Raw genomic sequence first — 121896 nt, 5'->3', positions numbered from 1 at the left:
TCTAAAATTCCAGCAGAGCATTGTAAGAAACTTATTGATGGTTACCGGAAGCGGTAGGTCGCAGTTATTTTGGCTAAATGTTGTGCAACCAAGTATTAGGCTGAGGGTGCCAATACTTTTGTCTGGCCTATTTTAGGAGTTTTGTGTGAAATGATCAATATTTTGCTTTTTGCTTCATTATCTTTTGTGTTTTTTCATTTAAGACAAATTAAATGAAGATAATAATACCAAAGAATTTGTGTTTGCAATCATTTTCAGGAAGAAACTGAGTATTATCTGACAGAATTGCAGGGGTGTCAATACTTTTGGCCACAACTGTGTGTGTGTATATATATATATATATATATATCACTATGTAATAAACTATGTAAGTGGCAAAAAACAGTTTTCAACAAAAACATACTAAATAACATTTGTGCAGTCTATGAATTTGTTCTAAGAAATAGAATTGCTTCCATCAGATCCTCCTTCATAGATGACCTAAAATCTGACCTAATAATTTTAAGGCCAGAGAACAACCTCTCTACACTAACCTGGGTTGGAGGCAAAGCCGTAACCACATGGGCAACATCTCTAACAATTTCCGGGTATAAAGGAATTGCCTCATGCACAGTCAGTTTTGATGAACGGTTGAATTTTTCTATTTCTTTGAGAGCAAGTGAAACATTTTGCTGAAATATGGTCAATCTGCTTGCTATAGGAGACGGAGTGAAATCTTTTTCCTTGCGGCAATGCTTTGCCTGCTCCATGTCCTCCAAATACTTGTCAAAGTCAAATTCCTCATCTGATGAGGATGAAGATATGGCAGCAGTAGCACTGTCAGGACCCAAGTCCTCTTGCACCTGGCAGTCCTCCTGTAGGCCACTCATCCTAACTGCTACCTCATTCAGAGCTTCTTTTCATTTAGTAAGCTGTTGATCATCAAGCAGTATACAATGACTTGGGTCCACATAAACAGCTGCCAGAAAAAAAAAATTTTCCATTAGCCGTGTCTCTCTGTTTCATTGAAGCAGAAATGCCATCTGCGATTAAACCTCCTCTTTGGGACAGACAAAATATCAAGTTCTTCCATTCCATTATGAAAATGCCAGGAGTTAAATCCTCAGCTTGTAATTTTTTTAGTCACGGTAAATGGATGATTTAAGCAATTCCTTCAATTCAGCCACCTGTGTCCATTGACCTTCATTTAGGGTTACCTGAGGGTTTGCCATATCTATAAGAAACGGTTTTAGTTCAAGCAATCGCTCAATCATTAAATAAGTGCTGCCCCACCGAGTGGCTTGATCGACAATTTCCCCTTTTCCAGCACGTCTTCAAGATGGAATCAATTTTAGGGGTTCTGGCAGCAATAACCAATTTCCTCACTTTTCCAATCAGATTTCCAGCATGTCCCTGTTGCATACTATCTCTTATTGCCAGCTGTAGTGTGTGCACAACACAGCGCATGTGATGAATATGAAAGTGTTTTGAAGCAGCTTCAACAAGATCATCTATTTCTAAAGTATAATTTTGCTGTTCTTCTGTTGTAATATCTGTTTGTTCCTCAGTTACATGAACAGCACTGTGGCCTTCCATCTCAAACATACTGAATCCTAAATTTTCTTCTAGCTGTTGCTCATTACTCTCATTCATTAGTTTAATTGTACTTATATTTGAAGCATTGTCCATTACAATAGCAAGAACCCGTTCTTTTTTGAGTTCCTAATCTTGCAGAACTTTTTCCACTAAGGCCTGGAGAAACTGGCTGCTGTGATGAGCTTTAGTATCTTTTACTGACAGTGTCTTTGTAACAATTTCTTTGTTGTCACAAACATTCCGAACATTGATGGCAAAATAGTTCACTCTGTGACGTGTGCAGGCATCTATTTTAAGAAACCTGATGCGTCTTTTGAGAGTCTTTTTTAAGATCTTCCTTTTGTTTAAGGGCTTCTTCAATCACTAATTTTCTAATACTTTTTCTTTCCAGAGAAACACCAAGTTTGCGGGCCATTTCTCCATTAAGAGCTGTAAAAGCTGGTCGTGCAAATAATGATAATGGTAGACCGTCCTTCACAACAAGCTGTATGAGCTGTCTTTTAAACATATCTGCTGTCATTGTTACAGTAACTTTGTCACTTACAAAATATCTTGTTAATGATGTTTGAGATGCTCTTTCCTCCTCCTTTTCCTGGGCACGGGTTTGTTGGTGCTGCTGTTATCTTTCTCAGTCACAGCTTTGAAAACTTCTGGGTGGAAGCGTTGTAAATGTGTTTTTAGATTGGAAGCTCTTGTAGGAGCATTTTTATCACTGCCTGAGTATGCACTGATTTTGGAATCACAGCATTTGTTTTCCTCTGGGTCACTTGTCATACATTGACACAAAATATTTTTCATCTTGAGTCACTGTGAAATGCTCAAATACAGCTGACTTCATGGGGAGCTTCTTAGACATTTTGTAATTATATAAATTCACTCTCAAAATAATTTTGTCCTATAAAATAATGTATATTATAATTCCAGCAAGAACTGGGAACCATGTACAGTGGGGAAAATAAGAATTTGATACACTGACATTTTGCAAGTTTTCCCACCTACAAAGAATGGAGAGGTCTGCAATTGTATACTTCACCTGTGAGAGACTAAAAAAAAAAAAAAAAAAAAAATATACAGAAAATCACATTGTATCATTTAAATAATATGCATTTTATTGCATGAAATACGTATTTGATACAATATAAAAACAGAACTTAATATTTGAAAAACAAATAATTATACACACTGGCGCTCCTTCTATGAATACACCTAATGGAGAAGCTGCAGGTGAAAACAGGCACTGTGCAAATCCTGTTACATAAACTACAAGTAATAGACAAAAAATAAAATTCACTGCGCTACCTCTAAGAATTACCATGAATAGGTACCAAGAAAAATAATATTGTATCAAAAAGATACTCAGGATAAACCATTCACTGATACTGCCTGATAATGATTAGTTAAGTAGCAGACAGTAGCTGTGCCCCGAAAGCACTATAGAAATTAGCCTCACACTGTTATCAGCAGAGAGTGATGGAATGTAACCTCCGCTGGTAAGGCTATGAGATAAGGTTATCAGGTTCTACTGATTGATCAAGAGAGCGTCACCAAGATGCTATATAAATTAGCAGCCTACCACTATTAATGGATGGTGGCAAAGTGATGCACTTACTTGTTGAATTTGTGAGGCACAATAGCCAAGTGATCAATCAGGATGCCGTATAGCATGAAGATGTAAGCTTCCAATGTGCCGCTTAGGGGTTAACGTGCTTCTGGCATGTGAGGAATGCAGGCGGGCAGCTTGGAAAGAGCAGAGGCTGACGGCGGGCTCCGGCCGAAGTAACTGCCGCCAACACACTGCAGAGCACGGAAAGCCGGGGGCGTGACGTCACGTGACCAGCCGCCGTGCTGGACGGATGGTGCTCAGGGTCAATCCGAATAACGCGTTTCGAGGGACACGGTCCCCCTTCATCAAGGTTACAGGTGTTGGCCCCTGTCCATCCTAATAAACCCCCTACCTCCCAGTTTAGCTGCACCCACCTGGTTGGAAAGTTAAGTTATGAATGGGTCACCGAGGAGGAAAAAACCTAAACATGCTAAGCCCAGAAAAACCAGAGAGGTTGGTAACTATGCAGATTGCAGATCCCTGATCCTAACCACACAACTAGCAGCAGCCGTGGAGCGTACCTACGATGAACCTAGACGCCTCGTCAAGGTCGGAGGACTAAATAAGCATAAAGCAAGAAAAGGGGAAAACTGCACCAGAGCAGACCCCAAAGGAATAGACAGCCTCCACACATGTATTGACGGTGAAACAAGATGAAAACACAAACACAGGCAGGAAAATAGGCTGAGCAAACGATGGGGCCCAAACTAACTAGAAAGGAGAGGAAAGGAAAGGAAAGACACTGTCTGCAATATGCCCCAAACCCTCCAAAATAATGTCCAACACTTCTGATAACAAAATTAACCATGAAGTCACTAGACTTCTCCCACTATATCAGCACTCTGAAATGTTCTGAGACAGAGCAAAAAGAGGCCAATCTAATAAGGGACAAAAAGCAAATTGGCAAATACAGATAAATAAGAGTGGAAATTCAGCACAGCCCCAGCCGAGGCTGGCTGACCACACAAAAAAAACTGAATAGAACAACAAAATCAAGTGTGAACATTAGCAGAGAAACTTAGCTTGAGCTGACTGGAGCAGAGCTGAGAACCAAGACCTGACAAGCAGAAGGAATCACCAGCACCAGAGTAGGGCGTCGGCTGTCTTAAATCCAATCTGAGATTCCTGAGGTCCAATCGTCATCCTCATTATCAGGTGGCAGATCTCTACTGATTAAATCAGCCTCACTACCTCCTGTTACCACCAGAGGGAGCCTGGAAGGAGAACTCACAACTGGTAGACCAGAAAATGAACTCACAACAGATAAGCCTCCTTGACAATGAAATTGCAAGGACTAAGAGCTGCAGAACAATCAACAAGTGGTCGAATACCATTTTTTTGGTCCAGAACTTAATATTTGGTACAGAAACCATTGTCTGCAATTACAGAGGTCAGACATTTCCTGTAGATTCTGTTTCTCTCAGTTGAAGTGTACCTATGATTAAAAATTTCAGACCTCTCCATTCTTTGTAGGTGGGAATCGACAGTGTATCAAATACATACTTTCCCCACTGTATAATTTTAGATAAAAATAAAACAAACTTTGCATAAACCAATAGTACAAATGACAAAAATAAAGTTTGTAAAATATGTTAGATAGCTTTACTTTGAATTTCCAATGCTTTTCTTAGGGTACAGCTCACTAAATGCTTCACAGTCTATGAAGAGGAGAGGAGGGAGCAAGTTTGTTGTGTATCATACTCCAGAAACAAAGAAACTGATAACAGAGCTAATAACTTGATGTTTTGGCTTCTATACCTATACAAGTCCTCATATAAGTCCTCATCAATCCTGTTGCTGTATTTTCCCTGTATATTGTATGTATATTGTATAAAAGCTAGCTTCCCAAAAGTATATGAGCTCAAAGAAAAAACAAACAAGCATACAGAGAGAACATACAGTATACTGAACTATTGATTTATGCAGTTTATTGAAAGTTTAAATATGCTTTAAGAAGTAATTACTTTAATGTTGTTATCCTGTTCACTCCAGCAATTCTTCTGAGATGAGTGCAGGCCTTCCTTCTTTCTGAGTGTGTTTAGTTTGTACCCTTGTCTGTAGAGGAGGAGCTTCACTGGTGCTGGAGTGCAGCACTGACTTATCTCAGCTAAGACAAAGCTAGATCATCAGTCTACATTCACACCATGGGAATAGCCAGGATCAAAACTGGGGGGGGGGGCAGAACCTCATACTGCACACCTCAGCTACTGCAGCACCTCATACTGCACACCCCTACACTTGAAAATAAGGCCTGCACCTTAAGAATATGTGGTGAATGCAGTCTATTTATTCCAACTATCAATTGATGTTGATGTGTTACTGAAGACGAGCAATGCCTGTCCTGTGCGTCCTTTTGGGCAGCTATGAGGTGTACCTGACTGGTGCTTGAAAAAAGAAAAAAGGGAGTTTTAGTCTGTGTGCTACCCGGCTTTCATTCTTTTTGGTACAGATAAGATATGGATAGACAGATATGGGTAAATGGATAGATAGAGTAGATTTGTAATCTGCTCTTGCTATTGAAAACATTATCTATGAGCTCAAAAACCTTTCAGGTTTTTAAAAAGCTGATCTGATCTTGCAGCTAAAAAACGTATCCTCAAAAAAAGTAGTAAAAACGCTGTGTGTGAATGTAGCCTTAGATCAGGAATAGACAGCCATTTATAGGACACTAGCTGAAGAGCCCGGCGTTGCCTGGGCATAGTAACCAACTGTGGTTAGGTATAACAAATTATAATTATATTGCACATAAAACCCGTGCATCTAATCCTATCCTGTGTGATACTGTCTGCTGAACCGTGTAGCTAATACTATTCTGTGTGATACTGTGTGCTGAGCTGCGTATCTAATCCTATCCTGTGTGATACTGTCTGCTGAGCCGTGTATCTAATCCTATCCTGTGTGATACTGACTGCTGAGCTGTGTATCTAATCCTCTCCTGTGTGATACTGACTGCTGAGCCGTGTATCTAATCCTCTCCTGTGTGATACTGACTGCTGAGCCGTGTATCTAATCCTCTCCTGTGTAATACTGACTGCTGAGCCGTGTATCTAATCCTATCCTGTGTGATACTGGGCTCCCCCTGCAGTCTGTGTCAGAGGGTGGTCTGTGTTGGCACGGTAATAAATTGTGTTATTTCCAGCTTTACAGACGGACGATAACACCATAGAAATGATAAGAATAATAGGCCTCAGTTACCACAACTGTCTACAAAGGAAACAGTTGCTGATAGCAACCAATCACAGCTCATTTTTCATCTTTTAAACAGCTCTGGGACAGCGTGGCGAGTTTTGAGTGGCGACTTTTGTGTTTCGACTTTTATGTGGCGAGTTTGGTGTATGTGTGGTGAAATGTGTGCTGAGGGTGGTATATGTGTTCAAGCACGTGGTAGTGTGTGGCGCATTTTGTGTGTGTTCATATCCCCGTGTGTGATGAGTATCCCATGTCAGGGCCCCACCTTAGCAACTGTACGGTATATACTCTTTGGCGTCATCGCTCTTATTCTTTAAGTCCCCCTTGTTCACATCTGGCAGCTGTCAATTTGCCTACTACACTTTTCCTTTCACTTTTTCCCCATTATGTAAATAGGAGCAAAATTGTTTGGTGAATTGGAACTCGCGGGGTTAAAATTTTGCCTCACAACATAGCCTATGATGCTCTTGGGGTCCAGTCGTGTGACTGTGCAAAATTTTGTGGCTGTAGCTACGACGGTGCAGATGCCAATACATACATACACTTTTGCCCCATTATGTAGATACGGGTAAAATTGTTTGGTGAATTGGAACGCGCGGGGTTAAAATGTCGCCTCACAACATAGCCCATGACGCTCTCGGGGTCCAGACGTGTGACTGTGCCAAATTTTGTGGCTGTAGCTGCGACGGTGCGGATGCCAATCCCGGACATGCATGCACACATACATACTTTACATATCCACATTGAGCTTTATATATTAGACTTCATAACTTTCCCAAATCCCTCTGAAAAAATATTCAGCACATTCTGCATTGAACTACTGTACCCAATTTATTATATATTTTAGGAGTTGGTCCATTTTATACCGACTCCGACAAAATGAGCTCCGACTCCACAGCCCTGCCTCCTTCACATTTTTAGGTGCGGGCCAATCACGAATAGTCTGGATCTTACTTGCCTCCATGTTAAGCCACTGTGGTGAGATGACATACTCCAGAAATTGAATCTCTGTGCAATGGAATTCACATTTCTCAGGCTTAATGTAGAGATGATTCTCTTTCAGACATCTCAGGACGGTTTTAACACACTCCTGATGTTCCTGCAATTAATCCAAAAAAAAAAAAAAAAAAAAAAAATATTGTCCAGATAAATCACGACAAAATGGTCTAACAGATCTCTAAAAATATCATTAGCCAGATGTTGGAATGTTGCCGGAGCATTGCAGAGACCGAAAGGCATCACCAGATATTCGAAATGCCCATACCGACATCTAAATGCAGTCTTCCATTCATCTCCAGAGCGGATCGGAATCAAATTATACGCTCCTCAAAGATTCAACTTAGAGAAGACTTTAGCAGTTCAGGAATTAATGGTAAAGGGTAGCAATTCCAGATGGTTACCTTATTGAGCTCCCGATAATCAATACAGGGTCTAAGAGTTCCATCAATCTTTTTAATGAAAAAAGATGGGTGCTCCTGCCGGTGATGAGGAGGGGCGAATTAAACCCCTTAGCCAAATTCTCATCAGTTTATTCCCTCATAGTCTGCAGCTCCGGAGCTGCTAGTGGGTAGACATTCTTGAATGGAATAGCTGCCCCCGGAAGCAGTTCAATGGGACAATCATAAGGACTGTGAGGAGGAAGCTGGTCTGCTATTTTCTTCTCACAAGTATCCGAAAATTCATTATAGATAGAAGGTAATAAAGATACCTCAGTGGTACTTTCCGTGTCCCGAGGAGTTGCCTGGCTTGTTACTGGTGTTTCTCTTGATGGGAAAGTGATCTCCTTGGTCTCCCAGTTGATAGGATTTTGCAACTGCAGCCATGGAATTCCTAAAATTAAAGGGAAATGTGGTGAGGAGTTTAACATAAAGGATAAATTTCCTGATGATTGGGTTCCATGGAAACTTCCAGGGGTACAGTTACCTGATCTACTGGTCCAAAAACTAGAGGGGAACCATCCAACGTTTCCAAAGTTACCGAGGTGGCTTTCTGCTGAGTCTGAATGCCATGTTCCTTGGCAAAGGTTAAGTCCATAAAATTACCTACTGCCTCTGAATCCACCATAGCTGCACAGGGAATCCATTGTCCCAACAACCGGATCTTAATGGGAAGGGAGCAGTGTTTCTCTTTATCCCTCTGTGTTTTACGAGAGGCGGTCACAGACAGAGAATGAAAGATGTCATTCACAGAGAAACTAAACTCAGACGTAACAGATTTAGCATTCTGATTCTCAAATTCCCCTACCATGGCCAGTACATTGCGAGGCCGCTTGGGACAGTTGATAAGGAAGTGATCTGACTGACCGCAGTAAAAACAGACTTTCCTGAAAACGTTGCTCTCTGCACTCGCTACTCTCATGCTGCTGTAAAGCATCCACCTGCATGGGAACTGGTTCAGCCTCCCAAGAGGATTTGCCTGTAGGTTCTTTAGGAGAAAAGGAAGAATTAGAGACACGATTAGAGGCCGCAAATCTCTCCTGTCTACGCTCAGTAATTCGTATATCAATGTGTACACAATGTTGTATAAAAGCGTCTAACTCGTGCGGAGCATCTGCATGAGCTAACAAGTCTTTCGTCGCACTAGACAATCCCCTCTTATAAGTGGATAATTGGGCATAACAGTCCCATATTGTATCCAACGCTAGCCGTCTAAACTCAGTAGCGTATTCAATGACAGAACGCCTACCCTGACGTCAAGATAACAAGGCGGTCTCAGCTGTAGTGTGACAATTAGGGTCATCAAGCATCATAGACATTGCAGCAAGAAGATAATCGAGGATATTCAAACGAGGGTCACGAGTCTCCATAAGCGGATTTGCCCACGCGAGAGCTCTGGAAGTAAGTAACATGATTATACATAAAACCTTGGATCGATCAGTAAGGAAGTGGGCGGCATGCACATCAAAATACAAAAGACATTGATTCACAAACCCACGAAACTTGTAGCGGTCTCCACTGAACCTAAATGGTGGCAACTTGGGAGGACTAGTTGGCAGTAGCTGCCCGGGGGTGGAGGCACCAGTGCTATTATCTGATTACTTAAATCCTGAAGTGCCTGTTCAAAATGGGCCTCCCAGTTAGCACAATATGGAATGATGCAAGTAAAGCAAAACTAACAGAGCACTTCCTGTAATTGTAACGAAAACACAGCTCAATATAAAAATGTCCAGAGTAACTGAAGAGCGATGCGCAACCGCTAATATAACCAGTCCAACAGTAATATAACGCAGGTGTGTACAAGACACTGAACGTAGGAGTCCAGCAGAAAGTATGTGAGTAAGCATACCTCATTTAATGAGGCAATCCAGCAATGTTAAGAAGCAGCGCTGAGGACGTGGCAGAAGTGGAGGGCGGAGCTAGCGTGACGTCACATAGAGAAAGGACGGGTGCGTGAATGGGCACAAACCAACGCGTTTCGAGGGGTATCTCCCCTCTTCGTCAGGGCCAGCTTCCAGCCAGGGCACGCGAAGGGGCAGGCGTCCTCCTTCTCCCTCTCCTCCCCGACGTGAGCACTACACAGGCGGTGCCGACACCTAATTGCAACAGCGGGCACCTGCCCACGCCAGTTAAACGCTGCACCACCAATGACTATACAAGTATATGACAGACATTATACTTGAACAGACGCTAGTTTCAGTTTCTCTAACACGAATCGCTCCATATATACAGTATTTGGTGACAGCACCGACTTGCAGCATCAGGCAACTGCTCACGCCAGCTAAACGCTGCACCACCAATGACAATACGAGTAAGTATGACAAACTGTGAATCTGAATAGACGCTAATTACAGTTCCTTTAACGAGAAATATATATATATATATATATATATATTAGTGGCTACACCTACTTGTGGCATCAGGAATCTGCTCACGCCAGCTACACGCTGCTTCACCAAATACAACTAAGTGCACTATAAACATTGTATATACAAATTGGACCCAAACTGGTGATAACTATAGTTTCTCTAATAGAAATCATTCTATACATATTAGATCGCTCATATTCACCTACTGGACCAAGGCTTCTATCTTCCTAAATACAGGCAGCACCCTAAACCAGTAAGTGCCACTTTATAAACATCTATCACCATCCCTGTATTTGGACATCCTCTACGCTTTACATTACTATATAACCTTACAGTCCCTGCATCAGCAGTAACGAAATTGCTCTAAACAATTGAGCTTATGATTGTCTCAAAATCATCTTGGAGGATAAAAATCAATTGCTAATCTCAGTAAGTACATAGGCGCTCACAGATAGTTTGTATGTAATCCTGTACCAAGTTCTATCCAAATGATATTAATCATCACGTATTCCATTATTATTACTACCCTACCAGGATATAATTAATTCCATTACTGAATACACCTTTCGCCTGTGGACTCGACTGCATATCCCAGCATTCCCAAACTAAAAAGTGAGTACATCAGATTCATTGATACCATTTACGCGGTTATATAAACAGGTTTATTCTTAAAGGTATTGTCACACTTAGCGATATCGCTAGCAATATCGCTATAACTTGTGACGTTATAGCGATATTGCTAGCGACATCGCTGTGTCTGATACTTACCTACGACCCGCTCCCCCGCTGGTCATCGCTGATCGTGTGAGACCGTCCAGGACTATTTCTCGTCGTCAGCTTCCTGCGGCGCTTCCTGTGGAGAGACGAGCGTGGAGCCGGGCGGGAGGACACAGGATCGCCTAGTGTGACAGGTAAGTAGCGACCCCCGACCCCTGCTATGTTGCTGGTGAGATCTGCCTGAGTGGCAGCTCACTAGCGACCACTTAGCGATGTACCAGCGATCCTGACCGCGTCATATCGCTGGTCGGGATCGCTGATACATCGCTAAGCCTGACAGTACCTTACCCCTCAGTATAGCGTGGTGAATATTGTTCTTATTTACCCTAGTCTAATCAATTAACAGGAATAGACACAGAACCTGTTTTTCACCAGCATCTGAATAATCCCCCCCCCCCTTACAACCCTGGGTGGTTAGCACGTATCAAAAACCTATATAGTTGTTGTCCCTATAAAATAATAGACAATTAAACAATTCTGATTAATGTATCAATTGCAATTTGTTTCACTTTGATTACTGAAATTTGTGTCAGTTACCAATTTAATACACTTTCATACACTACGATAGTCATATGATATCTATTTAATACACTTTACTATTTTGTTATCAATTTGTGGGAAACAATTTAATACATTTTGATTCACTACGATATTCGTAAGATATCTATTTAATGCACTTTAATTCACTACGATATCTATTTCATTCCCTTTAATATCAATTTGATATCAAATTGATAGTAGGCGGGGCACCTGTCAGATTTCTTTTGGACCAGACATCCCTGCCCCTTACTACTACTTCTTCCTGGACAATCAGTGTCCTATTCCAGCATTCACTGCTCCTTCCTGGACAATCCCTGTCCCGTCCGAGCTTTTAGGTCCATCAGCTTACTACCATTTTCCTGGTCCGTCTTCGACTTATAGGATAAAAGGCTCGCCGTCTCTGCTTCACCTAGTCCCTGCCATAAGCTGCAGATCCTCCTTGGAACGGTCCTGTTCAAGCTGGTGACCGCCTGCATGACACTCAGCCTGGGGACTCTTCTTGCTGAAGCAACCTTGTCCCCACGGCTGTCACACTGTCCTTGCTCACTGCTGCATCTACACTTCTTGCCCTAGGCAAGGCTGCCCACTCTGCTCACTAACCAGGAAGTGTCTAGTCTACACTATATCCCCACTGTAACTCCTCCCAGTCAAGTAAACCCCTATGCTTACTAAAGCTAGGCTAGTACTCTTACTCCCTATCTCTAGTATGCCCCCTCTATTCTAATCCCACTATTGTCCTATACTACCTTCTATTCTATCCCTAAGCTTATAAACAGTACATACACTATACAGCAACATTACAGGAACACGTTAGCATTGGTAAACGACAAGCTACCGCACGTAATCCATGTGAACAATGTCCAAAGAGAGGGAAGCATGTGACGGCCTCGGTCACCGTCACACAGCCGCAAGGGCCTGTGTGAGCAGGGAACACCCAGCAGCAGCATGGCCCTGTGTGAGCAAGGAATCCCTAGAAGCACAGTCCTGTGTGAGTGAGCAGGATTGGGTCACAGAGGAGGAAAGCAAGACCAAGCTAAGCCACAGAAAATTAGAGAGGTTGGTAACTAAGCGGATTGCAGACCCCTGATCCTATCCACACAATTAGCTGCAGCCGTGGAGCGTACCTACGATGATCCTAGACGCCTTGACACAGCCAGAGAACTAAATAAGCCTAAAGTAAGAAAGGGGAAAGCTAAACTGCCCCAGAGCAGACCCCAAACATATTGTCGGTGAGACAAGATGAAAACACAAACGCAGGTAGGAAAATAGACTGAGCAAACGATGGGGCCCACACTAACTAGACAGGAAAGACTGTCTGCAATCACGCAAAAAATACCCAACACGTCTGATAGAAAAATACTGAAGTCACTAGACTTCGCCCACTATATCAGCACTCTGGTATGTTCTGAAAGCAGATCATTATCAGGTGGCAGGCCTCAGTTAATTAGATCAGCTCCATTACCTCCAGTAACCACCAGAGGGAGCCCAGAAAGAGAACTCGCGACCCCCCCTGTCAATACAACCAGCTCCACTACCTTCACTAGTAACCAGAGGTAGGCCAGAAAGCGAATTCACAACAGAACCCCCAGCAGCAGCACGGCCCAGTGTGAGCAGAGACACCCCCACCAGCAGCAGAGCCCTGTGTGAGCAGAGACCCCTCAGCAGCACGGCCCTGAGTGAGCAGAGACCCCTCAGCAGCACGGCCCTGAGTGAGCAGAGACCCCTCAGCAGCAGAAGCACAGGCCTGTGTGAGCAGAGACCCCACAGCAGCAGAACGGCCGTGTGAGCAGAGACTCCTCAGTAGCAGAACGGCCCTGTGTGAGCAGAGACCCCCCAGCAGCAGCACGGCCCTGAGTGAGCAGAGACCCCGCAGAAGCACGGGTTTGTGTGAGCAGAGACCCCTCAGCAGCAGAACGGCCATGTGTGAGCAGAGACCCCCCAGCAGCAGAACGGCCCTGTGTGAGCGGAGACGCCCCCAGCAGCAGCACAGCTCTGAGTGAGCAGGGAACCCCCAACAGCATGACCCTGTGTGAGCAGGGAACCCCCAACAGCATGACCCTGTGTGAGCAGGGAACCCCCAACAGCATGACCCTGTGTGAGCAGAGACACCCCCCAGCAGCATGGCCCTGTGTGAGCAGAGACACCCCCCAGCAGCAGCACGGCCCTGTGTGAGCAGAGACCCCCCAACAGCACAGCCCTGTGTGAGCAGAGACCCCCCAGCAGCACGGCCCTGTGTGAGCAGAGACCCCCCCAGCAGCAGCACAGCCCTGTGTGAGCAGAGACCCCCCAGCAGCAGCACAGCCCTGTGTGAACAGAGACCCCCCCAGCAGCAGCACAGCCCTGTGTGAGCAGAGACCCCCCAGCAGCAGCACAGCCCTGTGTGAGCAGAGACCCCCCAGCAGCAGCACAGCCCTGTGTGAGCAGAGACCCCCCAGCAGCAGCACAGCCCTGTGTGAGCAGAGACCCCCCAGCAGCAGCACAGCCCTGTGTGAGCAGAGACCCCCACAGCAGCACGGCCCTTTGTGAGCAGAGACCCCCACAGCAGCACGGCCCTTTGTGAGCAGAGACCCCCCCCAGCAGCAGCACGGCCCTGTGTGAGCAGAGACCCCCCAACAGCAGCACAGCCCTGTGTGAGCAGAGACCCCCCAGCAGCAGCACAGCCCTGTGTGAGCAGAGACCCCCCAGCAGCAGCACAGCCCTGTGTGAGCAGAGACCCCCCCAGCAGCAGCACAGCCCTATGTGAGCAGAGATCCCCCCCAGCAGCAGCACAGCCCTGTGTGAGCAGAGATCCCCCCCAGCAGCAGCACAGCCCTGTGTGAGCAGAGATCCCCCCCAGCAGCACAGCCCTGTGTGAGCAGAGACCCCCCAGTAGCAGCACGGCCATGTGTGAGCAGAGACCCCCCCCAGTAGCAGCACAGCCCTGTGTGAGCAGAGACCCCCTAGTAGCAGCACGGCCCTGTGTGAGCAGAGACCCCCCCCAGCAGCACAGCCCTGTGTGAGCAGAGACCCCCCCCCAGCAGCACAGCCCTGTGTGAGCAGAGACCCCCCCCAGCAGCACAGCCCTGTGTGAGCAGAGACCCCCCCCAGCAGCACAGCCCTGTGTGAGCAGAGACCCCCACAGCAGCACGGCCCTGTGTGAGCAGAGACCCCCACAGCAGCAGCACAGCCCTGTGTGAGCAGAGATCCCCCCCAGCAGCAGCACAGCCCTGTGTGAGCAGAGATCCCCCCCAGCAGCAGCACAGCCCTGTGTGAGCAGAGACCCCCCCCAGCAGCAGCACAGCCCTGTGTGAGCAGAGACCCCCCCAGCAGCACAGCCCTGTGTGAGCAGAGACCCCCCCCAGCAGCACAGCCCTGTGTGAGCAGAGACCCCCACAGCAGCACGGCCCTGTGTGAGCAGAGACCCCCACAGCAGCAGCACAGCCCTGTGTGAGCAGAGACCCCCCAGTAGCAGCACGGCCATGTGTGAGCAGAGACCCCCCAGTAGCAGCACGGCCATGTGTGAGCAGAGACCCCCTAGTAGCAGCACAGCCCTGTATGAGCAGAGACCCCCCCCAGCAGCACAGCCCTGTGTGAGCAGAGACCCCCACAGCAGCACAGCCCTGTGTGAGCAGAGATCCCCCACAGCAGCAGCACAGCCCTGTGTGAGCAGAGATCCCCCCCAGCAGCAGCACAGCCCTGTGTGAGCAGAGATCCCCCCAGCAGCAGCACAGCCCTGTGTGAGCAGAGATCCCCCCCAGCAGCACAGCCCTGTGTGAGCAGAGACCCCCTAGTAGCAGCACGGCCCTGTGTGAGCAGAGATCCCCCCCAGCAGCAGCACGGCCCTGTGTGAGCAGAGACCCCCCAGTAGCAGCACGGCCATGTGTGAGCAGAGACCCCCTAGTAGCAGCACAGCCCTGTGTGAGCAGAGACCCCCTAGTAGCAGCACGGCCCTGTGTGAGCAGAGACCCCCCCCAGTAGCAGCACGGCCCTGTGTGAGCAGAGACCCCCTAGTAGCAGCACGGCCGTGTGTGAGCAGAGACCCCCCCAGTAGCAGCACAGCCCTGTGTGAGCAGAGACCCCCTAGTAGCAGCACGGCCCTGTGTGAGCAGAGACCCCCTAGTAGCAGCACGGCCCTGTGTGAGCAGAGATCCCCCCCAGCAGCAGCACAGCCCTGTGTGAGCAGAGACCCCCTAGTAGCAGCACGGCCGTGTGTGAGCAGAGACCCCCCCCAGTAGCAGCACAGCCCTGTGTAAGCAGAGACCCCCTAGTAGCAGCACAGCCCTGTGTGAGCAGAGACCCCCTAGTAGCAGCACAGCCCTGTGTGAGCAGAGACCCCCTAGTAGCAGCACGGCCGTGTGTGAGCAGAGACCCCCCCAGTAGCAGCACAGCCCTGTGTGAGCAAAGACCCCCTAGTAGCAGCACAGCCCTGTGTGAGCAGAGACCCCCTAGTAGCAGCACAGCCCTGTGTGAGCAGAGACCCCCTAGTAGCAGCACAGCCCTGTGTGAGCAGAGACCCCCCCAGTAGCAGCACAGCCCTGTGTGAGCAGAGACCCCCTAGTAGCAGCACAGCCCTGTGTGAGCAGAGACCCCCTAGTAGCAGCACAGCCCTGTGTGAGCAGAGACCCCCTAGTAGCAGCACGGCCCTGTGTGAGCAGAGACCCCCCCAGTAGCAGCACAGCCCTGTGTGAGCAGAGACCCCCTAGTAGCAGCACGGCCATGTGTGAGGCGCTTCTGCACCACTTGCTGCAAGCCTAAACCTCTTTCGCGCCTAATACGAAGTATGGTTTCCATAGCAACTACAACGCGCGATAGGCGGGGCTACAACAACCCCGCTCCGACGTCGGAAGTGACGTCAGGAGACGCTGCTGATGACGTAGCGGGAGGTGACAGGGTGGAAGCGCGGCCGGTGCTGGCTGGGCGTGTTCTCACACCGGGACACTGCTCCGCACGGAGAATGGAGGAGCAAACACACAGGCCCATTAAAGGCATTCTGAAGAACAAGAGCTCCGCCGCCGCCGGCGTACGTGTGCTGAGCAAGGCGGAGCTGAGCCGGGACAGTGAGGACGACCAGAGGTGGGAGCGCTGCGGTACCGCAGGAGGGGGTGACCGGCAGTGTGCATGGTGCCCGGACAGAAGGCTCCGTGCTCCCCATCAGCCAGTACTCACTGTCTACTATGGAGTGTTGTTCCGCCTCCTCAGTACTTTCTGTAGCTAGGCAGCAGGATTTTCCAGATCTCGGCTTGCTGTCAGTCAGGAAGAACTTTTCCTGTGCACTATCAGTGGGTAATGTATGATCCCCAAAGCTCAGGACTGATGGCAGCTAGCCTGGTTACAACAGCTGGGCTCATCACGTGACCTTGGCAGCAATGTCAGCAAGGGGGGATCAGAACATGTGTGAGCTGTCACACCTGTACACTAGACTTGTATGCCGCTGTAAAGGGGGACCCCGCTAGTTCACACTACTTACTGCCCCACCAGTTGGTCAAACAAGCTGCCTGGCTGGGTAAGGCCTGTTTCACACTTCAGTTTTTTGTGTCAGTTAAAATCCGCCGAAAAGGCGGAAAGCGGATCCGTTCCTAACTGATGTGAACGGATGCCACCGGATCCGTTTTTTTGACGGATCTGCCGAATTAAGAATTTTAAAGGAACCGCTTCCCGGGTAGGAGAGAGAGAGAGAATGAGAGTATTTTTTTCTCTGTCCGCCAGAAATGATTTCAGGGTTAAATTTCCTCCTGACTTCATTCCTCCGGGCATGCGCTGTAGAAAAATGCAGATCCTGCAGCACAAAAAACGTTGCATGGTCCGTCCAGGCATCTCGGCAGACGCAAAAAAATTGACGGATTCGCAAAAAAACGGATCCAACGGATGGCCATCCGTCAAGATCCGCCGCTAATGCAAGTCAATGGGGAAATAACGGATCCGCCTTTTTTTTGCAAAAACGGCGGATTTTGACTGATGGTCAAAAACGGAAGTGTGAAACAGGCCTAACACACTAGTACACGCACACCCAGCGCTCTGACGCCGGATGGGAGACCTTCTCGCTCTGATGTTGCCAGGGTACCACGGCCAGGCTATATGGTTCCCTCTTAGTGATTGTGGGTACGTTTTAATGGATAAATACCCAAACAATGGGTCATCTGAGTTTAGCCATAACTCTGCAGTCACGTTGTGACTACTACTGCTGTGCTACTCACTGCCACCATTCCCTGGTATTGCCCAGTGGATGTCATCTGCATATGTAAGATCACATTCAGTCTCCCTCAATAGAAGTCCACTAAGTGTAGTCAGCAATGCAGCACAAGTCGCATAATCTCCCGCTCACACAGGGAATGTCAGAGAATCATGACAGCGTGCGCCCCCCACACTGGCCATTCCGCTATCTGGCGTTGGGGTGAATGCAGGCTCTTGCCTGAAACCTGGACCACCATTTACATTTTTATTTAATTTATTAAAGGTGCAGTGCTTCCAGCAATACAGAACTATAATAAACAGGACACACACATTAGGGATAAAATAAAGAGACACCTTACTAATTAGAAGAGAGCTCCTGCGGAGGAGAACCACTGACATTTGGGAAAGTCTGCAATCTTGGTTTTATCTCTCGGGTTTGACCGTGATAAGAAACTTTAAAGGGTCCCATCCAGACCCCTTCTCCTGGTTAGGTGAGTGAGAGTGGCTCCAGTAATTATATGCATGGAATAGCGGCTGCAGGACATCCTTCTAATGTGTCCTATTTTACCATACGACCCTCTTAGTGGAATAATATAGCCGGATTGTTCCCCAGCCTAGTTTCACCACAGACCAAGCATGACTAATAGATCCATAATCCAGGTCAATATTACACTTCTGTGCTTTCCCAAAGGCAGAAATCCTAGTGAAAGAAACAATTCTGTCCCCTGATTCCAGACACATCAATGGGTTGTTTTGGAGTCAGATTATTATAGACATGACATTGCAATTTCATTGTGCCAATCTGCTGTCCGTGAGCTGGAGACGGCAGAGGGGCAGTGAACGTTGCCTCCTTTCCATCTCTTTGGTAATGAGGACTCACAGGGAGAAGTACATTTGGTCTTCCTGTAGACTGTGGCTCCTGAATTATGTGGTTGTCTCCATACTGTTGTGCAGTGATGATCAATTTTTAATCACATCACCCATCACACAAGTATTTTGCAGAACTGTATACCTTTTTTTATTTTTCAAACCCCCCATTTGAAAGCTTAAAATCCCCCCTGAAGCATTACTGATTGCTATAGACAACTCCTCCTTGCCCATATTCCGTTATCTTGTATGTTAATGGATGGACACAGTGTGCCCCCAGGGAATATCAGGGATGGGATAATGATGTCACTAGTGAAGTTTCCCTGCCACCTGATCGTTGTTATGAAGCGTGCCCCGAGAACCCATAGTCCTGATTCTATGGTTATTGGGACATGTAACTTGAACAGGAGGATCAAGTTTTGCACATGAATTCCTCTGATGGTAAAATATCACATGACAGCTTTTGCTTCTTATAGGGTTATTCCCAAAATATCAAGTTATGCCCTATATATGGGATAAGTGTTTTCTGGGGGTCTGACTGCTGATAACCTCAGTTATTGTGAGAACAGGGCTTTAAACTCTGAAACTGGGGCACAAAGTTCCATCTTAGTTGAAACCAAGGTCGAGCATTGGCACTTTTGCTCCATCCGATGTCTGTGGGACTGCTACATACAGCAGAGTACAATGCTCGGCTGTTTCTGGCAGTCCCGTAGACAATAAATGGAGTGGAGATTGAGCATGCACACTTTAACTCTATTTAAGGTGTGAATTTACAGAGTCTGATTCCATGACCTTGTTCTTGGGTAAGACCCTGTAGTGATCAGTAATTTCTCTTATCACGATTTTTGGAATAATTCTCTAACTTATCCTTATTTCTTAAAGCACGCGTAAGGATACTTTGGCACAGGTTACATGTGATTTGTGTGTCAACCATGCAATGAACAACAAACCCTATGCAGTTAGTTGCATACAATAATAAATCTAGCAGTGTTGGCGTTTTTTGCAGTAAATCACAGTAATTCCCATGCTGCAGCACAACCCTGGTGACAATCATTAGGTCGCGACACCACAATCCTTATGTCGCCATGTAACCCTAGCCCGGTAAGAGTGGCTTACATTAGTTCTAAAATCAGAATGTCTTTTCAACGCCATAGGGAATAATTCCAGTTGCCAAAACCATTCCCATCGCTGCTATAGATATTATGTCTCTGCCCTGTTGGGCGCACAGGATTACTACTGATGCTCAAATGTATCAGTTATGGCACTGACGAGCACTGGCAGATGCATTTTAGAGCTATAATGACCTCCTCATACACATTTTGCAGGTGTTGAATGGGACTGATCAGCAGAACTAGGCACAGATTGCCATCTCTCATCTAATGTTGAGCACCGTAGTCCTTTGATCTGCTGATCATGGTGGTATCATTGAGACCCCACCTGATGACGCTCTGTATCCATACATAGGTGTGAACGCAGTATTACCATACCTTATGTTTAGTGAATAGAGTTATAAAGCAGGTTAATATTTTGTAATTGTGGCTCATACTTTGCTTATTTAGTTTACAAACTATGGCGTTTCTCAGACTTGGCTCCAAGTCTTTATGGTTCTTGCTCTCTGTAATGTGAACGGGTAAGCTATTCCAGAGAGCCTGCTATGGAATCGCCTCCATTAGCCGCTCTGATTCACCTATACATAATTGATAAGCCATCTTCAAAGTTTCTTCACGTCTTTGCTTTCGTTATTGAGAAGTATTTTTATATTTTTGGCTAGTCTGACATAATTTTTCTTTTACACTAGAAATATTTTGTGGCCCGTAGCCATCTTTCTTTCCTTCCTCAAGTGCTTCTTTTTTGTGCTAAAATTCAAAACCATAATTCTATATATTTTGTACTTTTTTCTACAGTAAGAAGTCACAGAAATGGGATGAGATGAATATTCTTGCCACTTATCATCCTACCGATAAGGACTATGGCTTAATGAAAATTGATGAACCGAGTACTCCTTACCACAGGTAATATTCATGTCACAGGTAGTAGTTCATATGTGATTAGTAATCTGCATTTTCAGACAGTACCTTGTGCATGTGCAACCTGCTTGAATAACTTGCCTCATGGAGAATTTTGTAGCATGGAAGAACCTTTTGTGTGCTTTAAAGAGGAGCTTTCACCAAGGTTCATACTGTACATTCCTCCAGTGAAATATGTCTGGTAAGGCACACTTGGACTGTTTAAGTGCCAAAAACTTTGATCACTCTACAGCCACTACAGTCATGTGTCCAGATCAACATACGTTAGTATAACCTTCTTTCAGCAGAATTTTAAAGCCTTCTTTAATATTTAGATGTCCAATTAGAAGTGTGTAGGGTTCTTTACTGGTTATTAAAAGGTCAAAGAGATGTATCTTTAATCACAATTTACCACCTACCCAAAGGATAAGTATCTGATCGTTGTGAGCATACACCCTCACTGGCACCCACAGCAATCCTAATGAGGGTCCAATGTCCACTGCTTGAATCAAGTGCGGATAGGTGCACAGTTGTGAATCTGGGTGCACCTCTTTAAAGGGAATCTGTCACCTATTTTTTCGCATATAAGATGCGGCCACCGCAATCAGGGGCTTATCTACAGCATTCTATAATGCTGTAGATAAGCCCCCGATGTAACTTGAAAGATAAGAAAAACATATTATACTCACTGGGGGGGGTCCGGTCCGGGTCTGATGGGTGTCGCGGTCTGGGTCCTCCCATCTTCTAGCGATGATGTCCTCTTCTTTGCTTCTCGTTTGGGCGCAGGCTTACTGCTCTGTCCTGTCGAGGGCAGAGCAGAGTACTGCAGTGCGCAGGCGCTGGGAAAGGTCAGAGAAGTCCGGCACCTGCGCACTGTAGTACTCTGCTCTCAACAGGGCAGAGCAGTGCGCCCGCGCCGGAGCTGCGACGGGAAGCAAAGAAGAGGACGTCATCGCTAGAAGATGTGAGGCGCCGAACTGCGACACCCATTGGACCCGGACTGCCTTCCCCGGTGAGTATAATATAGCTTGTTTTTCTTCTCTTTCAGGTTACATTGGGGGCTTATCTCCAGCATTACAGAATACTGTAGATAAGCCCCTGATAGCGGTGGCCGCATCTTATATGCAAAAAATAGGTGACAGATTCCCTTTAACCTTTTTTTTTAAATTTTTTTTAATTAATCCACAGTTTGACACACTTCTCACCTATTGAAGAACTGAATAATTTTCAAAGGTTTTATAGAACCTATGTTTTCTCAATCAGTGGGGGCTGTATTGCGGGATTCCCCTGCGATCGGGCACCTATCGCCTATGTTGTGGTAGATAAGTAATGGACTCTACAAGAAGGTTTTCAGGAGTATGTTACTCCAGAACTAAAGGCCCTGTCTCACTAAGCAATCTCGGTAGCGAGATCGCTGCTGAGTCACAACTTTTGTGACGTAACAGCGATCTCACCAGCGAGATCGCTGTGTGTGACAGCGATCAGCGAGCGGCCCCCCTGCCGGTATCGCTGATCGCTGCAAGAAACCTCTGGACATTTCTTTGGTCGCTGGTCTCCCGCTGGCCAGCAGGCATCGCTGTGTGTGACAGCGGGAGACCAGCGATCAGGTGTTAAAAAATAATAAAAAAAAATATAGTTATTCTTACCTTCCGATGTCCCGTTCAGCCATCCTGCCTCTCTCCACGCTCCGGTCCCAGTGATCCTTTGCACGAATGACCGCGAGACTTTGTTATCCCGCGAGACCGTGACATCTCGCGGTCATTCGTGCAAAGGATCACTGGGACCGGAGCGTGGAGAGAGGCAGGATGGCTGAACGGGACGTCGGAAGGTGAGAATAACTATATTTTTTATTTTGATACTATTTTCTACAGCGATAGCCAGCGATGCCGGGCGCTCGGCATCGCTGTGCTGATCGCTGGTGAAGCTGTCTGTGTGACAGCTCACCAGCGATCACATAGCGACTTACCAGCGATCCTGACACCTTCATATCGGTGTCGGGATCGCTGGTGAGTCGCTTAGTGTGACGGGGCCTTAATGTAATGTATCGTAGTGATGGGCCATGCTGAATATGCCAAAAGAAGTATTCGTCATTACAATACTGTAATAAATTGAGGAGTGTGAACTTTTTTGGAAAATTTAGAGTTCTTTTTGCTGATGGAAGGCCACAAATTGTCCTTAAGCAAAGATGGATTCTACAGTAACTAGATACTAGGTGTAATATGATACATTTGTGTGTGAATGGCGCAGCACATTGTCAGCCTGGTTTGACATGTAATATTGCATGGCCAGCTGTCATCTCTTGAGGTCTTTAGCATGAACACATTTATTATGACACTAGCTGAAGAGCCCGGCGCTGCCCGGGCATAGTAACTAACTGTGGTTATAGAAAATTATAATTATCCTCCATCCCATAGTCCCGTGCCCATATACCCATCATACATATCCACGATCCCATAGGCCCGTGCCCATATACCCATCATACATATCCTCCATCCCATAGTCGAGTGCCCATATACCCATCACACATCCTCCATCCCATAGTCCCATGTCCATATACCCATCATACATATTCTCCATCCCATAGTCCCATGCTCATATACCCATCATACATATCCTCCATCCCATAGTCCCGTGCCCATATACCCATCATACATATTCTCCATCCCATAGTCGAGTGCCCATATACCCATCATACATATTCTCCATCCCATAGTCCCATGACCATATACCCATCATACATATTCTCCATGCCATAGTCCCATGCCCATATACCCATCATACATATTCTCCATCCCATAGTCCCATGCCCATATACCCATCATACATATTCACCATCCCATAGTCGAGTGCCCATATACCCATCACACATCCTTCATCTCATAGTCCCGTGCCCATATACCCATCATACATATCCTCCATCCCATAGTCCCGTGCCCATATACCCATCATACATATCCTCCATCCCATAGTCCCGTGCCCATATACCCATCATACATATCCGCTATCTCATAGTACAGTGCCCATATACCCATCACACATCCTCCATCCCATCCCATAGTCCCGTGCCCATATACCCATCACACATCCTCCATCCCGTAGTCCTGTGCCCATATACATATCCGCCACCCCATAGTCCCGTGCCTATATACCCGTCATACATATCCTCCATCCCATAGTCCAGTGCCCATATACCCATCACACATCCTCCATCCCATAGTCCCGTGCCCATAAACCCATCATACATCCTCCATCTCATAGTCCCATGCTCATATACATATCCGCCATCCCATAGTCCAGTGCCCATATACCCATCACACATCCCCCATCCCATAGTCCCGTTCCCATATACCCATCATACATATCCTCCATCCCATAGTCCGGTGCCCATATACCCATCACACATCCTCCATTCCATAGTCAACCATTATGACATCATAATGAGCGGCGGCAGGGCTTGCAACCTATGATGACATCAGCGTCGCCATGGCAACCATTGTGACATCATAATGAGGGGCGGGGCTTGATACGCACACACTGCTTCCCCAGTATGCAGATAGGGGCATTATGACCTCATAATGAGGGGCGGGGCTTGACGCGCACACACACTTTTTCCCCCAGTATGCAGATAGGGGCAAAATTGTTTGGTGAATTGGAACGTGCGGGGTTAAAATTTCGCCTCACAACATAGCTTAGGACGCTCTCGGGGTCCAGACGTGTGACTGTGCCAAATTTTGTGGCTGTAGCTGCGACAGTGCGGATGCCTATCCCGGACACACACACGTACACACACACACACACGTACATACACATGTACGTACATACATACATACATACACACATACATACACACTTTGAGCTTTATATATTAGATTAAAACTGTTTTTAAAGGTTAATGTGTTTTTAATTTGTTTTTTTTTCCATTACAGGATGGTTGGCGATGATGACGATGATGAAGGAGCAATGAGTGATTCAGAGTGTAATGAAGCCTTAACAGCTGATGTCTTGGCTCAAAAGTAAGTGTTACTAGTGAGCTACTGATTGAGAGTGTATAGCGTGCAGCCCGTAGGATGTTGCAACTTTAGTTTCCGCCATAAGCGTCAGATAAAATATTTTAAACATTATTGGCAGTCACACACAAGTAGTTACAGCGCACATATCGCCAATCTGGAGCTGCCATTTTTATTTACTAAAACATTGGGTAACTCAAGATCGGTGATTTGTCTAAACACAGTCTAATGACAAAACTTCCCAAGCTCTCAAATCCTTCGAAATTGCCCGACTTTCAAGGTTTTTTTTTTTTAAATAAAATCATATTGACTTATAGCGCCATTTCTCAAGACACATTCTGGTTTTTTTTTTGTTTGTTGATGGAAATCTGTTAGGGCTTATATTGTCTTTTTTTTTTTGTGGTCAGTTAATGTTTTTATTGATAGCATTTTGGGGTGCAGACGATGCTTTTGACATTCACTGTAGGGCACTTATGTTGAACTCTGACTCACACCGTGAGTATATTTAACCTGTGACACCTGTGATTCCCCCTCCCGGCATCGCACTTTTAACTGTATTGGCGTTCCACAAAAAAAAGCCCTCATGTGACTTTCAGCAGAAATATGGAAAAATTATAGCTCTCAAAATATGGCTATGTAAAAACTAGTTTTTGCGATAAAAAGAGCGTTTTTTATAGCAGCCAAACAGGAAAAAAAAATTGGTATTGCTGTAATTGCACCAACCCAAAGATTAAATTCGTCTAATCACTTATAGGAACAGCATAAAAAAATAAAAAACAATTGTTCACATGCTGATGTTGATTTTTTTTTTTTTTTCATTGTCTCCCAAAGATCGCAGTAAGGCACGGCTCACATTTATCCTGTGAGTACTTTCACTGGGATTTCCGTGTAAATCTCTGAAATGAGTGACTCAGTCAGAACCTCCGATGGAAGTTTTCCTATAATAAGGCATATGGAGGCACTGTGGACGCCGACTGACCTGTGATCTAGCTGTGTCCGTCTTTTTAGGCGTGCGTAAATCCTGGTCGGCCACAGTTTTGTGCCCCTCTGAAAAGGACACCACTGAACATACGTCAGATTGAGTCCAGGTTAACTTTGCTGCCTCAATATAGTGAATGGATCCCTCGGGGATTTCATATGAATCACTTAACTTGGAGATTAGATTGAAACCCAAAATTAAGTGCTCAGCTTAGAGCGCAGGATAAATGTGATCCAAAATATTATGTAAAATGTTCCCAACAAAAGCTTCAAATCAATCAAAAAAAAAAAAGCAGCAAGTCTCTACTCAGGTCTGTCATCTGTTAACGGAAATATAGGGGGCTTTCATGTTACTTGTAGTACAAAGGCTCTAGAAAAGCGAAGTCTCTTTGCCACCAAGAACAAATGCCTCCTCCCTTCAGAGCCCCACTGTGCCTAAACTACATTTAGCGTCCACATGTTTGGCATTTCTGTAGTGATAAGAGCCCGCTTAGTTTATTGGTGTGTGTCTCGAGAAGCACAAGCTGTGCACTACAACGTACTGGTCACTACAACGGCAGTTTGCAATTTTCACTCCGCAACATGCACTGCTGCTTATTTCTGGAAAACACCCATGGAGTCAAAATCATCACTACACCTGTAGATAAATTCTCAGAAGGGTATAATTTCCAAAATAGGGTCACTTTAGTGGGGATTCTGGTCTTCTAGCACTTGGAGGGGGGGCTCTGTATATGGAGTCCGCAAAGTATTCTAGGAAAATCTGCGTTTGAGCCTCGCTGTATGGCTAAGCAGTACTATACAGCCGCTTTGGTTATTTTTGTGGACAAAGTTTGGTGCTATTTTTACCCATTTCCCCTTGTGAAAATGTAAACTCTTGGGCTAAAACAATACTTTGGTGGTAAAAAATGCATTTTTTTTTTTCACTGCCCAATGGCATAAATTTCTGTGACACACCTGTGGTGTCAATATGATCACTGCACACCTAGATGAATTCATTCAGGCTGTGTGCCCACGATACGTTTTGTTAAGCGTTTCCGCAGCGTTTCAGCCGGCTCAGATGCTGCAGAAGCGCTTAAAAGATGCATCAAATTAATTAGCATGCATTTTTGGCTTTTTGTGCCAATGCATGCGGTTTTAACCACTCAGGAATCGCTTAGCGGCTAAAAACGCAGCATGCTCATTAATTCCCGCATTGCTGAGCGTTTTTAGCCATCCCCAATGATCCCAGAAATCGCGTGTCAAAAAACGCGTCAAAAATCGCGCGGAAAAAGACGCGCGTTTTCTGGGAAGGGGATCCTTTTCCTGAGCGTTTAAAAATGCTAGCATGGGCACATACCCTTAAAGGTGTAGTTTGTAAAATGGGGTCACTTATGGTGGGTTCTGCTGTTCCTCAGGTGCTCACCCAGTGGGTCATGGCACCCGCAATCCATAACCGTAAAATCTGCACTATAATATGTCACTCCTTCCCTTCTGAGCTTTGCACTGTGTCTGAAAAGTATTTCCCAATTACTTGTAGGGTATTGGCGCAATCAAGAAAAAGTTTTACACCAAACTGAGGTTCATTTTTTCATACCAGCCCTTAGAAAAATTAAAACCGTTGGGCTACAACAGCATTTTAGTGGTAAAAATTTAATTAGTCTTTCTTCACCGCCTAATGTTGTAAAATTGAGGGACATGGTGTCAGTATGATCACTGCACCCCTAGGATGAATTCATTGGGGGCGGTGGGGGGTGTAGTTTGAAAAATGAGCTCACTTATGGGGTGTTTCTACTGTTCTGACACCTTTTGGCTCTGCCAATGTGACATGGCACCCTCAAACCATTCCTGCAAAATCTGAATATGACCCTTCTTCCTTTCTAAGCTTTGCACTGTGCCTCAAAACCAGTTTTCGACCACATATGGGGTATCTGTATACTCAGGAAAAATTGCTCAACAAATGTTGGTGTCCATTTTCTCCTCCTATCCTGGTGAAAATTAGAAAATTTGGGGCTAAAAGAACATTTTTGCGTAAAAAATATATATTTTTTTCATTTTCACAGATCAACATTGTAAAATTCTGTGAAGCACCCAAACTTTTGCATCTGCTTATTTTCCCTATTGTAATTTTTTAAAATGGAAAAAAATACATTTTGTTTTAATTTTTTTTTCTAAAATACAAAGGAAATATGTCATCTCTAACTTTTAGGCCTTTTTAGAGATCAATTCATATTCAAGTTTAGACCGGGGTGCCCAAGCTTTTACAGGCTTCTGTATATTTACACATACATATAATGTATTTGAACCTCAGCGTTGACCGACTGTGGAGTGCAAGTAAATCATCACGGCTCCTCTGCTCTATACACTGAATACTGGCTGAGCTCTGCTACATCGGTGTAACTGCTGCCTTTGCAAAGTGCGGCTGGAGAGATGACTTTGTCTATGGCTACTGTGCTCTGTACATTAAAGGTGGATGTGCAGAAAGCAATAGCCAGTGACAGTCATCTTTTCAGCTGCATTTTGCAGAGGCAGCCATCACACTGATGTAGCAGAGCTCAGTCAGTGTTGAGAGCAGCAGTGATGACTGATTGGACTGCTGAGCTTTAAACAGTGTAAGTAGCGGCGAGAGCTCTGATACGCAATGCTGCTCTTTGTGTTCACCGCAGCTAGTCCGGGCACAAGAACTGTGACGGTGAATTATTTTAGTGGTGAGAAAAGGTGAGTAACCTGGCATTAATAGTACAATGTTAGGCGGCCTGACCTGTTCTAACACAGCCGTAGTCCTATTGCCAGGACCTGCTGTCACCACTGAACAAAAGTAGCAGTGACAGAGGAAAATTTCTGCTCAGAACATGGCGCTGGGCTGCAATAAACCAGCGCCAAACATGCCCAGTTCACAGCTGATGCAGTTGTAGCATATGAGATGTTGGTCAGGCGCTGAGTCTTTCTTATGGTCTGGGGCTGACACTTGCACACCAGCAAATAAAAATGGCAGTGCCCAGTGCATGAGGTAAAAAAATATATATTTTTACTCTAGTTAATTTTAGACTTTTAAAAATAAATGTTTATATAATTGCTAATTATTAAAAAAAAAATTGTGATTGGATTTTAAGGTAGATTTGCCACCATATTTCACAATACAAATTGCAAACAGTAGTAAATATGTATCTTATGTCTAATGAGGCTAGTGTATTTACTTTGAAAATAAATTACAGAGTGGTATGGTAATCTTTCCTGACAGTTTTACTCAATCTGTGCCCACCTAGCCTAATTGACAGTTCCTTAGTGTTCCTCCTGCTGAGATCTCACTCTGCTCAGTACAAGCTGCAGCCGTCAGTCAGGTTGGGTGAAACGTGCATAGACTTGGACTCCTGCTTATGATATGGTTATCTTAATATTAAGATTATAAAGCCATTCTGACACGGGTTTTCAAAGTAAATACAGCAACCTCATATGATCTATGATCTGTTTGATAATGTTTGTATTGTGAAATCTGGTGACACTTTATACAGTGTGATTTTTTTTTTTTTTTTTTTTTTTTAATTTTTTTATTCTGTATATATTGTATTATAATGGTTTTACAAATAGAAGGTTGTAAATGGTTATTTTGCCTTTAGGTTGGAAGCAGCTGAGGGAAAAGATCCTAAGTACATGGCACAAGAAGAAAGTAGTGAAGAAGAAGATGAAGAGCTGACACCTGAGGAGAGAGGTATTAGGTTTTCTTTTCGTTTGGCGATACCTTGGATCCTACATACTTCTAGGATGTTCAGATTGCTTTTCCACAGATGGGACTTGTTCATTTATCTCAGTGGGTATGTGAAAGAAAAAAATGAGTATGTAAACAGCATTTGTTTTTGCAGATCTGATGAAAAAATAAGACACTTAATTTGTCATTTTTTTTTTCTTCTTATGGCAAAAACTGATGTTTGCCAATAAAACTGACTTTTAGTTTCAACAATTTTATTGAAATGAAAACATCACTTAACATGAAATACAATCACATTAGAGTACAAGAATCCCCTCGCAGGGGGAAATACATAGAAAGGAAAAGGCACTTAAAGTCATACGGTATCCTTGACTACAGAATCTTTGTTTAGAATATGTGTAAAAAGACAGTTATAACACAACTAAGTTAAACTTAAAGGGAATCTGTCACCCCTTTTTTGGGATATCATATAAAGATATCATTCAATTGTGTGTCACATAAGGATTCTCTTAGTACTTTTGCTTCCCCCTGATTCAGATGTATCTAAACTGCCGCTGTCCTGTCCGCTGGGCGGGGCTTATTCAACTGATCCCCCCCCCCCCCGTCTTGCTCTACGCATTTCTTCTTGTGTAGAGCAAGACAGGGGGGGGAGCAGGTGAATAAGCACCGCACAGCGGCAGTTTACATACATCTGAACCGATATAAAAAAGGTATTTATGCATGAAAGGTACAGGGTCAGAGGGAAGCAAAAGTACTTTGAGAATCCTTATGTGACACACAATTGAATTATATCATTATATGATATCTCAAAAAAGGGGTGACAGATTCCCTTTAAAGGGATGGGAAGGGAAAGTGGGGAATTTAAAGTGAGTGTCGATTATACGAGATATACCAACGTGGGACATCCATGTACCTGCTTTAGAGTATCTGATTGTAAGGAGCCACTGCCACGTCAGTATATTATATAGATAAAGATATCATTTTGGAAAGGTCATCATCTCTATGTGCCTGAATCCAAGGATCCCAGATACCTCGAAAGTTTTCGAAAGAATCAGATCTGGTGGCTTCTATTTTCTCATATAACATTATCAGATTGACCCTTCTCCTCACCTGCGTAATTGAGAGCGTACTAGTTTTCCATCTGCTGGCTATGTGATTTCTTGTTGCCATAGCAATAAAGTCAACGAGACGGCAAGTCCTATTGTTAGCATTGATTGGTCTGTCCCCAGCAGAAGAACCGGCGGTGACAGAGGTAGTTTCCTACCCAAGATAGTATCAATTAATTTTACTACATCTTTCCACAGAGACTTCACTATCGGACATGTCCACCAAATATGGAGAGTATCTCCATCGTCAGTGCACCTTCTAAAACAGTTGCCAGGAACTGAATGATAAATATTGTGCAGGAAGCTAGGTACATAGTGTATTCTAAAAAACAATTTAAGAGAAGTCTCAGTAAGTGAAACTTGATTACTGCCCCTCATTATATTTTCATAACATCTGAACCACCTTTGAGGTGTGAGGGAGATTCGTAGGTCTGCCTCCCACTGCTCCTTAATCTCCAACTTCAGGCCATCTCTGGGTTTGTTAAATATAGAATAAAGATGGGATATAAGGCCATTGCCAAGTGGGTCATATAGACATTTTAGTTCGTATGTTGTACGTTTGGGGAGCCAACCTTTAGGTTTTGCAGTAAATGAAAAATTTGTTCAAGTCGGAAAGTCGGGACTTGATATTTTGCGATGAACTCTTGTTTTGACATTAGTTTGAAGTGGGTAGTTAAATTTTGTAGCCTAGTTAGCTTACTCTGCTGCCACCATACGTGGTTTCGGGATGTAACTCCTGGTGGGAACATGGGATTATTAAACAGGTTCAGGAGGGGAGAGGGATGAGATTGCAACGCAAATTGGAACCTATTGCTCTCTAGATTCGCAGGGAGTGAAAGGTACATGGAGAATGTAAAGCCAAATCTTACGGTAAAGGCCCTGTGGCCCAAATTGGGCTCTCTAAGGAGTAAGGTGCTATTTGAGAATTTTCTATTTGCGGCAAGATAGGTGTGTGTTGTTGCACATTTACCCCTGCCAGCTGGGCGATCTGAGCTGCCCTATAATATAGAGTAAAGTTTGGTAGCGAGACTCCTCACTGTCTTGTGTCTAAACAGATTTTGCTGGGAAATACGGGGCTTTTTATTGTTCCAGACAAAACGTGGTATGTGCGAGTGTATCATTTTAAATGTCATTAGAGGTATTGAAATAGGCAAGGATCTGAACAGCTATAGAAATTGAGGCAAGGTAACCATTTTAACCGAGTGCACCCTTCCCAAAAAGGAAAGAGATGGGGATGACCATTTTGACAAAGATTGCGTTAGTTTTTGGAGGAGGGGAGCGTAATTATATGTAAATAGCGTGGACTTAGGTAAAGTAAGGTTAATTCCTAGATATGTAATGTAATGCTTTGCATGTCGGAAGTGAAAGTTCTCTACTATTGAAGCTTGTTCGGCAGGAGGAGTGTTCAAAAACATAATCTCTGATTTATCGATATTGACCTTTAAGCCTGAGATTTCCTCAAAAGAATTAAGTGCATTTAAGAGATTCGGCAGGGATATATGGGGATTTGTCATGGTCAGAAGTAGGTCGTCGGCAAACAAATTGACCTTGTATTCATGTCTACCTATAGTTTGGCCTGTGATATCGGGGTGTAAACTGATCTTCTGCGCTAGTGGTTCCATCACTGAAAACAAAAAGCAAAAAACACAAATATAAAGTAAAAAATATACTGCAAATAATGCATAAAGGTAATAATAATAATAAGGGTATTTAGTAAACATAATTTTGATCAAAATAATGTACAAGCCATCCCGCCACGTCACGGCAACCCTTGTGGGACAGAATCCCACAAGGGTTGCCGTGACGTGGTTGGATGGCTTAGATTCGCTTAGTTAAGTATAGAGAGAGGTGTGACTGATTGGTGGTTTCTAATTTATAAAGTTCATTCTCAAGAGTCAATTGCTCCTTAAGACGATTCCTCTTTTTTTGGGATGCTATCCTAATGAGCACACCAGTGATATATTTTTTTATGAGCCATCCAAACATTACCCATAGAGGTGTCAGGGGTGATATTAGAAACGAAGAAGGCATTGAGCTCATGTTCGACCATTATTCGCATTTGAGGATCAGAAAGTAAAGATTCATTCACTCTCCACGTATACAAACGTGCAGTTTCCACGCTTAATTTAAATACAGAGAGTACACTATCATGGTCGGACCAAGAGGAGGGGACATGTCTGGAATACATCAATGACGGTATGTCATTGACGGTATGTTTTCTGAATTAGTTAGAATCCAGTCAATCCTGGAGTATGAATGGAAAGCTCTAGAAAAAATAGGTATAACCTCTGGATTGTCCATGAGATTCTCTCCATGTATCAACCAGATGATGAGCTTGCAAGATTATCATCAAAGATAGTGTTTTTTTTGTTTTTTTTTGTTTTCTTTTTCCCTCCTTGACATGTCAGGCCTATCCCTTGTCAAAGGTTGGGTTTATAGTTGGGTTATAATCCCCCCCCCCCCCCATATGATAGTGTCATAGGATATGGACCTTAAAGATCTTGCAATAGATTTAATTGTTTTCCTTTGAAATGTCGGGGGTGCATAACGATTCACAAGACAGATTCGCCTCTCCTGGACCGTGCCCCAAAGGATTTTATATCTACCCTCTGTGTCCACGACCAAACCCTCCTGTATGAATGGGAAGGAATTATGTAGCAATATTGCGACACCTCTCGTTTTTTTTTTTATCATGGGCAGCAAGAAAAAATCTCGAGTAAAACTTATGAAAAAATTTGGGAGATGAGTTATTAGAGAAATGAGTTTCCTGTAGGAAAAGCACATCAGGGGAATGTTTCTGGTAATCAATAAAGGCGCGTTTTCTTTTTATCGGGGAGTTGAACCCCCTAACATTGTGCGATAGTACCTTATACATTAGGTATGCATAGAGAGATTCTAATGAAATTTCTAATTAAACTACGACCTGGAACAAGCATTTTCACCTTAATCACAAATCCAAAAATATTTTTACATCTCATCAACACTTTTAGGAAAAGGAGGGAAGGAAGGGTAACAAAAAATACAACAAGAAAAATGGTCACAACCAATGACCAGTTCGTGGGCTATAGTGCGCCGGCCCACTATCAGTGGAACCATAGGCAGTAACAGCCCAAAATGGAGCCGCATATTTACTCCAGGGGCACAACACTCCACTAATGGGAAAAGGAAACAATATTATTCATAAATTGTTATAAAAAGCATCAAATAGTAATACTATCAGAACGATATCTCGGCATTTTGGCTGCTCTTTGAGAATATTCCAGCACATTCGTCAATAGTGGACTCAAGAATTAGACTATTTGTTGTGCTGTGATTTACTGAGTCTAGCATGGCGAACTTCCGTCCACTCTCTGCGTGGTCTCTGTGGTAGGGCTCCTGAATCAGAAATCGGGATGCCTGCTTTCTCCAGCGCTTTTCTCCCTTCCTCGTAATTTCTTGGAGAATAGGTGGAGTTGCCGTAGGAGAAAATTAAAGCATGTGGGAATCCCCACCTGTATTTAATCTTTGCTTTTATTAAGGCTAGAGTTATATCTTTCATGGCTTTTCTCCTTATTAGAGTTGCCAGGCAAATATCAGGAAACAAAGATACGGTATCTGGGACATCTGGTAATTTGTTCAGTTTTCGAGCAGCGGATAGAATCGGGTCTCTGGATTCTTCATGGTGCATTTTAAGGACAACATCCCTAGGTGAGGCATCAGATTTGGGACCTCCCAAGGCCCTGTGGATCCTGGTTATTTTTAAAGAATTAGGGTCTGCTTCGGGCAGATGGGTGCAGATGAGATTTGCGGCAACCTCCATTAGATTGGAGCTACTTTCCGGTAGTCCTTTAATTCTGATATTGCCTCGGCGAGATCGGTTTTCCAAGTCCTCACACTTTAGCTCTAGGAACTCGAGTCTAGCATCTTGTTCCTGTAGTTGCTCTCTATTATGTTCAGTGGCATCTGCTGTATCATCCATTCTTCTTTCCAAATCCTTGGTTCTTGGAGTGATATCCTGGATTTGCTGTGTGAAATTGCTTACAGCACAAGATAACTCAGCTCTGAAAGTTTTCTGAATGGTAGCCAGGAGGTCCTCCATTGTCATTGGAATCATGTTTGTTGGAGTAGTTGTTAGTTTGCTGTGACCTCTGGTGGGAGCTCCCGGTGTTCAATGAGATTGTGACGCTGACATCGTGCGATTAGCTGGTTTTGTACGTTGAGTCATCAGTTGTGTGATCGGACGGGTATTGCTTTCTGATGTAGCAGATTTTTTGGGACGCATTGCTCAGAGACCTCCTGTGTTCTGAAAGTTATTGCATGACAATTACTTATATAGGTGGGTGCATACTTGTGCCCGTGGTGACAGATCTAGTGTTCCATAATTATAGTCCACCAGGATCGTCCATGCCCTCCGTGTTAGATTTTAGCAAGACATGGGGTAAATTTTATAGAGCAGAGTATGCCTCTGGTGCAGTTCTGCTGCAATACCCCTTTTATTTTACAGGAGTAAGGGGGCGTATGAGCCTGTTGGTCAGAGCAACAGACAAAAGAGAATAGGTAAAAAAGAGAAGAAGAAAATATTCTCTCTAGAGTTGTTTATTTTAATGAGTTAATTCCTGCTTTATTCGCAGGTATCATCCAGTTTCGAGAATTGAGGTGCTGTAGCTTTAAATTGAATTAGAGCTGTCAAAGACCACCCCACTCTAGGGGGTTAAGTTGAATCCTCTCTTAGTGTAGATAGTTCGGAGTATAAAGGTAGAGAAACAGATATTATAGAACTGGTAATCAAGTGAACTCTGCCTTCTTTTAGTGAGGGCGGTTGGCAGGCTGGAGATATTTAGTGCAGAATCAATAAAACAAATTGTTGCAGTGGGGGATTTTCCCACCTCCCCCCACCTCTAGTAGTCGGCAGTGGGTGCTTATGGTAAGAGTCTATGGAGCTCCTGCATGTAGCCCCACTGTATATAGTGTGGGTTATAAGCACAAGTGAGCCGCTTCCTCTCTGTGAGGATGACAGGCCGATTGCCTTATAAGGGCATGGTGCTGGAGAGGGACTCCCTTCCCCCCCTCCACTGCTAATAGCTGATAGCTGGTGCCCACAGTGAAAGTTAATGGGCCTTTATAACCAGCCCTGTTATAGCAACTGTGGAAGGCTTGTCTTTATGGTGGACCAGCGCTTCTTACCGCAATAGGAGGTGTCAAGCAGGAGCAGCTATGAACATAAGGATGAGTGACCTCATGGAGATCAACATCCAACACTGCGGAGACACCATCACATGTTTCTCAACGCAGTGATCTAGAGCAATGCCCCCATCCCTTATGGGAAATATGCAAAAGCATGTAAATCAACAGCCGCGGAGACACCATCACATGTTTCTCAACGCAAGCAATGACTAGCCAGGTCTTTCCCCGGGAAGGAACAACCACGGGAAGGGCAGTCTCCAATGAAGGAAACCACCTATGCCAAAACATGGTATCCATCCACAGACAGCTGTTTCGGGGTATTGCCCCTCATCAGTGTGGAGTAGGAAACTGGCTAGTAGGAGCAATGCCTAGTGAAAGGCTATGAACATAAGGATGAGTGACCTCATGGAGATCAACATCCAACACTGCGGAGACACCATCACATGTTTCTCAACGCAGTGATCTAGAGCAATGCCCCCATCCCTTATGGGAAATATGCAAAAGCATGTAAATCAACAGCCGCGGAGACACCATCACATGTTTCTCAACGCAAGCAATGACTAGCCAGGTCTTTCCCCGGGAAGGAACAACCACGGGAAGGGCAGTCTCCAATGAAGGAAACCACCTATGCCAAAACATGGTATCCATCCACAGACAGCTGTTTCGGGGTATTGCCCCTCATCAGTGTGGAGTAGGAAACTGGCTAGTAGGAGCAATGCCTAGTGAAAGGCTATGAACATAAGGATGAGTGACCTCATGGAGATCAACATCCAACACTGCGGAGACACCATCACATGTTTCTCAACGCAGTGATCTAGAGCAATGCCCCCATCCCTTATGGGAAATATGCAAAAGCATGTAAATCAACAGCCGCGGAGACACCATCACATGTTTCTCAACGCAAGCAATGACTAGCCAGGTCTTTCCCCGGGAAGGAACAACCACGGGAAGGGCAGTCTCCAATGAAGGAAACCACCTATGCCAAAACATGGTATCCATCCACAGACAGCTGTTTCGGGGTATTGCCCCTCATCAGTGTGGAGTAGGAAACTGGCTAGTAGGAGCAATGCCTAGTGAAAGGCTATGAACATAAGGATGAGTGACCTCATGGAGATCAACATCCAACACTGCGGAGACACCATCACATGTTTCTCAACGCAGTGATCTAGAGCAATGCCCCCATCCCTTATGGGAAATATGCAAAAGCATGTAAATCAACAGCCGCGGAGACACCATCACATGTTTCTCAACGCAAGCAATGACTAGCCAGGTCTTTCCCCGGGAAGGAACAACCACGGGAAGGGCAGTCTCCAATGAAGGAAACCACCTATGCCAAAACATGGTATCCATCCACAGACAGCTGTTTCGGGGTATTGCCCCTCATCAGTGTGGAGTAGGAAACTGGCTAGTAGGAGCAAGCAGGAGCAGCTGTCAGTGGACGTCTCTGGTGGAAGCTGAGGGGGCTGAGAAGAGAGGTGTCCGGGTGTTGCTTGTGTCCCTGGTGAAGAGGCAAGTGGCTCCTGTGTAGAGTACCGGGACTCAGCTGTGGCGTGTTATTCCCCCGGTTGAGTCGCGGCTGAGTAGATTCCAAAAGTGAGGCAGACGAGCTTCGTGGTCAAGGCAGGCTTACTGTGTCCAGGTCCAGAGGATGAGGAGAGGCTCTGGTGGTGCAGAGACAGCTCCATTTTGATGATTGCTGCAGGCGCCACCAACGTCCCAGGTAGAAGTTCACCAGGTGAGGTTGAGGCCCAGGAGGAGAGAGTCCGGGTCCTGTAGGGCTGAGGGAAAGCTCCGGTGTTGCGGGGAAAACCCCTATGAGGTAGTTACTGCAGGCGCCGCCGACACTTCACATTGAGGTCACCAGAGCGGCTGCGGGAGCTGCCGCGGCTGCGACTGAGAATCCTTGGGCTTTTCTTTGGACCACAGGTAACAGCTGGGAACTTCCGATCGTCACCCTTCCGGGCCAGGAGTCATTCGGGTCTCGCGGAGATGTATGGTGGGCCGGCAACAGGTCCGGTAGCCGCCATCAGTCACGGCGCGGGTTGCGCCTCGCCCCCTCAAAGGAGCCGCTCGTCATGGTTCTTCTCTGGGCACCGGACTGTGTGGGTTTCCAGCTGGGCCCACTCGGTTTGCTCCCGGTGTAGGGAATCTATGCTGGTGAGGGAGAGGGGCTTCCTCCCACTCAGCACAAGAGGCAGGGGAAGCTGTGATGAGGCCCTATGCTGCGTGGATGGGCCACAGTTAGCCTAGATTGAATAAGAGGCTTGCGATGAGGTAGATATTTGTAGCGATAGAGGAAATTCCTCAGGAGCTCCCAATTTCTGTGTCTCACATGTCTTGAGACCGAAGCCACGCCCCCCCAATAAAAATGACTTTTAACACACGTTACACCAAACAGATGCAAATCTTATTTTTCAGGACACAAAACAGAGATTTTGTTCAAAAACTTATGCTCACTCAGCTCTTGCCTTAACTTACATCTTGTAATTCTTCAGTAGTCACTGCATTCTACTATAAGCAAAGCCTGTATAAGTCTGTTGTTCTGCTTCTGCCATGTGAATGTTGACAGCTATAGAAGTTTTATTTTTCCTGAAATACTTCAGGAGCGTTATTCAGAATTTTGGCACGTGTTTCACCTCTTCCATATCTCATTAACAATAAGAACATGGAAGAGGCCAGGAGCCATTTTGTGAGCTGCATTTCTTGATACATGTTCACAGACTTACCAGTGGAAAAGCCAAACTTCACATACCAGAAATGCAAGCTTGTGTCCCTGTTGGAGGAAAAGTTGCAAAATCTAGGAGAGGTTAGCTACATTGAAAATCATGAAGGAAGGTGAAGAGTTCTTAGAGCAGAATTATCTCTTCAAGTTACAGAAAGAGAAGAAATTAAAAGTGCACCTGAAAAACAGGGGAATGGAAACATGTAACACAGAGAAGCAGGAGGATCAGGAGGCAGTCAGCACCCATACTTCTCAGGAACCAGTACCAGGCTCTCATGCAGGAGAACAATGAAGAAATACATCAAGATAAGACTTTGCCCACAAAGATCAATCTTGTACACCTTCAGAGTCCTCCTGGATGGAGAAAGAAAAATGTTGTGAAGAAGAAACAGAGTTATGGTCATGGGGGATTCCCTGTTGAGAGGAACAGAGGCTGCTATCTGCAGACTGGATATAACATCAAGAGTAATGTGCTGTCTTCCAGGTGCAAAAACTACAGATGTGTCTGACAGGATATTGGTACTCTTCAGACCTACAGCCGACCACCCATTCCTGCTAATGCATGTGGGGACAAATGACACCGCAAGAAAGGACCTGGAAACCATCTGCAGTGACTTTGAAAACTTAGGTAAGAAAGTGAAAGAACTGGGATCTCAGGTGGTCTTCTCATCCATCTTCCCAGTGGATGGCCATGGAAGAAGGAGATGGAATAAGATTCTACAGGTGAACAGCTGGCTACGATTTCACGGAGCGAATTACCTATACGATGGACTACTTGCTAGAGACTTACGAAGACTGGAAAACATGTATTTTGAAGTCTCCTTGCTACACTCATCAGGAGACCTTTAAACTAGAACAATGTGGGAAGAGAGGCAAAATGCCAGAAAAAGCCATACACCTGACAAATACTATTGAAAACTCTATTAGAAGTGGAGAGGAAGAACAAAGACAAAAACATCTAAATAATAAAAATATTGGAGTAAGAGAAACCAATCACAAGCTAAAATGTTTCTATACACATGCACAAAGCATGGGCAACAAACAAGGAGAACGCAGGAAAAGAAATATGTTATTGGAATCGCTGAAACTTGGTATACAGATGATTGGAATACAAGGCTAGAAGGATACAACTTATTTGCAAGAAACAGACTTGATAAACGAGGAGGAGGTGTCGCATTGTATGTTAGAAAAGCATATATCTGCACAGAGATTCAAGCTTCAGAGACTGGGAGTTCTGTGGAAACTGTAAAAATACAAGGAGAGAACAATGGAAATGCGGAAAGGACACTGTTGTAGGCATTTACTACAGGCCGCCTGTGCAAGATGAAGATATGGATGAACTCTTTATGTATCAAATGGCTAAGTTCTCCCAAAAATATGACATAGTAGTCATGGGAGATTTCAACTATCCAGACATTTGTTGGGAATCTCTGTCAGGCAAAACTAAAAGATCAAGCAAATTCTTATCCTCTTTTGCTGACAACTTTATCTTCCAAAAGGTAGGGGAAGGGGACAAGGGGATATTCTACCTTGGATCTAATCATTATAAACAGGGAGGAAATGGTTGAGGTGGTAACAGTGGCTAGGACCCTAGGAGGTAGCGACTATGCTATTTTAGAATTTTGGAGGAGGAAGACCTGTGAAGACTCAGAAATCAAGGTTAGATTTCAGAAAGGCAGATTTTAAGGGACTAAGAGAGAATTGGAGGGATCCAATGACTGGATATCCTTAAGGACAAAAATGTCCAGGAAGGAAATCTTGAAAAATGAAATTCTCAAAGCACAATTGTTAACAATTCCGAAAAGAGGGAAGAATGGGAAGCATTTAAGGAAACCAGGATGGATGAACGCAGAACTTAAGCACATGCTAAAAAGGAAGAAAGAAATTTTTATTAAATGGAAAGAGGGAGGCATATCTAAAGAAGATCATAATGCAGTCTGCAGAACTTGCTGGGCACAAATCAGATTATATAAAGCTGACAATGAATTAAGGCTTGCAAGAGACGTCACAAGCAATAAAAAAAGATTTTGAGGATATGTCAGAAGTAAAAGAAAAGTCAAAGATGCTATAGGATTCTTACAGGATGAAAATGATGAAATGGTAAGAAAGGATGTTGAGAAGGCCGAACTTTTAAATTCCTATTTTACATCTCTTTTCTCTCAGAAAGGAAATGTAACATCAACTGATCTTCATGGGGCCATCGAAGGAATAAAAGAATCCACACTATCCATAAATGGAAAGATGGTCAGGGAACACTTGGCTAACATTAATTCTAGTCTCCAGGTCCAGATGAATTACACCCCAGAGTACTGAAGAAGATAGCAGAAGAAATTTTTGAACCCCTCTCCATAATCTTTGAAAATTCTTGGAGAACAGGAGAAATCCCAGAAGACTGGAGAAGAGCAAATGCTGTTCCTATCTTCAAAAAGGGGAAGAAGGTGAATCCAGGGAACTATAGGCCGGTGAGTCTGACTTATATACCAGGAAAGATCTTTGAACAAATTATTAAACAACATGTATGTAAGTACCTGGATAAGAATGAAGTGGTTAACCAGAGTCAGCATGGGTTTGTAACTAATAAGTCGTGTCAGATCAACTTAATGTCCTTCTATGATAGTCACTGACTGGGTGGATCAGGGAAATGCTGTGGATATAGTATATCTTGACTTCAGCAAAGCATTTAACAAAGTGTCTTACACCATCCTTATTGAAAAAATGACTATAGAATGGACATGGCAACTGTTAGGTGGATTCATAACTGGCTTAGTGATCAGACCAAAAAGAATGGTCGTAAATGGCTGAACATCCCGTTGGAAGAAAGTTTCAAGTGAGGTACTACAGTGCTCTGTTCTGGGCCCTGTATTGTTCAATATCTTTATCAATGATGTAGATGAAGGAATTGTGGGTAAACTGATTAAATTTGCTGATGACACAAAGCTAGGATTGATAGCTAATACTAGAGAAGAGAGAGGATTCAACAATCTAATACATAAAGCTCAAAGTGTGTGTGTGTATGTATGTCCGGGACAGGCATCCTCACCGTCGCAGCTACAGCCACAAAATTTGGCACAGTCACACGTCTGGACCCCGAGAGCGTTCTAAGCTATGTTGTGAGGTGAAATTTTAACCCCGTGCGTTCCAATTCACCAAACAATTTTGCCCCTGTCTACATACTGGGGAAAAAGTGTGTGCGTCAAGCCCTGCCCCTCATTATGATGTCACAATGGTTGCCATGGCGACGCTGATGTCATCATAGGTTGCGAGCCCCGCCGCTCATTATGATGTCATAATGGTTGACTATGGGATGGAGGATGTGTGATGGGTATATGGGCACTGGACTATGGGATGGAGGATGTGTGATGGGTATATGGGCACTCGACTATGGGATGGAGGATATGTATGATGGGTATATGGGCACGGGCCTATGGGATGGAGAATGTGTGATGGGTATATGGGCAAGGGCCTATGGGATGGTGGATATGTATGATGGGTATATGGGCATAGGACTATGGGATGGAGGATAATTATAATTTGTTTTAACTAACCACAGTTAGTTAGTATGCCTGGGCAGCGCTGGGCTCTTCAGCTAGTATATAAATAAACTAGAGCACTGAGCAGCAACTAGCAGAATGCATTTTTCCCTGTTAAAAGCCAAAGTACTACATTTGGCCAATAAAAATGAAAAAACATGTACAGAATGGGAGGAATAGGACTAAGCAACAGCACATGTGAAAAAGACGGGTATACTAATAGATCACAGACTGAACATGAGTCAACAGTGTGATGCAGCAGCAAAAAGGCAAATGCAATTCTGGGATGTATTAACAGAAGCATACACTCTAGATCAGTGGTCCCCAACCTTTTTTGCACCAGGGACCGGTTTCAAGCAAGACCATTCTTCCATGGCCCAGCAGGGTGGGGATGGAGGTGTGACAGGGGCGGGGCTTTGGTCATAAGGGGACGGGGCTATGGACGCAGTTGTAGTTTAGCAGTGCATACATATAATTAAATAACATTTATAATGTGACTCAACTAACCATAGGTTTTGAATGAGTGCTCCATCACCCCCTTCCTTGCCTGCTCCATCGCTCCATCACCCCATCATTGCCGTCTCTCCATCACTCCCATCACTGCCGTCTCTCCATCACTCCCATCATTGCCTTCACCCCATCACTGCCGTCTCTCCATCACTCCCATCACTGCCGTCTCTCCATCACTCCCATCACTGCCGTCTCTCCATCACTCCCATCACTGCCGTCTCTCCATCACCCCATCACTGCCGTCTCTCCATCACTCCCATCACTGCCGTCTCTCCATCACTCCCATCACTGCCGTCTCTCCATCACCCCATCACTGCCGTCTCTCCATCACCCCATCACTGCCGTCTCTCCATCACCCCATCACTGCCATCTCTCCATCACCCCATCACTGCCGTCTCTCCATCACTCCCATCACTGCCGTCTCTCCATCACCCCATCACTGCCGTCTCTCCATCACCCCATCACTGCCGTCTCTCCATCACCCCATCACTGCAGTCTCTCCATCACCCCATCACTGCAGTCTCTCCATCACCCCATCACTGCAGTCTCTCCATCACCCCATCACTGCAGTCTCTCCATCACCCCATCACTGCAGTCTCTCCATCACCCCATCACTGCAGTCTCTCCATCACCCCATCACTGCCGTCTCTCCATCACCCCATCACTGCCGTCTCCCATTACCCCCATCATGGCCTTCTCTCCCCATCACTGTCTTCTCCTCATGTCCCCATCTCCTCCAGGGCCAGGCTAACCTACACACACAGACACAAACAGACACACATACACACACATACACACACACACACACACATTATACATACACACAGACAACACCTCTCTCCTCTCACCTGTCCGCAGCATCGCCCGCGCTTCCTCGCTCTGACACAGCAGCGGCGCGCTCCTCTCTGTGTCAGTCAGAGACAGGAAGCGCGGGCGGCGGACAGGAAGCTGGACGGGTCCTTGCAGCTCCGCTCCTGCTATTCCCTCTTGCAGGCAGCGGAGCTGCTTTGATCGCTCCCTGGCCGCCGCTACACTTGAGAGCAGTCTAAGAACTGCTGCGCGCCGCCCCAGCCCCCGATACGCCACTGACCGCCCCTGGCTCCCCTTGTGTCCGCGGACCGGCAAGGGCACTGCAGCGGCCCGGTGCTGGGCCGTGGACCGGCGGTTGGGGACCCCTGCTCTAGATCACGTGAAGTCATTATCCCCCTCTACTCCTCTTTGGTCAGACCTCATCTGGAATATTGTGTCCAGTTTTGTGCACCACATTTTAAAAAAAGACATCAACAAACTGGAGCAAGTTCAGAGAAGAGTGACTGATCTGCAAACCATGTCCTATGAGGAATGGTTACAGGATTTGGGAATGATTAGCTTGCAAATAAGAAGACAGAGAAGACTTAATAGCTGTGTACTAAAATTTCAAGGGCTGTCACAGTGTAGAGTGATCATGATTATTCTCATTTGCACAAGGAAAGACTAGTAACAATGGGATGAAGCTGAATGGGAGGAGACACAGATTAGATATTAGAGAAAACTTTTTAACAGGGTGATCAGAGAGTGGAACAGACTGCCACGAGAGGTGGTGAGTTCTCCTTCAATGGAAGCCATCAAACAGAGGCTAGACAGACATCTGTCTGGGATGATTTAGTGAATCCCACGTTGGGCAAGATGACCTAGGAGGTCCCGTCCAACTCTACCATTCTATGAGTTGTCATAAGTAATGAGAAATTTTTATAACCAGAATAAGAAGGTATATGCTGCTCTACAACACATTTCCATACACAGTCTTTAGTTCTTAGGCCAGGTTCACATAGCGTTATTGCAGTCCATTCAACGCATAGCATTGACGGACTGCATTAGCGCTACTCACATAACGCGATCGCGTTATGTAACCCCACTAGCGCAGATGCTTCATCTGCGCTAGCAGTGACGGAACCCCCGGACGCTTCAGCCCGCGTCCGAGGGTCCGTCGCAGAATGACGGAACATCGCTAGCGCATGCCGATTTACTGCATGCTCTAGCTATGTGCTCCTAATGGGAGTGAATGGCAGCGTTAACGGATTGCGTTACATCGCGTTATAACGCAGTCTGTTAAACGGACTGCATTAATGCAGCGTGACCCCAGCCTTAGGGTTGCGCTTTCAGCACTGAACTAGCGATAGAGAAGACTTTAAAGAAGCACTCCCATCAAAATTTGTATCCTCTTAATGTATTGCAGTCATATTATATAGCACTGTGCACTTACAATCGAGTCTGAGTCTGTGTTAATTTTGGTGGAGTCAGTATAAAAATGGACCGACTCAAACTCCTAAAATATATAATTAATTTGGTTCAGTAGTTCAGTGCAGAATGTGCTATAAATTTTATCACAAGTATTTGGGAAAGTTATGAAATGTCCTATAAATATTTGTTCTGTTCCTGATGTAAGGATCTCAGCTTTTAGTTGAGATGAATCTGTTCTGCGCTTTATGTACATGCTCAGTAGTGACCAGTGCTGTGAGGTCGAAGTCAAAGAAATTGCGGAGACGGAGGTTTGGCTTCTCGACTCCAGAGCCCTGCTTACAATTGCTCATTTTGCCTTTCTACCCAGTTAATGATTCTCTTTCCATTAGGTCTATGACATCACGTGATTAAAAACTGACTGAGTTCTTCTAAGCTTTATATAGGAACAGGAGGTCAATTTTCCCTGTATGAGTCATAAGTCATTAAAAAAAATCACTGACAGGGTGAAGGGAGCAACTGGGTGAGGAGTTGAAGAGAAGGATGATAAATGCAGGGACAAGAGCCTTCCTGTTTCTACATAGAGCAGAGAAAAGAGAAGAATTAGCTGTGTAGAAAGGCAAAATTAGCAATTGTAAGTACAGAGTGCTATACAATATGATGATTGTAATATATTAAGAGGATAAAAACTTTGATGGAAGGAGGAGTGCTTCTTTAACAAAGTAGATTTCCTTACAATTTCTATTGCTAATTATGTCTATTGGCTGAAATGTTCTCTTATCAAATAAAGCAAGTTCTTTTTTGCGGAAGCATTTTTCTTTCTATTTATTTCAGAAAAGAAAAAAGAATTTGAAATGAAAAGGAAGCACCATTATAATGAGGGTATGAATATTAAACTGGCCAGGCAATTAATAGCCAAGGAGCTTGCAGGGGAGGATGATGAAGAAGATGACGATGCTGATGAAGAAATGCAAGACATAACAGACTCAGAAGGTAAATGTAATGTACTTGTCACTAACAGGCAATCTTGAACATGACCCAGCAACAGTGTGTACATTGTGTTATACCCCATGCAAGGCCTGAAGAGGGCAGTGCATGACACATGGACTTTTTGATGTGCTTTGATTTTGTGTCAAATGTAGTTAGTCTTCATTGTTTGCATGGCTAATTCTAATGGCCAGTTTATTAGAGAAGTTAATCTAGTAGCATATTGGACCCTTTTTTAGTCTCCAGAACCAAAGTAAATTGCCAGGTCACAAATTCTACTACACTGTTCCAAATTATTACGCAAAAAATATTTCCTCATATTTTCTCTAAATTACCTATATGAATTGCAGTCATTGTTATTTTCCAGTCATCTACTATTCTAGTATAATTGCAATGTTTTTGAACAAACTGCCTATGAAAACAGTATATTTTTTAAAATAATAAACACTCAAAATGCATGTTCCAAATTATTATGCACAGCAGAGTTTTCAACCTTTTTATTTTTATTTTGAACAAAAGGTCAATTGTGAAATTATAAGCATTATCAGCTTATTACAAAATGAAATCAAACAGTTTTCAAGTCAAAACTTTATTCTAGGTGATGTTACATTTGCACATAGGACCCCTTGTTCGAAAGAAGCTTCTGATCTCTCTCGTCCATTGAATTTGACAGGTTTTGGATGGTTTGTGCTTCAATTGTTTTGCATGTGGACAGAATCCCCTCCCAGAGCTGTTGCTTAGATGTGAACTGCCTCCCGCCATCATAGACACTCCTTTTGATGATGCTCCAGAGGTTCTCATTGGCGTTGAGGTCAGGGGAAGATGGTGGCCACACCATAAGTTTGTCCTCTTTTATGCCCATAGCAGCCAGAGATGCAGATGTGTTATTTGCAGCATGAGACGGTGCATTATCATGCATGAAAATGATCTTGCTGCGGAAAGCACGGTTCTTCCTCTTGAACCATGGCAGGAAGTGCTGTTTTAGAAACTCCACATAGATTATGGAGTTCATCTTTACCCCTTCAGGGATCCTAAAGGGGCCGACAATCTCTCTCCCCATGATTATAGACCAAAACATTACTCCACCTCCTCCTTGTTGGCGCCTTAGCCGTGTTTTCATGGGGTGTCCATCAAACAGCCATCCTCCACTCCATCCATCTGGACCATCGAGCGTTGCACGGCACTCATCGGTGATCAAAACAGTTTGGAAGTCAGTCTTCATGTATCGTTTGGCCCACTGGAGCCGTTTCTGCTTGTGTGCAGTGGATAGAGGTGGTCGACAGGATGGCTTACGCACAGCTGCAAACCTCTGAAGGACCCTGCATCTTGTTGTTCGGGGGACGTTGGAGGCACCAGCAGCGTCAAAAACTTGTCTGCTGCTATGACAAGGCATTTTTGAAGCTGCTCTTTTAACCTGACGCAATTGCCTGTTGGAAAGAGTCATCAATTTTTCCTTTTCATCACGCACACGTGTGTGCTGGGAATCAGCTACATACTTCTTGATTGTGCGATGATCGCGATGAAGTGTCTTTGCAATGTTGATTGTAGTCATGCCTTGACCTAAATACTCCACAATTTGTTGCTTCTCAGCAGCCGACACATCCTTTTTCTTTCCCATTTTGGCAAAAAATGTAGGCTGCTTAATAATGTGGAACAGCCTTCTTAAGTAGTCTTGCCTTTATTTGGACACACCTGCCAAACTAATTTGCACAGGTATCTGCAATTGCTTTCAATGATATAAAGAGCCCTGACACACATCACCATCAATGAGTTTAAATGACTAACAAAAAAATTCTAACCTTATCACTCCTAAACTCTTTTTGCATAATAATTTGGAACACAGTTTAGGTATTAAAATTGTTCTGATGGAATTTTGACCTATGCTTAGAAGATAGCTTCTTTCTGAACTGACTCTTCTAAAGTATCCCATACAAACTATATAAGATTAAGCTCTGAGGACTGTAAAGCCATGGAAGCAAATTTTGCTGTCGTGGTTCTGTAGCTAATCCAAGACTGAATCTTGTAATATGGAGCGTTGTCATACTGAAAGTGTCCTTCTACCGTAAGGTAAATGGCTATAATGAAGGGATGATCTTGGCTTACCACAATTCGCAGGCAATCCCTACTATCCAACTGTACATCCACACATGTTAGAGAACTTTGGGTATGCCAAAAAAAAATAGTCCCTACGTCATTGCTTCACCACCAACAACCTGAACTTTTGATATCTGACTGGAAGATTAATGCTTCTTGAGACAAATTTTGATCCTATATATATAACTCATAAATATCCCCTAAAAACTCCAATTTCTTAAATATAAATGAAAAACATCCCAGAAAAAAAAATTATAATACACAAAAATCTCAATCATGGGGTTATATAAGAGAGCAACCTTAGATAATTAAGCCCACCTAGATACCAGGTGACACCAAGGGGGCACTAAATCAATACCCTATACTTGTTCCCTGTATACTGATACTGCCAAGCCATGGAGGTTGGCACCCCAAATAGTAAACTGATATTGCACTCCTGCTCAAATATAGCTGCCTTAGATGGGTAACTGATATGGTGCCCCCGCTCAACATTGTTTGACCCTAAGCTGCCCTAGATAACCTAATGGGTATTTTTTATCATAGGGCTAACATCCCATAAAAGATAGTCAAAGTAACAATAATGTCCTAGAAGATAACCATCCAAATAGACTATTTTGTCCATCAAGTAGGCATATAGGACACAAATGTCATATATGCATGCAATAAGTTAAATTCCTCATATGCCTCTCCTTTATAAGAAGGTATGAAAAACAAGAAAAATAAATATTCATTCATAGCTGGAGTCTCAAGAACTGGGAAATAAACAGATTGGGCTTGGTAGTGAAAATTGTATTTCTTGGACTATTATTTGTTTTGGATGGTTATCATCTGGGATATTGTTACTTTGGCTATCTGTTATAAGATGTTAACCTAATGGATCTTTTCTATCTTGGGGCCATCAAGGGCAGCTTAGGTTCATCGTTGAGCAGGAACACCATATCTAGGGTACCAACCTCCGCAATTAGGCAGTATCCGTATTCATGGCACAAGCATAGGGTATAGATTCAGTGCCCCTTGGTGTTGCCTAGTATCTTGTTGGGCTTAATTACAGTGGGGAAAATAAGTATTTGATACACTGCCAATTTTGCAAGTTTTCCCATCCACAAAGCATGGAGAGGTCTGTAATTTTAATCATAGGTACACTTCAACTGTGAGAGACAGAATCTAACAATAAAAACCAGAAAACCACATTGTATGATTTTACATAATTAGCATTTTATTGCGTGAATTAAGTATTTGATACATTAGAAAAACAGAATTTAATATTTCGAACAGAAACCTTTGTTTGCAATTACAGATGTCAGAAGTTTCCTGTAGTTCTTGACAAGTTTACATACACTGCAGCAGGGATTTTGGCCCACTCCTCCATACAAATCTTCTCCAGATCTTTCAGGTTTCGGTGCTGCTGCTGGGCAACATTGAGTTTCAGCTCCCTCCAAAGATTTTCTATTGGGTTCAGGTCTGGAGACTGGCTACGCTACAGGACCTTGCAATGCTTATTACAAAGCCTCTCCTTAGTTGCCCTGGCTGTGTGTTTCTGGTGATTGTCGTGCTGGAAGACCCAGCAATGACCCATATTCAGTGCTCTTAGGCTAGTTTCACACTAGCGTTCTCGGGTGCAGCGTAGGGCTGCCGCTTAGCTCCGCCCCGGCCGCACCCCCTCCGGTCAGTTTCTCCTCTGATCGCATGACGCTGCATGCGATCAGCGTACCATATATTTAGCGTTGGGTACGCTGACCGTGCGCTGGTCGTGCATTGGTATGATTTTGCAGGCGCTGCGCCCTTTTGGTGCTGTGCCCAGCGCACAAAAATGCGCTGTGTTGCATTTTTGTGCGCTAGGCGCAGTGCCAGCAAAATCATACCAGCACTCGGTCAGCGTACCCAGTGCTAAATATACGATACGCTGATCGCATGCAGCGTTATGCGATCCTAGGAGGAGCTGACAGGAGGGGCCGGGGGCGGAGCTAAGTGGCGGCCCTGTGCTGCACCCCGGAACGCTAGTGTGAAGCTAGCCTTACAGAGGGAAGGAGGTTGTTGACAAAAATCTCAAGATACATGACCCCATTCATCCTCCCTTCAATACAGTGCAGTCATCCTGTCCCCTTTGTAGAAAAGGACCCGCAAAGTATAATGTATTCCCCACCATGCTTCGTGGTTGGTACAGTGTTTTTGGGTTGTACTAGTCCTTCTTCCTCCAAACATAGCTGGTGTAGTTGATACCAAAAAGTTTTCTATTTTGGTCTCATCTGACCACAAGACCTTCTCCCATGCCTTCCCCGTATTAGCCAGATGGTCATTGGTGAACTTCAAACTGGCCTGGACATGTGCTGGTATGAGCAGGGGGACCTTACGTGCCCGCAGGATAATCCATGACGGCGTACTGTTACTAACTGTAATGTTTGAGACTATGGTCCCAGCTCTTTTCAAGTCATTTACCAAGTCCGTCCGTGTAGTTCTGGGCTGATTCCTGACCTTTCTCAGAATTGCCCTTAACCCACGACGCGGGAGCCCTAGAACGAAGAAGATTGACAGTCATCTTGTTTCTTCCATTTTCTAATAATTGTGCCAACAATTGTTGCCTTCTCTCCAAGCTGCTTGCCTATCGTCCTTTAGCCCATCTCAGCCTTGTGCAGTCTACAATTTTGTCCCTTGTGTCCTCAGACAGCTCTTTGCTCTTGGCCATGGTGGGGAGGTTGGAGTGTGATTGTGTGTGGACAGGTGTCTTTTATACAGGTAACGAGTTCAAACAGGTGCAATTAATGAGTGCAGAGTAAGAGGGCTTCTTAAAGTAAAACTAACAGGTCTGTGATAGCAGAATTCTTGCTGATGGTAGGTGATCAAATGCTTATTACATGCAATAAAATGCAATTCAATTTATTTAAAAATCATGCAATGTGATTTTCTGGTTTTTATTTTTAGATTCTGTCCCTCACAGTTGAAGTGTACTTAGGATAAAAATTACAGACCTCTCCATCTTTGTAAGTCGGAAAGGAGTGTATCAAATACTTGTTTTCCCCACTGTATCTAAAGTGCCCTTTTAGAAAACCCCAGTCATAGGGGTAGATATATATTATCTGTGTTGTTTGTTTGTTTTCCTTAGGATGTTTTTAATGTATATTTAATATATTGGAATTTTTAGGGGATATTTATGCTTTTATATTCTTCATAATTCTCAAGTTATTGTTAACATATTTTTTGCATAATATATGTTTGCAAATTTTGATCCTCCTTCAGCAAAGTGCAGCAGCAATCTGGCTTCATGTTACAGGCAATGTTCTTTTCATTGCTTAGTGAGCCTATTCTTGAATTCTTTTACCCACTGAACTCTTGCATTTCTTTTCTGCTTTGACAGCAATAACAGTAAAACCGCCATCTGCAGCTATAACCCTTCCGTGCCAGGGAATGTTGAGTTGTGTGTCTGGGCATGGTAGTTGGAACACCATTGTTGTGTCCTGCTGTGATTTGCTTGATATCACTGCCTGTTCACCAGAACAATTTTTTGATCCTCTAATGACTTTTTTTTTCTTCTGGATGCTTTTGCCTCAGTCACATTATTTTGGTTATTCTCAAACACGTTAGCATGCCAAAAAAAAACAAATATATATTGGCAGTTTTTCAATGCTGCTCGACTAGTCTAGAATGGATGAGCATTTATTATGCTTCGCTTATATTACGCCATCATATTCTGCAGCGCTTTAAAGACATTACCAGTGCTGTCCCCAATGGGGCTCACAATCTAAATTCCCTATCAGTATGTCTTTGGGATGAGCATGCCTCATTGGAAGGAACGATCACTAGATTTTCACATTCTCATTTGGATCCACAGAAACCTTGGACACTTGATTTCATGCTGCACTCCGGGATCTCGTATCTGAGATCTAGTGATGAGGGGACCGCTGTCTATTAAAGATATAGGTGTATATCTCATGTACTCACACATAGAAATTCCTTTGCGCCAGTTATTCTCCTAAAACACATAATTTTTGTCTCCAAAGTCCGTTCAGCCTGTGATTTTTCTCTTCCAGCTCATCCTGCCCAGCCACAGAGTAATGACCAACTACTATAGAGGACATGTCGGCTGCACCACCTGCTGAAGGTCTATTTCTTGCCACGCCACTGCACAAGCACTAATCTGCAGACCTATGGACTAAAGGCACAAGAATGTTTTTCTATTGCCAATGTTTTGTTGTGAGGACCCTTAATTAATAAGCCAATTCTGATTAATGATTCACAAGCTTGTCTGGCATATTCTGTTTCCAAGGCTGGCAACGGATACAAGTATTGGTTTACACTCACAGCCAACTACCTGCCATATGTTTGTCATTTGATAGATTCATGTGTGGCTTTCTGCATGTGAGTGCCTTGGTTAAAGGTTTTTTTGTTTTTATCTTATATTGTGACTCCTTAGAAAAGATGGCATGGGGGCACGGAATCTCAATCAGACAGGAGAGATGTTTGGATCTTCTAATGGTTGCATGTTGACAACCATATAATACTTGGTGAAAAAACAATCCTGCGTTTTTCTCTTCAGGTGATTGTATTTTACTGGTCCGCGAAGCAAGCAAAACTATTCTTTTTGTGAGATTATTGGACTTCTGAAATAGTGACCATGTCTCAGTAGGGATCAGTCCTTGTCAAAGTGTTTTATACAACATGAGCAGCCGTCGTCAGATGGACTGGAGTGTTGTATCTGTCTCGTCATGTGTGATTCAGTCCAAAGCTGTTGTAGAACTCTGTACTTCAGCCTTTACCTGGTCAGCTTTGAATATATGTACAATCGGAGTCCCTTGAGATAGACGTATACAAAATGCACTGATGGTTTTGCAAATTATATGTACAATGGAAAACCGTATAAAATGTATTCTAAAATAAATGTAATTCTGATATTCTACAACGAAGACAACCATGATGGAGCCATTCATCAAAAATGTTCTCAGTGTTGGTAAGTGTGGCATGTGATATGTGAAATATGTAGATATAAGTACCTTTTAACACCCCCGGCCATGCCCTAATCACAGGGGAACAGAAACTAACAAGGTACTAGTTCTGGTAACAGTTTTTGTTTTGTTTCTTTAAACAGATCTGTCACCAGATTTCACAAACTGCATACATTATTAATTTGATTATTCATCAACACTGGCCTTCACGCTGGACTACACTGCGCCAGACGCATTAGGTGGTGCACACAACTCAATGAACTGGCTTAGGGACTATCTCAACATTTCTGCTATACACAACTACTGCGGTTTTTAATGATTGTGACGAATGGTGTGAGTGAACGTGCCCACGTGTCTCTCCCCAGCTCGGCCCATTTTGGCAGGGCTAATTCAATCTAGTTGAAAATGGCAAAAGTTGCAAAATTTGTGCACAACTTTTCATTTGGCTAAAATTTAGCGACATTCAAAGGCTTTTATGCCATTTTTCTGGCGTGAAAGCTTTGATAAATCGCCCCCTAAAGTTTTACTATATTATACATTCCGCAAGTTCTGATTTTAATAGAGCCTTTGGCCATTAATGCTTTTCCTAGCTAAAAATAATATAACATTTGTTCAGCAATTGACTGCAGTGGTCATGTGCATTCTAGTCCTGTCCCTACTGCAGACTGTAAAAGACCCACCAGGTGCAGCTACGGAGAGCCAGAACGTGAGTAATGCTGACCTAAAGGGGTATTTCCATCTCCAAGAGCCTATCCCAATATGTAGAATAATATGTGAAATATTAGCAAATGCCTCCAATTTGAAATGTAGGTAGCAGAATTCTTCTGATTTGCTATGTCGCTTACCCTATGTGCTGACATTGCAATAGCTTGGGTATCCATGGTTATGACCACTCATATAGTGACGGTTAGTTTGTGGTTGTTACCATGGATACCTTATCTACTGCAATGCCCTGCACATGGGGTAAGTAACATCGTAAATCAGAAGGACTATACTACGTTTCTAATTGGAAGTATTTGCTAATCTTATTTCACCTACTGCATATTGGGATGGGATCTTGGAGATGGAAATACCTCTGTAATTTAGTTTTTTGAGTGCAAGCCTGTGTACTGAAGAAATTCAAAAATTGAAACCCCCTTTAATATCAGGTGAGCCTAAGTAATCTGTTGAATAATTCATGGAGTTTGTATTGTGAAATCTGGTAATGGATCCGCTTTACCCTTAGTGTAACTGTCATTTTAATATTTGTTTCATAAATCAATGACAGTCACAAGCAGAAAAGAATAGGCCACAAATCGGGGATCACCCTGAATAGGCATTTAGCAAAAATATTACAATTTTTATTTATTTAAATTAAGCACAGCAAACAACAACAACACATTAAAAAATGGTCACACATGTGACACATTCAAAAGATATACATATCTCATAATAGAGAACCAAACCTGATGACCACTACCACTTTTGGTGGAGAAAGTGTCTTATACCCAAGGTCCATGTAAACTAATACCCAATTAGAAGGTTTTGAAAGCACACTAATACACTGTAGCCATCACAAATGAATCATGGTTATCAGTGATGCAGATAAATTTTAAATGGATGTTATCACAAGCTCAAATAATGCTTTGAGACAGTGCATACAATTAGTTATATAGCTCTGGCATACTCCTATTCACAATGTGGTACATAAAAAACAAACGTTTCTGGAATGTACTGAATAAACCCCATTTGGAAATACCTAATATAGGCTTATCTAATTAAGGAATAGGGAGCAGCTGTGTCCTTGCTAGCCAATGTAGGGTTAATGTCCAAACATACCTGCAGATCAGCAGTTTCTCATTACACATAAACCATAGCTGACAGACCTTAGCGCCAGCATGTGACGTCATGTACTACCAGCTGTGCATATATCGTGGTCTAAGAGATAGTACATATCACTGATATCGGACACAGACGCCTTAATACCATTGCGCAGGCGCCTGCAAAAGAATCATTGCATAAGTGTAAACAACCCTCATCACAGGCAAAGAGTAAGACGCCTAATTACACAGGCGCTTACAATCAGAACTCAATCGCCAAGGTGATAGACATTCTAAGTTTGCAGGGGGCCTACTACGCAGGCGTAAGTCCCGTGCGACACACGGAAGATAATCAGATTTTGCGGGAACTTTCATTCATATTCCCAAATAGCCGCTCAGTTGTAAAGTAATGCACAAGTGCTTACAATCATATGACCACTTAAAGATACAGCTAGGTCACTCCAATGATGAACGTCGCTTATCACAGGGTCAAGAAGAGAGACCCCTTACAGAAGGTGCTTATAAACATAAAGCTTATTCCCTATAGATTACTACGATAACAGAGGGAACCCCAGCCTAGCACATGTGGCCAGATAGAATTCTGGCTGCCTGTTGTATGGTTTGTTTATAAACTGCCTTCATCTACAGCCGTGTAGACTGCCCTGAGAAACCTGAAGCATGAATGGCCACAAGCTGATGAGGCAAGATATGGATTAATCCGAAGCCCAATTGTCAGCAAGGGTAGTTAGCAGTGTATAAAATACTAATACACAAATGAAATCAGCCAAGTGGGCGGTACTCGTTCCCCACACCTATCATGTGTCACTACGACAGTAAGAAGACACTTGCCAGGCATTCATAAGTTGAATTTCAGATACCCATTACATAGTTTGCTATTAGGTTGAAAAATGTGAGTTGTAATGACAAAATCTGTATTAGTCCAAAACACACTAGCCGTAAAGGCAATCATAAAAACGCATGCGCAAAGTGCCATTATATAAACAAATATAATTAGTCAAGTGGGCGGTGCTCTCACACCCATAACTGACATAAAACACTATAGTAAGGAAAAAACACTCGCCAGACATACATGATCAAATAGGATGTAGATACCCAATACTTACTGTAGTTTGTTATTGAATTGCCTGCATCTGCAGTGGTGTAAACCAATAAGCCCATGAAAACCTTCAATACACCGTCTATCGGTTATAACTAGCCGTAAGTAATCATGGCACAATCTGTGCTAGTGCAGGACATCGAGTTATTATGGAGACATCTCTATTAGTCCAAACCACAATTGCCGTAAAAGGGCAATTAGAAAGACAAACGCACAGAATGTTTTTATGCAGACATGTGAAATCAGCCAAGTGGGTGGCTCTCATACATCCACAATCGATCCCATAAAAAGACATGTATTGTTATGCGGGCAAATAGTCGGCTTTCATTCATCCATAACAGATCCTACAAAAAGACATGTTATTATGCGGACAAGTGGGCGGATCTCATACATTCACAACAGATCTTACAAAGAGACATATGTTATTATGCAGACAAGTGGGCGGATCTCATACAACCGTAACAGTCTTATAAAAAGACATTTGTTATTATGCAGACAAGTGGGCGGATCTCATGCATCCACAACAGATCTTACAAAAAGACACTTGTAATTGTGCAAACAAGTGGGCAGAACTCGTACATCCGTAAGAGATCTCATAAAGAGACATATATTATTATGCAGACAAGTGGGCGGATCTTGTGCATCCGTAACAGATCTTATAAAAAGACATTTGTTATTGTGCAGACAAGTGGGCGGATCTCATACATCCACAACTGATCTTATAAAAAGACATTATTATGTGGACAAATGGGCGGATCTCATACATCTGTAACAGATCTTATAAAAAGACATATGTTATTATGTGGACAAATGTGTAGCTCTCATGCATCCATAACAGATGTTATAAAAAGACATATGTTATTATACGGACAAGTGGGCAGATCTCATACATCCAAAACTGATCTTATAAAAGGACATTTATTATTATGCGGACAAGTAGGCGGGTCTCATACATCCACAACTGATCTTGTAAAAAGACATATGTTATTATATAGACAAGTGGGCGGCTCTCATAAATCCACAACTGATCTTATAAAGAGACATATTGTTTTGCAAACCTAAGAACTCAGTCAAGTGGGCGGATAATAATAATAATAATAAATTTTATTTTTATAGCGCCGACATATTCCGCAGCACTTTACATTTCAGAGGGGATTTGTACAGACAATAGACATTACAGCATAACAATAATCACATACAGTAGATTATAACAAATACCAAGAGGAGTGAGGGCCCTGCTCGCAAGCTTACAGTCTATGAGGAAAGAGGTAGACACGAAAGGTGGGTGGTAACAGTTGCCCTGATTGTATGGACCAGCCATAATGTTAAGTGTGTAACAGTACAGACACAGAGGGCTAATGGATGCATAAAGCATGTGGGAACATGATGCTGGGAACCTGGTTATGGTAAAACTTTTGGCTCTGCCACACAGGGATAGGTTAGGTTAATGTGTTGAGGCGATAGGCCAGTCTGAATAAATGCGTTTTCAGGACACGCTTAAAATTGTGGGGATTGGGGACTAATCGTATTGACCTGGGAAGTGCATTCCAAAGAATTGGCGCGGCACGTGTAAAGTCTTGGAGACGGGAGTGGGAGGTTCTGACTATTGAGGATACTAACCTCAGGTCATCAGCAGAACGGAGGGCGCGGGTAGGGTGGTATACTGAAACAAGGGAGGAGATGTAGGGTGGTGCTGAGCCATGGAGGGCTTTGTGGGTGAGGGTAATAAGTTTATACTGAATTCTGGAGTGGATGGGTAGCCAGTGTAATGACTGGCACAAGGTAGACACATCGGTGTAACGATTGGTGAGGAATATGATCCTGGCTGCAGCATTCAAGACAGATTGGAGAGGGGAGAGTTTTGTAAGAGGGAGACCGATTAGAAGAGAGTTACAATAGTCGAGACGAGAATGAATAAGAGAAACAGTAAGAGTTTTTGCAGAGTCAAAAGTAAGAAAAGGTCGAATTCTAGAAATGTTTTTGAGGTGCAGATGACAAGAGCGAGCCAGTGATCGAATGTGGGGGGCAAAGGAAAGCTCGGAATCAAGTATGACCCCAAGACAGCGGGCATGTTGCTGGGGAGTAATAGTGGAACCACAGACGGAAATGGCAATGTCGGGTGTAGGTACATTAGTAGCGGGAGGAAACACAAGGAGTTCAGTCTTTGACAGGTTCAGTTTCAGATATAGTGAGGACATGATATTAGACACAGCATTTAGACAATCGCCAGTGTTTTCTAGAAAGGCTGGCGTGATGTCAGGAGAAGAAGCGTATAATTGGGTGTCATCAGCATAGAGATGGTACTGGAAACCAAATCTACTGATTGTTTGACCAATAGGGGCAGTGTACAAGGAGAAGAGGAGGGGGCCTAGAACCGATCCTTGAGGAACCCCAACAGTAAGGGGAAGGTGAGAGGAGGAGGAACCGGCAAAAGAAACAGTAAAGGAGAGGTCGGAGAGATAGGAGGAGAACCAGGAGAGAACGGTGTCCTTGAGGCCAATGGAATGGAGCATAGTGAGGAGGAGCTGATGATCCACAGTGTCGAATGCTGCAGAGAGATCCAAGAGAATTAGCATGGAGTAATGACCATTTGATTTAGCTGTTAGCAGATCATTAGAGACTTTAGTGAGGGCAGTTTCAGTGGAGTGTAAAGAGCGGAAACCGGATTGGAGAGGGTCGAGAACAGAGTTTTCTGAGAGATAGCAGATAAGACGGGAGTGGACCAGGCGTTCCAGGAGTTTAGAGATGAAGGGAAGATTAGAGACAGGTCTATAGTTAGCGGCACAGTTTTGGTCGAGGGATGGTTTTTTAAGTAGTGGATGTATGATGGCATGCTTAAATGAGGAGGGAAAAATACCAGAAGAGAGAGAGAGGTTAAATATTTTAGTTAGGTGAGGGGTGACAGCAGGGGAAAGGGACTGGAGGAGATGTGACGGAAATGGGTCACTGGTGCAAGTAGTTGGGCGAGAAGATGCAAGGAGCCTGCTTACTTCTTCTGTGACTGGTTCAAAATCAGAGAGTGAGTTAGATGCAGTGGGGGAGGGAGGACAGTGCATGGTATGAGGGGATTTGGAGATAATTTCCTGTCGGATCTGGTCAATTTTTTCTTTGAAGTAATTGGCCAGATCGTCAGCTCGGAGCTCCGTGGTTGGGGCCTGTACTCTTGGATTGAGTAGAGAATGAAAAGTGTCAAAGAGACGTTTCGGGTTATTGGACAGTGAGATGATGAGGGTGTTGAAATAGGTTTGTTTGGAGAGGTGAAGGGCAGTGTTGTATGTTCTAAGCATAAACTTAAAATGGATGAAATCTTCGTGTAGATTGGATTTTCTCCACAGACGTTCGGCGCACCTGGAGCACCGCTGCAGGAAACGTGTTTGCACCGTGTGCCAGGGTTGTCGCCGTCTGCGTTGTGGTGTTCTATTTATAGGGGGTGCAAATTCATCCAGGGCAGTTTGAAGTGTTTCATTGTAATGCTTCAATGCAGAATCAGGACATGAGAGGGAGGAGATAGGGGCCAATGAAGACTGCAAGTTCTTCAGAAGTTTCTGGGTGTTAATGGCCTGTGTGTTTCTATAAGTCTGGACAGTGGGGGTGACCTGAGCAGCCTGGCAGTTCTTTATAGAGAATGAAAGAAGATTGTGGTCAGAGAGCGGGAGAGGGGAGTTTGCACAATCATCCACTGCACAAAGCCGAGAGAAGACCAAGTCGAGGGAGTTTCCGTCTTCATGCGTTGGAGAATTAGTAAGCTGCGAAAGGCCAAATGAGGAGGTTAGAGATAAAAGGTGAGTAGCAGATGGGGAGAGGGGAAGAGCAATGGGGATGTTGAAATCTCCCATGATGAGGGTAGGGATGTCACAGGAGAGAAAATGTGGAAGCCAAGTGGCAAAATGATCCAGGAACTGATGGGAGGGGCCGGGAGGACGATACACCACCGCCACTCGCATGGAGAAGGGGGTGTAGAGTCTGACGGCATGGACCTCAAAAGAAGGGAAGACAAGTGAGGGTACTTGAGGGATAACCTGAAAGGTACATTTTGGTGATAGGAGCAGACCAACGCCTCCACCAGCTCTATTGTCTGATCTTGGGGTATGAGAGAAGTGTAGCCCCCCGTATGAAAGAGCAGCGGTAGTATCTGACTGCTGGATCCAGGTTTCAATAAGAGCCAGAAGGTTAAGAGAATTAGAAAGGAAGAAGTCATGAATGAAGGAGAGTTTGTTACACACTGAGCGAGAATTCCAAAGTGCACAATTAAGAGAGACAGATGGCATGCAGGGAATATTAATAAGATTAGAGGGGTTTCTGAGTGTAGCAGTGGGGGGTTTGACTTTCTATAACATGGGGGACCAGGGTTGGGAGCAATGTCTCCTGCAACTAGGAGAAGGAGGATAGAAAGAGTGAGCAGCTGGTTAAGTGATTTGTGAGAGCGTCTCTGGTGTTGAATGGTGGGACTGGCTGGATCTGTGCAGTTTAACAATGTGAAAAGAGCATGAGTGCTATACATAGGAGAGGAAAGGAGCGAGGGGCCAATATGGATGGAGTGTGGAGAGTTAATGCCAGGGCGGTGGATGTGTGTGACTGCAGCGGCCAGGATAAAGATTACACAAATGCATATGGTATATATTTGTTGTCCTCCAAATGTACAGGGAGTAGATGTATATAAATGTCTTACCTGTCTCCTGCCCTGTCTAACTGCCATGTTATAACTGCCAGAAGTACTTTGATACATGTACTTCGATTACATGTGCATAAATGCCACCCCTGCATAAATGCTCCCCCTAGCTAGGTCTGAATATATAGGAGGTTAAGGCTAAGTTTTTTTTTTTTTTTGTTTTTTTTTGTTTTGTGGCTCTCTCTGCTTGTTAATCAATCACACTAAATTGAGACACCAGGACCCAATAAAATGTTGTGGTCAAATAAACATGTCCAGCACTACATGGATCATAAAGCACTTTGAAATGTTTCTTGACCTCACAACATAAGGGGACAAGCAGAGTAAGTTGAAAAAAACTATATACCAGATATAAGCTTGCAGAGTTGAAAACACATAGATAGCATTCAGGATTAACTGCTTGCTGACATTGAATGGAGACACAGGAGTGGATTCAGAGAAGAGATTGGAAAAGCTGGTTACCAGATATAAGCTTGCAGAGTTGAAAACACATAGATAGCATTCAGGATTAACTGCTTGCTGACATTGATCTCATACATCCACAGCTGATCTTGTACAAAAACAAAAATCAGAAAATAGCTGATGTCCACTTGATAGTCCCACTGCAGTAGCAATGGATGCCCAAAAGTCAAGAAAGATAGTACTGTACTGGACACTGTATTATAGACAGATGTTAATATAATGGGCTTTTTCATTTGATGTGGCCATTCATAAAACTGATCAAAAAGCCCCAATGTAATTACTTAGATTAATCCCACCTATGACATAGCCGAGCAAGTGTGCACATCTACACACATACATACATGTAAATACATATATACATACATATACACTCACTGGCCACTTTATTAGGTACACCTGTCCAACTGTGTGTTAAGACTTAATTTCTAATCAGCCAATCACATGGCGGCAACTCAGTGCATTTAGGCATGTAGACATGGTCAAGACAATCTCCTGCAGTTCAAACCGAGCATCAGTATGGGGAAGAAAGGTGATTTGAGTGCCTTTGAACGTGGCATGATTGTTGGTGCCAGAAGGGCTGGTCTGAGAATTTCAGAAACTGCTGATCTACTGGGATTTTCACGCACAACCATCTCTAGGGTTTACAGAGAATGGTCCGAAAAAGAAAAAAAATCCAGTGAGCGGCAGTTCTGTGGCCGGAAATGCCATGTTGATGCCAGAGGTCAGAGGAGAATGGGCAGACTGGTTCGAGCTGATAGAAAGGCAACAGTGACTCAAATTGCCACCCGTTACAACCAAGGTAGGCAGAAGAGCATCTCTGAACGCACAGTGCGTCGAACTTTGAGGCAGATGGGCTACAGCAGCAGAAGACCACACTGGGTACCACTCCTCTCAGCTAAGAACAGGAAACTGAGGCTACAATTTGCACAAGCTCATCGAAATTGGACAGTAGAAGATTGGAAAAACGTTGCCTGGTCTGATGAGTCTCGATTTCTGCTGCGACATTCGGATGGTAGGGTCAGAATTTGGCGTAAACAACATGAAAGCATGGATCCATCCTGCCTTGTATCAACGGTTCAGGCTGGTGGTGGTGGTGTCATGGTGTGGGGAATTTTTTCTGGGCACTCTTTGGGCCCCTTGGTACCAATTGAGCATCGTTGCAACGCCACAGCCTACCTGAGTATTGTTGCTGACCATGTCCATCCCTTTATGACCACAATGTACCCAACATCTGATGGCTACTTTCAGCAGGATAATGCGCCATGTCATAAAGCTCAAATCATCTCAGATTGGTTTCTTGAACATGACAATGAGTTTACTGTACTCAAATGGCCTCCTCAGTCACCAGATCTCAATCCAATAGAGCATCTTTGGGATGTGGTGGAACGGGAGATTCGCATCAGGGATGTGCAGCCGACAAATCTGCGCCAACTGTGTGATGCCATCATGTCAATATGGTCCAAAATCTCTGAGGAATGCTTCCAGCACCTTGTTGAATCTCTGCCACGAAGAATTGAGGCAGTTCTGAAGGCAAAAGGGGGTCCAACCCCTTACTAGCATGGTGTACCTAATAAAGTGGCCAGTGAGTGTATACACATACAATAATCCCGCTACAAGGCCCATTTCCATAACTGGGACCATCAGTCCTAAAATCCCTAAATGGTATCATGGCCAAATTAGGCCCAGAAAGCAAAAAAGCAATAGAGATTGATCCACTGTCATCAAGAATGGACGAATGTTTATTTCTTATATTCTGTATATATTGTCACGCCCATCACATGCCCCCCCCCCCAAAAAAAAAGGGGGTGGGGGTTACAATCCAAGGACACCATGGTGTTAATCATTAGAAGTCATCCTTGATAAGAAGGAAAACTCACATGATATAACAGTAACCACACTTTTAGAGGTAAAAGAACCAAATATAGGAGGCAATTAAACAAATGTGGTGTGTGGATATTCACCACACACTAACAAATACACCCCAATATGGTAGAAACAATCAAGTATAGAGGTCATCTTGCCATAGACTTTGTTGTTATACAGACCGACAAAATAACACAGTTAGGATTAAGTGTCTATTACCCGCAAATTACCTATTGTCATTTACATGGACCGGGGTAGGATGAGTGGAGAACTAGAATATCATTTATCTGCAAATTTCCTATTGTCATATTCATAGACCAGAGTAGGGAGAGAGGAGAAACAAAGTACAACTGATTAAATTTGTTTATAGAACCCAGTAAACAATAAGTCCTCATTTAAGCCCGACGGAGTAAGGCTTCCTAGATTGAAGATCCATCTTGATTCTCGTCTCAAAAGTTCCTGAGTAATGTCCCCTCCTCTTATGTCCGATTGAACAGCCTCCAGTCCTAGGATTCTTGTACCATTCCACCGAGATTCATGCCGGTCCAAGTAATGTGATGCTACCGAAGTGAGTGTTTTCCCTTTTTCTAGATCTTTCTTGGCCGTTGTGATGCCCGAAAAATGATGTATCCTCCTTCTCAATTCCTGGTTCGTTTGCCCAACATAAATCTTTGGGCACGGACATATCAGGACATACACAATATTACGAGATTTACAATTAAAATAATTCCGTGTGATGACCTGGCATGGAGAGACAGGCAGAGTGAGAACGTTAGAGCCAAGGACAAAAGGGCAGATATTACAATTACCACATGGGTACGTGCCTATCAAACGTTCACCTCTACCCAGTCTGTTAACTGGTCGCTTAAAGTGACTGACATAACCGATCCTTAAGGTTGGTAGCCCTCCTTGCAACAAGGCTTGGTAGTGCCGAAATATAGATTTTCAATCTCGGCTCACTTTGCAGGATCCCCCAATGTTTAGTGAGGATTCTTCTGACATCATGCCATTGGTTATTGTATGTAGTAATGACCCCAAGTGGTTTGGGGGATCCCTTAACCTGAGGCACTAACAAATCATCCCTATCAATATTCCTTGCTGCCATAAAGGCTCGTGATGGTACCTTTTTGGGATAACCTCTCTCCTTGAACCGTGTGGTAAGGTCTCGTGCGTGGGCCACAAAATCTTCATGTGTACTGCAATTCCTTCTAACACGGTAAAACTGTCCTTTAGGGATACCATTCCTAAGGTGCTGTGGATGAAAGCTGGTAAAGTGCAATAAATTGTTGGTAGCCGTCGGTTTGCTGTAAAGAGTCGATAAAATCCGTGAACCATCCAAGTGAAGCTTCAAATCCAAGAATTCCACTTCGGTTTTGGAGAAATGGGAGGGTAAGTCTTATATTCAGGGCATTACTGTTCAATGTCTCAACAAACTGATGACATTCATCAAGTGAACCTGTCCAAAGAAACAGAATGTCATCAATATAACGATACCATCTGTTGACATGTGTAGAGAAAGCCTCAAGTTTGTATACCATAGTAAGCTCCCACCACCCCAAAAAAAGATTTGCATAAGCGGGCACAACGTACGCCCATCGCGGTGCCAGTTACTTGCCTGTAATAGACCCGATCGAAGACAAAATAGTTCTTATCAAGCACGAAATGTAACAAATCCAACAGGAATGAGTCGTGTTTCCGATCACCCGATGTGTTACGGTCCAGGAAAAAAGAGACTGCCTGAATCCCCAGGTCATGTTGTATACAGGTGTACAGTGACTCGACATCTAACGTTACAAGCCAAGTATTTGGAGGTCTCGTAATTGTTGGATAAGAAAAGGTGGAATCTCTTACGAAGGAACTGAGAGAGGAAACAAGTGGCTGGAGAAAGAAGTCAACATAAATACATGGACGTTCTAATAATCCTCCCATCCCGGACACAATGGGCCGCCCAGGTGGCGTCTGTAAGGATTTATGTACCTTTGGTATCATGTAAAAAGTAGGCGTCCTAGGATGGTGATTCATCATGAACTCCTTTTCTTTCTTGTTAATAATATTGCAAGTAAATGCCGAGTCCAATAGGCGATCCAATTTTGACTTAAAGGCATTAGTTGGATCTGAGGGGAGAACCTGGTAACAATTAGAATTCATTAATTGTCTTTTTGCCTTTTCCAGATAAAGCATGACAGGCCAGATAACCAGATTACCCCCCTTGTCTGCCTCACGTATAACAATATCACGATTCGACCCTAGCTTTGCAATAGTAGCCTGTTCCAATTTACTTAAATTCCTGTCTTTATTAAAATCTAGTCTAAGGGCTTTGATTTCACTGCATACTGTATTAAAAAAAGATTGTACTGCATGAAAAAGTGAGAAAGAAGGTGTTGCCTGAGACGGTAACCTACCAGTAAATTTCTTCCTCCTTATAAGTCCTTCATTCTCATCCAACAGATCCAAAAGATCTCTAAAGGCCTGTCTTTCAATTAGGGGCAGATCGTCTATAGCGGATGGTTGATGATGTAGTAACCTAAATGTAAGTTGTCTACAAAACAGATAGACATCCTTAATTAGCGTGAACTTGTCTAAACAACTGGTTGGACAGAAAGAAAGTCCTTTTTCGAGGACATTAACCTCCAACTCAGTAAGGACATAAGATGAAAGATTAATAATTTGTAGCTTACCATCATTAGGAGGAGCATCGGAATGGGCCACAACTGTCGTGTTTAGCGTCTCCTGTTCTGCCGTGTCTCCCGTTTGTATCTGGGAGACCACGTCCTGTAATTCCGAGTTTGCTTCCTTTGGGTAGTGTCTCTTCCGTCAGCCCCTCCTATTGCGCCTTTGGTATCGCTTGGCTCAGATGATAAAAAATCACTAGATGTAAGTTCGTGTAAAGAGGCTAAATTTTTCTCCGATGCCGCACTTTGGCCAGGAATCCTTTTATTGCCTCTATGTACCCAGCTATAGGCCCGTTCAGTTCTAAAATCATTTTGGTCCCTTCTAAATTTTTGTTTCTTGCCCCCAATCACCTCTTTTTCAAAATTATCAATAATGGTTTTAAGTGATGCTTGAAAGGGCTCAACCAATGTTTTCTTATCAAATCTGCCCAACTCAACCTCAAGGGTCTTAATTTTGTCCTTGATGGTAACAAGAATTCCACGATCATGCTCAATAAGCATATCCATAATACTGACAGAACACTGCAATAGACCATTTTCCCATGTTTTTTTTGGAAGGCCTCATCTGCCTCCCAGGCAGGGAAGATTTGTATCTGGAGTCCTCTAGGGACCAAACCACATTTTTTGTATTCCTCTAATGTCTTGATGTTCCACCATGTTTTGGTTAGAGATTTATGCAGGCTCATTAATTCTCTAGAAACACTCTGAAAGTCTGCATTAGTAGTGACACCACTAACCATGCTAGCAGGACTGTCTTCAAAAATACCACTGGCCTGGCTATTCCACGCAGCCTCCCTAGCTGCTAAATCCATTTTGTATAACAATAACTCTAAATATATAATTGTGTGCCAACACCCAGAAAAAGCGGAGGAACGAGCAACCGCAAAAATGGTACTGTAAAGCAAGCTAACGGGGGCACCACCGAAATATAAAAAGGGGATCCAACCCTGGCCTACAACCTATATATGACAGTCACAAGCAGAAAAGAATAGGCCACAAATCGGGGATCACCCTGAATAGGAATTTAGCAAAAACATTACAATTTTTATTTATTTAAATTAAGCACAGCAAACAACAACAACACATTAAAAACATAAAAAAATGGTCACACATGTGACACATTCAAAAGATATACATATCTCATAATAGAGAACCAAACCTGATAACCACTACCACTTAACCCATTATAATAACATCTGTCTATAATACAGTGTCCAGTACAGTACTATCTTTCTGGACTTTTGGGCATCCATTGCTACTGCAGTGGGACTATCAAGTGGACATCAGCTATTGTCTGATTTTTGTTTTTGTACAAGATCAGCTGTGGATGTATGAGATCCGCCCACTTGACTGAGTTCTTAGGTGTGCAAAACAATATGTCTCTTTATTAGATCAGTTGTGGATTTATGAGAGCCGCCCACTTGTCTATATAATAACATATGTCTGTTTACAAGATCAGTTGTGGATGTATGAGAGCCACCCACTTGTCTATATAATAACATAAGTCTGTTTACAAGATCAGTTGTGGATGTATGAGAGCTGCCCACTTGTTTGCATAATAACATGTCTTTTTACAAGATCAGTTCTGGATGTATGAGACCCGCCTACTTGTCCGCATAATAATAAATGTCCTTTTATAAGATCAGTTTTGGATGTATGAGATCTGCCCACTTGTCCGTATAATAACATATGTCTTTTTATAACATCTGTTATGGATGCATGAGAGCTACACATTTGTCCACATAATAACATATGTCTTTTTATAAGATCTGTTACTGATGTATGAGATCCACCCATTTGTCCACATAATAATGTCTTTTTATAAGATCAGTTGTGAATGTATGAGATCCGCCCACTTGTCTGCACAATAACAAATGTCTTTTTATAAGATCTGTTACGGATGTACGAGATCCGCCCACTTGTCTGCATAATAATATATGTCTCTTTATGAGATCTCTTACGGATGTACGAGTTCTGCCCACTTGTTTGCACAATTACAAGTGTCTTTTTATAAGACTGTTACGGTTGTATGAGATCCGCCCACTTGTCTGCATAATAACAAATGTCTTTTTATAACACTGTTACGGTTGTATGAGATCCGCCCACTTGTCCGCATAATAACATGTCTTTTTGTAGGATCTGTTATGGATGAATGAAAGCCGACTATTTGCCCGCATAACAATACATGTCTTTTTATGGGATCGATTGTGGATGTATGAGAGCCGCCCACTTGGCTGATTTCACATGTCTGCATAAAAACATTCTGTGCGTTTGTCTTTCTAATTGCCCTTTTACGGCAATTGTGGTTTGGACTAATAGAGATGTCTCCATAATAACTCATGTCCTGCACTAGCACAGATTGTGCCATGATTACTTACGGCTAGTTATAACCGATAGACGGTGTATTGAAGGTTTTCATGGGCTTATTGGTCTACACCACTGCAGATGCAGGCAATTCAATAACAAACTACAGTAAGTAATGGGTATCTAAATCCTATTTGATCATGTATGTCTGGCGAGTGTTTTTTCCTTACTATAGTGTTTTATGTCGGTTATGGGTGTGAGAGCACCGCCCACTTGACTAATTATATTTGTTTATATAATGGCACTTTGCGCATGCGTTTTTATGATTGCCTTTACGGCTAGTGTGTTTTGGACTAATACAGATTTTGTCATTACAACTCACATTTTTCAACCTAATAGCAAACTATGTAATGGGTATCTGAAATTCAACTTGATTATGAATGCCTGGCAAGTGTCTTCTTACTGTCATAGTGACACATGATAGGTGTGGGGAACGAGTACCGCCCACTTGGCTGATTTCATTTGTGTATTAGTATTTTATACACTGCTAACTACCCTTGCTGACAATTGGGCTTCGGATTAATCCATATCTTGCCTCATCAGCTTGTGGCCATTCATGCTTCAGGTTTCTCAGTGCAGTCTACACGGCTGTAGATGAAGGCAGTTTATAAACAAACCATACAACAGGCAGCCAGAATTCTATCTGGCCACATGTGCTAGGCTGGGGTTCCCTCTGTTATCGTAGTAATCTATATGGAATAAGCTTTATGTTTATAAGCACCTTCTGTAAGGGGTCTCTCTTCTTGACCCTGTGATAAGCGACGTTCATCATTGGAGTGACCTAGCTGTATCTTTAAGTGGTCATATGATTGTAAGCACTTGTGCATTACTTTACAACTGAGCGGCTATTTGGGTATATGAATGAAAGTTCCCGCAAAATCTGATTACCGTATTTTTCGCCTTATAAGACGCTCCGGATTATAAGACGCACCCCAAATTTTGAGGAGAAAAATAGGAAAAAAAGTTTTTTTAATAAAATGGTGGTGCTTCTTATAATCCAGGCGTCTTATTGCTTACCGGTCTGTCCCCGGGGTGCTGTCGCCCACTCTGTCCCCGGGGTGCTGCCGCCCACTCTGTACCTGGTGCTGCCGCCACCGCGCTGGGTCCTCCGGGTGCTGCCGCCACCGCGCAGGGTCCTCCGGGTGCAGCCGCCACCGCGCTGGGTCCTCCGGGTGCTGCCGCCGCACTGGGTCCCTCGGGTGCTGCTGCCGCCGCGCTGGGTCCCTCGGGTGCTGCCGCTGCCGCGCTGGGTCCCCCGGTGCCTGCCGCCGCCGTCGGGCTCTGTCCCGTGCTGCGTGGGGGGCTCTGCCGTTCCATCCATGCCTGTGCGGTGGCTTGCTTCCTGGAAAATGGCCGCAAACGCAGATGGAGATCTCGGCATTGAAATCTCGGGAGATGAGATTTCAGCGCGGCGGCGGCAGCACCCGAGGGACCCAGCACGGCGGCGGCAGCACCCGGAGGACCCAGCGCGGTGGCGGCAAGTATCGGACACCCGCAGCGGCAGCACAAAAAAAGTATGTTTGCATTGTAAGACGCACCCCTATTTTCCCCCCAAATTTGGGGGAAAAAAAGTGCGTCTTACAAAGCGAAAAATACGGTATCTTCCGTGTGTCGCACGGGACTTACGCCTGCGTAGTAGGGCCCCTGCAAACTTAGAATGTCTATCACCTTGGCGATTGAGTTCTGATTGTAAGCGCCTGTGTAATTAGGCGCCTTACTCTTTGCCTGTGATGAGGGTTGTTTACACTTATGCAATTATTCTTTTGCAGGCGCCAGCGCAATGGTATTAAGGCGTCTGTCTGTGTCCGATATCAGTGATATGTACTATCACGGAAAAGAAAAATTGACAAGAGATTTCTATGCAAGATTGTGCGGATGTTGGATAAAGAACCTCGACTAACATTCAAACAAGTTCAAGTTGCCCTGCAGTCCGAGGGTACAACAGTGTCAACCCGTACTATCCATCGGCGTCTGAATGAAAAAGGACTGTATGGTAGGAGATCCAAGAAGACCCCACTTCTTACCCCGAGACATAAAAAAGCCAGGCTGGAGTTTGCCAAAACTTACCTGAAAAAGCCTAAAACGTTTTGGAAGAATGTTCTCTGGTCAGATGAGACAAAAGTAGAGCTTTTTGGGCAAAGGCATCAACATAGAGTTTACAGGAGGAAAAAAGAGGCATTCAAAGAAAAGAACACGGTCCCTACAGTCAAACATGGCGCAGGTTCCCTGATGTTTTGAGGTTGCTTTGCTGCCTCTGGCACTGGACTGCTTGACCGTGTGCATGGCATTATGAAGTCAGAAGACTACCAACAAATTTTGCAGCATAATGTAGGGCCCAGTGTGAGAAAGCTGGGTCTCAATCAAAGGTCATGGGTCTTCCAGCAGTGACCCAAAACGCACTTAAAAAAGCACTAGAAAATGGTTTGAGAGAAAGCACTGGAGACTTCTAAGGTGGCCAGCAATGAGTCCAGACCTGAATCCCATAGAACACCTGTGGAGAGGTTTGGAGAAGGCACCCTTCAAATATCAGGGACCTGGAGCAGTTTGCCAAAGTAGAATGGTCTAAAATTCCAGCAGAGCATTGTAAGAAACTCATTGATGGTTACCGGAAGCGGTTGGTCGCAGTTATTTTGGCTAAAGGTTGTGCAACCAATTATTAGCCTGAGGGTGCCAATACTTTTGTCTGGCCCATTTTTGGAGTTTTGTGTGAAATGATCAATTTTTTGCTTCATTCTCTTTTGTGTTTTTTCATTTAAGACAAATTAAATTAAGATAATAATACCAAAGAATTTGTGATTGCAATAATTTTCAGGAAGAAACTGAGTATTATCTGACAGAATTGCAGGGGTGTCAATACTTTTGGCCACAACTGTACATGGTTTGGTCTTTTCTGTGTTAACATATTTATTGTCCAGGTTTAGCATCCATAAGGCAGAAGAATCAATGACTTTGAAATGTGCTGGAGAAGGATATTATCAATACCATGAACGGCAAGAAGAACAAATACAACCCCTGGCAAAAATTATGGAATCATCGGCCTTGGAGGATGTTCATTCAGTTGTTTAATTTTGTAGAGATAAAGCAGATCACAGACATGGCACAAAACTAAAGTCATTTCAAATGGCAACTTTCTGACTTTAAGAAACATAAAAAGAAGTCAAGAACAGAAAATGTGGTAGTCAGTAATGGGTACTTTTTTAAAACCAAGCATAGCGAAAAATTATGGAATCACTCAATTCTGTGGGAAAAAATTATGGAATCATGAAAAGCAAACAAAAAAAAACCACTCCAACACATCACTAGTATTTTGTTACATTACCTCTGGCTTTTATAACAGCTTGCAGTCTCTGAGGCATGAACTTAAAGGGAAGGTGCCATAAAAAAAAAATTTTCAGCAATTGAAAAAATAAAGAATTAATGTTTACATTTTCTTAATATTATTGCTTGTTTATATTTTAGTAAAATATGAAAAATAATTTTAAAAGTTTTGGCATTTCCACTGTCAAACACTAGGGGGAGCAGCTACTAAAATTTGACAAAAACCTAGTGTACAACTAGCTCACATCACTGCCCTGCAGTAATTATGGGCTGGGTGTGATGTCACTCCTCTCCTCCCCTCCTGGGTGTTTGCTAAGGGATAAGAGAGGATGACATCTAGGAACACAGTGAGCAGCCATTTTGAAGGTGACTGAACAGTTATACTGACTACAGTCACCGAGGATGTCAGGCAGCACGGATTCTGGGAGCAGGGTGACAGCAGCACAGAGTATTTCAGGAGAGCAGTGTGCTGGTCTATGGGGGCCACCCCGTTGTGTGCGCAGAGCAGCCAGGGATTGTACATAGAACGGTGTCTTTTATACACATGGATGGAGTCGGCTTGTCTGCTCCACAGAAATCCAGAAAACATTTCTGCTGATTGATGGCCTGTTCTGATCCAGACTTTGCACGCAGAGACCCCATTCCCCTCCTAAACAGGGTAGATCAGTAAGCCTGCGGAGGAGTGCGATGCCCGGGAGCAATGAAGCAAGCAGGAGGATGGTGTTGCAAAAAGATGGGTGGCGCCAGACCGGGACCTGCGCCACCTATCGGAACCCCCCCCCACCCCACCCGGGTGAGTATAATAAAACTTATTTTTCTTATCTATCAGGTCGGACCGGGGGATTATCTACAGCATTGTAGATAAGCCCTGAAAGGCAGTGGCCACATCTTATAGTGGCCAAAACAGGTGACAGGTTCCCTTTAAATGTTTTCCATTGTTTTCTCTTTACACATTAAGAGGTTCATCTATAGGGAAAAAAAATGCCTTTACAAGAATTATTGTTCCCCTTAGCTACCAGTCCAACCAATGCTGGAACAATTAAAGTTATAGTTTTCTAAAGGTAACCTTGGCTTTTTGTTTGCATCAGTGTATACAGTGCACCCCTCACAATTTTGTAGATACTTCATATCTATTCTTGCGATATCACTGAAGATGACACTTTGATACAATGTAACGTAGTCAGTGTAGAGCTTGTATGACAATTTTATGTGCCTTCTAAACAACTCATAGACATTAATGTCTAAACTGCTGGCAACAAAAGTGAATACACAACTACATGAAATGGCCAAATTGTGCCCAAAGTGTCAATTATTTTATGTGACCACCATTATTTTCAAGCACTGTCTTAACTCTGCTGGGTATGGGGTTCACTAAAACTTCAGAAGTTGCCACTGGAATACTCTTCCCCCTCCTCCATGACGACATCACGGAGGTGGTGGATGTTAGAGATCTTGCTCTTAGCCACGTTCCGCTTGAGCATGTCCCATAGATGCTCAATAGGGTTTAGGTCTGGAGACATGCATGGCCAGTCCAGCACCTTTATTCTCAGTTTCCTAAGCAAGGCAGTTTGTCTTGGAAGTGTGTTTGGGGTCGTTCTGTTGATGTACTGCCCTGTGGCCAAGTTTTCCACTGGAGGGAATCGTGCGCTGCTTCAGTATGTCATAGTACATGTTTACGTTCATGTTTCCCTCAAAGAACTGTAGCTTCCCACAGCTGGCAGCACTCACGCAGCCACAAACCATGTCACTCTCACCACCATGCTTGACAGTAGGCAAGTCACACTTTGTCTTTGTACTCCTCACCTGGTTTCCACCATACACACTTGACACCTTCTGAACCAGATAAGTTTTGTCTCATCAGACCGGCGCAACATCATCTGTGCAAAGTGGCGCACACATAACGTCTCACCAGCCCTGACTAATCAAATGCCGCTCCAGGGATGCCATAAAGTAAGAGATTCACAGGCCTCATGTCTAACCACCAAATACTACTGACCTGGACACTAGTCCAGAGTCCCACACATTTTCATCAGATGCATGTTGAATGATCTGTAATAACAAAAAACCTCAAAGAAAATAATTAAGGATCAAGTAAAAAAAAACCCAAGATAGCAACAAGGAAAAAAGACCCCTAAAACTTTACTTTTAATTAAATATTTAAAACCTGAACAATACAAGTTCATAGGGTGCAGGGTAATAAATCACAAAAAACACCAAAAAAAAATTTTTGGTAGTAGATAATAATTCAGGGCAACTACACTCGCCCTAATGGGCCCTATCAAGTCCCTTACTGACCGCGGAGGTTGGCACCCTAGTTGTAGACGATATGGCGCCCCCGCTCAACGTCGGTGACCCTAGAAAACCCTGCAAAACCCTAGTCAACGACGAGGATACACAGAAAAAAACACAAGCACACAATACCCGAAAAAAAAATTTTTCCTAGTGGAGAGACTAAATAACGACTCCCTTTTACATTTAGCGATGCACCAGCGATCCGACCCGGTCAGGATCGCTGGTGCATCGCTAAATGATCGCTAGTGAGCTTTCACACAGAAAGATCTCACAGCGATGCAGCAGCGACGCAGCGCACGATACTTACCATTCACACACAGTGATCCTGCGTCCTCCCGCCCGCCTCCACGCGTCGCTCGTCGTCACAGCAGGAAGTCTCAGCAGGAAGCGCCCGACGAGAAATGGAGCCGGACATTCTCGCGCGATCAGCGATGGACAGCGGGGGAGCCGGTCGCTGGTAAGTATCACACATAGCGATATCGCTAGCAATATCGCTATTACGTCACAAAACCAGTGACGTTTTAGCGATATTGCTAGCGATATCGCTTAGTGTAAAACCCCCTTTAGAGTGCAAACTTATCTCGTAATAGAGCCAAGGGCATTTAAGCTCATCCTAATTCTATCTCGTAGTAAAAAATGCTTGATATTGCAGCTTACAATGTGTTGTGGCCAAAAGTATTGACACCCCTGCAATTCTGTCAGATAATACTCAGTTTCTTCCTGAAAATGATTGCAAACACAAATTCTTTGGTATTATTATCTTCATTTAATTTGTCTTAAATGAAAAAACACAAAGAATTGTCCCAAAGCCAAATTGGATATAATTCCACACCAAACATAAAAAAGAGGGTGGACAAAAGTATTGGCACTGTTCGAAAAATCATGTGATGCTTCTCTAATTTGTGTAATTAACAGCACCTGTAACTTACCTGTGGCACCTAACAGGTGTTGGCAATAACTAAATCACGCTTGCAGCCAGTTGACATTCATTAAAGTTGACTCAACCTCTGTCCTGTGTAATTGTGTATACCACATTGAGCATTGAGAAAAGAAAGAAGACCAAAGAACTGTCTGAGGACTTGAGAAACCAAATTGTGAGGAAGCATGAGCAATCTCAAGGCTACAAGTCCATCTCCAAAGACCTGAATGTTCCTTTGTCTACCGTGCACAGTGTCATCAAGAAGTTTAAAGCCCATGGCACTGTGGCTAACCTCCCTAGATTTCAACGCAAGATTGTGCGGATGTTGGATAAAGAACCTCGACTAACATCCAAACAAGTTCAAGCTGCCCTGCAGTCCGAGGGTACAACAGTGTCAACCCGTACGATCTGTCGGCGTCTGAATGAAAAGTGACTGTATGGTAGGAGACCCAGGAAGACCCCACTTCTTACCCCGAGACATAAAAAAGCCAGGCTGGAGTTTCCCAAACTTACATAGAGTTTACAGGAGAAAAAAAGAGGCATTCAAAGAAAAAAACACGGTCCCTACAGTCAAACATGGCGGAGGTTCCCTGATGTTTTGGGGTTGCTTTGCTGCCTCTGGCACTGGACTGCTTGACCGTGTGCATGGCATTATGAAGTCTGAAGACTACCAACAAATTTTGCAGCATAATGTAGGGCCCAGTGTGAGAAAGCTGGGTCTCCCTCAGAGGTCATGGGTCTTCAAGCAGGACAATGACCCAAAACACACTTCAAAAAGCACTAGAAAATGGTTTGAGAGAAAGCACTGGAGACTTCTAAGGTGGCCAGCAATGAGTCCAGAACTGAATCCCATAGAACACCTGTGGAGAGATCCAAAAATGGCAGTTTGGAGAAGGCACCCTTCTAATATCAGGGACCTGGAGCAGTTTGCCAAAGAAGAATGGTCTAAAATTCCAGCAGAGCATTGTAAGAAACTCATTGATGGTTACCGGAAGCGGTTGGTCGCAGTTATTTTGGCTAAAGGTTGTGCAACCAAGTATTAGGCTGAGGGTGCCAATACTTTTGTCTGGCCCATGTTTGGAGTTTTGTGTGAAATGATCAATGTTTTGCTTCATTCTCTTTTGTGTTTTTTTCATTTAAGACAAATTAAATGAAGATAATAATACCAAAGAATTTGTGTTTGCAATCATATTCAGGAAGAAACTGAGTATTATCTGACAGAATTGCAGGGGTGTCAATACTTTTGGCCACAACTGTATCTCGTAGTACAAAAAGGCTTTATGCGGCATACAATGACACACCAAATGTAAATGCCCCCTAAAAAACGTTTACACAAAAAGAGGTAGAAGCAATAATGTACAATTAGAGCACTTCAGATGAATAACCCACCAGGTGGAACATAAATGGCATAATGGCATAAAGATAACATGAAGACGCTGATTAATCATAGAGAGTGGACATAATAGTCCTAAATGTAAACAAAGACTGCAACAAAGGCACTCCCAAAAATGCAGGATGCCATAGTATCCACATATAGCAAAAAATTACATTGCCTCCCATCAGTCTGTCAGCGTTAAAAATATTGATACTTATCAGCCATTAGAAGATGTAAGGCCCAGCCCGACGCATTTCCCCCTCCACAATGCTGAGGGTTCATCAGGGGCAAAGGAAAAGGGGTCTCATCACCCCAGCCGAAAAAGGGGGGCATTTACATTTGGTCTGCCATTGTATGCAGCATAAAGCCTTTTTGTACTACGAGATAAGTCATTGTAAGCTGCAATATCAAGCATTTTTTACTACGAGATAGAATTAGGATGAGCTTGAATGCCCTTGGCTCTATTACGAGATAAGTTTGCACTCTAAGAGACGTTATTTAGTCTCTCCACTAGGAAATTTTTTTTTTCGGGTATTGTGTGTTTGTGTTTTTATCTGTGTATCCTCGTTGTTGACTAGGGTTTTGCAGGGTTTTCTAGGGTCACCGACATTGAGCGGGGCGCAATATCGTCTACAACTAGGGTGCCAACCTCCGCGGTCAGGAAGGGACTTGATAGGGCCCATTAGGGCGAGTGTAGTTGCCCTGAATTATTATCTACTACCAAAAATTTTTTTTGTGTGTTTTTTTGTGATTTATTACCCTGCACCCTATGAACTTGTACTGTTCAGGTTTTAAATATTGAATTAAAAGTAAAGTTTTAGGGGTCTTTTTTCCTTGTTGCTATCTTGGTTTTGAATTATCTGTAATACATTGGTCAGTGCATATACGCTGTCATTGTTATCGGCTTACCCAGGTCTATGATTTGCCCAGAATGATATACTTGTTTGCAGACCAAAATAACATTTAATTTGATGAACAAGTGTTGCTTGTTTGTCAGATGATTAGCAATCTGCTATATTATAGTGATACGAACATTCCTAGGAAAGCTTATGCAGTGTAAATGGACCTCAAGGCTAAGAACATCTACCTACTGAACCACCATAAGGCTGGAGTCACACTAACCTGCGCAAAATACGGTCAGTATTTTACATGCGTAATACGGATCAATGACCACTAAATAGTGGTCCGTAGGTCATCCGTAAGCAAGGTGAGGTCGCGTATTTTGCGCACGTGTGTATCCGTATGTAATCCGTATTCAATCCGTATGGCGAGATTTTCTCGCAGCCTTGCAAAATGGACATTTAACGGTTTTGAGGCCTGCAAACAATTTAAATCATTAGCCTGCACCCTATTTAGACACTCAGAAACAGGTGGCTGCCTACATTCTGTACATTTCTCACCTTGCTTTCACGAGGTGTGTTGGTGTTCTTTGTGCAGCATGGCCGAGGGTCTGACATTCAATACAACCGAGCAGGTTCTCTTTACCTGGCTTTTGTCACGGCGCTTTGGCCAACCATATCCTGTGATAGTGGATCCGCGGAGGAGGAGACGCATGTGGGTACATCCACTTTTGAGGCAACGACTCACAAGAGGTCATTTTCACCGCCTCTATTCGTCTCTGCGGGAGCATCCGGACAAATTTTACCAGTACTGTCGAATGAGCATTTCCACATTTGATCGCCTCTTGGAGACAGTGCACCCTGGGATCACCTTTCAGGACACTAGGATGCGCAAAGCCATATCTGCAGAGGAGCGACTTCTACTCACAATACGGTATGTACTCCACGACCACATTCTCTATGTTCATAATGTGTGTGTTAATTTATGTTTTTTGGCCTTCTTGGACAAAGTTTAATACCCTCATCTTACTCAAAATATGTTTCACCTGACACAGCAGAATGTTACATCTAATATGTACTGCATATCACTTAGTCATTGTGCCACCAAATATGTGTGTGTTGTTCTCTCTCATTCCCTACCAAGTTTGGTCGGCATGTAACTGATTTTTTTTTACTTTACCCATTCTAACCTGTACTATTTCTGTTGTTCTACAGCTTCCTGTCCACTGGCCTGTCTTATGCTGCCCTCCACCATGAGTTTCTCATTGGAAAGTCAACCATTTCAGGCATAGTGAGGTCTACATGTGCAGAAATCTGGACAAGACTCCATCAGGTGGTCCTACCCGAGCCCAGGATGGAAGACTGGTTAAGGATTTCAAGTGACTTTGAGGAGGACTGCCAGTTTCCAAATTGTATTGGGGCCCTGGATGGCAAACATATCAGGGTGCGTAAGCCGCCGAACTCAGGCTCCCAATTCTTCAATTATAAGCAATACTTTTCTGTTGTATTGTTGGCTCTGGTAGACCCTCAATACAAGTTTATAATTGTTGACATTGGGGCCTATGGAAGGACGGGAGACTCTAGAGTCTTCAATACTTCCATAATGGGTCGGCGGCTACGCTCCAACCAGTTGGATCTACCACCACCACGCCAGCTACCAGGCTCCCCCGAACAATCAGTCCCTTATGTCCTTGTGGCAGATGAGGCCTTTCAGTTATCACGTAATGTCATGAGGCCATATCCCCGGCGCAACCTTGACCACAGGCGCAGAATTTTTAACTTGCGCCTATCACGTGCTAGGCGACTGGTGGAGTGTTCCTTTGGGATTCTTTGTGCCAAATGGCGGGTACTCCAGTCTGCCATTCAGTTGAGTGAGCAAAATGTGAATGAAGTTGTCAAAGCCTGTGTTGTTCTGCATAACTTCACCAGGATACATGATTGTTCCTCCTCTGATGGTGTTGTGCGTAGGCCGGACAATGTGCGCAGGGTGAGACCACCTATCATCCCTCAACGTAGACCGCTCTCTGGCCTCAAAGTGCGTGATATATTCATGAATTACTTTATCTCACCTGAGGGGGCAACTTCTTGGCAAGAGAATGCTGTGTCTATGTTATAATTTTTTTTTTTCAAAGTGTGTCTAAATATATATTACTCAAGCCTTTTTATGATTCTATGAGTGTTTCTTTGCATTGGTTGGTGTCTGTTAGTATGTTGTGAGGGATAGTGAGAAATCACACAGAGAAGTTAACTAGAGTAGACAAATTTTTAGTTTTGCCTTTTTTTTTTGGTTTTGCTTAAAGGCAAACATAATTTTGCCATAACACAAATTTGGCAATGGCCAAAATGACCCTTTGGGCCTTCTTTAACTTGGTGTAACATTAACATTACAGAAAAAAACTGCAACAAACATTATGCAATAACAACATTGCTGCATGCCTACATTAACCTTGATTAGGCAACAAAGGGTGAGCTCCATCACCTAAATAAAGTCAATAAGATAACACTCACATTTCCTCATAATGTTTTCCAATCATAGAAAGCTTCCACCATGACAGGCAAGGCTACCTCACATCTTTCACACAGATATTACCTGTCTGTAGAACAGACAATATTTAAGCATGCTATACTGGAAAGGATGAAAATACAAAACTCACTTGTTAAGACATAGAGAGAGCGTGATATTGTGAATGCTGGTCGCCTCAAATTGGTTTACTAGAGAATGCTAATAACAAAGTTGACTACTTAACTAAAGGCAAGCACGCCTTTCCTATGCATTAGCAAGTGATTAGTGTATTTTCATCCTTTCAGGTAACAGTATAGCGCATTTAAATATTCTCTTTTATACACACATGTAATATCTCTGTGAAAGGCGTGAGGTAGCGTTGCCTGTCATGATGGATTGTTTCATATGTTTGGAAAACATTGTTTAAAAATGTGAGTGTTAAATTATGTTCTAAATGTTGGTGAAGGAGAACACCTGTTTTTTTGTCTAGATTAGAAGCACCAGTTACCTGTTACTGGACATCTCCAAACTTTTGATTCATAAATCCTCATATGTAGGGGAAGGGGAACGGGGAGGAACAGCCTGTGGGTGCTGCTGGACATTGTGGCCAACATCGCCCTGTGTGGGGCCATACTGTTGCCCATGATGCTGTTGTTGTCCAGCCTCCTGGGCCTGTTGGTGATACTGGCCAGAGTAATAATGATGATGGTGAGGGGCTTCTTGTTGGCTCTGGTAGGCCCGTGGCTCATACCCACCAAGATAGCCAGATCGTCCCCAACCAGGTTGGGACCAGCCTCCAACACTGGGTGGGTACAAGTGGCCATATTGGTGGGGTTGGCTTGATGAAGACATTTGGGGCTGCGGAATAGAAGGATGGGTAGGGGGAGGAAGGGGTTGAGGTGTTGGCCCACGTATTAGGGGCTGTTCAGACCCTGCTTGAGCAAGCATCTGTGTGGATGGTCTCATGCGCATTAAATTTCTTGGTGAGAGCTGCCACCTCTCCAGAAATTCAAACACCTCATATGGGGTATTGGGGGGGTGCTTGCATCAAGCAGGATCTGAATACACCCCCTAATACGGAGCCTGACCTCACGGGTAAGGGCACGGAGATAAAGGGTGAGGCTACGTGCATAGGCCTCCTCACCATCATCTGTAGTGACTCTGGACAAGTAAGTCAGCACCCCAGTGTCCACATTGGTCCTGCTCTCTTGAATGGTGACCTGGCGCCTTCTTCTTATTCGCCGTGATGCTAGAGCAGCCTGTGGGGAGGGCCTGATCTGGGCAGTTGGGCCGCTGCTCAAGTTGCCCATCTCTTCCAGGATGGGTGAGGTTGCAGCTGCAGACCGTCCTGGTGGTGTGTTGTGTAGGGCAGCCATTGTGTATTCTGGTGATGCCTCCTCTTCAGCCATCCTTCTTGTAGGGGGAGAAGATGGGCCAGCCACCTCATCCCCTACAGGATCTATAATGGGCTCTGCCTCTGAGGCCGTTCCTCGATCCGTAAGGTTGGATTGAGTTCTGTTATGAATTAGAACAGAGGCAAAAATACATCAATATTTTTGTCCCTGTAAAGTATTTGTGTAATGTTTTTGTGTCATGTCGTGTGAGGTATGTACTTACGGTCTCAGAGCCAGAATTGGGGCGAGGAAGTTCAGCCGGTCATAGTAGATATATTTGCGCTTGACATGGCCAGCATCCCCACTCCTGGACCGCTGCTGGCGTTCCCGGCCGTACTGGTCCCGGATGCTTCTCCACTGTTTCATCACATCTTCCACTGCAATGTGACAGGAAAGATTGTCAAAATCAGATATTTGAGAAGTCACATTTTCAAACAGTAGTCTAGGCATGGGGCCTTATGGGGTGTGCGTTCTACCCATGGTGGCATATGTAATTGTGCCGATACCCAGGGTCTCATTAGCTCCCCTGAAACTAATTTTAGTGGCTAGGAGGATGAGGAGCTTGTGGCCTAACCCCTAATTATGGCTGTGTGAAGCCACGTGTCACATCCTAATGTAACGGCCTCATGAGGCTAAGAAAAGTACATGCACAGGAAGGGGGGGTGCTGATTGTAGATTCATTTTATAGCACGCGCTAACGTTAATTATATTTTTATGGTTGCACTTACGAATTTTATGCTGCTCATCACGTGGTCTGTCACCAAAGTCATGGTACATCTGGCGACAGATGCGCCTCCATGACGCCTCCTTTCTTGTGCGGTTCGCATAGTTTGCGTCGCGTGGGTCCCATATTTCTGGACGCTCCTGCACCAGCACAATTAGCATCTCTACATTAATATATGTGGACGCCATGCTGCTGCTGTACTCCGTGGAGGCGTACTTCCTGGATGTCTGGAGCGCTTTTTGAGCTCATTTGCATGTCTAGGCTTCCTGATGATGGATTGGCCCATTTCCTGTTCACCAGCCAAAAGACCTGCGTATTGCTCGCAGGTCACACGTGTGTTCCGTGTGTAATGCGTATTTTTTGCGCACCCATAGACTTGCATTGGTGTACTACGGGCGTAGTACGCTGACAATCGCAGCATGCTGCGAGTGGCACGGAGCGTAGGATACGGAGGAGAAATATACGGCTGGTGCGAGTGACCCCATAGAAAATCATTTGTCCGTGTCTAATGCGTGCTTTTAGCGCCTCTCACTCTCCCGTATTCCTCGCCAGTGTGACTCCGGCCTAAGACTGGATTCTGTATATCAAGTGGGATAAGAAAAGGCATCTCAGCAGTTTTTATATTATGTAGCGAATATTTTCACTCCCTGATCACACTATTATTTACCAAAATACTGTTAAGGTTGTTCAATTCTGCTATAATGTTCACTTCCCATTTAAACAAAACATTGAAACACAGCTTGATTTATACTCTCAAGATATAGTCTATGAAGTTTTGGTAAAAATTACTTTAATTTTTCAATTGTAATGATTTTTAAAAAAATATATTTTTATTTACAGCATAACTGACTAATATAAGTAGTGGCAGAAGAGTACTTCCCATCACACAGCTATAGACTGCAGTAATATAGTTTTCTTGCTTGTGTTATATGCATACATATTTATACAGTTAGAGACACGATTAGAGGCTGCAAATCTCTCCTGCCTATGCTTAGTAATTCGTATGTCAATGCGTACACAATGTTGTATGAAAGCATCTAACTCTTGCGGAGCATCGGCATGAGCTAACTTGTCTTTCATCATACTAGACAATCCCCTCTTAAAAATGGATTATTGGGCATAGCAGTCCCAAATTGTATCCACCGCCAGCCATGTAAGCTCGGTAGTATATTCAATGACAGAACGCTTATCCTGACGTAATGATAACAGGGTGGTTTCAGCAGTAGTGCGACGATTAGGTTCATTAAACATCATAGACATTGCAGCAAGAAAATCGTCAAGGTTATTCAAACGAGGGTCACGAGTCTCCATAAGCAGATTTGCCCATGCGAGCACTCGGGAGGTAAAATGATTATACATAAAACCTTAGATCAATCAGTAAGGAAGTAGGTGGCATGCACATCAAAATACAAAAGGCATTGATTTACAAATCCACAAAACTTGTAGCGGTCTCCATTGAACTTAAATGGCGGTAACTTGGGAGGGCTAGTTGGCAGTAGCTGCCTCGGGGGTGGAGGTGCCTGTGTTGTTATCTGATTACTTAAATCTTAAGCGCCTTCCCAAAATGGACGACCCAGTTAGCAACCTTGTTTTGCAGAGCCTCTGCATCCCCTGTAAAGAGTCGATCATAGAGAACAACTGATCCAACTTTGTCTCAGTCAACATTATCCCAACAGATTCCTTAAATAGATTGTGCATCCTGTAACAATTACAGTGGGGCAAAAAAGTATTTAGTCAGTCAGCAATAGTGCAAGTTCCACCACTTAAAAAGATGAGAGGCGTCTGTAATTTACATCATAGGTAGACCTCAACTATGGGAGACAAACTGAAAAAAAAAAACCAGAAAATCACATTGTCTGTTTTTTTTTTCATTTTATTTGCATATTATGGTGGAAAATAAGTATTTGGTCAGAAACAAAATTTCATCTCAATACTTTGTGATATATCCTTTGTTGGCAATGACAGAGGTCAAACGTTTTCTGTAAGTCTTCACAAGGTTGCCACACACTGTTGTTGGTATGTTGGCCCATTCCTCCATGCAGATCTCCTCTAGAGCAGTGATGTTTTTGGCTTTTCGCTTGGCAACACGGACTTTCAACTCCCTCCAAAGGTTTTCTATAGGGTTGAGATCTGGAGACTGGCTAGGCCACTCCAGGACCTTGAAATGCTCCTTACGAAGCCACTCCTTCGTTGCCCTGGTGGTGTGCTTTGGATCATTGTCATGTTGAAAGACCCAGCCACGTTTCATCTTCAATGCCCTTGCTGATGGAAGGAGGTTTGCACTCAAAATCTCACGGATACATGGCCCCATTCATTCTTTCATGTACCCGGATCAGTCGTCCGGGCCCCTTTGCAGAGAAACAGCCCCAAAGCATGATGTTTCCACCACCATGCTTTACAGTAGGTATGGTGTTTGATGGATGCAACTCAGTATTCTTTTTCCTCCAAACACGACAAGTTGTGTTTCTACCAAACAGTTCCAGTTTGGTTTCATCAGACCATAGGACATTCTCACAAAACTCCTCTGGATCATCCAAATGCTCTCTAGCAAACTTCAGACGGGCCCGGACATGTACAGGCTTAAGCAGTGGGACACGTCTGGCACTGCAGGATCTGAGTCCATGGTGGCGTAGTGTGTTACTTATGGTAGGCCTTGTTACATTGGTCCCAGCTCTCTGCAGTTCATTCACTAGGTCCCCCCGCGTGGTTCTGGGATTTTTGCTCACCGTTCTTGTGATCATTCTGACCCCACGGGGTGGGATTTTGCGTGGAGCACCAGATCAAGGGAGATTATCAGTGGTCTTGTATGTCTTCCATTTTCTAATTATTGCTCCCACAGTTGATTTCTTCACTCCAAGTTGGTTGGCTATTGCAGATTCAGTCTTCCCAGCCTGGTGCAGGGCTACAATTTTGTTTCTGGTGTCCTTTGACAGCTCTTTGGTCTTCACCATAGTGGAGTTTGGAGTCAGACTGTTTGAGGGTGTGCACAGGTGTCTTTTTATACTGATAACAAGTTTAAACAGGTGCCATTACTACAGGTAATGAGTGGAGGAAAGAGGAGACTCTTAAAGAAGAAGTTACAGGTCTGTGAGAGCCAGAAATCTTGATTGCTTGTTTCTGACCAAATACTTATTTTCCACCATAATATGCAAATAAAATGAAAAAAAACCAGACAATGTGATTTTCTGGATTTTTTTTTCTCAGTTTGTCTCCCATAGTTGAGGTCTACCTATGATGTAAATTACAGATGCCTCTCATCTTTTTAAGTGGTGGAACTTGCACTATTGCTGACTGACTAAATACTTTTTTTCCCCACTGTATAAGGGTACTATGGAATCTGATTGTGTGGGATAATGAGAATGAGACCAAATGAGAATGAGACCAAAGTGATGTGAATAAATAAATTAGAAATGAAACAAAATTAACAGCACTTCCTGCAATAGTAACGGAAAAAGCACAATATAGAATGATGCAAGCGTAGCAAAGACTAACAGAGCATTTCCTGCAATAGTAACAAAAGCACAGCACAATATAGAACGATGCAAGTGAAGCAAAATTAACAGCACTTCCTGCAATAATAACGAAAGCACAGCATAATATAGAAATGTCCAGTGAAACTGAACAGCGCAGCGCGACCACTAATATGAACCAGTCCAACTGTAATATGACGTAGGTGTGCACTAGGAGCTAAATGTGAGAGTCCAGCAGTATATACGAGAGGAAGCTCACGGCCTTTAAAGAGGAAGTCCAGCGATATTAAGGATGAGCACGCAAACCGCGCTAATATGTAGAAGTCCAGCAATCATATAGGTGAAATGCACATGGCATCTAGATGCAGAAGTCCAGCAATTCACAGGAGTAGCGTTAACAGAGGAAGGTCACCACATGTACCTTTTGGGCTGAAAGTCCTGCATAAATTCAGCAACGCAGCCCACACAAACACAGACCAAGAGGAGATGGTGACATCAGGATTCCTTACTGGCCACCGCAGTCCCAGAGGCAAATAGCTCTTCACTAGAAGTCCATAGCAGTTATCGGGGAGATGCACAGGGGACTGTAGGCAGCAGAGCATGGAGAGGAAGAGCGCCCAGTAACGAGCAGCAGCAGGGAGTCCACCAGTAGACAGGAGCTCAAGAGCCAACAGCAACAAAATACTCAGGCAAAGAGGAACACACGACCCGGACTTGAATCACAAGACAGGGAGTTCCATGACAGGGCCAGATGCAAGACTCCATCTTGAATAAGGGCAAACAGGCACAAAGGAAAGTCTGGAATCCTCATATCTAAACAATTACCTGTATCACAGCCTTTACAAAGGTGCGAGGGTTCATTAACCCCACTTTATCCTTCAGCTGTGGGCACTCCTATTCAGCAATTGTTTATACATATAGTCTTCTTACTGAAAGACATAACATATCTGATTACATTGTGTACATATAGCTTCCCTACTTATTCCATACTGCACCTTTGCTTCATCTGCAGTTCTAATACCGAAATATACTTCTTCATATTATAGAAATGAATAAAAAACACTTAATTTACTAAACCTTATCTCACATTGATGTTTTTTTACCATCCAGCAGCGTGCAGAATGTCCACAAAAACTCTTGATACGGATTCTTCATATTATAGGCACTATGTATCATTCTATGTGATGTGCTATTTTTTTCTTGCAGGCCCATATATGCCACATCTTATTGATGCATTTTTTCTGTACTTTATCAAACCCTGTATTTTTCTGCATCAAGTACATTTGGAAGGTTATTGAGGCCATATATTACACAGTCATCACCCCTTTATGGTCTCTCTATTTGGTCAAAAGTGACATTCTCATATACTTTACGTGTATTATCATGTTGCATATATGAGCATAAACTGTGTTCCAAATTATTATGCAAAAAGAGTTTAGGAGTGATAAGGTTAGAATTTTTTTGTTAGTCATTTAAACTCATTGATGGTGATGTGTGTCAAGGCTCTTTATATCACTGAAAGCAATTGCAGATACCTGTGCAAATTAGTTTGGCAGGTGTGTCCAAATAAAGGCAAGACTACTTAAGAAGGCTGTTCCACATTAATAAGCAGCCTACATTTTTTGCCAACATGGGAAAGAAAAAGGATGTGTCGGCTGCTGAGAAGCAACAAATTGTGGAGTATTTAGGTCAAGGCATGACTACAATCAACATTGCCAAGACACTTCATCGTGATCATCGCACAATCAAGAAGTATGTAGCTGATTCCCAGCACACACGTGTGCGTGCTGATAAGGAAAAATTGAGGACTCTTTCCAACAGGCAATTGCGTCAGGTTAAAAGAGCAGCTGCAAAAATGCCTTGTCATAGCAGCAGACAAGTTTTTGAAGCTGCTGGTGCCTCCAGCGTCCCCGAACAACAAGATGCAGGGTCCTTCAGAGGTTTGCAGCTGTGCGTAAGCCATCCTGACGACCACCTCTATCCACTGCACACAAGCAGAAACTGCTCCAGTGGGCCAAACGATACATGAAGACTGACTTTCAAACTGTTTTGATCACGATGAGTGCCGTGCAACGCTCGATGGTCCAGATGGATGGAGTGGAGGATGGCTGGTTGATGGACACCCCATGAAAACACAGCTAAGGCGCCAACAAGGAGGAGGTGGAGTAATGTTTTGGGCTGGAATCATGGGGAGAGAGATTGTCGGCCCCTTTAGGATCCCTGAAGGGGTAAAGATGAACTCCATAATCTATGTGGAGTTTCTAAAACAGCACTTCCTGCCATGGTTCAAGAGGAAGAACCGTGCTTTCCGCAGCAAGATCATTTTCATGCATGATAATGCACCGTCTCATGCTGCAAATAAACATCTGCATCTCTGGCTGCTATGGGCATAAAAGAGGACAAACTTATGGTGTGGCCACCATCTTCCCCTGACCTCAACCCCATTAAGAACCTCTGGAGCATCATCAAAAGGAGTGTCTATGATGGCGGGAGGCAGTTCACATCTAAGCAATAGCTCTGGGAGGGGATTCTGTCCACATGCAAAACAATTGAACCATCGAAAAACTGACAAATTCAATGGATGAGAGAGTTCAGTAGCTTCTTTCGAACAAGGGATCCTATGTGCAAATGTAACATCACCTAGAATAAAGTTTTGACTTGAAAACTGTTTGATTTCATTTTGTAATAAGCTGATAATGCTTATAATTTCACAATTGACCATTTTTTGCTCAAAATAAAAAGGTTGAAAACTCTGCTGTGCATAATAATTTGGAACATGCATTTTGAGTGTTTCTTAATTTTAAAAATATACTGTTTTCATAGGCAGTTTGTTCAAAAACATTGCAATTATACTAGAATATTAGATGACTGGAAAATAACAATGACTGCAATTCATATAGGTAATTTAGAGAAAATATGAGGAAATATATTTTGCATAATAATTTGGAACACAGTGTATATGTGAGCACTGTTTTGATTTTAGTGCCACTTTTACCATATTTTGTCTAATTAAAGTCTGTTTTTACCCTTCTAAAGGATTGCTTCTTTCTCAATTTTGTTTGGAGCTTACTTACGGCATTTTCCTATTTATCCATGTATAAATACTGGCCTGGCAGCGCAGATGAGAGTTCATAGATCTATCAATGATCATTCTGTGCCTTTCTTCATCAGCCTGGACTCAGCCCATGTAAATGGAACTAAACTGTTTGTGTGTGATAGTGCAATATGTTAGCATTTGGGGCCCAACTTTGCCTAAAACCAACCCTATCTATTAGCAATAGGTAGAGATATTAATCAGTATGCTTTCATTAGTCATGTAGGGGGGCAATATACCTTTAAGGTCTGCAAGGTCCTAGATGACTCGCATACCTCGCCGCGCGTTTCTGAAATCACTTCCCTCATCAGGGGGTCAAGCTTTTCAAACAGAAGACTCGACAGAAAAACGCTGGTGGTGTTTTCCTGAAGACAGTAGCTGTAAATAGAAAAAAAACAATAGCGCTCCTCTTAAATAGTATGCCTCAAAATAAATTGGTGAAACAGAAATCATAGACACGTGCTCACCTATATGAGTTGTGCTAGAATTTTGTGATCTTTTTGTGTATTCTGGTGGTCAAAACATCTGTTTTTAAAGCAGAAGACACTTCGGGAAACTGCTTTTTATGTGCACGTCTTGGTTTTGACAATGGAGCTGTCAGGGTTTTTTAGGTAAAGCTGCTTCAGGAAAACTCTGGCTGTCTTTTTCCTAAGGGTGTGTGCACACGCTGCGTATTTTGCTAAATCCGCAGGTCAAAAGACCTTCGGTTTATCTGCGGATTAACCTGCGGTTTGATACCTCTACAATGGAGCAGGAATGAAACCGCTGCAGAATCCGCACAAAGAAGTGACATGCTGCGGTTTTGAAACCGCAGCAAATCCGCGAGGAAAAATCCGCACCGTGTGCACTGCGGTTTTTGTTTTCCATTGAATATAAAGGTATAAAGGTACTGTACACCAGTTTTGCTGCGGATCTGCAGGGCCAAAAAGGAGTATTACACAGTTACATACATAATTACGTAGGTTGAAAAAAGACCTAGGTCCATCAAATTCAACCTTTCTCCTCCAATTATACATTTTTTGTCACAAAATAATAATAATTTTATTTCTATAGCGCCAACATATTCCGCAGCACTTTACATTACAGAGGGGACTTGTACAGACAATAGATATTACAGCATAACAATAAACACAGGGCAAGACAGATACCAAGAGGAGTGAGGGCCCTGCTTGCAAGCTTACAATTTATGAGGAAAAAGGGGAGACACGGAAGGTGGATGGTAACAATTGCTTTGTTGTTTGGACCAGCCATAGTGTAAGAATCAGGTGTTCATGTATTGCTGCGTGAAGCGGTAATCGGCCTAAGTACAGACACAGAGGGCTATTAAATGCATAAAGCATGTGAGAACATGATGAGAGGAGCCTGGTTACAGTAAAAATTTTGAATAGGTCACAAAGGGATAATGCGTTGAGGCAGTAGGCCAGTCTGAACAAATGCGTTTTAGGGTACGCTTAAAACTGTGGGGATTGGTGAACGTATTAACCTGGGTAGTGCATTCCAAAGAATTGGAGCAGTACGTGAAAAGTCTTGGAGACCGGAGTGGGAGGTTCTGATTTTTGAGGATGTTAACCTCAGGTCATTAGCAGAACAGAGGGCACGGGTAGGGTGGTAGGCGGAGACGAGGGAGGAGATGTAGGGTGGTGCTGCAGCATTCAAGACAGATTGGAGAGTGGAGAGTTTGGTAACAGGGAGACCAATTAGTAGAGAGTTACAATAGTCCAGACGAGAATGAATAAGAGAAACAGTAAGAGTTTTTGCAGAGCTGAAAGTAAGAAAAGGTTGAATTCTAGAAATGTTTTTGAGATAACAAGAGCGAGCCAGTGATCGGATGTGGGGGGGTGAATGAAAGCTCAGAATCAAGTATGACCCCAAGACAGCGGGCATGTTGCTGGGGAGTAATGGTGGAGCCACACACAGAAATGGCAATGTTGGGCATAGGTAGGTTAGTAGAGGGAGGAAACACGAGGAGTTCAGTTTTTGACAGGTTCAGTTTCAGATACATAACATAGTTTTGAGTTAGAGGGAGAACATGATGTTAGAGACAGCGGTAAGACAATCACTGGTGTTTTCTAAAAAGGCTGGCATGATGTCAGGGGAAGTATATAATTGGGTGTCACCAGCATAGAGATGGTACTGGAAACCAAATCTACTGATTGTTTGTTTGTCCAATAGGGGCAGTATACACAGAGAAGAGGAGGGGGCCTAGGACTGATCGTTGAGGAACCCCAACAGTAAGGGGAAGATGAGAGGAGGAGGAACCAAAAAAAGATAGTGAATGAGTGGTTAGAGTGACAGGAGGAGAACCAGGAGAGAACAGTGTCCTTGTGGCCGATGGAGCGGAGCATAGTGAGGAGGAGCTGATGATCCACAGTGTCGAATGCTGTGGAGAGATCCAAGAGAATTAGCATGGAGTAGTGACCATTAGATTTAGCTGTTAGTAGATCATTAGAGACTTTAGTGAGGGCAGTTTCAGTAGAGTGTAAAGAGCGGAAACCGGATTGTAGAGGGTCAAGAAGAGTTATCTGACAGATAGCAGATAAGACGGGTGTGGAGCAGGCGTTCCAGGAGTTTAGAGATGAAGGGAAGATTAGAGACAGGTCTAAAGTTAGCGGCATAGTTTTGGTCGAGGGATGTTTTTTTAAGTAATGGATGTATGATGGCATGCTTAAATGAGGGAAAGATACCAGAAGAGAGAGAGGTTGAATATTTTTGTTAGGTGAGTGGTGACAGCAGGGGAAAGGGACTGGAGGAGATGTGGCGGAATGGGGTCACTAGTGCAAGTGGTAGGGTGAGAAGATGCAAGGAGCCTGATTACTTCTTCTGTGACTGGTTCAAAATCAGAGAGTGAGCTAGATACAGTGGGGGAGGGAGGGCATTGCATGGTATGAGGGGATTGGGAGATATTTTCCTGTCAGATATGGTCAATTTTCTTCTTTGAAATAAATGGCCAGGTCGTCAGCGCGGAGATCCGTGGTTGGGGCCTGCACTCTTGGGTTGAGTAGGGAATGAAAAGTGTCAGAGACGTTTCGGGTTATTGGATAGTGAGGTGATGAGGGTGTTGAAATAGGTTTGTTTGGAGAGGTGAAGGGCAATGTTGTATGTTTTAAGCATAAACTTATAATGGATGAAATCTTTGGGTAGAATGGATTTTCTCCACAGACGTTCAGCGCACCTGGAGCACCACTGCAGGGAACGTGTTTGCAGCGTGTGCCATGGTTATTGCCATCTGTGCCTAGTTGTTCTATGTATAAGAGGTGCAGTTTGATCCAGGGCACTTTGTAGTGTTTCATTGTAATGCTTCAGTGCAGAATCAGGACGTGAGAGGGAGGAGATAGGGGCCAATGACAACTGCAAGTTCTTCATAAGTTTCTGGGTGTTAATGACCTGTATATTTCTATAAGTGTGGAAAGTGGGGGTGACCTGAGCGGGATGGCAGTTCTTGATAGAGAATGAAAGAAGGTTGTGGTCAGAGAGCGGGAGAGGGGAGTTAGTGAAATCATCCACTGAGCAGAGCCGGGAGAAGACCAAGTCGAGAGAGTTTTCGTCTTCATGCATAGGAGAGTTAATAAGCTGCGAAAGGCCAAAGGAGGAGGTTAGAGATAAAAGGTGAGTAGCAGACGTGGAGAGGGGAAAAGCAATGGGGATGTTGAAATCACCCATGATGAGGGTCGGGTTGTCACAGGAGAGACAATGTGGAAGCCAGGTGGCAAAGTGATCCAGGAACTGCCGAGAGGGGCCCGGAGGACGATACATCACCACCACTTGTACAGAGAAGGAGATGTAGAGTCTGACGGCATGGACCTCAAAAGAAGGGAAGACAAGTGAAGGTATGTGAGGGAGAACCTGAAAGGTACAAAAATAAGCCAGCTCACCAGTAACCGCTACAGGTGCTCGAAACTCCCGTGTAGACAAGGCGTAGGTAACCATGTGAAAAAATAGAAATGGTTCCAGCTCCTTAAAATCAACTTCTTTATTTGTTCATCTTAAAATTCGCATAAAGTGGCATGCTCACCTATGGACATTGCCGGGGCATAACAGAGGCCTCTGTTTCACATAACCTGAAAGGTACATTTGGATGATAGGAGCAGACCAACACCTCCACCTGTTCTGTTGCCCAATCTTGGGATATGAGAGAAGTGGAGTCCACCATATGAGAGAGCAGCAGCAGCGGTGGTGTCTGACTGTTGGATCCAGGTTTCAGTAAGGGCCAGAAGGTTAAGAGAATCAGAAATGATGAAGTCATAGATGAAGGGGAGTTTATTACACACTGAGGGATAATTCCAAAGGGCACAATTAAAAGAGACAGCAGGGATGCAGGGAATATTAATAAGATTACAGAGGTTCTTGAGTGTAATAGTTGAGGGGTTGAGAGAGATATCTCCTGCGACTAGGAGAAAGAGGATAGAAAGAGTGAGCAGATGATTAAGCAATTTGTGAGAGCGTCTCGTGTGTTGGATGGTGCGACTGAATGGATCTGTGCTGTTTAGTAATGTGAAAAGAGCGTGAGTGCAATACATAGGAGAGGAAAGGACAGAGGGGGCCGAAAAGGATGGAGTGTAAATAGTTAATGCAAGGGCGGTGTATGTGAGTGAATGCAGCAGCCAGGATATAAATTATACAAATGCATATGGCAAATATTTGTTGTAATCCAAGTGTACTGGGAATAGATTTGTTTATTTGTCTTACTTCTGCCCTGTCTAACTGCCATGGTATAACTGCCAGTACTTTGATCACATGTACTTCGATTAAATGTACATAAATGCACCCCTACATAAATGCTTCCCCAGACTATGTCTGAATATATAGGAGGCAAGTTCTAAGATCTCTCACTTTTTTTCTCGTTAGCAATCAAACTAAGTCGAGACAGCAGGACACAATAAATGTAGTGAACAGATAAACAAGTGTCCAGGCCTACATGGATCATAAACCACTTTGAAAAAGTTACGTGACCTCACAGCATAAGGGGACAATCAGAGTAAGTTGAAATAACTATATTCCATTATATATGTTTGCTAAGATGAATACCTATGGTTGACACATGCAGGATTCAGTGCAGGAGATTGAATGAATTAAATACCATTTCATATGATTGCTAAGATGAATAACTATGGCTGACACATGCAGGATTCAGTGCAAGAGATTGAATGAGTTAAATACCTGTATTATCTATAACCCCCAATGTTATATGTACTTAGGAAATCATCCAGCCCTTTTTAAAAACTGTCATAGTGTCTGCCATTACTACTTCTTGTGGTCGGGCACTCCACAGTCTGACTGCTCTAACTGTAAAGAACCCTTTCCTATTTAGCTGTCAGAATCACCATTTTTCCACCCATAATGAGCGCCCCCTAGTACTTAATATGGTCTTTGGAAGGCATAAGTCATGTGCCAGTCCTTTGTACTGACCCTCACATATACAGCTCTGGCAAAAATTAAGAGACCACTTTCAAATGTTCAGTTTGTCTCATTTATCTCTTTATAGATATACTTTTGCGTAAATTGTTGTTTTAGTCTATAAACTTCTGACAACATGTCTTTTTGAATTTCCAAGCAATAAATTTTGTATTTTTTTCTGACAAAAAAATGGTCAAATTTTTTTTTAAAAACCTAGTGCTTTCAGACCTCAAATAATGCAAAGAAAGCAAGTTCATAATCATTTAGAAACAACAATACTAATGTTTTAACTCAGGAAGAGTTCTGAAATCAATATTTTGTGGAATAATCATGATTTTTTAAAATAGCTTTCATGCGTCTTGGCATGTTTGTGTAGAAAGGGTTTACCTCCTCTGCGCCATGCCTGGAACCATATAGCTGTGCAGTAGGATTGCCAGGGCGAAGACTCTTGGAGCTGGACCGACTGCATCAGGGGCCTGTCAGTAGCAGTGGGGAGGGGGAAGTTTTGCTGCACAGGAAGGAAGCAGGTCAGAGAGCTGGAAGACAGGGCATACTGAGGAGAGAGCAGCTTGTGCAGGTGCCAGGACAGGAAGCAGCTGAGCTCCGGGGAAGAGAGAGAACTCCCGTTCAGAGGGCAAATACCGGGGGACTGCACAGAAAGACTGCATCTCGTGACTACGTGAAGCCCGGAGTCTGCAGTGACAGTAAAGGTGTCCTGACCCCCCGTGCTGAGACTGTGCCCCGTGCTGAGACAGTGACTCGTGCTGAGACAGTGACCCGTGCAGAGTCAGTGACCCCCGCCCGATGCCCCGGTGCCCGCGGTGTTAGTGTAGGGCCCCTGTTTCCTGTGGATAGACTTAACTGTAGTGTTGGAGTGAAGGACTCGGAGCAGGGGGGACCCTGTTTGCCTCGTACCCCCTCTGGCTCCCGCAGTAACCCCTGAGACCCCGGCTGGGCAATATTAAAGACCACAGAGTTCACAGAGACTAGAGACGACAAGTGCCGCTGTTGTTCGGTGCCAACGTGGGAGAAGTTCGACCCTGAAAGCAAGTCCCTTTCAGACTGATAAGTTCTTTCCAAGAGATACAGTGGGGAAAAAAAGTATTTAGTCAGTCAGCAATAGTGCAAGTTCCACCACTTAAAAAGATGAGAGGCATCTGTAATTTACATCATAGGTAGACCTCAACTATGGGAGACAAACTGAGAAAAAAAAATCCAGAAAATCACATTGTCTGTTTTTTTTCATTTTATTTGCATATTATGGTGGAAAATAAGTATTTGGTCAGAAACAAAATTTCATCTCAATACTTTGTGATATATCCTTTGTTGGCAATGACAGAGGTCAAACGTTTTCTGTAAGTCTTCACAAGGTTGCCACACACTGTTGTTGGTATGTTGGCCCATTCCTCCATGCAGATCTCCTCTAGAGCAGTGATGTTTTTGGCTTTTCGCTTGGCAACACGGACTTTCAACTCCCTCCAAAGGTTTTCTATAGGGTTGAGATCTGGAGACTGGCTAGGCCACTCCAGGACCTTGAAATGCTTCTTACGAAGCCACTCCTTCGTTGCCCTGGCGGTGTGCTTTGGATCATTGTCATGTTGAAAGACCCAGCCACGTTTCATCTTCAATGCCCTTGCTGATGGAAGGAGGTTTGCACACAAAATCTCACGATACATGGCCCCATTCATTCTTTCATGTACCCGGATCAGTCGTCCTGGCCCCTTTGCAGAGAAACAGCCCCAAAGCATGATGTTTCCACCACCATGCTTTACAGTAGGTATGGTGTTTGATGGATGCAACTCAGTATTCTTTTTCCTCCAAACACGACAAGTTGTGTTTCTACCAAACAGTTCCAGTTTGGTTTCATCAGACCATAGGACATTCTCCCAAAACTAATCTGGATCATCCAAATGCTCTCTAGCAAACTTCAGACGGGCCCGGACATGTACAGGCTTAAGCAGTGGGACACGTCTGGCACTGCAGGATCTGAGTCCATGGTGGCGTAGTGTGTTACTTATGTAGGCCTTGTTACATTGGTCCCAGCTCTCTGCAGTTCATTCACTAGGTCCCCCCGCGTGGTTCTGGGATTTTTGCTCAACGTTCTTGTGATCATTCTGACCCCACGGGGTGGGATTTTGCGTGGAGCACCAGATCGAGGGAGATTATCAGTGGTCTTGTATGTCTTCCATTTTCTAATTATTGCTCCCACAGTTGATTTCTTCACTCCAAGCTGGTTGGCTATTGCAGATTCAGTCTTCCCAGCCTGGTGCAGGGCTACAATTTTGTTTCTGGTGTCCTTTGACAGCTCTTTGGTCTTCACCATAGTGGAGTTTGGAGTCAGACTGTTTGAGGGTGTGCACAGGTGTCTTTTTATACTGATAACAAGTTTAAACAGGTGCCATTACTACAGGTAATGAGTGGAGGAAAGAGGAGACTCTTAAAGAAGAAGTTACAGGTCTGTGAGAGCCAGAAATCTTGATTGCTTGTTTCTGACCAAATACTTATTTTCCACCATAATATGCAAATAAAATGAAAAAATAACAGACAATGTGATTTTCTGGATTTTTTTTTCTCAGTTTGTCTCCCATAGTTGAGGTCTACCTATGATGTAAATTACAGACGCCTCTCATCTTTTTAAGTGGTGGAACTTGCACTATTGCTGACTGACTAAATACTTTTTTTCCCCACTGTATCGTTTATGGTTGTTCATACCACTTGCCTATCTGATAACCTGTTTCACTTTTCTTATACTCGCACTGCTATATTGCCAGTGTTAATTCCTGTAAATAAACCCCCTCTTTAACTGTTGGTCCGTCTGTTCCGTGGTGACATACCCAACACCTGCATGTTGTTACATTTGGTGTAGTTGGCAGGATGTCACATGGTGGCAAGGAAGGGGCAGACCAAGCAGTTAGGGAAGGCCCCAGGTCTAGTATTCCTCTGGGAGCAATGTTGAATAATTTGCCGAGGTTTACTGGGAGCAATGTGATGTTGTGGGGTTGGATGGAGCGTATCTGGGGAATGATGCGGATGCATCCCATGACACCAGCCTTGGAGGCAGAGATAGAATTGATGGCCATGGAGGGGGAGGCACGGGATTCTGTCATGCATAGGTCCCCCTGGGAGAGAGATACCCTGGACAAAGTATTACGGATACTTGAGGAGACGCATGGGGACCCCACTGATGTAGGGGAGCTGCGCATGTGACTGTTTCACTGGGTACAAAGTGAGGGGGAGACCATGTGCAGTTTATGTTTGCCCTGCAGGAACTCCATACTGCCATCGTACAGAAGGACGGCATAGGTGTAGGGCCAATCAACGTTGTGCTACGAGATCAATTGGTGACGGGCTTGGGAGACATGTTGATGAAGCAGGCCCTGCGAGAGCGCGTGCGGGAAAAGCCAGACAAGACTTTCTCTCAGGTTGGGAGTGAGGTGCACACACGCAAGCAGGAGCAGGGAGTGATAGCACCGGTGGGGAAGGTATGGAGCGAGGAGATAGCTGCCCCTCAATGGGTAGAAGACTTCAAAGAAGAGATTAAGTGGGTCCGTGAGAAAATGGTGGAATATAAGAGGGCCCCTGCTGTAGAGACCGTCCCCCAACGTGAGACTAGTGCCGCTCAGCGAAGGAGACTGTCTACATGCTACAACTGCGAAGTACTCAGCCTGAATGAAGAAGAGACGGCAAGGACCCGGGATTCCAGGCTGAAGATAAGAAGAATCTGTGAGAAGATTGAGAGTCTGGGGGAAGCCCTTACTGCTGTCTTGGGGACCAACGGCATGCCCCGAGGTAACATGTGGAAGCAGAAAGAGGAAAATAGAGGAGAGGTGTGGAGCATGAGGAAGATTTCAGTGGCGGTTCCAGAGCGTAACCACGTATCTTGGAGTGAAGAACAACCAACGATGGGAGATGCTTCCCACCGAATCGACGATCCAGACAAAAGCGCCCCCCAGACAGACGCAGACGTGAGTGCTGGGCATGCAGAAGAGTGGGACACCTGTCCAGAAATTGCCCTACCCGAGAAAGGCGGAGGCAGAGGTCCGCTCACCCCTCTGAGGGTCCTGCTAATTGGACAGAGCGTCGCCCCTGTAGAGAATGGTATGGCGAGAGAAAGCGAGCTCCACTCAGAGCAAGACAGTGTTACGGTGTCAGACACCGAGAAGGGGTAGAGAGGATGTCGACCGGCCACGAACAAATGTCTGTACTGTCCCGACACGTGGAGGCCGGATTAGTAGAACCCCAACCTGGGTCTAGAGGTTGCGACGGTGAGGTTCAACCCGAAGAGGAGGAAGAGACGATTGCCCGAGTAGCCCATCGAAATGAGTTGCGAATAGGCCCGCCACAAGCTACTGACAAAGGAGAAGAGGTGATAAGAGTTTCTGAGACACAAGCTCCTACAGTTCTGGTCAATGAGAAGAAGGAGCCGCTAGTGTCGTCCTCTGAGGTGGAGAAGGTGCCGGCTGTCAGCTCACAAGATCCTGGCTGGGCAGAGGAGTGGAACAGCTGAGTAAGACAGGGAGTGTAGCTGAGAAGCTCTGGGAAGTGACGCCCGCAGAGTCCGGCGCAGATGGTGAAGGTTCCCCCTTGCATGATCTAAATCCATCCGGTCCTAGTTTGGATGAGAGTGCCCCTGTCAAAGAGGGGGGGAGCTGAGTAGAAGAGTCACTCGTGCTAAGCTTCCTGACCGAGGGACCCGAGCAAGGAACCCCTGAGGTTGTTAATAACAACAGAGGAAGGGACAAATCGTCTACTCAAGTGGCTGCCAGCAGCAAGGAAAAAAGGAAGACGAAAAAGAAGAAGACTAAGCCAAGTTCTTCCGAAGTATTTTCCTCTGCGGCTGATGAAGATGAGGAGGAAGACAGGGATATCTTCAACCGGCCTCACTTGAAGAATTTAGAGCCAGAAGAAAAAGAGGAGTTGCGAAGGATGTGGGCAGTTGTCCGTTCTAGGCAGAACATAGTGTAGTACGACGACCCCTCACCCGTGGAATTGCGAGATTTTAAGAGAGGGAGAATGTAAGGGGTAAAGCATAAGAAGGACAAGAAAGGGTTTACCTCCTCTGCTCCATGCCTGGAGCCATATAGTTGCGCAGTAGGGTTGCCAGGGGGAAGACTCTTGGACCTGAACCGACTGCATCAGGGGCCTGTCAGTAGCAGTGGGGAGGAGGAAGTTGTGCTGCACAGGAAGGAAGCAGGTCAGAGAGTGGGAAGACAGGGCACACTGAGGAAAGCAGCTTGTGCAGCTGTCAGGACAGGACGCAGCCACGCTCCGGGGAGGAGAGAGAACTCCCGGGAGACTGCACAGAAAGACTGCATCTCGTGACTACGTGGAGCCGGAGTCTGCAGTGACAGTAAAGATGTGTCCTGACCCCCTGACCCCCGCGCGAAGCCCCGTTGCCCGCAGTGTTAGTGCAGAGCCCCTGATTCCTGTGGAGAGACTTAACTGTAGTTTTGGAGTGAAGGACTCGGAGCAGGGGGGGCCCATTTGCCTCTCTGGCTCCCGCAGTAACCCTTGAGAACCCGTCTGGGGAATATTAAAGACCACAGAGTTCACAGAGACTGGAGACGACAAGTGCCGCTGTTGTTCGGTGCCAACGTGGGAGAAGTTCGACCCTGCAAGGGACAAAAACAAACTGGCACAAGCAGTAACATAAGGATGGAAATTCAGCACAGCCCCAGCCGGAGCTGGCTGAACACACAAAACTAAAATAGACAAAACCAGATCAAATGTGAACAATAGCAAAAGAACACTTAGTTTCCAGCTCAGTCCCTGCATGCTCAGCTAAGACCTCAGGAGGCAGGAAAAAATCACCAGCAGGGATAGAGGGAGTCGGCTGTCTTAAATCCAGTCAGAAACTCCAGATCTCCAGTCATCCTCCTCATTATCAGGTGGCAGGCCTCTGTTAATTAGATCAGCTCCATTACCTCCAGTAACCACCAGAGGGAGCCCGGAAAGAGAACTTGCGACCCCTCTGTCAATATAACCAGCTCCACTACCTTCACTAGTAACCAGAGGTAGGCCAGAGAGCGAATTCACAACACCCCTGTGCTCAAGGTCCTTGTCTCTGCTATGACAGCGGTGTTCTCCCACCAGGGTCAGGGATTCTGCCTCCCACAGTCTCTCCTTGCAGGTCAGCATATCGTTACTGAACGCCCCTTGGTCTCAGCATATGTTCCAGTCTCTCTGCTGGGGGGCGTCTTGTCGAGGGACACAGTCTGTCTGTGGGCAGGGTCTCCTCAAGAAGGGGGGTCAAGAGCCTTCCTGGCAGTGCGGTGCCAGGCTTCAAGTAGTCACTGCCCTTTGCCCGTGTCTGCGGTCTCTCATTCTCCAGCCACTGCACCTGTCTCCTCTGTGCCCATGTCAGCATCCTCCTGCTTCTGCTATCTGTGCTGCTCTACTAGAAGCGCGTGCAGAATTCCCGCTCCCAGTCCTGACCTCTTCCTGTTCCTGAACACAGAGCAGTCCCCTAAAGCATCCCCCGGGGGAACCTAACGCCCTGCTTGATGGTTCCGGGCACGGAGCCAGGAAGGCAACCTCCCCTCTGCTCCTTCGGTGCTTCACCCCCTTACAGACACATCACTACGTTCAGCAGAAAGACCTGAGGTGGTCCTACATACCTTAAACAATGTGGACACTATTCCTTTAAATGCTGTGGACATTTTACCAATTCAACAAAATTCTCAGACCTCGGTGATCATGGCTACAGTGGGCGGGACATCCACCTTGTGCAAGCCTGATCTGCGCAACTCGACAACACAAAATGAATCTCATACAGAAAGGCCACTACCCCTCAAATACACCTATGGGGATGATGACAGACCATCGTCCTTTTCAGATCGCCAGACTCTTCTCCAGACAATCCCAACTAAAAGTGACATTGCAGCCCTAACTTCTCAAGTGGTGGCAGAGTGTAAACAGCAGTTTGCACAATTCAAGTCAGGTCTCTCATCTCTCAATTCTAGAGTTGATGTAATAACCCAAACTCTGGAGAACAATGTGTCAGCTATACAGGTCTTACAGGACACTGTGCACAAGCAGTCCCTGCAAATATTCTCACTTCAACAAAACCTCGATGACTTAGAAAACAGAAGCAGGAGAAATAATCTCCACAACAGAGGATTACCAGAATCAATCAGTACCAAAGATATCCCATTTGTACTTTTAACTATTTTCAACAACCTCCTCAGACGTCCCCCAGGGACCCCAATAGAAATTGATAGAGCACACAGAGCCCTGAGCTCCCACAAGCCCGGGTGAATCTCACCCCAGGGACATAATTTGTCATGTTCATTTCTATGCCATTAAAGAATCCATTCTCCAAGGTGCAAGGAGGAAGGCTATTCTTACATACCAAAACATATCTATCAGAATTATGCCTGATCTCTCGGGCCATACCCTGGCACAATGCTCAGCACTTGCTGGATGTCCTGCGCAAAAAAGGAGATTGCCTTTCATTGGGGTTTCCCCCTCTGTCTATCCAAAGAGGGTCAAAGACATTTTTTTGCGCTCACCTGAAGATCTATGGACATTTCTAACCAGATTGGATTCGCCTAAGGTTGTTATACCCCACTGGCCTACTTTAGGATTTAACTCAGCTGGCCCTGGAGACAAGGAAGGAACACTAGTGGTCTTTCCACACATTCATCCGATTCTTCACTTCGTCCAGGCCTACCTCCTGGAATGGGCGCCGGGGAGCTGGTGGCCATCCTCCTTCTGGGTATCAGGATTCAAGAAAAGCTACTTGACTGAATCGTCCACAGTAAAATAACATATAAGAGCCCCTGTTCTGCTCATTTCCAAGGAACCTTTGGACTCTGAAGGTTTTAATTGGACGTATGGTGTCCTTACCATGTTTATAACTGTTAAGTTTAAATCGCTGATTGCTATTATTTTCACTCTTTTTGTATCAACTGACTTAAGACGTAGCTATATATGTTTAGCTTCTTTAACCCCCACATAGGGTGGAAGCCTCTCACGTGCCCAATGCGGACTCGCACTCTTCCGGTTAGAACTGTTTCCTATATAGTCTTTTTTGCAGAGACTTTTCCTCAGCTCATGTTTGTTATTTCTTTGGTTAAGATTTTCTCTTCCCTAACCTTTCCCGCACTTTATCTTTTTGACCATGAGGACCAGGCAGCTCGACCATCTTACACGATATCTATAGATGAAGAATCTCATATTGATTATGAATGGCGGACCTAAATATCGCTTCTATGAATGTGAAAGGATTTAACACGCCCGAAAAAGGTCTGCAAATCCTTCACCATTTTCACAAGAAAAAGGTACATATTGTATGTTTCCAGGAGACACACTTTAAGACGAACCATGCTCCTACAATTAGACACAAGTATTACACATTTTGGCATTTTGCTCATAACCCTGAATCTCGCTCAAAAGGAGTTGCTATAGCGATTCACAAATCGTTAACGCATCAGGTCATCAACTGTGTAGTAGATAAGGAAGCATGGTATATTATATATTATCTTAGTGTTAGTTATCAGTGGACAGTTATTTCCAACCATAAATGTATACACCCCAATTCAGGATCAAGCCAATTTCATTGATAATCCAGGGTGCTATAATATTCTGTGGGGATCTAAATGTTAAGGCCCCATTACACGCGTCAATGTCCCAGCGATCCCACCAACGATCCGACGTGGATGGGATCGCTGGGACATAGCTGATTGCTGGTGAGCTGTCACATAGACAGACCCACCAGCGATCTGGACCAGCGAGCAAGCTGGTTTCCAAGGTAAACAGCGGGTAACTAAGAGCCGCGCGGCTCTTAGATACCCGCTGTTTACATTGGAAACCAGCTCCCAGCGTCGCTGATCGTTGGTCTCTCGTTGTCACATGCAGCAATGCGCACTGGCCAGTGGGAGACTAGCGATCAAAAAATGGCCCAGGACGTTCGAGGGCGATCAGCAATACCCGGCAGGGGGGCACAAAGCGGGAAGAATGTTAGCTAAAGCCCTTAATGCTAAAAAGATCCAAACAAATGTTCCCTGTATTAACAATACTCAAGATAAGTTGGTTCATACCACACCTGAAATTGCAGTTGTCTTCCATTCATATTATTCAAAGCTTTATAACTTGCCTACATCTTCCCTTCACATGGGAAATTATATTAATACATCAGCCTTCTCCAAAAAATTGGAGGATGAAACAGTAAAATTTCTGGAAAATAATTTTTCACATCAAGAACTAGATGTCATGATCCAGACCAGGTTTTGAGTCCTGTCTTTCCATGTTCCTGGTCTGGTCATTTCAGGGGTTAACTTTTCTCAGCCTCAGTTTAGTTTCAGGTTAGCCATTTAGCTCTCCGCTGCATCCTGCAGGCGGTGTCAGCTATAGCTCTGCCTTCGGCATGTGTATCTGACCAGGGCCGGATTGGGCATCTGGCAATTCTGGCAAATGCTAGAAGGGCCTTGTCTGCTGCGTTAACAGAATCGGTGTTCTCAAGGCACCTATACTGTTAAGAGTTGTGACAGAGAATAATGTCACTGACTCCATCACTTACCCCAGCAGGCCACATGTATCATTAGAAATATTGGTATTGTAGTAAATCTTGCTTTCCTCCATCCAGAGTAATATTAGTAAAATATCCCATCTGGTGCTTGGGGACCGGGGCTGCATGGACCTGTGTGATTTCAAATTCCAGGGCTGAATTTCACCCCCAGTACATAACTGTTGAGAACCCAACGGGTGTTTTCATGGACTTTTGTGGAGGCCCAGCCCACCCGGTCTCAGGTGTATGACTTACTACAAGTATTTTTGCACAAGAAATATATTTTTTGGAAATAATAATCTAATATGTGCACATATATTCCCTTATAAAAACTTGATTTGTTATTTTCAAAAATGTCTTAAAAAACACCAACCCAGTGAAAAACGGTATATACCCAGATAAACCAAGATAAAAACTACCCTAACAGATACCCTACAATATGCTGTGGTGTAGTGACCACTATGTCCACTAGGGGGCGCTGTATGGATGTCCCAGGAGAGTGGATGAATGGCAAGATACTGAATGACCGTTATGTATCTCAAGGTGGGTGGCCTTGAGATGGAGATTTATGTGTGTGTTAAACTGCAGTGATACTGCTGAGGTGTTGGTTCAATGTGTCAGGGTCTAGTTACTTACAAACCCATCCAGGTGGTGTGTTTAATAACGCTATTGTAAAGTGTATATGTGTGTGAATGACCTGTGACTCAAACAATGCCCATTTATAATTATATTCTCATAGCAAATGAGGTAAATATCCCCAAAAAGACCTTTGCTTGATGAACCACATTGATTTGTGCCCCATTTGTATTTTTATTATTGATGTTTTGGAGTGACCAATTTGTGGGATCTTTTTATACCAATATGTCTCGTTGCAACATTGGATTGGTTATTAGATAAGCAATTCAGAAGCACAAGGCGGATTTCATCAACAAAGGTATCATTTTATTCAGTATAATGGTGCCGACCTGACACTGTGTGTAGGTTACTATGCGCAACCCTGCTGACAGATTCCCTTTAAATAATCACGCTCCATATTGCCATGGCAGTGAAATGACTGGCCAATCAGCTGTCAATATGTAGTGGAAGATACCATATTTTGCATTATAGGAGGAGGGTAGTCTCTTCTATTGTGTTTAATTATGTATTATTTTGATGAAAAACATGTGGAACGCAATACATTCTTCTTTAAATGATACAATATATCATTATTGTATGTGACTGCACCCAAAAACAGTATTTGGAAGACAGGTGCACTTTAAATAAGAGGTGAATACGCTCCTGCAGTAACTAGTTCTGACCAGTGAGTGATGGCATCACAAATGCCGCATGACATCAAAGTCTAAACATTCTATCTCTATGGCAACCAAACATTCCGCCAGTAACAGTTTTACTGACACAGTGAAAACTCCACATTTCATATTCACTTTTTGTGAATTGAGAACCAAAATCGAGATTGGTATCTGCAATTGGTATCTGCAATAATGACTGATAGAAGGTCTACCAGAACTAAGAAAGAGGTCTGCTATAAGGATTATGTATCTAAAAAAACATGTAAGTGTAAAATGAAGACGTAAACAATTGTACGATAAAATTTCTTTAATAGGAACTGGGTCAATAGATTAAGTGACTTCAAAAACTATTCATACCATGTGAACTTTTCCCCTGTATTTTCACGTCACATCCACAAAAATATTTTTATTTGGATTTTCTGTGATTTACCAGCACAAAGTAGCAAGTATTTTGGGGTATGTCTCTATTAGCTTTCTTATCTAGAGGCTGAAATTTTTCTAAATTCTTCTTTGCAAAGTCGCTCCAGCTCAGTGAGAGATTCAAGACTTGCCACAGATTCTCAGTGGGATTTCGGTCTGGTCTGTGACTGGGCCATTCACACATGAATATGCTTTGATCTAAACTATTCCAATGTAGCTCTGGCAGTATGTTAAGGGACGTTGTCCTGTTGGAAGTTTCTAACAGGTTTTCTTTTTTTTTTCCATAGATTTTATTCTTTTAACAATGGGGAGAGGGGAAGACAGGGGAAAAGGGATGGGGGGTGGGGAGGGATGGGAATGGGAAGAGAAGGAAAAGATAAGGGGAAGTAGGGAAATCACAAGTTGACAACATGTAAAGAAAGTGCAGAACATGCATTAATGTTGTCATTTTACAAACGCATTTTACCAATGCCTAAACATGTAGAATACAAGATTATGTGATAGTAATGATAATAGCAATAAAGAACATAAAAACACACAAAATGAGCGTGAGTGTAATTTCAAATCTAACCCTATGTCAAATAATAGAAACAAGATCAGTTATGTCAGAGGCAAAACTAAACAGTTTTTAATATATAGTAATTACTAAGTGTTAAAGGATTCATTCAAGTAATGGGAGTAGGGAAAGTTTGGTCCCATTTACACCATTTCTTGTTGAAGTTACTGAATTGGTCATTAGCCAATGCAAAACTCATGAGATCTGTGCTGAGTGATCAACTGTAAGATATCAATTTTGGGAAGGAAATGGTTCTTCCAATGGAATGCAATGGAATTTTTTACTACAAGACAAACATGAATGACTATATCTTTTAAGGCAGGGTCCAATTCCTCTAGATTAAGGGAAAGTAGAGCCGAGTGAGGTGTGAGGGTTGTGGTTTTGCCTGTAAGTTTGCTAATAATGCGGGAGGAGATCTGCGACCACAAGGAATTAACTATTGGGCAACTCCAAAAAACATGTAGGATGTCTCCCCTCTGGCCGCAGTCCCTCCAGCATAAAGGCGAGTTCGTAGTCCCAATATGAGCAAGTCTATTGGGGGTATAGTACCAACGTGATACAATTTTAAAATGGGTCTCCTGCAATAACATGGAGAGTACGGAGTGATATGATAAAGAGAGAGCGTGCTCCCAGTCTTCTACAGTGAAGGATGAGTTTAAGTCTTTCTCCCAACTCAGCATTGAAGGACTTTTTGTCAAGGCCGTATCTTGGTTGTAGCTATCATAAACGAAGCCATGGCTCCAGAAAATACGATGACCACAATTGTTTAGTATTTTTATGGATGACTCAGTAAAGTTTAGCTTCTTGTCAAGAAATATTTTTATATTATCCTTAAGAGTAAGGTATTCGAGAAACAGGGATGGGGAGATATTATATTTAGTTTTTAGTGTTTTAAAGTATAAAAATTCCGCCCCTTTGAAAATGTGTTCTAAGTTTGATATTTTTAAATCAGCCCAGAGGGGGGATAGTGAATGGTTAGTCATAGAGCAAATGAGTGTTAGAGGGAGTTTTTTAAGGATGGTCGTTTTATGGGATCCTCTCTTCGGTTTAGCGATCTTAAACCAGGCAAGTGCAACAGCTTGAAAGATCGGATGGGCAACAGAATTTGGAAGGTTGTTAGCTATGGCATTATAGATTATAGATCTAGGGTGCTTATTGTTATTAAGTGTAGACTCCAAGCCAAACCAAGCTGGGGGATCTGAATCTAGTAACCAATGGGCACTTTGTTTAAGTAACAAAGAATAATAGTGGGCTGTGATGTTAGGGATGCTTATACCTCCATTCAATATTTTCTTAAATAAGGCTTGAATGGCCATTCTTGGCTTCTTGTAGCCCCAAATGAAAGAATTAATCTGGGCCTGTAAGTTAGATAGATGGATGGAAGGGATAGGGAGTGGTATACACGTTAAAATGTACAATATTTTTGCAAAGTAAAGAGCTTTGTTGTAAGGATCCTTCCACACCATGATAAGAGATCTATCCCTGAAAATCACGCAATCCTTATTTATTAATTCAGATAGTTTTTAAGGCTGGATTTAACTAACGCAGTGAGGTTACTGTTCACCGTGATTCCCAAATATGTAAATTCCTTGTCACACCAGTTAAGAGAGGTTGCAGTTTTAATACATCTGGTTTGGTCCTTACTGATGTTTAACGGGAGAATGTTAGACTTGGGTTCATTGATTTTAAAATTAGACAATGATGAGAATTTGTTAATTTCTGAGAGAGCCTCAGAGATGGAGATCTCGGGTTTGGTTAAAGTGAGGATTACATCATCAGCAAAAAGACTGATCTAATGATGACGATTTAAGGTGTTTAAACCTACTATTTTGGTTTTTTTTCTGATTTGTTCGGCCAGGGGTTCCATAACTAAATTAAATAGAATGGGGGAGAGGGGGCAGAATTGTCTAGTGCCATTTGCTATGGTAAATGGCTCTGAGACATGGTTGTTACAAATTACACTTGGGTCTGAATATAGAGCCATGATGAAGGATATCAGATTATCATCGAACCCAAATTTTTTGAGTGTCTGCCTGAGAAAGCACCAACTAAGTCTGTCGAATGCCTTCTTGGCATCGAGTTACAAAAGAGCCATGGGTGTTTTCGATGAGTTAGCCCATTTTATGGTATTGATGATTTGCCTTGTTGCATCCGCTGGTTGTCTCCCTTTTGTAAAGCCCATCTGATCATTGCTGATCAGTTTAGGGATTATCAGACTAAGCCTATTCTCTATGATCTTAGACTTGATGTCTGTGTTAATTAGCGAAATAGGGCGGAAGTTCTCTATGGCTTCAGGATCCCCTTTCATTTTGGGGATGACCGAGATCGAAGCCATCAGCATTTCAGATGGAAACGCTACCTTTCCTGAGGCATAATTAATAATAATAATAAATTTTATTGCTATAGCGCCGACATATTCCGCAGCACTTTACATTTCAGAGGGGATTTGTACAGACAATAGACATTACAGCATAACAATAATCACATACAGTAGATTATAACAAAATACCAAGAGGAATGAGGGCCCTGCTCGCAAGCTTACAGTCTATGAGGGAAAAAGGGAGACACGAAAGGTGGGTGGTAACAGTTGCCCTGATTGTTTGGATCAGCCATAATGTTAAGTGTGTAACAGTACAGACACAGAGGGCTGATGAATGCATAAAGCATGTGGGAACATGATGCGGGGAACCTGGTTATGGTAAAACTTTTGGCTGTGCCACGCAGGGATAGATTAGGTTAATGTATTGAGGCGATAGGCCAGTCTGAATAAATGAGTTTTCAGGGCACGCTTAAAATTGTGGGGATTGGGGACTAATCGTATTGACCTGGGAAGTGCATTCCAAAGAATTGGCACAGCACGTGTAAAGTCTTGGATTAAATAATAATAATAATAATTAAACACCTCTGTAAGGTGAGGGGAGAGAGAATTGTTGAAGGCTTTGTAATAGGCGTTGGTTAGCCCATAGGGACCTGGGGATTTGTGGAGATTAAGTTTCTTGACAGTGTCTTCAATTTCAATAGAAGTAAACGGGGCTGACAAGAACACTATATCATTGGAAGATAAGGAAGGCAAATTTATTGTTGATAGATAGTTATCAATTTTTTCTAGGTTTTGGGAAAGCGGTTTAGGGTCAGGGTTCAAATTATACAGCTTGGCGTAGAAGTTCGCAAATTCATTTGCTATTTCCTGGGGATGCAAAAGTTTAGAGCTACCATTAATCGAGTTAATTCTATTAATTTTATTATGAATTCTTTTGTTTTTGATTCGATTGACCATGTACCTCGTGGGTTTATTGAGAGACGTGTAATAATTAGACTTAGAAGATTTTACTATTGCTTCATAGGGGGAGTTCAGCTGAGTCCTGAGTTCTTCTCTTAGTTTAGCAAGTTCTAATTTTAGGGTAGGAGATGGTGAGGCAAGGTTCACAATGGTACTTTCAAGTTTTCGAATTGATGGCAGAGTAGCGTTAATTTTTTCCCTATTCTCTTTCTTTAATTTGGACATAATGCTAATAATGACGTCTCTCACAACTGCCTTGTGAGCACACCAATTGATGAACAGGTTTGTCACTTCACTCTATTTTCTCTAAAGAAGTTATCTAAAGCTTCCTGGATAACGGTTTTGTGGATTGGATTGTGAAAAATATTTGCACTACACTTCCAGAGTTTGGTATTCTTCAAGGGAGGACCCAATAAAAGTTTGCCAAAAACCGGAGCGTGGTCAGAAATGGTTCTGTTTCCAATGGTGATTTCCTTAAATCTAGTGAGAGAAAATACATTTGTAACAATCAAATCAATCCTAGATTCGGATTGATGCACCTCAGAGAAATGTGAATATTCCCTCGTTGTAGAATTTAAACACCTGAAAGCATCCAGTAACTCATTTTTATCTAACCATGCATTGAGGTTATCGGAATTAGGTCTTGAGCTTGAAGAAGAATCCATAATATTGTTGGGAGTGATGTTGAAGTAATCTAAAATGAATAAATCACCTCTTTTCACAATAGACACCTTTTTCATGACTTTGTTGAGGAATGACCCTTGATCTCAGGAGCATAGATATTGACCAGTGTACAGACCTGATCATTCAGTCTGCACACCAAGATGTGGAATCTACCCCCTCGTTCCTTCTAACTGGTTTTCTTCCAGGATTGCCCTGTACTTATTGCCATCATTCTTCCCATCAACTTTGACCAGCTTTCCAGTCTGAAGAAAAGAGTGGACTTGGTGTTTACAGGGTGATGTGCAGTGTTAGTTTTCCTCCAAAAACAGAGATTTTAATTTAGCCCAAATAGTTCTACTATGGTCTCATGTGACCAGAGCACCTTCTTCCACACACTAGCTATGTCACCTACATGGTTATTTGCAATCGGCACATGGGACTTCTAATGGTTTGCTATAAAAAATGACTTTTAGCTTGCCACTCTTCCATAAAGGCCAGATTTGTGGACCATATGAATAACCAATGTCCTGTGCTGAGCTGTGGATCTCTGCACCTCCTCCAGAGTGACCATAGGCCTTTTGGCTGTTTAATTACTGCTATCCTTGATTAGGATGTTACTTTAGAAAGATGGCCATGTCTCGGTAGACTTACAGATGTGTCATACTCCTTCCATTTTTTTGGTAATGGAGTGAACAGTGCTCTGTGAGATGTTTTTAGGTTGGGTTTTTTTTACGCTTGTGAGTGTAAAGTGAAACATGTGGAAAAGTACAAGAGGTATGAATATTTTTCAAGGGCACTGTAAATGCTGCCCTAGCTAAAGGCAACATGAATGAGACCTTGGCTGCACAACTGCAGCCAGGTATGTTTTTTTCTGAAACACTCCGGAGGTTTTTCCTCGCACCAATCTATTTGATTGACAGGTCTCTCAAGTGTGAAAATAAGAAGCAATCTGTAAGTAACCTGGAGAGAGGCCAGGATGATCACCGGACGGTGACAGGGAGACTGATGAATCTTTAAGCTATATTTTCTCTGAAACGCCTGAGCATTTTTAGAGAAAAACATACCTTGCTGCAATCGTACAGCCGGGCTCTGAATTCATTCTGCCCACGTACGGCATGAATGAGTGACAGGTTCCCTTTATTTTAGGAATAAGGGCAGCCTGACAAGTGCTGGAATAACAGATGTTTGCTAATATTATTACCAATAATTTTAGTAAAATAGATATACTGTAAATTACTGATAAGGGGAGAAAACCTTCTGAAAGAAAGTCCAAAGTAAAATGTAAACCACAAAATCGGCAAATAATTCTCCTAATATTCCCCATTTTCTCCTCTAATAGCTGTTCGCCATGCAAAAGCGACATACAAAAAAAGAAGAACACTAAAATTCTTCCTGGAACAGGCCGCCGTACTCCCCGAGATCGGAGATCCGGATACAGAAGTACAAGACAGACTGTACACAACGTTAGCCACCATTTGTATAGAACTGCACCTGCTGTGTCAGAGGGGTCCTTTACTTTTATGTGCATGAATCAGGGATACACGGGGTCTTTGTATTTTAAGTGCAACATCTCAGTTATTAATGCATTCATTGTCTATTCTAAATAGAGATGAGATTGAGGCATCACTCGCACTTGCAGAAATGTCAAGACAAGCCGAGGGGAAAAGAATACCTAACCAGTGAGTTACAATCCGTGATGGCACCAACCTCACTCTATAACTTCTTATTTCCTGCCCGCTACACAGACTCACTGAGAAAGAGATAAACTTTATGTATAATCACCAAACATTTAACAGCCCCAATAAATAAGAATAATTACAGCCGTAAAGTACAAGTCCTGATTCCACAATATGTCACTCAGGAGATGACTGATACAGACATAAAGAAAACACATACAAATACCCGACGTCTCTTAAGCCTCATAGCTTGTGTATGTCAAAGCAACCACTCCCCCTAAAAGGTCTCCAGTCTCTACGCGTTTCGCTGTCCTACTAGTAGATGACTCTTCAGGAGACATCTATTTACACAGACCTATTATAATACTTATTATATACAATACTTGTATATACCTATTATAATTCTTACAGTATTAGATACAATCATAAAAATCCCCTAAAAAAAATAAGATAGAGGATAAAAACTTTGATGGAAGCACTTCTTCAAAGATAAGGCCACTCCCATTTACTGATATCAGACCCATGACTGAATGCGATTAGCTATGCCTGAGCCAAATGCAAGCCTAACCCTAATGTATTCATTGTCTAATCTAAACAGAGAAGAGATTGATGCCGCGGTGGCGCTTATGAATCTATCACAAAATTGGGAGGAGCGCAGAGCAACCGAGCAGTGAGTTACAGTGATGGCGCCAGCCTCACACTATAAACTCATGTCAAGATCTTATTTCTTGTCCATTACACAAGTAGAACGTCAGGATCTTTCATTCATTTTTCAGGGCAGAAAAGCTAAAAAAGAAGAACTCAAGGAAAAAAACTGACAAGACCTGCAAGCCGCCCCCCAAGAAAAGACCAAAAATAGAATAGTGACCACCAGCCAACACCATAATTGAGATTAATTCTATTATTTATTTTATTTATAGGGCTAGTTTTTTTTTATTGTTATACATAGTTTAATATTTTTAGGTTTAGTTATCGCTATAGCATTTATTTTTATTAGTTTTATATATTTTGTTCTATTTACATTTTTATATATTTGTTGTATATTATAAATAAGAGATCTAAATTTGTATATATCGAACTGCCATTACTATCTATCGGAAATTTCCACTCGCCAGCAGCATCCATGGCAAAATTCAACTAGGAATAATTTTCACCTGCCTGCACTATCTAGACAAAATGCCACCACCGTGTACCACCTCCGCCAAACTACCACCACCCTGTACCAGCTCCGCCAAACTATCACCACCTTGTGCCACCTCCGCCAATTGACGCTTAACTACCATCAGCCACCAGCCATTTCCATCTATGCCTGTCTTCCACCAGCCATTATGATCTACGTAGCTCCATCTATGCATCATTTCCTCCATCCTTTGCTATTTTTAGATTCAGTGAATGTTAGATGTATTTTTATATTTTTTTATATTTTGTATATAGTGTAAATAGTGTAAATAATAGACATATATTTTTATATTTTGTATATAGTGTAAATAGTGTAAATAATAGATATATATTTTTATATTTTGTATATAGTGTAAATAGTGTAAATAATAGATATATATTTTTATATTTTGTATATAGTGTAAATATTGTAAATAATAGATATATATTTTTATATTTTGTATATAGTGTAAATAGTGTAAATAATAGACATATATTTTTATATTTTGTATATAGTGTAAATATTGTAAATAATAGACATATATTTTTATATTTTGTATATAGTGTAAATATTGTAAATAATAGATATATATTTTTATATTTTGTATATAGTGTAAATAAGAGATTTATATTTTTATTCCAAAGCTCTGGTTGTGGATTGTGTTCTTTATTCCTCCACTATTATTGTCTGCCATAAGAGATGTTGATCCTTTACCTACTTAAAACCTATTCCAATTGTTAACACGACGTCTGAGGTGTTAGGCTACTAATGTCGTGTGTTGCAATGCTCTGTGCGATTTGTGCAACGCGACCCCATACAGCGGTAGCAGAGTGGTTTACTGCACCGGTCTTATTAATGAATAATCCTGCCGATCCCTACTGATGCTAATCCCTATTGGTGCCTCCCTGTGAGCTGCTCTCTACACAACATTAGCAAAGCTCTTACTCTCTGCTACTGCCAGAGTAAGGCCAGAGTCAAACTAGCGAGAATTATGGACAAGTGCTATGAGCAAAAAAAACGCATTGCACTCGTGCCAATGTTAATCTATGGGGCAGTTCCCATCAGCCGATGTTTTCTCGGCCGTATTATACGTGCTGAGAAAATCGCAGCATGCTGCGATTGTCACCGTATTACGCCCATAAAAGGCCAATGCAAGTCTTTGGGGGTGAGAAAAATGCGGATTACATACGGACCAGATGTGTCTTATTGACACTTCTCCATTATTAACCTGGCTTAATGTCACCTTTCAATAGCAGCGTGACATTAACACATTATTAAACCATGGGCCACCACTAAAGGCAATGGGAATAGAGAGGCTAATTGTCAGAAAAGGCGCATCTTATAGATACGCCTTTTCTGGGGTGGATGGGGGCAGATTTTTTTTAGCCAGGGGGGCTAATATCTGCCCTCACTCACTGGCTTTCTCTCTCTGGCGGAGAAAATACCCATGCAATTTTTTACAATGATTTTAACTGTTAACTTAACACCTACATGTCCCCAATTTTACACACATACACTAATCTAATTATTAGTCAAAGACATATATAAAACTAAATGAAATTAAATCGTTTACTGTATGCAAACCATGTGTCATTTCATGTCGCATTTCGTAATGATTTTACAGAAGCGGGCAATTGATTTAGCGGCCATTATGCTATGCAGAACTCTATGAACTATATATATATATATATATATATATGTGTAAATTCAAATTCAGATTCAAAGAAGCTTTATTGGCAGGACTAAATACACATTAGTTTTGCCAAAGCAAGTGTACAGAAGGGAATGGGGATAGGGACTGTAGGGATGTTGGGTAGGGGTTGTAGGAAAGGTGGATGGGGGCAGATCCAGGATGGGGCTATAGAAGTCCATGGCATAGGGAAGGTGGTTGGGGTAGATCCAGGGTGTGGGCTACAGAAGGCCATGGCATAGGGAAGGTGAAGGGGGGGATGAGGCAGATCCAGAGTGGGGGCCATAGACGTCCATGGCATATCATAGTTCTCTTTCTCGCAGTCTATGACATTCGCTCACATATAGCGCTGCTATCTCCACTGCTCTCTCTTCTTCCCCCAGCAGGATATATGTTTTCTCTTCCTCCTTCATGGTGATGAAAGCCGTGAAGAGATGTGAGAGTCTCCTGAAGTGAGTGTCCCTCACTGCTGAGTATTTGGAGCAGTGTAGCAGGAAGTGGGTCTCATCCTCCAGGGCCTCCTGGTCAGTCACAGTGTTGGCACAGTCTTTCCTCCCTGGGATTGTAGCTCTACCTGTGTCTCCCGGATTCGATGGCCAGACTGTGGGCACTGAGTCTATATCGGCTAAGGATCTTGCGGTCTCTGGGGTCTGGGAGTTTCTCCAGATATGGGGCCAGTCTGTAGTCTCTCTGTAGACTCTGGTACATGGTCAGTTTCTGTGAGCTGATGATGTCGTTCTTCCAGTCACTTCCATACCTCTCCTGGCCTTCATCTACCATCTTCCTGATTCTGGCTTTTGTCAGGTTGTTTTGGTTGGTGTTCTGGTCAGGTTGGGTTTGGGTGAGCTGTTCCAAGGGTCCTGGTTTTTCTGTTCCACCTACATGTGTCAGGACTTTATGGTGATCGGAGCTTGGATTGCTCCTATGTAGGTGAGCCCGGAATGACAGTGCCCTCTTTAGAACCATTAGGTGTAGAGGGAATCTGCCCGGCTCGGCCCAGCAAGCACTGTTAGAGGTGCTCCGATGGACTTGGAGAAGGTGCTTGCAGAATTCCAGGTGGAATATTTCTGTTGGGCTGGAATCCCACCTTGACCAGTCTGGGTAGGTGTGAGGACCCCAGACTTCGCTGCCATATAGGAGGATTGGGGCGATGATAGAGTCGAAGATTTTTAACCAGACCCTCACTGGTGGCTTCAGATGGTAGAGTTTCCTTCGGATGGCATAGAAGGTTTTGTAGGCCTTGTCTTTCAGGGTCTCTATGGCTTGTTTGAAGCTCCCTGATGGTGAATCTCTAGGCCCAGGTAGGTATATTTGTCCATTCCTTTAAGGGCGAAGGTGTTGAGGACAAATGAAGGGTGCTGATCTGATTTTCTCTTTCTCTTCTGGAACACCATGATGTTGGCTTTCTTTAGGTTGACCGGTAGTGCCCAGGTGGATCTGAATTTCTCTAAGATTTTCAGGTTGTCTTGGAGGCCTTTCTCGGTTGGTGACAGAAGCAGCAGGTCATCTGCATACAGCAGGAATTTCACCTGCTCATCGTGGAGGGTGAGACCTGGTGCTGTGGAAAATTCCAGAGCGGTTGCCAGCTCGTTGATGTAAATGTTGAAGAGCGTTGGGCTTAGGCTGCAGCCTTGTCTGACTCCCCGGCTCTGCTGGAAATAGGCCGTTCTTCTGCCACTCACACTCATACTGCAGAGGTTCTCGGTGTAGGAGCTTTTGATAACATCACAGGTCTTTCCTCCTATTCCGCTCTCCAGCAGTTTCAGGAATAAGCCTAGGTGCCACACCGAATCAAAGGCCTTTTTAAAGTCCACAAAACAGGCGTATATCTTCCCGTTCTTTGTATTGTGAACGTGGCATAGAATGAGGCTGTGCAGGGTATAGATGTGGTCAGTCGTGCGGTGGTTTGGCATGAACCCTGCTTGGCTCTTGCTGAGGACGTTGTGCTTGGTGAGAAAACTGAGGATCCTCTTGTTCAGGATGCTGTTGAACAGTTTTCCCAGGTTGCTGCTGACACATATTCCTCTGTAGATGGCAGGGTCATACCTGTCCCCATTCTTGTGAATGGGTGTGATGAGGCCTAGGTTCCACGTACGAGGGAAGTAGCCGGCACTTAGCACAATATTGAAGAGGTTAACCATTGCGGCCTGTATTTCTGGTGGGCTGTACTTCAGCATTTCTTGTAGGATTCCATCCAGGCCACCGGCTTTTCTACATCTTATAGAAGAGATTCTCTCTGCTACTTCCTGTAATGTAATAGGTGCATCCATGGGGTTTTGGAAAGTTTTTACTTTTTCCTCCATTGCTTTTAGTTTTGCCATTATGCTTTCAAGTTCTTGGCTTAGTTCTTCCTTTGGAATGTCTTTATAGAGATTTCTGAAGTACTGGAGCTAGATGTTGCCATTTTGGATATGGATGTTGTTTTCCTTGTCTTTTGCGCCCATGTGGTTCCATAGTTCCCAGAAGGAGTTGTCTTGGAGGGCATCTTGGAGTTGGTTAAGTTTAGTGGAGATGTAACTCTGCTTCTTCCTCCTGAGGATGGTTTTGTACTGCCTTTGTATGGTTTCATAGGCTTCCCTCAGACCCGGGTGGTTGGGGTCTCTGTGTTTCTTGTTTGAGGCTTTTCTCAGGGTCTTCCGTATGGCTTTACATTCTCTGTCAAACCATCCATTGATCGGTTTTTCTTTTGGTCTCTTGTATTTGATTTTTTTTAAGGTCGGACAGTCTGGCCATTGCATAGAATATATTGCTGAGGTCTTTTGCAGCTTGACTCACTCCCTTCGGGTTAGGCTGGTACTTGTACTTGTAGAAGTGGTGGAGCATCCGCTGTATTTCAGGCCTGCTGGGAGCCTCTTTATACTTTAATGCCGACATTTTGTGCCATTTATAGGATGGAGGCCGCGTGAAGAAGCCACTCTGCTGTGGCTTTTGAGTGGATGGTTTCGCTGTAGATTTCAAGTACAGAAGTTGGCTGTGGTCTGACAGGTGCGTTTGTGGGGACACTATGAAGGCGCTGCTATTTGCCAGGTTCATATCTGTAATGGCATGATCTACTACACTTCTCCCTACATGGGAGTTCAGTGTACACCTCCCTAAGGAGTCTCCTTTGGTTCGTCCATTAAGAATATGAAGTCCTAAACTTTTACATATGTTCAGGAGCTTTTTACCACTTTTGTTGACTGTACTGTCATAGCTGTTTCTCTCTGTGAGTACCGAGTCTTGGCCGTCATTCTCTGCTCCAAATATGTAGATGTTCCCATCCGTGGTCAGGAAGTCATTTTCTCTCCCTGTTCTTGCATTGAGGTCTCCAAAGATGAGAACTTTACCCAGGCTCTGATAGTGGGCGGCTTCTCTTTGTAAGGGTACCGTTACACCTAGCGATACACCAGCGATCCCAACCAGCGATATGACGCGGTCAGGATCGCTGGTGCATCGCTAGGTGGTCGCTAGTGAGCTGCCACACAGGCAGATCTCACCAGCGACATCGCAGGGGACGGGGGTCGCTACTTACCTGTCAGACGCGGCGATCCTGCGTCCTCCCGCCCGGCTCCATGCGTCGCTCGTCGGCGCCACAGGAAGCCCAGCAGGAAGTGACCGACGAGGAATGGTCCAGGAGCTTTCGCGCAATCAGCGATAACCAGCGGGGGAGCCGGTCGGAGGTAAGTTTCACATGCAGCGATATCGCTAGCAATATCGCTGCAACGTCACAAAATCGGTGACTTTACAGCGATATTTCTAGCGATATCGCAGTGTGTAACGGGGGCTTTAATCAGCAGTGATACCGCTGAGGTGCTGGTTCAATGTGTATATACTGTATATATATGTATACTATGTGTATATATCTATTCTTTCATTTGTATTTTACAACCTGTCATTGGGATCCATTATATGTCGATTTTTCAAGCCGGCGATAAGGAAGCCATACGGATGTCACACGGATGCTTAGATACGAGAAAATCGCATCCTCTCATGACAATCGGATGACATATGGATCACTGTTCATGAAACTTTTGTGTGATTCTGGTCTGTGAAAAATGGACCGTATTTTTATACATTCTGTGTGACTTCATCCTTAGTGCAAGAGAAAAGATATCAGAGGGTAAGATAGGGTCATAGGAGATAACCAGAGGTGTCATGGGTTTGGTAGGTAATAACGGGGTAACATGGGGCGATGGGGAATAACAGTGGGGTATTGAGAGCTAACAGATGGGTAAGAGGGAGTCAGTGAGATGGTGGCAGAGAAAATAAATACAGAACAGAACCAACAGCTAAGGACCATGGACCCTGGGCTATGAATAAACTGTGACCCTAACCCCCGACAGCCTGGAACATAAATAGTTTTAAGCTCAAATTTGTTTAAATCAGGTTTTAATTTTAAATGTACTTTTAAAAAATTATTTGCTTTCAAATTACTATGTATATCGGAAAAAATAAATGGAAATCTTCTAATTTTCATGAGGGCCATGAGGCCTAATATTAGACTTGTACTTCTTTTCTTATCAGCAGCCACATAGACATAAGCAGTAATAGACTGGCTGACCCTATTGACTAGTATAGGAGAGCTTTCTAAGGGTATGTTCACACTGGGCATTTTTGCTGTGTTTTTTTGCGCTATTTTTCAGCTGCTCTTTACAGTACCAGCAAAGCCTATGAATTTCAGAAATCTCATCCACACACATTGGTTTTTGTGTCATCAGGATTTTGTGCTTTGTGCTTTTTGGACATAGAGCATGTCACTTCTTTCAGCGCTTTTGCAGCATTTTTCACCCATTGACTTGAATGGGTGTTGCAAAAACACAGGTATCATTATTTGCAGCGTTTTTTCTGCAGAAAAGTCATGGACATTAGCATGGACAAAGAGACACAAAAAAGGCACCAAAAAAACGCACCAAAACTGCGCTTTTTGCTCCAGCTTCTTTCCTGCCAAGATCAGGTTTTGCTGCAGAAAAAAAAGAGCAAAAACGCCCAGTGCGAATTTACCCTAAGCGTGCTCTGACCTAGGTAAAGGTCATTGTGAAGGGATGGGGAGGAGGTGAGCTGTAACAACACCTATTTAAATGGTGGGTTCTGAGTTATTTATTTTATTAATAATAATAATAATAATAATAATAATAATAATTTTATTTCTATAAATGTGGTTTTAGGGCACGCTTAAAACTATAGGTATTGGGAATTAATCAAATTATCCTGTTTAGTTAATTCCAAAAAATTGGCTCAGCCCGTGAGAAGTCTTGGAGACGGGAGAGGGAGGTTCTGATTACTGAGGATGTTACCCTCAGGTCATTAGCAGAACGGAGGGCACAGGTAGGGTGGTAGAATGAGATGAGAGAGGAGATGGGGAGTTCTGTGGAAACTGTTTGGGTAAGAATACAAGGACAGAACAATGGAAAGGACACCATTGTAGGCATTTACTACAGGCCGCCTGTGTAAGCTGAAGATATGGATGAACTCTTTATGCATCAAATGGCCAAGTTCACCAAAAAATATGACATAGTTGTCATGGGAGATTTCAACTATCCAGAAATTTGTTGGGAATCTCTCTCAGGCAAAACTAACAGGTCAAGGAAATTCTTATCCTCTCTTGCTGACAACTTTATCTTCCAAAAGGTAAGGGAGAAAACAAGGGGAACTGCTACCTTGGATCTAATCCTTATAAACAGGGAGGAAATGGTTGAGGAGGTAAAAGTGGCTGGGACCCTAGGAGGTAGCGACCATGCTATTTTAGAATTTTGGATAACTAGAGGCGGAAGACCTGTGAAGACTCAGACATCAAGGTTAGATTTCAGAAAGGCAGATTTTAAGGGATTCAGAAAGAGAATTGGAGGGATCCAATGGCTGGATATCCTTAAAGACAAAAATGTCCAGGAAGGATGGGAAATCTTGAAAAATGAAATTCTCAAAGCACAGTTGTTAACAATTCCGAAAAGAGGGAAGAATAGGAAGCATTTAAGGAAACCAGGATGGATGAACACAGAACTTAAGCACATGCTAAAAAGGAAGAAAAAAATGTTTATAAAATGGAAAGAGGGAGGCATATCTAAAGAAGAATATAATGCGGTCTGCAGAACCTGCAGGGCACAAATCAGATTAGCTAAAGCTGAAAATGAATTGAGGCTTGCAAGAGATGTCAAAAGCAATAATAAAGGATTTTGGGGATATGTCAAAAGTAAAAGAAAAGTCAAAGATGCTATAGGATTTTTACAGGATGAAAATGATGAAATGGTAAGACAGGATGTTGAGAAGGCTGAACTTTTAAATTCCTATTTTGCATCTGTTTTCTCTCAGAAAGGAAATGTAACATCAACTGTTATTCACTCTCCTATTAAGGGAATAGAAGAATCCAGGATATCTATAAACAGAAAGATAGTGAGGAAACACTTAGCTAACCTAAATGAATTCAAGTCTCCAGGTCCAGATGAATTACACCCCAGAGTACTGAAGGAGATAGCAGAAGAAATTTTTGAACCCCTCTCCATAATCTTTGAAAATTCTTGGAGAACAGGAGAAGTGCCAGAAGACTGGAGAAGAGCAAATGTTGTTCCTATCTTCAAAAAGGGGAAGAAGGTGGACCCAAGCAACTATAGGCCGGTGAGTCTGACTTCTATACCAGGAAAGATCTTTCAACAAATTATTAAACAACATGTATGTCAATACCTGGATAAGAATGAAGTGATTAAACAGAGTCAGCATGGGTTTGTAACTAATAAGTCATGTCAGACTAACTTAATTTCCTTCTATGACGGTATCACTGATTGGGTGGATCAAGGAAATGCTGTAGATATAGTATATCTTGACTTCAGCAAAGCATTTGACAAAGTCTCTCATACAATCCTTATTGAAAAAATGACTAAGTATGGAATGGACAAGGCAACTGTTAGGTGGATTCATAACTGGCTTAGTGATCGGACCCAAAGAGTGGTCGTAAATGGCTGCACATCCAGTTGGAAGAATGTCTCAAGTGGGGTACCACAGGGCTCTGTCCTGGGCCCTGTATTGTTCAACATCTTTATCAACGATTTAGATGAAGGAATTGAGGGTAAACTGATTAAATTTGCTGATGACACAAAGCTAGGAGGGATAGCTAATACTAGAGAAGAGAGAGAGAGGATTCAAAAAGATTTAAATAAACTGGAGAAGTGGGCAGCAACTAACAATGGTTTTTAACAGGGAGAAATGCAAAGTACTACATCTGGGCAATAAAAATGAAAAAAGCATATATAGAATGGGAGGAATAGGGCTAAGTGACAGCACATGTGAAAAAGACTTGGGTATACTAATAGATCACAGACTGAATATGAGTCAACAGTGTGATGCAGCAGCAAAAAAGGCAAATGCAATTCTAGGATGTATTAACAGAAGCATACAGTCTAGATCACGTGAAGTCATTATTTCCCTCTACTCCTCTTTGGTCAGACCTCATCTGGAATATTGTGTCCAGTTTTGGGCACCACATTTTAAAAAAGACATCAACAAACTGGAGCAAGTTCAGAAAAGAGCGACCAGAATGGTGACCGGTCTGCAAACCCTGTCTTATGAGGAAAGGTTGCAGGATTTGGGAATGTATAGTTTGCAAAAGAGAAGACTGAGAGGAGACTTAATAGCTGTCTACAAATATCTAAAGGGCTGTCACATTGTAGAAGGATCAACTTTATTCTCATTTGCACAAGGAAAGACTAGAAGCAATGGGATGAAACTGAATGGGAGGAGACACAGATTAGATATTAGAAAAAACTTTTTGACAGTTAGAGTGATCAATGAGTGGAACAGGCTGCCACAAGAAGTGGTGAGTTCTCCTTCAATGGAAGTCTTCAGAGGCTGGACAGACATCTGACTGGGATGATTTAGCGAATCCTGCTTTGAGCAGGGGGTTGGACCAGATGGCCCAGGAGGTCCCTTCCAACTCTACGATTCTATGATTCTATGATTCTATGTATGGTGGTGCTGAACCATGGAGTGCTTTGTGGGTGAGGGTGATATGTTAATATTGAATTCTGGAGTAGATGGGTAACCAGTGCAATGACTGGCACAAGGTAGAAGCATCGGTGTAATGTTTGGTGAGGAATATGACCCTAGCTGCAGCATTCAAGACAGATTGGCAAGGGGAGAATTTGGTAAGAGGGAGACTGATTAGTAGTCCAGAAGAGAATGAATGAGAATGAATAAGGGCAACAGTAAGAGTTTTTTCAGATTCGAAAGTAAGAAAAGGTCAAATTCTAGAAATGTTTTTGAGGTGCAGATAACAAAAGTGAGCCAGTGATCGGATGTGGGGGGGGAATGAAAGCTCTGAATCAAGTATAACCCCAAGACAGTGGGCATGTTGCTGAGGAGTAATGGTACAACCACACACGGAAATGGCAATGTCGGGCATAGGTAGGTTAGTAGAAGGAGGAAACACAAGGAGTTCAGTTTTTGACAAGTTCAGTTTCAGATAGAGGGAGGACACGATGTTGGAGATAGCGGTAAGAAAATCACTGGCGTTTTGTAATAATGCATGTACAAGGAAGCCGGAACCAAAGCTGCACATGCTGGGGATCGCCTGTTAGATAAGTATGAAAAATTTTTTTGTTTTTCTTTGTAAAATGAATTAAATGGGTGAGGTTAGGGGGAGGGAGACTGCACATGATGAAGTGCGTCTGGGGGGACCTTGGAATGATGAAGTGAGGAGGGGGGAATGCACATGATGAAGTGTGTCTGGGGGGGACTTAGCATGATTAAGTGTGTCTGGGGGGGACTGCACATGATGAAGTGGGGGAAGAGGACTGCACATGATGAAGTGTGTCTGAGGGGACTTGGAATGATGAAGTGAGGGGACTGTACATGATGAAGTGTGTCTGAGGGGGATCTTGGAATGATGAAGTGAGGGGGCGACTGCACATGATGAAGTGTGTATGAGGGGGGACTGCACATGATGAAGTAGGGGGAGGGGGACCGCACATAATAAA

The 121896-nt window shown here is 43.6% G+C and overlaps 1 protein-coding gene and 1 long non-coding RNA gene across 4 annotated transcripts; one reads left to right on the top strand and one right to left on the bottom strand.

The window, feature by feature from the left end:
• Positions 1–6931: 6931 nt before the first annotated feature.
• Positions 6932–9242, bottom strand: LOC141092747 (uncharacterized). 2 transcript variants are annotated; one of them, XR_012232890.1, is made up of 4 exons: positions 8612–9242; positions 8291–8503; positions 8076–8197; positions 6932–7466 (listed from the first exon to the last, which is right to left on the bottom strand). It is a non-coding gene; the product is annotated as an uncharacterized lncRNA (long non-coding RNA). The 2 variants fall into 2 exon arrangements; XR_012232889.1 differs by having other exon boundaries at positions 8076–8503.
• A 6989-nt stretch (positions 9243–16231) lies between these two features.
• PPP1R2 (protein phosphatase 1 regulatory inhibitor subunit 2) lies at positions 16232–52411 on the top strand. 2 transcript variants are annotated; one of them, XM_073578698.1, is made up of 7 exons: positions 16232–16541; positions 20411–20518; positions 24439–24525; positions 29091–29182; positions 45262–45420; positions 50428–50486; positions 51534–52411. In XM_073578698.1, exons 1-6 carry the CDS (start codon positions 16249–16251, stop codon positions 50445–50447), a joined length of 759 nt encoding a protein of 252 aa, XP_073434799.1. In that variant the 5' UTR covers positions 16232–16248; the 3' UTR covers positions 50448–50486; positions 51534–52411. The 2 variants fall into 2 exon arrangements, with proteins under 2 accessions (XP_073434799.1, XP_073434798.1); XM_073578697.1 differs by lacking the exon at positions 50428–50486.
• Positions 52412–121896: the final 69485 nt, after the last annotated feature.

Source organism: Dendrobates tinctorius, unplaced genomic scaffold (assembly GCF_039654945.1).
Source record: "Dendrobates tinctorius isolate UK_male_01 unplaced genomic scaffold, ASM3965494v1 ptg000060l, whole genome shotgun sequence".
NCBI classification, from domain to species: domain Eukaryota; kingdom Metazoa; phylum Chordata; class Amphibia; order Anura; family Dendrobatidae; genus Dendrobates; species Dendrobates tinctorius.
This window is presented reverse-complemented; position numbering and strand designations above follow the sequence as displayed.

Bases quoted from the DNA above. Each gene is read 5' to 3' on its own strand.
- PPP1R2 (XM_073578697.1), top strand. From the start codon at position 16,249: ATGGTTTCCATAGCAACTACAACGCGCGATAGGCGGGGCTACAACAAC. The intron at 16,542-20,410 runs GTGGGAGCGCTG...TTTTTTCTACAG, and splicing joins GACAGTGAGGACGACCAGAG to TAAGAAGTCACAGAAATGGG. The intron at 24,526-29,090 runs GTAAGTGTTACT...TTTTGCCTTTAG, and splicing joins GCTGATGTCTTGGCTCAAAA to GTTGGAAGCAGCTGAGGGAA.